The 144179-nt window shown below is 37.9% G+C and overlaps 4 protein-coding genes and 2 pseudogenes across 6 annotated transcripts; 5 read left to right on the top strand and 1 right to left on the bottom strand.

Annotated features, from left to right (window-relative positions):
• Positions 1–28524: 28524 nt before the first annotated feature.
• Positions 28525–28759, top strand: LOC113632268 (SNRPN upstream reading frame protein pseudogene; annotated as a pseudogene).
• A 164-nt stretch (positions 28760–28923) lies between these two features.
• On the top strand, positions 28924–29590 carry LOC113632253 (small nuclear ribonucleoprotein-associated protein N pseudogene; annotated as a pseudogene).
• A 3170-nt stretch (positions 29591–32760) lies between these two features.
• IAPP (islet amyloid polypeptide) lies at positions 32761–38050 on the top strand. Its single transcript, XM_027129234.1, is given in 3 exon segments — positions 32761–32807; positions 37863–37908; positions 37910–38050. Coding segments are annotated over 3 exon segments (234 nt in total).
• Positions 38051–72479: 34429 nt separating this feature from the next.
• PYROXD1 (pyridine nucleotide-disulphide oxidoreductase domain 1) lies at positions 72480–96403 on the top strand. Of its 3 annotated transcripts, XM_027129454.1 has the most exons (13): positions 72537–72685; positions 75803–75883; positions 76722–76799; positions 81338–81457; positions 83992–84120; positions 86076–86149; positions 89166–89326; positions 90085–90185; positions 91179–91314; positions 92222–92334; positions 92975–93097; positions 94865–95002; positions 95999–96403. In XM_027129454.1, the coding sequence occupies exons 1-13, from the start codon at positions 72602–72604 to the stop codon at positions 96245–96247; spliced, it is 1587 nt and encodes a 528-aa protein (XP_026985255.1). In that variant the 5' UTR covers positions 72537–72601; the 3' UTR covers positions 96248–96403. The 3 variants fall into 3 exon arrangements, with proteins under 3 accessions (XP_026985256.1, XP_026985255.1, XP_026985257.1); XM_027129455.1 differs by lacking the exon at positions 76722–76799 and having other exon boundaries at positions 72480–72685; XM_027129456.1 differs by lacking the exons at positions 72537–72685; positions 76722–76799 and adding an exon at positions 78045–78166.
• RECQL (RecQ like helicase) lies at positions 96404–129755 on the bottom strand. Its single transcript, XM_027129453.1, has 15 exons — positions 129674–129755; positions 127309–127356; positions 119476–119673; positions 118408–118587; positions 114789–114895; positions 111159–111357; positions 104731–104897; positions 103728–103809; positions 102523–102671; positions 102317–102434; positions 101407–101545; positions 99599–99690; positions 98302–98521; positions 97836–97965; positions 96404–97244 (listed from the first exon to the last, which is right to left on the bottom strand). The coding sequence occupies exons 2-15, from the start codon at positions 127322–127324 to the stop codon at positions 97092–97094; spliced, it is 1950 nt and encodes a 649-aa protein (XP_026985254.1). The 5' UTR covers positions 127325–127356; positions 129674–129755; the 3' UTR covers positions 96404–97091.
• A 154-nt stretch (positions 129756–129909) lies between these two features.
• On the top strand, positions 129910–142509 carry GOLT1B (golgi transport 1B). The gene is made up of 5 exons (XM_027129451.1): positions 129910–130056; positions 135200–135291; positions 136692–136870; positions 137696–137777; positions 139967–142509. Exons 1-5 carry the CDS (start codon positions 130032–130034, stop codon positions 140003–140005), a joined length of 417 nt encoding a protein of 138 aa, XP_026985252.1. The 5' UTR covers positions 129910–130031; the 3' UTR covers positions 140006–142509.
• Positions 142510–144179: the final 1670 nt, after the last annotated feature.

The raw sequence follows: 144179 nt of genomic DNA, 5'->3' as shown, positions 1-144179 counted from the left end.
AACCCCTGCATCGGCAGGCAGACTCTCAACCACTGCGCCACCAGGGAAGTCCTGAAAGCCTGTTTTTAAACTAGTTGTGTGATTCTGTACAAGTCACTTAATCTACCCATACAATGAATATAATCTCTACCTTTACATAAATCAAGGTTCAGACAAGAAAACAGAACCCATGACAGGTAGTTCAATAGAGGATTTAATTACGGGAAACTAGTTCTAAAGGCATCGGAAGAGTTAAAAAGCCAAACTGGGCAGACGGTGGGCAACACAGAGATTTATGTCAGTGGCAAGTCTCTCTCACTCCTGAGAATGTATCAGAAAGGGAAAAGGGCTGAGTTGCAGGAGCTCGAGCCACTGCCAGAGGCACCACTTAATGCATGGAGCTGGAGAAATGGCTTTTCCCCTCTACAACACCAGTCTCACACCAATACCTCCCACTGACAACCTAACTGGAAATCAGGGAACCTGGAAATTTTAATTTTCTGAAGTCAGTCCCATGGAGGACAGAAAGGATCAGAGGGCCCAATACAAGTGACCACGACAACAACAATCAGTTGCAATAAAATTAAATAAGATAATACATAAGAAGTGTGTAATATGATGCTAGCACACAATCAACATTCAGTGAAGGGTACCTATGGTTGTTACTGATATTATACCTTCAATCCTTAATGCTCTTTTTATTCTCAGTAATAGAAGATTCAGGAGATTTAACTAGTTTGCATAATTGGCCAGCTCTTGACATTACATATGCAGACCCTGCAATCTCTATGTGATACCAAATGAGATTTTGTCATCAAATCAACTGATTTTTAACTGGTCAGATATATTAACCAACTGCTTTCGCATCAGGTAAAACACAGCCATTGTCACCAAATCATCACTTACCAAGGTATATCTAGCTTTCTTATTTAAGTTATATGTGGGGAAAATGTCCAAAGAAATTCGAGATACATAGTCTCAATTACCACTAAGTGCTTTGTTAAAATGCTTCAACAAGCAGAGTAAAAACAGTACATTAAAGTCAGAAGGAAAACTTTTCCATGGTGGGAGGAGAAAAAGGGAAAAGGATAATATTATTATTCCTCATTCTTATTATTTCCTTCTATATAGATGGAATTCCATGAGCATGACATGTCCTTCCTTTCCATACCCTCACTCACTCCATGTGGAGAATTCTGGCTGACGTGGGGAGGTTGATCTATTTGGAGGTTAACTGTAAGAAAGCCTGCTTGCCAGCAGAAATAAGGCACATTCCCTCACATCAGCTTGTCAGTGCTAGAAGTGATGTTTTGGAATCTGTGTGTCATACGTGTCTCTTATTTTTCAATTGATTCACAGTTAGGATGGGGGGGGCACTGGTACTTATTGGTATTTATTGATTGGACACTCTCAAAGACTCCAACATACAAGAAAAGCATGTAGACGCAGATTGTCCTAAAGGGCTATGACCAGATTAGAAAAACACAAACCCTAATATATTACATAAAATGTGACACCTTTTTTGTAAAACTATATATAACTGGAGATAATAATACAACATATACACATTATATACTACTTGCTATAGTCCAGACACAGTTTTAGAAGCTTTAGAGTTGCCAATTCATTTAGTTATCATAAAACCTTATGACAACATTTCCCCAAAGAAGATATACAGATTGCCAACAAACACATGAAAGAATGCTCAACATCATTAATCATTAGAGAAATGCAAATCAAAACTACAATGAGGGCTTCCGGGAAAATGGCGGAAGAGTAAGATGCGGAGATCACCTTCCTCCCCACAGATACACCAGAAATACATCTATGTGAGGAACAACTCCTACAGAACACCTACTGAACGCTGGTAGAAGACCTCAGACCTCCCAAAAGGCAAGAAACACCCCAAGTACCTGGGTAGGGCAAAAGAAAAAAGAATAAACAGAGACAAAAGAATAGGGACGGGACCTGCACCAGTGGGAGGGAGCTGTGAAGGAGGAAACGTTTCCACACACTAGGAAGCCCCTTCGCGGGCGGAGACTGCGGGTGGCGGAGGGGGAAAGCTTCGGGCCGCGGAGGAGAGCGCAGCAACAGGGGTGCGGAGCGCAAAGCTGAGAGATTCCCGCACAGAGAATCAGGGCCGACAGGCACTCACCAGGCCGAGAGGCTTGTCTGCTCCCCCGCCGGGGCGGGCGGGGCTGGGAGCTGAGGCTCGGGCTTCGGTCGCAGCGCCGGGAGAGGACTGGGGTTGGCGGCGTGAACACAGCCTGAAGGGGTTAGTGCACCACGGCTAGCCGGGAGGGAGTCCGGGAAAAGTCTGGACCTCCCGAAGAGGCAAGAGACTTTTTCTTCCCTCTTTGTTTCCTGGTGCGCGAAGAGAGGGGATTAACAGCGCTGCTTAAAGGAGCTCCAGAGACAGGCGCGAGCTGCGGCTAAAAGTGCGGACCCCAGAGACAGGCATGAGATGCTAAGGCTGCTGCTGCCGCCACCAAGAAGCCTGTGGGCGAGCACAGGTCACTATCCACACCCCCCTTCCGGGAGCCTGTGCAGCCCGCCACTGCCAGGGTCCCGCTATCCAGGGACAACTTCCCCGGGAGAACGCACGGCGCGCCTCAGGCTGGTGCAACGTCACGCCGGCGTCCGCCGCCGCAGGCCCGCCCCGCACTCCGTGCCCCTCCCTCCCCCACGGCCTGAGTGAGCCAGAGCCCCCGAATCAGCGGCTCCTTTAACCCCATCCCGTCTGAGTGAAGAACAGACGCCCTCCGGTGACCTACACGCACAGGCGGGGCCAAATCCAAAGGTGAGCCCCGGGAGCTGTGAGAACGAAGAAGAGAAACGGAAATCTCTCCCAGCAGCTTCAGAAGCAGCGGATTAAAGCTCCACAATCAACTTGATGTACCTGCCTCTGTGGAATACATGAATAGACAACGAATCATCCCAAATTAAGGAGGTGGACTTCGAGAGCAAGATCTATGATTTTTTCCCCTTTTCCTCTTTTTGTGAGTGTGTATGTGTATGCTTATATGTGAGATTTTGTCTGTATAGCTTTGCTTCCACCATTTGTCCTAGGGCTCCATCCATCCGTGTTTTTTTTTCTCTTAATAATTATTTTTTTATTTTAATAACTTTATTATATTTTATCTTATTTTATTTTACTTTATCTTCTTTCTTTTTTTACTTCCTTCCTTCTTCCTTCCTCCCTCCCTCCCTCCTTTCTTTCTTTCTTTCTTTCTACTTCTACTAATTCTTTCTTTCTACTTTTTCTCCCTTTTATTCTGAGCCGTGTGGATGAAAGGCTCTTGGTGCTGCAGCCAGGAGTCAGTGCTGTGCCTCTGAGGTGGGAGAGCCAACTTCAGGACACTGGTCCACAAGAGACCTCCCAGCTCCACATAATATCAAACGGCGAAAATCTCCCAGAGATCTCCATCTCAACACCAGCACCCAGCTTCACTCAACGACCAGCAAGCTACAGTGCTGAACATCCTATGCCAAACAACTAGCAAAACAGGAACACAACCCCACCCATTAGCAGAGAGGCTGCCTAAAATCATAATAAGTCCACAGACACCCCAAAACACACCACCAGACGTGGACTTGCCCACCAGAAAGACAAGATCCAGCCTCATCCACCAGAACACAGGCACTAGTCCCCTCCACCAGGAAGCCTACACAACCCACTGAACCAACCTTAGCCACTGGGGACAGACACCAAAAACAACGGGAGCTATGAACCTGCAGCCTGCAAAAAGGAGACCCCAAACACAGTAAGATAAGCAAAATGAGAAGACAGAAAAACACACAGCAGATGAAGGAGCAAGATAAAAACCCACCAGACCTAACAAATGAAGACGAAATAGGCAGTTTACCTGAAAAAGAATTCAGAATAATGATAGTAAAGATGATCCAAAATCTTGGAAATAGAATAGACAAAATGCAAGAAACATTTAACAAGGACCTAGGAGAACTAAAGATGAAACAAAAAACTATGAACAACACAATAAATGAAATGAAAAATACTCTAGATGGGATCAATAGCAGAATAACTGAGGCAGAAGAACGGATAAGTGACCTGGAAGATAAAATAGTGGAAATAACTACTGCAGAGCAGAATAAAGAAAAAAGAATGAAAGGAACTGAGGACAGTCTCAGAGACCTCTGGGACAACATTAAACACACCAACATTCGAATTATAGGGGTTCCAGAATAAGAAGAGAAAAAGAAAGGGAATGAGAAAATATTTGAAGAGATTATAGTTGAAAACTTCCCTAATATGGGACAGGAAATGGTTAATCAAGTCCAGAAACCACAGAGAGTCCAATACAGGATAAATCCAAGGAGAAATACGCCAAGACACATATTAATCAAACTGTCAAAAATTAAATACAAAGAAAACATATTAAAAGCAGCAAGGGAAAAGCAACAAATAACACACAAGGGAATCCCCATAAGGTTAACAGCTGATCTTTCAGCAGAAACTCTGCAAGCCAGAGGGGACTGGCAGGACATATTTAAAGTGATGAAGGAGAAAAACCTGCAACCAAGATTACTCTACTCAGCAAGGATCTCATTCAGATTTAATGGAGAAATTAAAACCTTTACAGACAAGCGAAAGCTGAGAGAGTTCAGCACCACCAAACCAGCTCTACAACAACTGCTAAAGTGACTTCTCTGGGCAAGAAACACAAGAGAAGGAAAAGACCTACAATAATGAACCCAAAACAATTAAGAAAATGGGAATAGGAACATACATATCGATAATTACCTTAAATGTAAATGGACTAAATGCTCCCACCAAAAGACACAGATTGGCTGAATGGATACAAAAACAAGACCCATATATTTGCTGTCTACAAGAGACCCACTTCAGACCTAGAGACACATACAGACTGAAAGTGAGGGGATGGAAAAAGATATTTCATGCAAATGGAAACCAAAAGAAAGCTGGAGTAGCAATTCTCATATCAGACAAAATAGACTTTAAAATAAAGATTATTAGAAGAGACAAAGAAGGACACTACATAATGATCAAGGGATTGATCCAAGAAGAAAATATAACAATTGTAAATATTTATGCACCCAACGTAGGAGCACCTCAATACATAAGGCAAATACTAACAGCCATAAAAGGGGAAATCGACAGTAACACATTCATAGTAGGGGACTTTAACACCCCACTTTCACCAATGGACAGATCATCCAAAATGAAAATAAATAAGGAAACACAAGCTTTAAATGATACATTAAACAAGATGGACTTAATTGATATTTATTGGACATTCCATCCAAAAACAACAGAATACACATTTTTCTCTAGTGCTCATGGAACATTCTCCAGGATAGATCATATCTTGGGTCACAAATCAAGCCTTGGTAAATTTAAGAAAATTGAAATTGTATCAAGTATCTTTTCCGATAACAATGCTATGAGACTAGATATCAATTACAGGAAAAGATCTGTAAAAAATACAAACACATGGAGGCTAAACAATACACTACTTAATAACGAAGTGATCACTGAAGAAATCAAAGAGGAAATTAAAAAATACCTAGAAACAAATGACAATGGAGACACGATGACCCAAAATCTATGGGATGCAGCAAAAGCAGTTCTAAGAGGGAAGTTTATAGCAATACAATCCTACCTTAAGAAATAGGAAACATCTCGAATAAACAACCTAACCTTGCACCTAAAGCAATTAGAGAAAGAAGAACAAAAAAACCCCAAAGTTAGCAGAAGGAAAGAAATCATAAAAATCAGATCAGAAATAAATGAAAAACAAATGAAGGAAACGATAGCAAAGATCAATAAAACTAAAAGCTGGTTCTTTGAGAAGATAAACAGAATTGATAAACCATTAGCCAGACTCATCAAGAAAAAAAGGGAGAAGACTCAAATCAATAGAATTAGAAATGAAAAAGGAGAAGTAACAACTGACACTGCAGAAATACAAAAGATCATGAGAGATTACTACAAGCAACTCTATGCCAATAAAATGGACAACCTGGAAGAAATGGACAAATTCTTAGAAATGCACAACCTGCCAAGAATGAATCAGGAAGAAATAGAAAATATGAACAACTTTCTTAACTGTTTTTCTCCCCCCTTGGTTCTCTAATTATTTTGCTTTCACTAAGAACCTTTGTCAGTCTCCTCTTTCTTTCCCTTCTCTTTGATTAGTTGGACTTTAATTTAGCAAAACAGCCTGAGGCATCTGTAACTTTCCTGACCAGAGCCACTGACTGTGAGAGCCGGGAAGCATCCAGAGTTGCTACTCAGAACTTCCCAACTGGCTCCGTGTGCTTCCAGCCATAAGGGTATCAATTCTCATTTCTACTTTGGTATTAGTAAATAAAACACTTGTTTAAATTATATAAAGGGAACAGTTTGGAGCTCTGAATAAATATCAAGTGAGATGCTCAGGTCTAGTGTTAATCAGATGAGTGAGTGAAGGACTAGCCTTTCCTCCATTTACCACTCAGCTGAGTACCATTTGTCAGCATGTTGGTTTCGAAAGTTAGACAATTTTAAACTATCTTTATTTTTGGTCATACACTGTTTTATTTATACCTCTAATAGACCATTGGATAAAGACAGAAAGCATGAAAAGCACTGATGTTAAAATCTAACCTAATAAGGAGCATAAAGAAAATAATGTTATAAATGTCCCTCAAGAGTACGTTCATCTGATCAGTAAGTTTCATTCCTCTATTTAAAAATTTTTTGGCCCCATGGCATGTAGGATCTTAGTTCCCCAAACAGGGATCGAACCCATGACCCCTACATTGAGAGTGTGGAGTCTTAACCACTGGACTGCCAGGGAAGTCCCTAAAATCTGCCTGTGTAAGGCTGTTAGAATAACTGACACCATCTTGAGCCCTCAGAGTTTCTTCTCTCTTTCCACTGACCCTACCCAGGACTATACTGTGCAATAAACCACTTTTCTGTCATCAAGGGATTTGTAGTTAATAGATATTGTTTAATAATCATTAGGACCAGGTGGCCCCTATGCTCTGTTAGTCCCTCCAAAACGATGAAAACCTTCGCTGACGTATTCTCCAGCACCCGTGAAACTAGTTACCCATTCACAAATCTTCTTTTTTTAAAATAAATTTATTTATTTATTTATTTATTTTTGTCTGCATTGTGTCTTCATTGCTGCATGGGGGCTTTCTCTAGTTGCGGCGAGCAGGGGCTACTCTTCACTGTGGTGCACAGGCTTCTCATTGCAATGGCTTCTCTTGTTGTGGAGCATGGGCTCTAGGCACATGGGCTTCATTAGTTGTGGTGTGTGGGCTCAGTAGTTGTGGCACATGGGCTCTAGAGCGCAGGCTCAGTAGTTATGGTGCACGGGCTTAGTTGGTTCATGGCATGTGGGATCTTCCTGGACCAGGTATTGAACCCGTGTCCCCTGCATTGGCAGGTGGATTCTTTTTTTTTTTTTTTAACATCTTTATTGGGGTATAATTGCTTTACAATGGTGTGTTAGTTTCTGCTTTATAACAAAGTGAATCAGTCATACATAAACATATGTTCCCATATGTCTTCCCTCTTGCGTCTCTCTCCCTCCCACCCTCCCTATCCCACCCCTCCAGGCTGTCACAAAGCACCGAGCCAATATCCCTGTGCCATGCGGCTGCTTCCCACTAGCTATCTACCTTACTACGTTTGTTAGTGTGTATATGCCCATGACTCTCTCTCGCCCTGTCACAGCTCACCCTTCCCCCTCCCCATAACCTCAAGTCCGTTCTCTAGGAGGTCTGCGTCTTTATTCCTGCTTTACCCCTAGGTTCTTCATGACATTTTTTTTCTTAAATTCCATATATATGTGTTAGCATACGGTATTTGTCTTTTTCTTTCTGACTTACTTCACTCTGTATGACAGACTCTAGGTCTATCCACCTCATTACAAATAGCTCAATTTCGTTTCTTTTTATGGCTGAGTAATATTCCATTGTATATATGTGCCACATCTTCTTTATCCATTTATCCGATGATGGGCACTTAGGTTGTTTCCATCTCTGGGCTATTGTAAATAGAGCTGCAATGAACATTTTGGTACATGACTCTTTTTGAATTTTGGTTTTCTCAGGGTATATGCCCAGTAGTGGGATTGCTGGGTCATATCGTAGTTCTATTTGTAGTTTTTTAAGGAACCTCCATACTGTTCTCCATAGTGGCTGAACCAATTCACATTCCCACCAGCAGTGCAAGAGTGTTCCCTTTTCTCCACACCCTCTCCAGCATTTATTGTTTCTAGATTTTTTGATGATGGCCATTCTGACTGGTGTGAGATGATATCTCATTGTAGTTTTGATTTGCATTTCTCTAATGATTAATGATGTTGAGCATTCTTTCATGTGTTTGTTGGCAGTCTGTATATCTTCTTTGGAGAAATGTCTATTTAGGTCTTCTGCCCATTTTTGGATTGGGTTGTTTGTTTTCTTGTTATTGAGCTGCATGAGCTGCTTGTAAATTTTGGAGATTAATCCTTTGTCGGTTGCTTCATTTGCAAATATTTTATCCCATTCTGAGGGTTGTCTTTTGGTCTTGTTTATGGTTTCCTTTGCTGTGCAAAAGCTTTGAAGTTGGCAGGTGGATTCTTAACCACCGTGCCACCAGGGAAGTCCCCCCATTCACAAATCTTGACTTAGGAATGTACACCCTTTTTCCAAGCACTCACCCCATTCCCTAGGTTAACTATAAAAGTGCCCCAACGGCTCCTCAGTGGTGCAGAGTGCAGATGCGAATGCTTCGCGATTGTTGTCACCTGATCCCAATAGATCCTGCCTTGTAAGTTGCCCTATAATAAATGGATCCATTGATTATATGGAGCTGCCTGCCTTGTTTTTCAGTCTCAAGACGCCTTCTCAGTTCAGTGGGCACTTTTCGTCCCCTCCATCCTCCAATAGCATCGTACTTCATTTTATGTTTTCATTATATCAAAACCAATTCTTGGAAAGAAAGAATAAAATGAAGAATGGCATCTAAATGCTCTTTTTTCATCTAGTTAGAAATATCTGCAAATAATGACGTAAAACCTATTATCTTATTTCTTCAGTTCTAAAGAAAATACAAACAGTATAATACTAAGTTTATTGATTTTTAAGATTTTTTAAACTCCAAACATTTTTAAACTCCAGAGTGTAAAACTTCCAAACATTATATCAGCTTTTTTCTTATTTTAACACTTTAACACATATAATAATTAAACACCAATCTACATTTTAATGTGTGACTCTCTGAAGCCAAATACAACAGAATGTCACCTTTGAATTTATTTTTTAACAGGTCATGTTTTTTCTCAATATTAATTTAAAATAAGGAGTTTATATCACATGATAAATAGCATGATATATATGACAAAAATTTGCCTTCCTACTTAATATTACCAAATATCATAAAGTTTATAATTTGTCTACAAACATATTGATCTAAAATAAAACATTTTAGGTAGAATCATCTTTTTTTTTTTTTTCTCGGTACGCAGGCCTCTCACTGCTGTGGCCTCTCCCGTTGCGGAGCACAGGCTCCGGACGCTCAGGCTCAGCGGCCATGGCTCACGGGCCCAGCCGCTCGGCGGCATGTGGGATCCTCCCGGACCGGGGCACGAACCCACGTCTCCTACATTGGCGGACTCTCAACCATTGCGCCACCAGGGAAGCCCAGAATCATCTATTTTTAAATAAACGTTTTTTAATTTATAAAACTTTTCAAAAGAGATTAAGATAGCAGAGTAAGTGGACACTGGTCTCACCTCGCATCACAAGCACATCAAAACAACAACTACATACAGAGCAACTCTCACTGAAATCGACCTAGGGACTAATAGGACTGCTAAAACACCTACACACACTGTGAGAAACTCACATGCGCGTGTGCACCCACGTGACCTACACCTGTCATCTCCAGAGAGTCAAATTGCCCTTGTCACCTTTTTTCTCCTTAATCAATATGAGAGATGACAGACTAAATCAAAGACTAACTTCTATGAAAACATATTTTTTAGCCTGCTTTTTCTCTTCTCCCTTTCCCCTAACTCTTTATATATGTTCCTTGACTGCCTCATTTTGCTACTTTCCAGTGTAACACCTGCTTACCTAAGACACCATTCTGATTAGGAAGTAGCTTATCTTTTTCCTCTTTCCCAGAGGGGGGAAAAATGCATATGTTTGTAAAATGCAGGAGGAAGATTTCACCTTGGTTATCTCATGCGTTGGAGAAATGTCGATAATGGACATTTCCATTGGCAGGGACATGGGAAAGAATAACACAAAATTTTGCAATACCTTTCAAATCACATACATTACGTGGCCACTTACTCTGTCTACACGTAGGCAACTTCATACAGATAAGGTGTGAGAACTGACAGAAGAAAAAAAGCAAAGGGATAATATGGGTCAAACTTTTTTCTTTTGCCAGCTTGGTAAATCTGATAAAAGGACCGCTGAGCAGTGAAAACTGGCATTTCCGTAACTGAATTTATGTATCTTCAAAAATCAGATAAGTCTCACTTATTGAGTGACTCTTTGTATGTAGCATTAATGTTAAGGGTTAAACAGTTCCATGTGCTGCCTTTCAGAACTGCTAGAATGAGAGAGCTGCACAGTTTTAGCATTATAGGAAGCCTGAGAGAAGATGTAATCCAAGGAATACCTCCCTCCCCTTACCCACCATACCATAAACCCACAGTGTACCCCATACTTGGCCTCACAGAGGTATGAATTATAGTGCTTCACCTGACTCACTTTCCACAGTGTTTTACGTCTTGGTTCTACTCTTTTCCAGTTGCTATGAAACTAATCTAGTTAATACATTCATACTGATATATTACCACCTTTTAATTTTTGAACTTAATATGCTCCTCCCAGGCAGATTCATATTTTAATAGGGGCCCTTTGTTAAGTTTTTTAATTAAAAGGACTAGCTCACATGTTAGGAATTTTAGTACAGAAGAAACCAAAGAGGCAAATACATTTGGTTTGGAAAATGTTTTAAGATCCTTCCTACTATACAGTAACTTATCTGAATGAATGTTGCAGAAAATTATATGCCTAAGAGAAAGACAAGAGAAAATGAACAGATTAGTTAAAGTCCTACTCAATGCAAAATTAACAATGCATTTGACTCAAGTTATATACAAATCAGTAGTTTCTTTTTTAAAGGAAAGGTAACAGTTTGAGCTTTTAGATTTAGAGTGAGTCTTCTTGTATACTGAATTCAGACGTTAGTAAACCCTATTCCTTATTTCTTTAATAACTAACTGCAATACCACTTCCCCCTTTTCTTGGTAAAATCAGTGTTGAGGATAAAGATTCTTTCTTCAAAATCCCTAGCTCATATATGCAGAACAATTTTCCTAATCCATATTCATATAAACACAGAGTAATCACTCCACGGGAGACAGTGAGTAAATGAGCTAAATGGTACTTCTCATTACCCCAAAAAGTTATTGTAAAAACATTAACAGCACATTCAAAGAAGCAGGTTAATTTTTAAGCTTCAGTTATTTGAAGTGTTTTGGTTTTGATCTGTTTTGGTTTTGTGTTTGGTCTTGTTAAGTACAACCATAGAATTTTCTGGGAACGTGAGTTTTCATGGTCCAAATTCAATTCATTCTTCACCTAAATCTTAGAAAATCCAGGCTAAATGTCTGTTGAAAGTAGCATATTCATATGGAATCTACCTCCTCCTTGCAGTAGGAAAACTAAATTATTACAATTTGGTGGACCAATGCTTATGACGTAAACATAGTGGTCTAGAGACTGAGAACAGTCCAGCCTTTTCTAAAATTTTAGAACCAGAGAAGCAGTAACATCTATTTGCAAGCAGGACCACGACATCTTTTTTTCCGTTGAGCACAGACAACACAGAGCTCTGCTCATTCATTTTAGGTAAATAGCTAATCCTGAAAAATTCAGCATCATTATCACTTGTGAGAATGGATTCATAGTATCCTGTTAAAAATTATAATTGATTTTAAATTAGTTTTCACTATATCGTCCTAGAAGCCAAGTAAGCAAGACTGAATGAACAATATAAAGCTAAGATGTATTTTTCTATTCCAAGTCATGAAAGATAATCACAAATTATGCTTTCTTAAGTAAATGAACTGATAAGGGAATTAAACCTGAGGTCAGTCACAATGTCAATTTACCAAACACCAAACTTGTCAAATTTACTAAAACTTTTTATAAGGAATATTGTTTTTAAATATGCATATACTTTCATTAACTACATTTTAAGGAATGTTCAATTTGTCGAAAGCTGAGTCCTAGGCTTATTTGGTGATTTTATGACTATTTTCAAATAAATTTTCTAATAAATATTAAATAAATATATTAAGAATAAGTTCTAATAAGGTAGTATTTTTTAACATCTTTATTGGAGTATAATTGCTTTACAATGGTGTGTTAGTTTCTGCTGCATAACAAAGTGAATCAGCTATATGTATACATATATCCCCATATGCCCTCCTTCTTGTGTCTCCCTCCCACCCTAAGGTAGTAATAAAAGCATAATAAAGATGACTAAATTCACTGAAAATATTCTTAGTTGTGAAAAATATATTCATGAAGAATATAATTAGGGAGAATGCATTTATGAAGAATATATTTATGTAAAATGTTTTTCATTGGGTATTTGAATGTATTCAAAAAGAAAATATTCATATTCACTTAATATAGTCAATAAATTATGTTTATAGGAAGGCATATACAGAACCATTTAATATGCTTATGCTGATTATTCCTTAAAACAATATATCTGGTAAACTAGTAAATTTAGAAATAGGCTATTCCACAAATGAACTTCAGTACCTTGATCTTTGAAGAATTCACCTACTTCCATGAAATGATGGCAAGAGGGGAGTATATATTGAAGGGCCATCAAACACAGATACATTTTTGCTGAGCACAGGATGTAGATCAAGGATGAATTATTATGTTTAAGAGAATTTGCGTTGATAGTCTGTACGGTCAAATCAAATTGTAACTGCCAACTACGTGACTTTGTATTGAGAAGATATGACCTCCAAAGAAAACATATGGGGAACATATGTGACAATTTATTTAATTTATTTTACTGAAGTATAGTTGATTTAAAATGTTGTATTAATTTCTGCTGTACAGAAAAGTGATTCAAATTTGGTAATTTGAATTGGAAAGAAGTTGACTGTTAAAAGGGAAACAACTTTGAAGAAAACTTGTATATATATATTCTTTTTCATATTCTTTTCCTTTATGGTTTATTATAAGATATTGAATATAGTTCCCTGTGCTATACAGTAGGACCTTGTTGTTTATCCATTCTATATAATAGTTTGCATCTGCTAACCCCAAAGTCCCAATCCATCCCTCCTCCACCACTCCCCTTCTTCTTGGCAACCACAAGTGTGTTCTCTATGTCTGTGAGTCTGTTTCTGTTTCATAGATAAGTTTATTTATGTCATATTTTAGATTCCACATATAAGTGATATCATATGGTATTTGCATATATGACTATTTTTTAACCCAGTTTCAGCAAAACCTTTGGTATAAACATCTTCCCAGCAGTGATAAATATCTAGTTATTTTAAAAAACAAAGTAAAACTAGTTATAGATTCCAAAGCAGTTTCCCTTTGCCTGGAATTTTGCCTGTTGTGTGACCCAAACTCCAATATCATCAGATACTGTATATTCTGAATCTGCAAAGATATAACCAAGGCTGTCTGCTCTACTCCACTGGAAAAGAAACACCCACGTTTTCCAATACACTTCATTTGGAAACAAGATGAGCTAGCAAGCCATACACATGCCATTGTGACATTAATAGTAGGTTCATTGTATTTTATGGTAATTGCAATGTAAATCCACCTACGTAAGGTAGAGCATTTCCTTCACTCCTTGTGGGAAGCTCTTAGTAATATGACTGATCCCAAGTTCAGACTTATTTTGAACTACAGGGGGAAAAGCCACTATTTATAGCCCATCTGTCAAGACTGTTTCATTTTGAAAGATGAAGAGTGTTTTAAGGTACAGAGGAATTGTCATTCTTCTGGTAATTTGAATTGAAAAAACGTTGATTGTTAAAAAGGAAACAACTTTGAAGAAACCTTGCTTAAAACTTCATTGTTGGTACATAAGTTAGCCCAAATTGATCTGTTTCCTCAAGAGCAATTTATTTGGTACAAAGGGTGCAAAGCAGTGGGTTGGGTATTGAAGTGAATCAGTAACCTCAGACCAGTTCATGAGCTTTTCTACCTGCATTTGCAATAATTGTCTGTACTTCACCGTTAGAATGTAAGTACCATTCTTACTGATCAGAAACGTTTCTTGCTTCATGTGGGTATGTCTCAGGTGTTGCCCAGCCTATGGTTTTACCATATTTTTATACCCACAATTCCCAGCTGGTGCTAAGTTTGGAACGTGTACTACCTACCTACTACTAGGCAGTTCAAAAATGTGGATTCAAGGGCTTCCCTGGTGGCGCAGTGGTTGAGAGTCCGCCTGCCGATGCAAGGGACACGGGTTCGTGCCCCGGTCCGGGAAGATCCCACATGCCGCAGAGCGGCTGGGCCCGTGAGCCATGGCCGCTGAGCCTGCGCGTCCGGAGCCTGTGCTCCGCAACGGGAGAGGCCACGACAGTGAGAGGCCCGCGTACCGAAAAAAAAAAAAAAAAAAATTAAAGTTTAGAGCAACAACCACAAACAAAAAAATAAAGGCTATTATTAGCAAACAAGAATCTGGGAAAAACTGAAACACATATGACATCACATTAAAATAACAAGGTGACTAAATGTGTCCAAGGCACTCTGCTAAGAGGCATTGGGTAATGAGAAGTTAGCAATCAGTAGCCCTCACTTTGAAGCACCTTAGAAGCCAATAGATAAGACATATAGACAATTACATGACACAGTGAACCGTGTTCCATCCATAACATGAGAGGTACAAGCCCGGAGGTCACAGAGTTCAGGGTGTGGTGACAATGAAAAGCAAGTTGTTTTGTTTCATTTGTGCAGTTTCTCAAAGTGTGGTCTCTAGTTCACCTACAACATATTCCTGGGCCTCAGACCTAAAGAAAACTCTCACCCAGCTCAGGAGAGTTCAAAGTGTCTCCACAAACAACACACATCTGGTGTCTTGCACTTCCTAAAATGCCTTACAATACTTATAAACATTACTGGAAAATGTTAAAAGTTTTGGAAGGAACCGTGAATCAAGGGACTATTTGAAGCACCAACATCAGGCTTTCTTATGTCCCCAAATAACTGAGATCAGACAAATGCCATGGAAGCCCACCAACATGCCCTTGGCCTTTGGGTCTTAGTTTGTACTGATTTGAACTTGGCCTTAGGAACTTTTCTCCTGGGTTTCAAAGAAGTCTTGGCAGTCTGTGACTTAAAATCTTGGGACAAAATCTGTAGGACAGATTGAGAGGGATTCAAGATGCCCTCAGATCCCTCTATTGCTACGGAAAATGTCAGGTCTCCAATTGCCATCAGCCTCTTAATCGCTTGCTGGGGTTTTTGTTTGATTTGGTTTTGTCTTGGTTTTAACAGTCCACCTTTTATTTTTATTTTATTTTATTTCTGGTTTGCTTCGTTTTGTTTTTATTGTGGTAAGAACAATTGACATGAGATCTACCCTCTTAAATGTCTAAGGACACAGTACAGTATTGTTAATATAAGCACGATGTTATACAACAGATCTCTAGAATTTATTCATCTTGTGTAACTGGAACCTTATACCTGTTGAACAGCAGCGCTCCATTTCCCGCTGCTCCCAGCCCCAGGAAACCACCATTCTGCTCTGTTTCTAGGAGTTAAACTATTTTAGGTGCCTCATATAAGTAGAATCACATCTTTTTTGTCCTTCTGTGACTGGCGGGTTATTCCCTGTAGCATAACATCCTCCATTGCATGCGGAGCTACCAGACTAAAGCTCCTTAGGGCGTTAAAGACAAACCCCTTAGAATTTTGTCTAATTGGTATCATCCACCCCTCCTGGCCTTTCCTCCTTTTGCATTTCAGGATAGTCTCTAAAAGGAAGGTTTAATGTTTTATTTCAAAGATTGACAGCTTAGAATTGTACTTCACCAAGCACTTCAGTCCAGACCTACATCGCCAAAACGGAATTTATCTCTGGAAATGCAAAGAGAGGAAAGATTAGGAGGGGTGCATGGTAGCAACTAGATACAATTCTAAGCCCTTAGGGGCTTTAGTCTGGTGGCTCCATTTCCGTAGTGTCAGTAAAATCCCAACTAATCCTGTTCTATTTTCCCAGTAACTGGATCATTACCCTATATCTCTCCCTTCATCTGATTTCAGTTAGGTCATCTGACTGAGGGAATCTCTAAATTGAACATTTTGAGTCTTCCTATTAAGGGTGCTTTTATGGCTGAGTGTGTGTCCAAAACATCACTCACTCTCAATGAGCCCTTCGTGGCTGCCCACAGGTAAACACTCCTTTTTGTCTGTCATCTGCTGTTTACACATAACACTTTGTTGTGGTGGGGCCTCTGAAACTCACCGTATATTTCCAGAATACATAGATGTTGGCTTTTCCACCCACAGCCAAAAGTCTAGTGCAACAAATAGCTTCAATCCATTTATGCTGAGACACATTGAACTAAAAATACTCTTTCCCTGTTCCTCTACTGTTTGGTTGGTTCATTGGTTGTTTGACTGTTTCCGTGGGAGTGGGGATGGGAGGGGTACGAGTGGATGTAGGTAAAAATATCTCAGTGAACTTGGCAATTTTGTCAACCAATCAATTTACACTTAGAGGGAAACCACTAATCTTTAAAGGAATTTTTGGCATAGGTTATTAAACTTTTTTAACAGTGAAAATAAAATAGCTAGATTTCAACCTTAACCATATGCCACTTCTCTGAGCAGTGTTACAACTTAATCACAGGGTATCACTCTTAAATTATTATCAGATCTGCTTAAATAATCAAATCTAAACCAGAGTTCTTTTGACTAGACACATTATCACTTAAAACTCATCTCTATAATTATATCCAGCCACAGTATTCACAACAGCAACAAAAAAATGACTATTTGGAACCAGTTAATTTCTATCACATATCAACTTAGCTTGGAAGTTACTTAGCTTTAGATCAAATTAAAATAACACTCAAATACAAACAACAAAAGTAATATTATTTGTGAAGTGTTCCTGAGTATAAAACAAAACAAAAAATGTAAATAAGGTTTCAAAGAGCTAATAATCTGCTGAACCAAGATAGACGGTAATATTGTACAGAGGGGAAAAAAGTTAGTCCTAAGGCTTCTACAACATGGACGATTCCACAGCTTCCTTCTGTACTCACTGGGTGGTCTTAGGAAAAAACAAACTAACAACAAAAATAAAATCAAAGCTGGGTGGCTTTGGTAAGAAATAATACGTGATTGCTCTGATGGATTTTTTATGTTCTTTTTGTTCTCCCTTTTCATTTAGCTCATATTTGAAAATCTCCTATGAACAACTTAGCTCTTTCCCAGAGGTTTGCGTCAATCCCAGCTTCCAATGCTGTCAGACCTGGAGGTGGGCAGGGTGCAGGACCCAGGGGCTGCAGGACTGTGTGACATCCATCCAGACATCTAAGGGACAGTGCTGATAAATCAGTAGAGGGGAGTAGGCCAGGCTACTGGTCATTCTCAGTGGATCATTCTGTCATTTTGTAAGCAGCCCTTTGCAGGAAGCAGCTCTTTGCAGGAGGCCCTTTTTGTTGCCACTTTAGCAAATCTGTATTTTAACTTAACCTTTATACCAGGTGCCTCCACGCTTCACCAATCCCCCACCCAAGCACACCTCTCAAACCTTTCGATCACACCATGCCTTGTCTAACCTGTTGATTTGTTTCTTAGATTGAAGAAGTAGGAATGAAGAATAAATAATTAATGGAGGACTAGATCTTTTCTCCAGCTTCCCCTTCAGTAACCCTGTGAGCTGACTGCATAAACAAGATAGCATCTAACGAAAGATCACAAGAAGTCAACAAGCCTGCGCACTATGGAAGATGGTGAAGAATCTGACCCCCTACTTCAGTGATTAACTGAGATTTTTTCCCTCTTTTTTCTCTTTAAAAGCTTTCATGGCCAAGCAGAATCTTCGAAGCTGGTTCTGGGACACAAGTCCACCTTCTCCCCAGGTTGCTGGCCTTCTGAATAAAGCAAGCTTTCCTTTTCTCACCAACACTTGTCTCTCATTTATTGACTTTCAACCTGCAAACAGCTGAGCCTGAGTTTGGTAACAGGTTTTTTTTTTTCTTTTTCTTTCTTTTTTTTTTTTTGTGGTACACAGGCCTCTCACTGTTGTGGCCTCTCCTGTTGCGGAGCACAGGCTCCGGACGCGCAGGCCCAGCGGCCATAGCTCACGGGCCCAGCCGCTCCGCTGCATGTGGGATCTTCCCAGACCGGGGCACAAACCCGTGTCCCCTGCATCGGCAGGCGGACTCTCAGCCACTGCGCCACCAGGGAAGCCCTGGTAACAGTTTGACAATGAAAATAGAGACTCCAATTTCCCAAATTTCCCTCCCCTCCAAGTCCAATCTTAGCAATAGTAATTATTTCCTTAATTTCTGTATAACTGTACCAGGTGTGGCAGTTTTGTTGTGTGACACATGGAGGTTAGACTCTTCTCCTTGCCATTTTCTAACATGAATTTGAAAAAGTTACGTAATCTCTCTAAACATTCAAATGCTCATCTGTAAAAGCTAACATTTCCTACTTCACAGGGTTGTTTAAAGATTGAGGTATTGTACAAACATGTTCTAACACAATGCCTGACACAAAGCAGTTTCTGAAAAACACACATTTCCAATGTCTGCTTCCCTCATCCCCATAAGACTAACCTCTCTACTATATTCACGATCCCATTGCCTCCCAATTCTCTGGGGACACTATACCAACAATTATCTTTTCCCTCTCCTGTCTTACCAAACTCTCCTATCCTGCTGAAAAGTCAATAAACATTTACTGAATATGTAGTTAGTAAGTGCCAGGCCTTTTTTTTACCTGTTATCTTAACCTAACACTAACCTTTCCTGAAGCTATTGGTTTGTCTTTCTTCTTGCCTTTATGATCAAAAGTCTGCCATGAGGCTACAGTAGGGGAATCTATATAAAGGAGGTTGTCAGAGGGAATATGAATTTCTAGATATTGTGCTCAAAATTTAAATTACATGTTCAAATCCACATTTTCCAGAAAAACAGAGCTCATTTTCCCCATCAGAGTCTTAAAAGGATGCTTGATTCTCAATATGTTAAGATTCAGTGATCTATATCAGTAACATTTCAGGACTGTCACACTATGCCATTATACTGTGTCTGCCCATACCATGCACTGAATGCACCCCAGTTATAGTCAGCAGTGAACTTTTACTGGCTGACCTCAAATTTCTATTTTTTAGTCTTCATCCTATGTTATTTATCTGCATAATGTGACATTCATACCAAGATTTTCCTTCTTGGACTTTCTCTTTCATTGATTTCTGACATCACTTTTTTCTCCCAATAAGTCATATTTGAGCACTCCCGTCTCTTCCTCTGGCCCCTATTCCTCAAAATGACTCATAAATTTTGATGTTTCCTAAGATATACTTTGTCTTAATTTATTCTTGTTGTACATGCTCTCCTTGGATTATATAATCCATGTCTAAGACTTTCTATATCCACATCAGACCTATTCTGATATCCAAATCCATATATCTAGGTGATTAAAAAATAAATTGCATAAATGACCCAAAGAAACAATTAAATTTTTTTAAACTTCACTAGTAATTTTTTAAAATTAAGTTAATATAATCTGAAAAAGAATAGATATATGTATAACTAAATCACTTTGCTGTACACCTAAAACTAACACAACATTGTAAATCAACTATTCTCTAATATAAAATTTAAAAAATTTTTATGTTAATATAAAGATACTACTTTCCTTTTTCCTGTGATTTATGGGTATTTTTTTTCTAAATAATATCCTGTGTTAGCAAACTTAAGAATAAAGTGTATCCTAGTGCACTGCTAATGGAGTGTAAATTATCATAAGCTTTCTAGAGGGCAATTTGACTATATAGATTGGAAATCCTTAAAATATACATACACGCTTCTGCTTTTGTAGTATGAAGTTATACTGAAGGGCCCTCCCACTAAAAGACAACTAGAACCTGGACAAATTAAGACAAACATCTTTAAGGCATGGCTAAGCTCACAAGAAGGAAAGGAAATCTGAGTGTGATGGGGGAGGCAATGAAATGAAATCTGAGCAGAGAGCCGTGAGTAAATAGTAAGTGAAAGAAAGTCTCTCTGGGAACAAATAATAATAGGAGTCCTGAGACCCTGAAGTCCTAAGCTTTGGGTCTGTCTCAAGGTTGGAAGCTAATGTGAGTCTCCTGTATTACCTTGACCCTCCTTGGAGCTTAAGTTATCTCAGATGTCAGCAAATTCTGGACAGTGGCAAATAAACCATATCCTCTCTAAGGGAACATCCCCAATGTGGACCCTCAGGATTCCCACAGATTTACTTGAAGAACATATGATCTTGGACTTCCCTGGTGGCGCAGTGTTTAAGAATCCACCTGCCAATGCAGGGGACATAGGTTTGAGCCCTGGTCCAGGAAGATCCCACAAGCTGTGGAGCAACTAAGCCCATGCACCACAACTACTGAGCCCACGTGCCACAACTACTGAAGCCTGTGCACCTAGAGACCATGTTCCACAACAATGAGAAGCCCACGCACCGCAACAAGAGTAGCCCCCGCTCACTGCAGCTAGAGAAAGCCTGTGTGCAGCAATGAAGACCCAATGCAGCCAAAAATAAATAAATTAATTTACAAAAAAGAATTTTAAAAAAGAACATATGATCTTATAAACACAAATTAAGCCACTGCCACTGAGAGTCATCAGAAACAAAATACAGACCAAATTTCCAAGGAAAATACATTCAGATAATCAGATAAACAATTTTGACTGACCATCTATGAAATGATTAAAAACACAACAAATGCACTGTTTTCAAATCAACCTAAAATGACTATTAAAAATGACCAAGAAGTATTTAAAACTAAAACAACTTAATCTTTGATATTAAAAACACACAGAATGGGTATCAACATATCAGATACAGATGAAAGAGATAATTTGTGAATAGAAAAATCAATCTTAAGAAATTAATTACCCAGAGTTAGCATAAAAAGTACAAAATAAAGAAGCTATATAATGCAGTCAATAAAAGACAAGATTCAGGAACTAGACTAAATTTGAATCCCAGCTCTACCACTAACTCCCTCTGTAGCCTTGGGTGTGTTACTATCCTCTCTGTACCTCAGTTTCATCATATATTTAAAAATGAGGGTTTGTGTAAGGATTAAATAATATATATAAAATGCTTGGATCAAAGTCTGATAAATTAAGCACTATAGAATAAATGTCATTATTAATATGACAAAACTAAGACCAAACATATCTATTATATCAAGAAATACATGAACTTAACTTACTTATTAAAAGAAAGATTTTTTTCAGATAACTCACAAAACAAATCCCCACTTTATGCTGTGTATAAAAGACACACTAAATACAAAGTTATTCAGAAAGACTAAAAGAATGGGCAATGATATCCAAAAAAGAAAAGATTAAAAAAAAAAGAAATAGCAGAAGTCATGATCATAATATCTGACAAGGTAAAATTCAGAGCAAAAGGCATTAAAATTCAGAGCAAAAAGCATGTTAAAGGTACTAAAAAGAACAATACACAATGAAAATGTGTTATGTATTTCTATACACCCAGTGGGAGTACGGCAATTTCATAAAGCAGGAAATTCAGGAGATGCAAAGATAGATAGGCAGAGACATTCAGGGAGAGAAATAAATAATAGCAACTTATTTCTCCCCCCAGTCCAAGGCATAGCAAAATGAAAAGCATAAGAAAGGATTCAGAAGACTTAAATAATGTTTTCAGTAAAGGAGGTGATATGGATATATATTGAATTTTGTACCTGAATTAGAAAATACAGCTTTTTCCAAGTGCTTATGGAAGCTTTACTAAAATTAACCATATATTAGATCACAAAAAAATTTAATAAAGTCTAAAATATAAATAACACAGAAAATACCACAAAACAATAAAAGAAACTCCTCCACTGAGAAAGACTAAACAAAGAAAGAAAGAAAACCATTGAGTTAGAGGAGAGAATTTAAAACAAACAAACAAACATTTTTGCAGAATTTCTAGAAAACAATTGTTATGGGTTGAATTATTTCCCCTCCCTCCAAATTTATAAGTTGAAGTTCTAATAGTACCTCAGAATGTAACCATATTTGGAAATGGGGTCACTGGAGTTGTAATTAGTTAAGACAAAGTCATACTGGAGTAGTTTGGTTCCCTAACCCAATACAACTGGTGTCTTAATAAAAAAAAAAAAAAAAGGAAATTTGGAAACAGAGACGTACACACAGAGAATTCAAATGGAAATGAAGACTGTGGTAAGAGTGACGCTTCTACAAGCCAAGGAACACCAAACATTTGCCAGCAAACTACGAGAAGGTGGGGAAAGATATAGCATAGCCCTCAGAAGGAACCAATCCTGTCAACATCTTGATCTCAGACTTCCAGCCTCCAGAACAATGAGACAATAAATTTCTGACGTTTAAGTCAGTTTGTGGTATTTTTTCCAGCAGGTTGAAAACATCATTGCTAGTGTTTATTTAGTTGCCCAAATTCCAAACTAGACTATACTTAAGAGTTTAGTACCCAATAGATGCTCCAAGTATTACTGAATGAATAATTCAAGCATTAAAGGAGAGTAAATTAAATTCTCCTGACAGTCTCTTCTAACTCAGAGATTGTTGTTCATTTGTTTGTGTGTTTATTTTGTTTTGATTTTGGGGGAACATCAGGCCCTTCAAAAGCTGCTAATCCATATGTCTGAATTAAAGGATCTTAGAAGTCCTTAAAAATGCATCATTTTTCAAATTAAAACAGGACAGAAAGTATGTCTTTTATACAGAGCATACAGTTGGATTTCTTTTGTGGGTTATCTGAAATATCCTTCTTTTAGTAAGTAAGGTAAGCCCATGTATTTCTTAATATAATAGATACGTTTGGGATTAGTTCTGTTATATTAATAATAACATTTATTCTATACTGCTTAATATTACCAAAATTTGGTCCAAGCATTCATTAAGATAGTTTCTTGAGGCACTTTTAAAATATAAAGTTGCAAGCCATTAAACACGGAACTCACCACAAAAGCATAAAAATAAAACAAAGCTCTGAGTGAGAAGGCATTGTTCATACTCCCCTAAACTTCAGCAGGAATGGGGTTAGCTCCTGTCTCTTTTCAAAATACTACTCATGAGGGGGCAAGATCAAGATGACAGAGTAGGAAGACCCTGAGCTCCTATCCCCCCATGAACATATTAAAGCTACAACTACTTACAGAGCAACTCTTGCTGAGAGCCACCTGAAGAACAGCTCTTTTACAACCAAGGCTGTAAGGAATAAACCACATGGAGTTCGGTAGGAAGGGAAGAGAAGAGATTTGGTCAAGACCTCCACCCTCTTGAAGAGTGCATAACAAACTTGCTTGCTCTCAGCCCCAGCACAGAGACATCAGATTGAAAACTGCCAGGGGCTTTGGCCAGCCTGCCAGAACGGCCCCGTGTGTACTCCAGCCTGCCCTGAACTCCTGCTCTGGCCTGTTCTGCTCCAGCACTTCTCCCATTAGGGCAAAGATCACCATTGCAAATGCGTGTGCACACACCAGGGAAGAAGCAGAGCCAGCTCAGGGCCAGCGCTGCCTATAGCCAGGGCAGAAGTGTGGCTCAAATTCCCTGGGCCCTGACCCTGCCTCTGAGCAAGGCAGAGACCCAGAGCCAGCTAAGATGTACAGCCTCAGTGCCTCAAGGCCCTGGACCCACCCACAATAGGGCAGTGACCAGCACTGAATGTAGCTGAAGCCCTGGCTTGCACCTGCCTTCAGCTCTAGCCCCTCTGACTCCAGCGTTACTTCCCACCAATGTGGTGGCTGTCAGCACAGCTCAGGAGAAGTCACAGCCTATGCTCACTTCGGATCCATCTCTCCCACCAAAGCCACTGGGCACAGATAGACTGCATAAGGACTCTCCCACACAAGGACACACCTTCAAGACCAGGATAGGTAACAGTTTCACCTAATTTCATAGAGACAGAGAAATATGAGAAGAGAGAGGAATATGTTTCCAATGAATGAAGAAGAAAAAAAAATGGGGAAAAAAACCCATATAACATGGAGATAAAGAATTTACCTGATAAAGAGTTCAAAGCAATAATAATAATGCTAACTGAACTTGAGAAAAGAATAGAAGAACACAATGAGAACTTCAACAAAGAACTGGAAGATATAAAAAAAGAACCAGTTAGAGTTGAAGAATACAATAACTGAAATGAAAAATACACTAGAAGAAATTAACAGCAGACTAGGTGATACAGAAGAATGTGTAAGTGACCTGGCAGAGATAATAGTGGAAATCCAATCAGAACAGTAAAAAGAAAAACAAAATTTTTAAAAAATGAGAATAGTTCAAGAGACCTCTGGAACATCAAGCATACTAACATTTGCACTAGAGGGGTCTTGGACGTAGAAGAGAGAGAAAAGAGGGCAGAAAATGGGTTTGATGAAATTATGGCTGAAAACATCCTGAACCTGAAGAGGAAAACAGATACCCAGGTCTGGGAAGCAGAGTCCCAAACAAGATGAACCCAAAGAGACCCACACAAACATGTATTAAAATGGTAAAAGTCAAAGGTAAAGAGAATTTTAAAGGCAGTAAGAGATAAACAAAGAGTCACATACAAGGGAATCCCCAGAAGGATATCAGCTGATTTTTCAGCAGAAACTTTGAAGGCCAGAAGGGAGTGGCATGATGTATTGAAAGTGCTGAAAAGAAAAAACCTACAACCTAAGATACTCTACCCAGCAAGGTTACCATTCAGATTTGAAATTGAAAAAGAGATAGTTCTCCAGACAAGCTTTCTGCTAAAAGAGTTTATGACCACTAAATGGTTCTTACAAGAAATGTTAAAGGGTTTTCTTTAAGTGAAAAAGAAAATGTTATAACAAATAAGAAAATATAGGAAGAGAAAAAATCTCACTGGTAACAGCAAAGGTATAGTAAGGGCAGTGGATCAACCACTTAAATGAGCTAGAACAGAGGTTAAAAGACAAAAATTGTAAACTCAACTATCACTACAACAAACAGTTAAGAGACAGACATAGAAGATGTAAAATACGGCATCAAAAACACAAAATGTGGGGGGAAGGGGAAGCAAAAAATATATCTTTTAGAATGTGTTTGAATTTAAATGACTATCAACTTAAAACAAGTAGATATAGTTAAATGTTGACATATATGAAATTCATGGTAACTGCAAATCAAAAACCTACAATAGAAATAAAAAGGGAGAGAGAAAGGAATCCAAACATAACTCTTAAGAAAATCATCAAACCACAAGGGAAGCGACTAAAAAAAGAAGGGAAGAGAGAAGAACTACAAAAACAACCAGAAAACAACTTACAAAAAGGCAATAAGTACATACCTATCAATAATCACTTTAAATGTCAATGGATTAAATGCTCCAATCAAAAGTCATAGGGTGGCTGATCGGATTAAGAAAACACAACCCATCTATATTCTGTCTACAAGAGACTCATTTCAGAACTAAAGACACACACAGAGTGAAAGTGAGGGGATGGAAAGATATATTACAGGCAGATGGAAATCAGAAGAAAGCTGGGGTAGCAATACTTGTATCAGACTACTTAGAGTTTAAAACAAAGTCTATTAAAAAAAATAAAGCAGAGAAAGACATTATATAATGATAAAAGTGTCAATCCAAAAGAGGATATAACAGTCATAAACATATATGCACCTAATATAGGAGCACCTAAATTTATAAAGTAAATATTAAACAGAGAAATTGACAGTAATGCAATAATAGTAAGGGACTTTAATACTCCACTTACATCAATGGATAGATCATCCAAACAGAAAATCAATAAGGAGACAGTACCCTTAAATGACACATTAGGCCAAACGGATTTAATAGATATTCATACAACTTTCCATCCAAAAACAGCAGAATTTGCATTCTTTTCAGGTACACATGGAACATACCCTACTATAGTCTATAAAAATACCGAATCACTATGTTGTAAACCTGAAACTAACATAAAATTGTAAGTTAACTATACTTTGATAAAAATTAAAATTAAATAAATTAAATAAATTAAACAAATATACTATTCATGCCTTTTGAATCTGGTAGGACATGTGAAGGGAATGTTGGAAAAGGCATTTTTCACTTTAGGGACTTAAAAATTCCTATGATGCATTTTAAAGGATGGCAGGAAAGAATGACTACGTGTGGTGTGAAAACAATGGCAATTCTAAATTACTTTCCAGCAAAGTGATTCTGTGGTGCAAAGAGGTGAGAGAGTGTGTGTCAGAAAATCACCCAGGTTGCTAATTTTTAGCTTTTTTTTTTTTTTTTTTTGCTGTACGCAGGCCTCTCGCTGCTGTGGCCTCTCCCGTTGCGGAGCACAGGCTCCGGACGCTCAGGCCCAGCGGCCATGGCTCATGGGCCCGGCTGCTCCACGGCATGTGGGATCTTCCCAGACCGGGGCACGAACCCGTGTCCCCTGCATCGCAGGCGGACTCTCAACCACTACGCCACCAGGGAAGCCCCTAATTTGTAGCTTTTTGCATAGAAAATAATCTTACTTATATCTTCATGGTGGAGTGGAATAATAGAAGAATTATTTGACACCATGTAACACGGATTTAAAACACATTTCTGAGAATGTTTAGAACACTGATACCACCTTCACACTGTGTTTGGCAATCCATTAATGAGATAGTTTTAAAACTATGTAGCAACATAAAAAATGCTTAGAGAAAAATCAGTCATAACCTGGAACTCTAACACAAAAACTGTTACTGTGTTCTATTTTCATATGTAAATACTGTATATATTAACAATTTTGTATCTTTTGTTTTATTTGTCACTAGTTCATATCTTTCAATTTTTTATTCCTTTTTAAATTTTTATAATCAAAAATTAATTGTTAAGTTTGAAGCCTATAAACAGGGAATGAACAATATTTTTTTAATGTAAAAAAATAAAAAGTAAAGCTTGTTAGGAAAGAATTCTAAATATCTTCCCAAGCCGTGGAATACTTCTTGAAGGAATCAGCATGCAATGTTAGACTTCATTTAATCACGCCGATCTTAAAATGACATCAAAGAGATAAAAAGAATATGAATCCACAAAGACAAAGAGAATGAGAGAGAAAAGTTACAGGCAGAAGACAGCTACACATCTATGCAAGATGGAAAAACAACTGAGGAGATATAATGACTTATGTTTCAGTCTCCATAAGGCTAAGAGAGCAATGTTAACAAGAAGCAATACTCCTCAGCAATAAAAAGGAAAATTATTGATATAGAAGGCAGATAAATCTCAAATTCATTATGCTGAGTGGAAAAAAAAAGCCAGGCAAAGAGTACATTCTGTACTATTCCATTCATAGAAACTTCTAGAAAATGCAAACAAATATACAAGAACAAAAAGCACATCAGTGGTTGCCCAGCGAGGGGGTAAAGGAATAGAGGAGAATGAAGGAGTGGAACAAGGGATAAACTGCAAAAGTGCACAAGACAACTTTTTGGAAGATGGAAACATCTGTACATCTGGTTGTGGCGATGGTTTGCAGTGATGGTTTCAGGGGTGTATAAATTTGTGAAAACCAATCAAATTGTCCACTTTACATATGTGCAGTTTAGTTTATTTCTATAGTACCTAAATAAAGATGTAAAACAACAATATAAAAATAAATAAAGGGATAGCTAAGGATCATCAGATACTTAAAGAAAGCTCCAATAAGAAATACAGAGACCAAAACAAACATTCAAAGGTAAACAGAAAGGAACTGAAGGAAATAGAGACCACAAAGGGACAAGAATTTTAAAAAGAGAGAGAGAGAGAGAGAGAGAAAGCTCTAAATAGTATCCTCGTAGATAAGAATGGATTTTACATCAATGAAACAAAACCGAGGTGCTATTCAAAAGGCAAGAGATCTTGAAAATTAAAAAAAAATATGATTGTCAAAGTTGATTTTTTTTTTTTTTTTTGCGGTACACGGTCCTCCCACTGCCGCGGCCTCTCTGGCCACGGAGTACAGGCTCCAGACGCGCAGGCCCAGTGGCCATGGCTCACGGGCCTAGCCGCTCCGCGGCATGTGGGATCTTCCCGGATCGAACCTGTGTCCCCTGCATTGGCAGGCGGACTCTCAACCACTGCACCACCAGGGAAGCCCCAAAGTTGATTTTTAAATAGAAAAGTTAGTCTATCAAGTTTAGGATATTTCTAAGACGTTCAAAAAACTAAAGATATGGAAAACCAGTGAGAAAAAAATACATAAGATTAAACTAATAAATCTAATCCTCAAAAGACTTTTGGAGGAGCAGAGTGGAGCGGCCAGTGTTGCCTAATGCTCTGTTTTGAAGAACAGCCAGCGGTGCAATGGAGCAGACCAGGGACTGCTCACACCTGAAACGGACCACAGAACAGGCACATACCAGAGGTGGAAGTTCAAGTCACACGTAGAAGGACAACCTCACCAAGCGATCAAGAGTGTCCACTGTGCCCGCAGAGATCTCAGCAGCAGCAAGTACCCGTGGTAGATTTTAAGGCAAAATTGACGTGGACATTCTTAGCTGAGACACCAAGAGGTGGGTAAAGCTGTATTGGAATAGCCAGGTAGCTGATTGAAGCAAAAAAAAAAAAAAAAAGCTTTATCTAGTCTTTGAAGATTCTGCCCCAGCTTGCCTTGTTTGTAGGAGAACCTGCGTCATACCTCTAACTGTAGCCTTCCCTTAGGTCTCAAGGATCCTGAAACCTTCCAGGGGACATTAGATTTGGTGGAATGGCAACCATGACTGTGGAAAGAGCAACAAGATGCTGCAGTGCATTAACTGTAGATTGAGATGTATCTTGCAAGGTGGCCAAATCTTCATTGGCATCTTTAAGGCTTTTGACGAACATATGAACTTGATCCTCTGTGACAGGAATGAGATCAAGGAGATCAGGTTAAAGAATCCAAAGCAGCCAGAGCATGAAGAAAAGCAGGTTTGGGGTCTGGGGTTGCCACATAGAGAACTTGGTTTCTGTGACTGTGGAGGGTACACCCCCAAATATACTGACATTGCTTGGGTACCACTTGCTGGAACTACAAGAGGTCCTGGGGTTGGCAAGGCAGCTGACTGAAGTGTACCAGCTAGTGTTCCAATTCCCCAGGCTCCTGCTGGATTAGCAGGTCCTGTCCGAGGGGTTGGGAGGCCATCCCAACAGGTAATGACTCCAGGGGAGAGGCACTGTAGCTGCTACTGCAGTGGCTGCTACTGCCAGCACTGCTGGAGCCCCAGCCCAGGACTCACCAAGGCAGGGGACTCCACCCACACCTGTTGGTCCAGCAACCCCAGCTCCAGGCCTTACGGCTTCTCCACCTGGTATGAGACCACCCATGGGCGCACCAATTGGGCTTCCCCCTGCTCAAAATTCAGAGGTAGGTAGAGGACTGCTGTTTTGATTGTAATACCGTTTGGGTGTTTTAAATTGTGAAAACACACATTTGGTCAAACTAGAAATTATTTTTTTAAAGACATTTTAAAAATCTTTTACTTTTTAAAAATTTTATACATAGACCATTCATTCATATTATGTATTATATCCTCACCTGTATTCTCAATTCCCTCTCATTTATTCCCCATACCTAATCCTTTCCACAACATGTCATGACCGCAAATATGATTTGAACCCGTTTACTTCTCTAAGTCTTCTGAAGTCCAAGGCTTCATCATCTCTCATCTGGAATACTGCCTAGTCTCCCAACAGATGTCCTGTTTTCACTCTTGCCACCTTCTGATCTATTCCACACACAGCAGTCAGGCTGATGTTTTAAAGATGCTGAGTACAAGTCACACCCCTGCCCGGATCCCTTCAATAGCCCCGGATTGTCCTCTGAATAAATCCAAAGTCAGCTCAGTCTCTGAGCTCCCGCATCTTCGGGCTCCTGCTTCTGTCTCCAGCATCATCTTTCTACCACTTTCTTGTTCCTCCACTTGCCTTTGCACATGCTGCTTCTCTGGCCTCGAACGTTTCCCCAGCACTCTTTCCTTGATTTTCTCTCATGCTTTAGGATTCAAGTTAAGTGCTGCCATTTTTTTCTTTCTCTCACCACCATGTCAATTCTCTCCACAGTATGTACCATTTGTAATTGCGTATTTACTTATTCACTTGCTTATCTTTGTTTCCTCCACAGGCTCTAAGCTGCATGAGACCAGGAACTTTGCTTTGTTCACTGTTGTATCTCTAGTACCTAGAATATCCCCTGTCACAGAGTAAGTCCTTAATCACTCCTGACTGAATCAATCAGTGAATGGAATATACAATAGGACAGTTTTTCCTCAAAAGTGTACATAGAACCACTGAGGAGATCTGGGTTTTTTTTTAAATTTTATTTATTTATTTTTTTTAGGAGATCTGTTTTTAAATGCACATTCTGATTCAGAAGATGTGGGATGGGGCCTGAGATTCGGTGTTTCTGAAATGCTCCTGCGTGATGTCAAAGTTACCGGCACCTTATTCACACTTTTGACTAGCAAGGCTAGAGGGAATATAAAAATGAGCGGTGGTGATGTTTGCCCTGTAGGGAGGAGCTTAGGATCTGATAATGGAGTTCCCTCATAAAGATGATCTAAATCACCACCACTTGATGACTTCCATTGCTATAGGAAGCAAGTAAGACCTAAAATTGTTTGAGATTGGGGTCGATGTTGACCTTACCCAAACGTTATACAAGACCAACATAAGGCCATGTCTAGCTATAACAAAATCATTCAAAGAGTTGTAACAAAATACAGAATTTACAAGAAGCAATTGGTAATTCAGTCTATAGGAATAGAGATCCTTTATAACAAAGCAATATATGTCGTGGGACAGACAGATGAGAATCTGAATTTCACTTTGTCCTTGGGTAGCTGTGCAACCTTAAGCAAGTAATTTATATTCTCTGAATCTCAGTTTCATCATTTATCAATTGGGGCAAATGATACCCACCTTAGAGGTGTGCAGATGAAGTGAGGTCTCACATATCAGTTAAATAACTGTGCCTGGCGTTTGGTAGTCCTTAAAAATATCAGGTCCACCTGTTCCTTTCTTAGGTAGAAGATTATTTTCCTTATAACATTTATTTTCCAGGTGGTGAAAGAATTAATATTTGAATGTATGTTTGTCATCTTTAACATCTCAGAGGGAAAACAATTAGGAAAATAAATAAATATGTAGGTTAAAATCAGGCATTTTGGTCTAAATGAAAACCAGACCATGGATCAGAAAACTGAGTTCTGGTCCAGGATCCAACTCAAACTAAACAAGTGACATAGGACATATTATTTAACATCTCTGGGTCTCTGTATTATTTCTATATCATTATATATACTTTGTTAAATACATTAATTATCTTCTTATGGGAAATCATTATTCTTCAAAAACATGTGATTTTATATTTCCCTTTGAAATATCAGTAATTTCCACAGAAATACTAAAATTTCAGAATCATTGTTAATTAAAACTAGGATTGGAAAACAGTTTTTTTCCTCCTAAAATCTCTACTAAACACCCTCAAACTCTATTACTCAGTTTTAAAGAAATATATGCAGTCAGAGAACTTAAAATTTTACCTGGAGAACTTCCACCTTTTCTAGATTATACAGACATACACATTTTCACTGACAGTTAGAATTTGTTTTATCTGCTATATATGATCTTAAGTTGTCATAACTTAGAATATTAAATATGACTTAGAAATTCAGGAAAAAAAGAACAATTTGGAAAAAATAAATTAAATCTTTTCCTTCAAAATAATTGTGATGTTTCTATGTAATAATAGAAAAAGTCAGTGAAAAAACTGCTTGGCTACAGTTGTTTCTCTATTTAAATGCTGACAAATGAATTTACGGGTTGAAAATTATTTTTATGCCTTTAATCCTCCTCTTCCCACTTCATTATAAATGGCTTTCAATTGTCTTCTGTATATTTTTTTTAATGTAATTTGCCCTTATATCTCAATCTGCTACTGAATGTTCATGGATTTAAGCCCCTAGCAGTATTTGAATTTAGGTAGACACTTCAATGTCCCTGGCTTCATTCTTTGCATATAAACATATTGTTGATATTCTTAATCACTTCTTTTTACCATTCCTTACTACAAACGTCTCTTTAATCCATGAAAATCCACTCTGGTACTTTACAAAGATGGCAAATTCAAGTTTCTGCTGTGTGTGACACACCATTAATTCCACCAAGATACTCTGTATCTACTACGTTAACATTCACTGATGTGTTAATGTAATAATGACCCATCTGCTTCTGCTGTCTATGAGGTACTTTCTATCTATAGGGATGGAAATTAATGACAGAGTCTCTCTGAACTGCCTGATGTCAGAGCTGGGAAAGGTGTGAAGGGTACATAAGAGCTGGATTACTGGTTAGCAAGTCGGGGAGTAAATGCTCCAGTGGATGCAAGCCTGGTGTTTTTCATGAAGCTTCCTTGTTAACAAAGGTATTTTCTGATATTGCTGACACTGAGACATTAAAAGGTAAGGAATTTTTTGTTGCTGGGCTAGTATTATTTATTTAGCATTAGAACAAATTTGGGATTAAATATATGGTTTATTTCAAAGAAGGGCTAAAGCGATAATGTTGTATAATATTAATTTTCCAGATTGTTTCAAGAAGGAAATTGGGTAAGGGAAAATTTTGAAAATATTTGAAAATTGTTAAGGGACTACATCAATAAAAGTTATACAGCAGAAACTAACACACCATTGTAAAGCAATTATACTCCAATAAAGATGTTAAAAAATTAATTAATTAATTATTTTAAAAAGTAAATACAAAATAGAGAAAAAAAAGAACAGTACATTAAGCTGTTTAACTGTTCCTTAAATTCTGTGTTCTTTAAAGAATAATGTCAGTCTGATAAATCTCTCTGATGAAACTTCTGACAGACAAGAACGGATAGTTCCAGTTTTGTCAGAAATATGCTGCTGGAACTTAGAGGAGCAAAGCCAAAACATGAAGCAAGAAAACCCAAAAGGTAGTAACTTCTGCTATACTAACCAGATTCTCAAACAAACTAGAGAAATTTAAAGCATATATGTTATATGAGGTGGAATTTTACTGTATGTTTATATGTATATATTTTTTTCTCAGCTCTGGCAATATCCAAAACTTTTACATCTCTTTCTGGAAATTTAAATATATAGAAATAATAAAGAGGCAAATTAAATTTGCTAAGAAGTTAAATTTAGAAGCTCTAGTTAAAAAGCCATTTTTTCTTAGGGGGATTCTTTCTATATTGCTAACTGTTCTGTTAATGAAACAGAATTATAATTAAAATATGATTCTTCATGAGACTACTTCCAAGATGTTCTAAATGTAAATTAATACCTCCGAAAATGTTTTAAATAGGTAGCATGTGCATCAGGATTTTTTCAAAAAGCTTATTTTGAAAGGTGTCATTTCATTTGAATGGTAATGTTAAGGAGGTCTAAAACCTATGTAGGGTGAAAACGTTTGCAGTATTTATAACTTTCAAATGAAAAGCCTTTAAAACTGTGATTCTCCATTTATTTAAAAGATCCTTAAGTTCAAATTCATGCATATGTCATAAATAATATAATGAGGATTCATTTGTGCCTAAATTGGTTTTGATTCCATATAGTTTTGTAGAACTGAATTTATACTCTCTTAAAGACCAAGGAGAATAAGGTTACTTTTGAAAAGACTTTGCCTTAAGTCGTATTAGAACTCTTCTCATAGAATTATCTGCATCTTTTCTATTTTCCTTCCAGGTGTTTTTTGTTGAGATGGAAAGATTCCAGGTGTTTGGTGATATGGAAAGATTTCTAAAGCACCTAAGTATAATGAATAATAAGAATCATCGGAAGATTTTTTCTTTTCATTTCAGGGCTTATCTAGTTTACAGGATGTTCTTCTCAGAACTGACTGTAATTTTCAATTGGTTTTCTTCTGGATAAAAATAACTTTAAAACTGCCCTGAAGTTTCTGGTATACTAGCAGAACAATTGAATGATGACAGGAAAATTAGCAATATTACCTAGTATTTCTGTCTATATCTTGATCTTCTCTTTCATTAGATATACTCATTGCTAAGTATTTTTACCCAGTATGTTTTTAAGGATATTCGTTTATTATGAGGTGAACTTTGCTCAGAAATAGAATAGTATGTAACATTATTTATTAACAAATTATATATTCATGCTAGTCATACAATCTCTTACTTTAAATTATTATTAAAAATACTTATAAACCATTCAGCAATTTTTTTCAGGAAACTGAATTTCCTGGCATCAGTATGGTGTGGTCATTTTTTTTTTTAAAGGGGAGGAAGAATTTTATATCTTGAGATGTTCAACCATGTAATATTCTATAAGGCTCAAAAAAAGCTGAGAAAGCCTATGTAGGAAACATCTCAAATTTTAAACACCTTTAAAAAAATAAAGCTGATGAAGATTTATTATTCAATGTCATTTTTTTCACAAAGTCAATCATCTCACTCGAGATCTTTTTCAACTTTTATACACGTATGGTATGGGATTAAGAGGTAACAGACTTTACAAACCATATCAAAACATAGTTATGTTACTTCACACTCATGAGTGAGACGAAAGGATCCCTACCAACTTTTTAAGACTCAGTAGTAACTATCTGCCTGGAGATAATCAGAGGGCCACCAAAAGTATAATTACATGGGTTTCATTCTGGAGTTACTAGGAGCTCCCTACAGGAGCTATAACTATTAAGACCTGGGATAAGGAATCCATTTAAAAACTCTTGAGGGAGTTCCCTGGTGGCCTACTGGTTAGGATTCCAGGCTTTCACTGCCATGGCCAGGTCTCAATCCCTGGTGGGGGAACTGAGATCCTGCAAGCCACACAGTGCGGCCAAAAAATAAAAACTCTTGACACTGAGATGTTTTTAAAGAGAGACAATTTAAGAGTTAACGTTTGGCCTATAGTCAACATCACTGTTTAAACTCTCTTAAAGCCAAGAAGTTCCATGTGTGTGTGCATGTGTGTAAGTGGTCAGTAGTTTTAAACTAGTATTTGTTACTAGCTGGTGGGTTGGCTGGCAGGCCGGGTCTGCCTTGTAGTCAATGAGGAAAAAACACATGAAAATAGGAGTATGGTGCTTTTCACTAACCATTTCAGCCAACTTTTTCCATCTTAATGATAGTTTTGGTGGAATCTTATATATCCTGACTACCATATTTACACAAAAAGTCCTGTTGGGGAAAGCAGGTTCACAATTATGAAACCAACAAACATAAAAGCTCTTAGTTTTTCTTTACAGTAGAATGATGGCCCTCTTAGCTAACTCAAAGAAGGTAATATTTTATTTAGCATAATTTTAAATCCTATTACAGACTTTGAGACCAATTATCAGACGTATCAATTATCAGACATTTAACACATAGAGTAGTATTTCACACTTTGCTCCAGGCATTTGCCAAACATATCCTGGAACAGAAATCCCTTTTTAAAAAAAATAGATTCACTTTTTATATTTATTTATTTATTTATTTTTGGCTGTGTTGGTTCTTCATCGCTGCGCACAGGCTTTCTCTAGTTGCGGCGAGCCGGGGCTACTCTTTGTTGCAGTGGGTGGGCTTCTCATTGCAGTGGCCTCTCTTGTTGTGGAACATGGGCTCTAGGCACGCGGGTTTCAGTAGTTGCAGTGTGCGGGCTCAGTAGTTGCGGTGCATGGGCTTAGTTGCTCCACGGCATGTGGGATCTTCCCTGACCAGGGCTTGAACCCATGTCCCCTGAATTGGAAGGCAGATTCTTAACCACTGCACCACAGGGAAGTCTCCAGAAATCCCTTTGAACCTTCTCAATTTGATCCATATTTCCTTTATTGCTTTAAATTTATAAGTTTGAAGTGTTTGGGTCAAATTCCAATTACTGCTGTTTTTCAGGAAAAGTTTACCATCTTTTAGAATTGAATGTTCAGTGTATGAGTTACTTGTTCAATCCTTTAAAGCATTAAATCATTCTTTGGACATGCACATTGGCCATGTGTACTATACATGCAAAAGAAATAATTAAAGAGATAATATGAATAAGACTGATATACAAACCAGGTAATTCAGCCCCAAAGTTGGTTTCCTTTGCCTGAATAATTGGTTTGTCAACATACACTCACATGCAACAGATACCAGTTTAATGCTGAAAGAAAAATTTTCTGTGTGGGAGAAGATCTGAGAGTAAAAACATAAAGTTTCACTTGCATTTTTAAAATATTTACTCTTAGGCTATCTCTATACAAACTATTAATGAAGTACTCTCCATACAAAATAAACCCATTGAGATCAAAACCATTGCAATTTTGCCTCAAATTATGTATATCCACTGGCTTCTGGATATTGAGTTTTTAGCCTCATACATGTCTCTCTCTTCCGCTCTACACTTAACGTAAGGTTAACCAATATTTTGGTTTCTGTGGAGCTGAGAACTAAAATATTTCCCTAGTGCTCCTAACAACCAGCAAAAAGCAATGTTAAAGTTGTGTCTATTTCCAGTACTGTTATGAGAACACATTAAAACAAAAGATGGTATAAAAATACAGAGTTGGGCTTCCCTGGTGGTGCAGTGGTTGAGAGTCCGCCTGCCAATGCAGGGGACGCGGGTTCGTACCCCGGTCCGGGAAGATCCCACATGCCGCAGAGGGGCTGGGCCTGCAAGCCATGGCCGCTGAGCCTGCGCATCCGGAGACTGTGCTCCGCAATGGGAGAGGCCACAACAGTGAGAGGCCTGCGTACCACAAAAAAAAAAAATACATATATATATATATACATGTATATATATATATATATACACACATATATATGTATATATGTATATATATATACATATATATGTATATATATATACATATATATATATAGAGAGAGAGAGAGTTGATGTAAACTCTGTAACTAGAAAGAGAAGTTAAAATTCAAACAAATTACAGTTATAATTTCTGACTTATCCATAATATTATTATGCAGTTGTTCCAGGTGGCTGAAAGAATATGATGAATATTAATACCATTGACATAAAAAGCCTTTCTGTTTTAACATTTAAACCAATTCTATCATTAAAATTGTTGAATGCATAGGAACCTAGTAGGTGGCAGGAACATGGTAATCTCCATTTATTTAGGCTAATAGTAATAGAATTCCCACACTATAAAGGTCAAAGTGCCTGAACAGGTGATAAAATTGATTCCCTTGAGACTTTATAATATCTGACATTTCTCTTAACACTACTAATTCAATGATCCCAGGAAACCCAACAAAAATTAACTAACACTACTTAATTCTTATTGGAAAGATGCAGGAAATGAATGTATATATATTTTAAGTCTACATATTCCAGGTTACATATATATTTTACTTTCTAAGTCCTTTTTTAAATTGGGAAATAGATTAGTCAGTATTTAAAAGCATATAAGACAAAGACATTATTATTATCATCTTGAATATATTCTGAATTTCCAAAGAAAGGATCACACTGGGAAATTCAATACTGACTATAATGGAGGGTTTGCTATATGATTTCCAAGCTGCATCTTCAAGGTGTCCAAAAGCTCTGTCAATCATCCAGATATTTGCAAATCAAAATATTGGATTATTAATGTGAAGATGTCTCCTCTACGTTTCATCACATACATAATAGCTGTACCCAATCCTGACTCCAGGTCTCTAACCTTTAATATTTGTTCAATGTCACCAGTCATCAAATGGAAAAGCGGAAATGCTACACTGCCACTTGTGCAACTCCAACGCCTGGAAAATTTTTTAGTTTGGTCCAGCAACAACCTTGGCGCCATTTTCTCACCTACCAAGGTAGGATCCAATACATACGGCAAGAGGAATACAGTTGAGATTTTAAAGAGAGAACCCCTGAATTACTCCCTTTAGAGGTCAGTGCACCTCACAGTTCTTATTGTATAAATACTCTAGTGATTTGCTGTAGACTTTAACAGTGCTTCTTCATTTCTGGAGTGAATATATGAATGTGTCCCATGTTTGTTGCCAGGACATATAAATTGCCATGTTAAGAATTGTTTTAAATTTGATACAAATTAAGATCCCATAATAAAAAGACAGCCTTTAAAAATGAAATATTTTGGCTGTAGATTTTTATTTTTAAAACATTTTAAAAAGTCATTACTTTGGCCTGTATCTTTATGACCTGAGTTTGAGAACAAAGGAGAAAATGGTTCCTGGAAACTTGATAAATTGTAAACAAGTAATAGTAAAGTTCTAATTATAAACATTAGAAAACCAGCAATTGTAAGTACACTTGTTAAGCAATTCCTTTTTGCATTAGATTTCTGAAATGAGATAAAGTGCTGCTTAAAACAATAAATTAAAACCTTCTCCTGATTCAGTCAAAATATTTTTGTTTAATTCTGTTTTTTGTTGTACTTGCTGGTACTAAGATGTAACTTAAAAATTTAAAAAGCAATGTCCCTGAGGGTTTCATTGGGAGTTATCATCAGTGAGATTTTATTAAATGTACGTGCCCTTTATTCTAAGTGGCTTTCAGCAAGTCTTAGTCATATTCTTATACAAGGTACTGAAAAAGCAATTTATGTTCCTATTAACTATGTATTCATTTAAAAGACTATAGACTTCTGGAAATTATGTACTCCATGGCAACTTATTTTCATAGTTTAATTAACTGGACATTTCTGGCAGAGGTTCTGTTTTTGATGCCCTTTGTTTGGAAGGAAGCTGAAGTACTGAACACGAAGTGAAATGTTTTGCTTTAAGTCAGATTCTTATGTGGTATCTGCTTTTCCGTGACTCTGAGTTTCATACTTTGGGAAGTAGTATTAACTCATATAAACTGCTATCATGCTGCATTATGCATTTCTAAAGGCAGTCAGCTTTTATTTTAAAAAGAAAATAGAAAAAGGAAGCATCTCAATCTTAGTGAGAATCCGACTCATTGACTTGATTGCTACATTAAAATTTCCCCTTACGAAGTATGCCTTAGATCACCAGATTATAGACTTTGTTGTTGTTTTGCTTGTTTGTTGGGGTTTTTTGGAGTATATAGAGACAGAAGATGTTATTTAGAGTGATTTTATGTCATGAATTGCATACTGAAATAAATGAGTACATAAATTCCTATTTGTGATGTTCAATTGTTAGCCTCTTTCAAAATGGATATGAGCACATTTTAAAGTGAGTAAGGTACAATTAAATTACAATCTCTTAAACTCACTTATTTAAAAATTTTCCCACAGTCGTCTACATTAAGTAACACCTTATTGCATCTCACATCTATATCAACTCCCCAATCTATCTTTCAAGCATTAATGAGATCTTAATGAGCGCATATGATATTCAAGGACATTGTATACAGCAGTACACAATTCCCAGATATAAAACAAGAAGAATTAATGTATAGTAACCTAAGGACCTCTAGTGCTAAGGAGTTGGATAGAGTTAGGGTTACTATGTCACTTATTCCAACCAGGAGACTTTTGAGAAGGAAAGAGGTTATTACATTGATACAATAGACATTAAGAGTAGATGTTATTCTAAAGTTTACTCATTACATTTATTATCAAGGTGAAACATTTGAACAAATTCAGCATTATTTCCTTAGTTGGTATTCGTAGGCCAGTAGGAGTCTAAATATATAAAGGTTGGGAATGCCTTATGTACCAAATACATCCCCTGGTTCCTCATAATTAAATAGCTTGTGAAAATAATGATTAGTTTTTCTTTATTGATGTAACTGCAAATATAAACAGTAAGTTTTGGTGACTAAGTTTATCCCAACTCTTCTCATTGTGCCTGTGGTGCATGAAATCATAAGTACTCTTGAGTACACTTCCAAATACTTATGTCCATGCTACAAATTATATTTTATTGAAGATTTAGAAATAAAAATGCTTCTTATATTGATCATGTTGCAATAGAGAGTCATAACAAAGAATTTATTTATTAATACTGCATTTAGTACTTCTAGAAATTCTCTTTAATCATTGGGAGAGGACATTCTGCAATAAGCCTCTTACTTTTCTGAAGCCTGAATATCATTACCTGGTAATATTATGCTGAGATGAAATAACACCTTTTGGTTAACAGTAGAAAAGCCTGTGAGTCTAAAGCTCCTTTGGCTGAGTGCAGGGAGAGCTTTTTATATAATGTAGGAGAAAGTATTCTTTTTCTACCCATTATTTTCCCTTTCACATACACACTACCCAAAACTATGGAAAAATCCATCTTCCTTACACTCAGTGCATCTGTAGTAGACATTATTAGTGCTCAACGACATCCTCTCCTTCCTAAGCATACAAGGGAGTATAGTTCTCAGACCCTTGCATTCAGGCGGTGCTATGTGGCTCATTCTGGTCAATGAAATATTAGCAGAAATGATGTGTGTCACATCTAGGTTGACACAATAGGTTAAAAAACCTATGTGAAAATTTTCAATCTTTCTCTACTCTGCTGCAGCCGTTGCTGGTGAGGCGTCCCTCTGGCTGGGGCCCTGAGTGACTTCATGGAGAAGAACTCTCCTACTGGCCTGTCTTGGACATGGAGTATGACCAAGAAATAAACTTTTGTGACTTTTTATCTACAGTGTACCAAAACAAAATAACCAAAGTCAAACTTTCATCCTACCTAATGAACGTACTTCTCCTCCTGACTCTATTATATCTAATAGCAGCGTAACCATTCTTCCACAGTAATTCAGCCTTGATATCTTGAAATTATCACCGATTGCTCAAATTCCTTGCTCCCCACATTCCAATTAGTTACCAGGACATGTGTACTCTACGTCCTTGCTACTAGGATATGTCTCTTCTTTCTTCTCCCATTGCCAGTAACGTAGCTCCAGCTTTCTTTGTGCAAGCCAGGATCTCTGCAACAGGCTGCTGAAATAGTTTTCCACCTCCAATATTTACTGCCATTCTATACGTTGATACCAGAATAAGTTTCCAAATGCACATTTCTTATTATATCAGTTGTTCTATGCAAAAATTTTCAAAGACTTGTTATTATCTACAAAAATACATCAATTTTTTTAGCCTATCATTCAAGTCCCTCCATAAAGTAACCCCTACCCTCTTTTCCAGGGTTACCCCACATCATTTCATTTCTTATACATACACTCTGCCAAACTCCTTTTTTAGTTGTTTCTGTTTAACTGATATCATCACATTTTCTCTTGTTTTCCAGGCTCTGACTCTCCCCTCCATTCCCTCCAAATTGAACGAATGCCCCCCGGGGCAGCCTTTTGAAATCTTTCAATGACAAAGTCAAGAATCTTTCATCATTGCCCTACTGAATATGATTTCTCCACCCACTGAGCTCTAACCACACTTTGAAGATATCTTTTAGATTCAAAAGAAATCTGATATTAAAGTATCATATTATTACTATTTTATTCATATTAAAATACTCTATTATAATGTTATATTATTGCTGTATTATTTGTGTGACTGAACATTTCTCTTCAGCATTGCTAGATTCCTAACTAAGGGCGGAGACCGAAACTTAGTCATTCTCCATTTCACAAATTTCCTACTTCACAATCAAGAAGATTAAGCCTATCTACACATTCTGGAGAATGTTAGGCTACTTGGGCATTTTCCATCTTCTGTCCTTGATATTGTGCTGGCATAGAGCTTAACTGCTCTTATCTTCTGAAAATAACTTGATATTTATTTACCACCAGCATCTTTTGGTTGACAATGGATTCAGCCAGCCATCCCCAACCTTTTTGGCACCAGGGACCGGTTTCATGGAAGACAATTTTTCCAGGGAGTTGGTGGGTGGAATGGTTCAGGCGGTAATGTGAGTGATGCAGAGCAATGGGGAGCGGCAGATAAAGCTTTGCTCGCTGGCCTGCCGCTCATTTTCTGCTGTGTGGCCCGGGTTGGGGGGTTTGGGGACCCCTGGATTACACAATTGTGCTTTCTAAACATATCATACAGCTTATGGAAGAAGCAAGTACTATCATTTTATCCCAGGGGTGTTTTACCATGTAACTAAAAATAATGGATAAATGGCTATGGAATGTATCTTCATCATACCAGAACATATTAATTATGGTTTTCTTGATTTGCATGACTAAATCCTTTGGGAAATGAATTCCACCTCCAAATAAACTAAACATAGTATTACACAATTAAATATTAAATTCCATTAAATAATAATTAAAATAAAAATTCTAAATTTTCATAACAAGTAAGATTGAGTAAATTCCATTAAAATGGTTTTTCTGGTGGAGTGGGACAGGAGCAAATGTTTCTCAATTTATTGAAAGAAAAGTGCTCTTTCATTTGAAAAATTACATATGCTAGCCTATGTTCCTTCCCCCTTATTATTTATTGATTTATAACATACATTTCATTCATGAACAAATTTCATAAACAAAATTCAAATCTCTGCCTATTGCTAAAACTTTGGAAATTTTAAAATTTTGATCATTTTTGTGTAAACATAGTAATATGCATTGGCCATTCATCTCCATGCTGCTCTTTAACCTACATTATTTGGACATTTCCACCGACTAAAAAGTCTCTGCTTTGAGACATTTATTAATAGTGCACATTGAGATATCGAAGAACACAGTGAGTCAGAGTTCTGTGGAATTTCCAACAGAAGAAATAAAGACACAGAACACATTAGAAATTTATCTATGACGCTCAGACATGACAATCAAACTTGAGAGTTCTGGTCAGTCAGGAGAGAGATGGATTAAGTATTCGTGCTGAGTAGGTTTATCATTTTAGGAGCCAAACAGGAGCTTAGAGTTTACATATTAACAGCCAGTTGTTTTTCTGTGAGGCTACATGTGACTAAGTTAAAATAGCTATATCATTTGGCTTGCAATTAGTATCCTTAATGTTATAAAAATTGTCACACTTTATATTGTCTGGAATTAGGACAACTCTCAGTAATTTCTTAGAAAATTAAATTATGCTGTGACAACTAGTCATATAGCATATAGCAGCTAATGTTTTTCTTGTTATACCTAGGGAGGAATCCTTTATAATACAGTGACTTTTTTTTTTTTTTTTTGGCTGCTAAAGAGATCACTGAGTAACAAAATCTAGTGGAAAATTTCATCGTGCTCCCAAGGCCCATTCTACTTCTGCGCATCTACTAATGGCATGAAATACACCTGTGCTGGGTTGAAGTAAAAAATGGTAGCTTCTTTAACAATTGCCATCAAATTCTTCATTGCATAGGTGGTGTCAATAACATCTCTGATAATTTCAATCCTCCTATTTATTCATGATGACAGTGTAGAAATGCTTATGAAGTGAAAAAAAATGAACCACAGTATGGACCAGAGATTTGAGTTTTGATGTATTGTTATTGATCCAAAGTCTTTTTTATGTCTTAGAAAAGATAAGGTATATACATTTCTCCCGGGACATGGGTAGAAAATCCTTCTCTTTCTCAGAGGAGGGAACCACCATTTTGCTGCTGTTCACCATGCAACCAAAGATGGGAGATTTGCATTTGTTCCACAGCAAAGCCCCTCGGGGGAAGTATGGGACAGCTAATGAAGGTGTATCCTCATTAGTGCCATGTGGTAGGAGGACTGTGTAGCCCGGAGTCACATAGACTTGGGTGACTACTCTGAACCTCTGTCTCCTCATGTGTGACATGACAAGAATAATAAATAACTCAGAGATAGGCAGTGAGGATGAAATGAGATCGTGTCAGGGATGAAAACAGCTAAGACTTTGGCTGCAAATCTGCCCTGCAATAAACGCTGTTTCCTTCCTTTTTCCTTGTAGAGGAAGCTTCCACTTTCTCCCTCTGATGTGGCATTGGATCACACTTTGTACCTGCCCACTGTAGAGATCAGAAAGGTGCTTGAGGGAGCAGTTAATATGCTTTTTTAATAACAGAGACTCTACCCTACCTCTGAATGTCCCTATCTGTTTATCTATCTCAGCTTGTACTTGGTATGATTTAATTGGTACCCATTAATTGCTAAGCCCCACTGCCTCCCCATTTAGAGCTTCACTTATAGCAGGCTCACTATGTGTCAGACACTATTTTAAACTCATTCACATGTATTTACTCCTCATAAAACCCTGTGAAATGAATACTGTTATTTCCAATTATAAAGTAAGCCTTGGGGATGTAATTAACTATAGGTAATAATAATGTACTGTATATTTGAAAGTTGATAAGAGAGTAGACTTTAAAAGTTCTCATCACAAGTAAATAATTTGTAACCATGTATGGTGATGGATGTCAACTAGACTTATGGTGGTCATCTTTCTTAATATATACATGTATCGAATCATTATGTTATGACACTTGAAACCAGTTTAATGTTATATGCCAAGTATAGCTCAATAAAAATACTATTATTATTCTCTATCTTACAGATGAAGAAACTGAGGCTGTTTGACCTTGGGCAAATCACTTCACCTTCTTCTGCCTCGGTTTGTACCAAATACAAACCAAGTCCCATGGTGAAGCCAAGGTATTAACCCAATTATTCACCATTCCATATGTTCGCTTAGCACCTGATATATGGCAGACACTCTGTAAAGTGCTGGCGATGCCTCAGTAAATCAGACAGACAAAATCCCCCATCCTCATGGAGTTTACATGCTAATTTGGGGGGGGGGGTGGTACCAGAACTTTTAGCCACTATGTTATACCACTTCCCCCAATCCAAGGCATCTGTAAAACCTCTTATCTTCCTTTCACAACACTGTGAGGAAAACAAGAAATCAGGACAGAATTAGTGTGGGGGAAAAGTCATTATTTTCTAAGTACCATCTACATGCGCTTTATATATATTGTATTGTTCATCGTCACAAAACTCCATCAGGCAGGTATCGTTATACAATTTGCTGATAGAAACTAAGGAATAAAAAATGGGCTGATACAAAAACTTCATTCTGTAAGAATAGATAAGAATGACAGGGACTTCCCTGGTGGTCCAGTGGCTAAGACTCCATGCTTCCAATGCAGGGGGCCTGGGTTCGATCCCTGGTCAGGGAACTAGAGCCCACATGCCAAAACGAGGATCCCGCACGCTGCAACGAAGATCCTGCGTGCCGCAGTTAGGACCCAGCACAGCCAAATAAATAAATATTATAAATAGATATTTTTAAAAAAAGAATGACAGGGATTTCTTTGCCTTCTCCTAACAAGCCATATCTGTCAAAATAAAGGATAGTATCTGTAAAAGAAAATGAGCTGACTTGTCTAAGATCACACAGTTAATAAGGGTCATTCCAAGACTGGAACCGAGGTTTATCAGACTCCAAAGCCCAGGCAATTTCTCTACTTCATGTCCAAACAAAAAAACATTTTTCCCTACTTCCACTGTGGCTTATTTTGTATAGTACTCTGCCAAAGCAGTTTGTCTGAGAACTGGACAAACAGGTCAGGCAAAAGAATAATGGTGCAAGAAATATGTGTTCAGAATATAAAGAACTTTTTGCTTTTGCTTTTGAGGATAACAGTCTTTACCCAGTATCAGATAGCTTTGTCTTACTTTATTGTGTATTTTGTTTCAAGTGAAAGAAAGTTTGAAAAGTCTAATACCCTTATTAAAAATTTCCAATACTGAAAGATCACTTGTAGCTTACCTTTATCCCCTCTCCCAAATCCAGCTGAGGTTTTCATATTGACTTTTCCTTTTTTTTCTTAATTGAACTATAGTTGATCTGTAATGTCGTGTTAGTTTCAGGTGTACAGCACAGTGATTCTTTTTTTTTTTTTTTTTTTTGGCTGCGTTGAGTCTTCGTTGCTGCATGCAGGCTTTCTCTAGTTGCGACGAGCGGGGGCTGCTCTTCGTTGTGGTGCACGGGCTTCTCATTTCTGCAGCTTCTGTTGTTGCGGAGCACGGGCTCTAGGCACACGGGTTTCAGTAGTTGTGGCACCCGGGCTCTAGAGCGCAGGCTCAGTAGTTGTGGCGCTCGGGCATTCAATTTTGTATATATATATATATATATATATATTCTTTTTCAGATTTTTTTCTCTTACAGGTTATTATAAAATATTGAGTAGAGTTCCCTGTGCTATACAGTAGGTCCTTGTTGGTTATCTATTTTGTATATGGTAGTGTGTATCTGTTAATTCCAACCTCTTAACATATTGACTTTTCTATTGAGACTCATTTCTTTGCTCTATATACAACTTGGAAAATTTTCTTTTATGGTTAAATGAAAATTCTGCCAAGTGAATAAGCCCAAATCCTGTAACCAGTCCATGAAGGTCCTTCCCACGGAACTTCAGATTACATTTCACACCTCACACTTGCCCACCTCCACACTCTTGCTCACAGAATTTGCTCACCTTTCGATATTCTCCCCTCACCCTCTGGGAGTCTACACCCAGGTTCTGTTCAAATGCCACAGTCTCCAAGGAGCTTCTCCTCTGAATTTACATAGACTTTTATCTGTATTACTCTGCTGATATCAGTTTATTGAAACATTCACTCAGTCACTCAACAAATATCCATTGAGCTCACATTGGTATTCAATACTATTTTAGTGGCTGGGGGTTAGAGCATACCTTGAAGAAGTTTACAGATTTACCTTGTATTTTGGTTATGTATGCACAGATATTATTTCCTCATCTAGCCTGAAATCTAGGACAAGGGTATGTGAGTTACTCCTGTAATCCCCACAATATTTAAATCCAGTTCTTGCACATAACACATACTCAATAAATACTGGTTGAATGAGTGTGTTCCTTGAATAATGAACAAGCAAATGAATGAGTAAACTTTAATATAAAGTTCTGATATCACACAGTGATGAAGTTGATAGAGTGTGACTTCTTACACTCCCTTTGTAAAACAAAAATGATAATTGTAGGGTTTTATTAAAGACTAGGAATGAAATACGCAAAGTATGTGGCACAGTTTTGGGGTTCAGTCAGTGGTAAATATTATAGCCATGATAATTGCACACAAACAAAAGAATGATATGGTTTCACAGTGGGTACTTTTGTTATTAATAGCAAACCAGAAGGATTAAAAAGGGGGGGGGGGGGGAGATAAAGGTGGGTAATAAAAGTGGGCGCAAAATGATGTAGGGAAAGGTTCAAAGAAACAAAAACAGAAATAGGATAATGAGAATAATCTACCCAAATCCTAAATAGGATTTGTATCACCGATTACCCTTCCTGCTCCAATGACCAATGATGCAAGACACTTGTTCTGCACAATTGCATCTAGAATTACGAAAATTTGACAGAACCATACAAGATGCAGGTTCTAGAAATCCATCCTCTTTCTTCCCTGTGGGAACATTCCTTGTTATTTAGAACAACAGTTATGATCAGTAAGAAGTGGCACACAAATCCTAAAAAGGAAATAGCAGACAATATAGAAACAGCACATCTGGTAGAGTTTACCTGTGCTGCAAGTAGATTATGAGTGAGAGAAAATTCTAAGATTTCTAAAAGGATAGAATTTAAGTAGCTGGAAATGTTACCACCTATATAACAAACTCTATATTAATAAATTCAATATTTTTTAAATTGAAATCATGGACAGGCATTATAAAAAGGAAAATTAAGTTTATCAAAAAATTGTAGGGCTTCCCTTGTGGCGCAGTGGTTAAGAATCCGCCTGCCAATGCAGGGGACACGGTTTGAGCCCTGGTCCAGGAAGATCCCACACGCCGCAGAGCAACTAAGCCTGCAAGTCACAACTACTGAGCCTGCACGTCACAACTATTGAAGCCCGTGTGCCTAGAGCCCATGCTCTGCAACAAGAGAAGCCACCGCAATGAGAAGCCTGCGCACCACGACAAAGAATAACCCCTGCTCGCCGCAACTACAGAAAGCCCGCATGCAGCAATGAAGACACAACGCAGCCAAAAATAAAAATAAATTAAATTAATTAATTTTAAAAAAATGTAGACTTAAATTTTTAAAAATCTCTTCTTAAGCACCAAGGATTTATGGTAGAGTACAGGGAAATATATTCAATATGTTGTAATCACCTATAATGGAAGATAATCTGAAAAATATATATATATGTAACTATATAATAAATATATATATAAAACTGAATCACTTTGCCATACATCTGAAACTAACACAATATTGTAAATCAACCATACTTGCATTAACAAAGAAAAAACTATCACGACTGTTTTAACTTAATTAAAATTTGGAGATTTTTAGATGAAGAAGACTCTTCTTCATCTTCATAGGCATAATGCCCTGATTATCCTATAAACGTGTGAACATGGGGTCTATGTAACTGAAATGATGAAATAATTAGTGTGAGCTTACATGAAGGCTAGGAGGCCGTGGTCCCAGCTACAACTGTAATAAAAGTGTATTCTGGTTTCACTTCCTTTATTCACTTCCTTTATTGAATACATACTTCCACTTTCAAACTATGAATTATTTGAACAAGCAACCAGTCTGGAGCAGAACTCCTATCCCAAATTAACCTCCCAAACTTTCTACAATTTGAAATTTATTCTTTTGCATTTTGAAAACTTTTTACTTCAAGAGTCCCTCATTAAAAGACAAATAAATCTCTCTTGACAGGGAAATCCTTATCACTATCACTATTACCCTAGAAGAAGTTACTTAACAGCTAGCTGAGAACAAAGGCCTAGGAGAACGGGATAGGCAGCTGCAGACATGAAAAATGATGAGGGAAGAGGTAAGGTCAGCTGTAAGGAAAAGAAAAAGGAGAAGGAGGAAGGGCGGGAAAAGGCATAAAGGAGTCTTGATTAGCTTACAATTTCTGTGTTTGGGCTTTGGGACCTACATACATTTGCAACCATTTGCCTGCAAACAGCTAGGCCTGAGTAGGATTTAAAGAACCAATTCTACTTTGGTTATAAAAATCTTAAATGTTAACCTGGGTCGACAAGGTAGAGAATGCTAGCAGGACAAAACAGAGAAAAGAACAAGACAAGTGGAAACCATTTGTTTCTCTGAAACGTCCTCAGGCTTCCTCAGACACTATTGGATCCTCAGGAACTCTCTTGTTCCAGAACCCCTGCTGCAGAAAAGGACACGGAAAATAAAAGAGGCTCTGAAACAGAACCAAATAATTTCTCCTTTGAGTTCCTAGAAATTCAAACTCAGTTTCTGGAGCTTTATTTGAATTTGAGTTTAGGATTAGTATCTGTCTGTACCAGGAGAGATTGTTTAAATGTGTTCAAATGTCATAATAGTAAAGTAAAATTAAGCTTTTAAAAAATTCCCTGTTGTGATGTTGAAGAGCAAAAAGTCAACAGGACACTGAAAACTACTATGGTAAGGCCACTGGTATAGTAGGAAGGGCAGGGTTTTGGGAATCAGGCTGACCGACCTTTGCTAGGATCACAGCTCTTTTTCGAAACACTGTATACATCTCTTAACTTCTTTTAGCCTCAATTCCCTCATTCTTGGCAGAGATATGAGGATAGATATAGTTCATGAAAAGCACTTAGAATATAATTATACCTGTCTCTACCACATTTAGCAAATATTAGCTGTGATTATTATTAATTAAATTCTAGGATATGGCATGACCAAAGCATGAGGCATTAAAAAAAATTATACTACTTCACTGCTTCACATTTGGCCTCACCTTGATTCTAAGACTTCTGAGTAAAAGACAAGAAAAAAGTAAACCCAGGTCAAGACGTTTAGGAAAGTCTAATAGCTACAACTGTTAAAATCTGCAAGTGTAGGATTGGTCTTCTAGAGTGTATTCACACGTAGAAGAGGCCCTTTTGTACTTTATCATTGTAAACACCATAATACAACAATCTAACATACGCTTATATGTGGTTATCTTAAGACATGAGGTGCTGAGGCTCTTTAAAATCTTTTAAATCTCATATATCTCTAGTATATGTTGTCCTTTTGGTATTTTTGAATTTAGGAGCTAAATCACCTGAAATGGATAATGCACTGCTTTACCACGAGAAATGAGTTTGGTCTCTGTGACCAGTAATCTGAGGTAAATTGTTTTCCCATCTATAATACAGGAAGGCATTCGGAGATAATGTTTACCTGTATAAAAAATAGTTATAATCAATAGTTATATTTTACTATACATTTTCATCTGGAAATTTGCCCCAGAAAAGCTTAGGTATTGTTGCCACCCACACACATTTCCTTCTAGCCTTTTCTAGGAATATATATTTAAAACTTAATTTAACCTTAGAAAATCCACAAATGTGACCATAATTTCCAGATACAGTGAGACATTACCAGGCTAAGATCCAATTTAGCAAATGATCAGAGTCCCAACTGGAAAACAGACACTTCAAATAGAGTTTACCCTCTGCCCTCTTCCTTACATATATAAACAACTTATTCTGCCATGTAAATATGACAAAAGATAGAATAGCAGATTCAAAGATATACTCAAGTGTATATTTCTGACATTTCTGAATTTACTTATTCTGAATAAACATCGGAATTCATATAGGTAGTCCTACCAACTGGCCTCATCTAGCATGGGTTTTTTGTTTGTTTGTTTGTTTGTTTGCGGTACGCGGGCCTCTCACTGTTGTGGCCTCTCCCGTTGTGGGGCACAGGCTCCGGACGCACAGGCTCAGCGGCCATGGCTCACGGGCCCAGCCACTCCGCGGCATGTGGGATCTTCCCAGACCGGGGCACGAACCCGTGTCCCCTGCATCGGCAGGTGGACTCTCAACCACTGCGCCACTAGGGAAGCCCTAGCATGGGTTTTAACAGCAAGATTTACAGCATAAAGAACAGGAACTTATGAACCAGAAATGACGTAAGGGTCACTAGTCAATGAAGAAACACAAAATCTCACCTACACAGAGATAAAAGGAAGAAAGTGGACTTTTTTCAAAACAAAGTGCCTCCTATGGGTTTTCATAGTCCTGTTTCATATGTTGTTTCTCCACTTTAGAATGCAAATAAAAATACACTGTCTCACTCAATCACTATATTATATTATCATAAAATAGATGAAACTACAGATTATTACTGTCAAAAAATTTCTAATTTGTAAGACAAAAATGTTGGTGAACCAAGCCAATGTAGAATCCAGTCTCCATTCTCCCATACTATTCCTGCACTGTCATTGACACTGTATATTTGGATGACAATTTGAAACACCCAAGCTGCTACTGCCACATCTGAATTAATTCTAACATTGAAATCCAAGTGACCTAAATATCTCTGAAGCTTCAGAAACCGCCAAGGGACCATCTAGGTAAATCTCCTTAGGCTTCCTAGAACCAACTAAAGAGGAGATAATGTAAATCTCTCGCTGGGCCCTAAAAAGATTAGACTTCCACCTGGCATATAATAAACAATGAGATAATTGATGTAAAGTGTCAGTCTGAGAGCCTGACATATTGTAAATTTCAGTAATTGGGAGCTCCTGCTGCCTCTGTTGCTTACAAAGTAACTGAACAACTCAAGTCCTCAAGCTTGAGTCTCATTTTGTCCTCATCCTGCCTCTAAGTATCTGTAGTAAGTAGTTCCTAAGACAATTTCTACTCTCTTCATTTCAAATGCGGGACATGTAATCCTATTTATTTCCTGATTAATAAGGAAAAAAATGGCTATTTGGAAGATTTAAAATGCTATACACATGTCTGAAATTATGATCATCCCTATTTTCGATAATAAATTCTACTAAAAAAATCTCCTGTTATAGAGTGACCCAAATTTGACTCCTGTGCTTTGACCGTCCTTACCAATTTTCATCCTATGGAATTGATAACGTGCCTCTAAAGCTAAATATGTTAGGTTAAAAGGCAAATACGAAGTATCTGTAGAAAATATTTAAGTAGAAAAGCTAGCAACAGTATCCTGGAGTCTTTCCAAGAAGAAGGCCATCATTTTCTCAAAAGGAGGTGTTATTGAAAAAAGACTTTAAAACTGAAGTAAGCCACTGTTGTGCTCCCAAACAATATTTATATTAGAAACAGATTGCAACTGCAAGAGCCTTGAACACATGGGATTTACATGGTGATAGCAGAAAATAACCTTAGTCTTCTCCCCTCCATTGCCTATCAAATTTCATTTCACTGGGCCAGTTCTCTTCCTGACACTAAGTGGAATCTGAGACAGGTCATGCTACTTTCTGTTAACTTTCAAAAGAAAAAAAATTAAAGCCCTCTTGTCATGTTCATTCCCATAAAAAGTCTCAGTTCCGGATTACTATCTTGTTCACTTGGAACTTCACTTAAATTCAGGCTTCTTTCCTTCCACTATAACCTGTTCAAATGCTGCGGTTGGGAGAAAGGTCCAGGTTGTTTCTGTTTTCTATCCGCTTCTGCCGTCTTCTCCCCACGCCCACACACCCATCTCTTCCCCCACAGTAGAACAAGGCTGCTTCTGTCTCCTGCAGAGTTGAAACTTGTATGGGAGGAGTTAATGAGACCAGAAATGTCATCCTTGCCTCCTTTTGGCCAGGACGGATATTTAAAACTGACTCTCTCGGACACTATCGCAGGTCTTGGGGGATTCCACCCTCCATTCACCATCTCTCATCTGCAGTGTTCTTGGCAGGGTAAATGCATGTCCCCTGACTAGTCAGGCACAACTTCTCCTTCAAATTTTGATGTGCAGCCTACAAGTTTAGCCTCTTTCTACTGAGGTCTCATCAACGCCCCATATAATCCAATCAGTCCAGATCTAAGCCAGCCGTAGACTAGCTCTGGTTGACCCACCATTGACTGGGTCCTTTTTCAACGTAGCCCTCTCTTCTTTCCACCTCCTGGCAGGCGGATCCGCTCACAGCCTTTTGCCTTTTAAACTTCTTAAGCAGGAGTCCGACACCAGTCCCCTGTGTCCTCCAAACTGCAGAGGACAAATATAAAGCACTCGGAGCAAACTCTTAAAGCCATGCTCTCTAGGCTTGAGGTTGAGAGAAAGACGGCCCCCGCCCTGCCCTGAAATTGGAAAGGATGGTAGGCACCTGCTTCAGGAGATGCTAACACTAGTCTGATTAAAGCAGTGCATCATGGGCCAAAAAAACAGGCAAACAGGTCACGGGTACAAAACTGAGTCCATTACTAGAGCCAGTAAAAATGAAAATGTAATATTTGATATGTACTCTAATAATAGTTTTTCAAGAAAAATAGAGTTTATTTAACAAATGATATTGATATCATAATTTACTCTCTATTGGAAAAGAAAATAGAGTGCCAGCCCTGTCTAAATATCATGTTTAAAATTTAAAAAGCAATAGATCAAAGATTTTAATGTAAAAAACATTTTTTTTAAAAAGGAGAAAAATGTTAGGATTGAGAAAAACTTCTTCAGAAATACAAAAAAAAAAACCTAAGAAACTATAATGGAAAAAAACTGCAAAATTGACTTCATCAAAATACAAATTACACAAAGGTACAAAGGCAAAAAAATACCATAAATAAGGTTTAAAAGAGGGAGAGAGAGAGAGAAAGATGGAGGAAATGTTTGAAATATATATAAGAAGCAGGGGGTTATATCTTTGATGTAAAAAAAGAACTTCTACAGATTGATAAGAAAAGACAAACATGGGTATGAGCTGAGGTTCATAAAAGAAGAAATGTAAATAGACAAAAAATTTATAGAAAGCTTTTGTAAAAGATGCTAAGTCTCACTAGTAGACAAGGAAATGCAATTCAAAACAACACTATACCTTCATTTTTTTTCATATAATAAATTTGCAAAATTTTAAAGATTTTAACATTCAATGGAATGGGGTAGAGAAATGGTAGGGTTGTGAATTGCAGTACATATTGTTTCTGTGATTTCACTTTGGGAAATCTATCCTATAGAAATAGACATATTTCTAAGAAAAAATAGGCCAAGAATGATTGAGGTACATGTGCTGACCCAGAGGAATATCTAGAGTACACAGTTTAAATGAATACAGCAACAGGTCAAGTTATGTGTATAATGATGATCCTATTCATGTGAATAAGAGTAGTGGGGAGCGTATGTATATAAATACATACAATTATATACATTCTGTATAATTTTTACATGAACATAGAAAGAACTGTAAAAGGATGTGCACCAGATTGATTTTGTCTTTTTACACTTTTGTGTTATTTGGCTTAAAAAAATAAATTTCTCATTTTTGAATTTTGAAAGAAAATGCCAATGAAGTGTGTGTGTGTGTGTGTGTGTGTGTGTGTGTGTGTGTGTGTGTGTGTGGTATAGACCTCTAATGCTCTAGGACTTCAGGGGAGGGAGAGAGGTATATGGAGAACATGCGGCTTGATCAAAACTTGAAGGATGGACTTGGAGGAACTGGATAAACAAAGGCGGAATTTTCAGACCTTGGAAAAAGCAGGAAGGAAACATTGTCTGGATCATTTAGACTCACTTCAAATATTCCAAACCACTGGTAACTACATATTAGAAAAAAATCAAAGTATATTTCCACATGCTTACCTGTGAACAAGCAATAGTGTTACTATTACACGGTCCTGCATTAAATAGAATTGTCACTATCAGGAAATTATAAACAAGGTAATTAGAAAACCCAAGGAGTCTTATATTTCCCAATACTAAGCCTACCTTATATTTTTTCCAAGCAGAAGTGACTGAATTGCAACCCACAACAACCCAAATAAATGAACTCCTTTTACCTTAGCATTCACCATCATCTTCATTCATTGCTGCCTCTACAGTGTAAGATCATCAGATTTTTTAAAATTACGTATTGAGTAACCAATATAAATAAAGCTCTGCACACATTTGAGCTGGAGCTTCTTGCTCTCCAGAGAATCAGAGTTGGAAATAAAAGGATCTCTGTTTTACATAAGTTTTAATCCTTCGGTAAAGTTTCTTTGGTTCTAAGGGTTGCATAAAACAGGTTAGAGAAAAGATTAGTCAGTTGGAACCAGAGGCTCCTCCTTACTCTCTTGTTTTCTTTTTTCTTAACAGTTAACCCTTATGTGGCCAGAGCTCTGACTAAAATATCATGTTCAGAGACTACAGGAGAACTCAGTTAATGAGTTCATGTTACTTAGCTAGCTGACCCTCAGTTTTTGCTTTTGTGCTTTAGCAAGTCTTTTGTAAATCAAAGAATGACTTACTGGTTTACTCATTCAGTAAAGTAAGGTGTTAATACATTGAGCATGCGTTCAGTTTCCTGTGTGACTGGAAGACATAAGAAAAGATGATATCAAAACAGGAATAAACTTGGAAGCACAGAATTGCTGTAGACAGGAACATTCATTTCTACAGGGTGCTACCAACATTTTTCAACAGCAGACTGATGTGAGAAAACCAACACTTACCAATGATTCTATCAGTAACTTGCTAGCTGAATTGGATGAGTGAAATATTAAGGACTGTGTCAGGTGCTGACGTGGTCATATTCAGGTGGAATTTGAGATGAAGGGCAGAACATAGTTTGGATCGATATGTTAAAACAGGGAGACATAATACAAATGCTTTGGGATGCTTAAAAGCACCAGCTGGACCCAGCTCCAGCACTGATGAGTTGTGATCTTGGACAAGTTCATTAGCCTCAGTCTTTTCATCTGTGCTATGGGATAATTATAGCACTGACCACAAAGAATTGCTGAGATTATAGTTCTTTCTTCCAACAAATATTTGTTGAGTGCCTATTCTAGGCTGAATACTATTCTAGGTACTAAGGATATAAAAATAAGCAAAGTAGTTTAAATTTCTACTTTGTTAGCTCTGATTAAAGGAAAGAAGACAATAACCAAGTCAACATAATAAGATTAAGAGGAACTCTTCCCTTTACTAGGCCTATTTAATAGGTGTATTTTTAAAAGTGTAAATTGTGTATAGTGTGTGTGTATGTGAATACTTAGCAACCAATTCAGTTAGAAAATGTTTTCCTACCCAAATAATATTTAGTAATTCTCAGATATTACTTGTACTGCTCTTCCGCCCCCAAAGGTGAGATTTCTGTCCTTGTTTTCAAGTGTGTAAGTATCCTGAGGAAAGGATGGACACAAAAATATTTGCCCATCCTGCAGCTCTATGGACAAAATCTGGGAACTGCTTCAAAAGCGGGAGGCAGTGGGGCAGGAAGTGCTCTGATCCCTCCGGCCACCTCATCCACAGTGGAAATGGAAATTCCAACCTTTCATTTCTCTTAAGAAGCCCCAAGAGGCAGGGTTGTTTTCTACTGTCTGGTAATAATGATAGTTAACATTTACTTACTGTCCGTTATGTGTTACAGGCCATTCTCCAAAGTGTATTAACTCATTTAATCCTCTCAACAAATTCGTCAGGCCGCTGGGGCACAGGCAGGCTTTAATGTCCTCCAGATCAGACGGCTGGGAGACAGAAGAGCAGGGATTTAAACCCAGCAGCCAGGCTTCAGAACCCAGCACTCCACTGCCTCTCAAGAGGTGACATTAAGTTAGTAAACAGGTGGGAAAGAGCATTAAATAACGTTGCAGGGACTTCCCTGGTGGCGCAGTGGTTGAGAGTCCGCCTGCCGATGCAGGGGACACGGGTTCGTGCCCCGGTCCGGGAAGATCCCACATGCCGCGGAGCGGCTGGGCCCGTGAGCCATGGCCGCTGAGCCTGCACGTCCGGAGCCTGTGCTCCGCAACGGGAGAGGCCACAACAGTGAGAGGCCCGCGTACCGCAAAAAAAAAAAAAAAAAAGAAATCATATTCACTATTGGGAGCCGAGTCAGGGTGATGGCAACAGCGCCAAGGACTCTGTTTCACCACTGCTGAGGAGGGGTAATGACCTTGGGTAGATACTCAAAAAAGAGATGTTGTTTCTTAATTTCAAAAAAGGTGGCTGATAGAGACAAGCAAAAGAAGACTACGTTTATGACCAAGGGGCAATTATTAGTGTTTTGAAAACCCTTTCTCTATTGTTATTTAAGTCCATTTGTTGTACAATCACAGTTATTTTTGAGTATGTTGGGCAAGACCATCTAAGTTAGGGGAAAGTTACTTTGCTTAAAAACTTACCAGAATAGTTAAGGTCCCGGAGAAAATAATCCTGATAAATAAATAAATAAAGCCCTAGCTACTGGGGGTCCTTGACAGGGAGTTGTCACAGAATTTTCTAAACATTTCCCTACAACACCTCCATCAGGGAATCCTTCAGGTTGTCTCCCAAACATTCTGAATGTTTGGAATGTGTAGACCCCTCCATGGCTGCTATCAGCGCCCTTATCCAAGACATTGAAGGTCTCGGGCAGGTCTCGGGCCTGGACTGTCACAATAGCCATCTGGTTCTGCTCTTGCTTCCTGTGCCTAGCCCTTTCTCTAGGCTGTGGACAAATCGATCTTTTAGAGACACAGATCTGATCGAGTCATTTCTCTGCTCACATCCTCCGATGGCTTCCCATTTCCGACAGGAGACAGTCCTATCTCCTGGCTGCGCAGACAGCACTGGGTGAGGCCTGTCTCTGCTCAGTGCTCCGGCCGCCTCCCACCCACGTCTCTCCTCCGTGGTCAGAGCTCACCCCGCTCCCACTACCTCGGTCTCCTTGCCAGTCTTCCAATGCACCCTGCTTGCTGTCTTCCACCCTAGGGCTTTTGTACTTGCTGTTCTGGAGTGCCTGGGGGGCTCTATGTTACATCTTTACACAGTTGTTCATCTTAATCTCTGAATTTAAGCTCAAGCATTATTTCTTCAAGGGCTTTCCCAGACAATCCCTCCAAACAGAGGCCTCTGGACACTCTCAAAACCCCATCCCTCTGTTTGCTTCTCTTCATGGCTTTTATACCCTCCAGAAATTACCTTGGGAAACTGTTCCATAAAACCTTTAGATGATCCTGCCAGAAGATGGAGGAGTAGAGATGGCAGGTGGGCCGGGGGTGAGGGTAAGGGTGTGGTTCAGGCAAGGGAAAGGGGTGTCTTGGGACATTAGCAATGGGATTATGTTTTCTTTTGAGAAAAGTGAAGATACATAAACTTTTAGTATTTTTTTCAGAAGTGTAGTTCTCCAAGGCTTTGAACACTCTAGGAGATAGTTTATACATATTGCAACAAAAGAAGGAAAAAGAACACGCAATTCTCTGCAACGTTATTTATTTATTTATTTATTCATTTTCGGTACACGGGCCTCTCACTGTTGTGGGAGGGGGCGTGCGGTCTCCCCGGCCTCCTCAGCACTTTGCTGGGGAACCCACTAGAGAAGAACACTAGGACAATTCACTAAATTGTTCACGAAGCAAGTCACCGGTCCTTTCTCTGTGGGTGAAAGTCCAGTGTGGTCGCTATCATGTTGAAGACATTGGTCCCGTAAGTGGCCAAATAAAATCTCTCGGTGGGCAGATGAATTAGGAAAGCAGGCAATGAAGATATTTTGGCTACCCTTTTATTGTGGGATTTGTTTTCTTTTTTACAGATAAGACAGAGCTGCGTCACTGCAAAAAGTGAGCTTGCTATGCACTCTAAAAAGTAGGATGAAAAAATAATACGTCCAAAGAGCCTCAAAGATCCACAGAGCTATCCTAAAACAGTGTCTGAATGGCTGGTAGAAGACAGCTTACTTTTGTTTTCAAACAGCTTCAAATGTATAAATACACTGGCAAAGAATATGTATACAGAATTTGTAGATCACCCCCAGAAAGGCACCTTGGGTTCTGATAGCATTGATAAGTCCCACTCCCCAGAGAAAACTGAGAAGCCTCCTTTCAACTCTGAAAAGTAGAGCTTGCTTTCCCTCAAATCCTTATCCCAAATTTGCAACAATGGAGATAGTGTTATTTGATAATAAGTCCACTGTAAAGATTTCTGTAGTGTGGACCACAGAGTTCTGTTTCTTCTCACGTTGGAAGATGTGGCGACTGTTGGGCAATAACTCATTAAACCCTAAGGTCTGGCCTAAATACCATCTTACCATGCTGGTAAGCATGCTGTAGGGATATCCCTCTACTATAAGATAAAGAGACTCGTCATTGGATGGATAGTATAGAACAGGGGTTCAACAAACTATGCATGCCGGCCAAATGTGGCCTGCCACCTGTTTTTGTAATTTATTTTATTGGAACATGGCCGTACTCAATCACTTAAATATTATCTATGGCTGCTTTCATAAGTACAATGGCAAGCCTGAACAGTTGTAGCCAGCAGAGCCTAAAATATTTACTATTTAGCCCTCTGCAGAAGAAAGTTTGCTGACCCCGGTATAGGACAATGCTTCCGGTAGTAGTCGTGCCAGTTTGGGGTAGCGTCAGCAGAAGTTCTGGTGAAAATTGGGACCTGCAACTAAACAGATAGCAGTGTGAAGTACTGGAATGGATTCATGTGTGGCTAGTGACCCACCACCATCCTTGCCTCTGAAAACAACCTTTGAGATCACAGTTATGCCTCTGAGTTGTACAGTACAGAAGCTTCCCTCAGATTCTGTACATTCAGTTTATGTCTCTCTGAACATCAAACACATTGTGTGTGTTCTTTTCACACCGTTGCACAAGTTCTTTCCTGGCCATGAACACTGATAAGTCAGGCATGGTCCCTCATAATTGTTTTCTGCTCTCTATTTTTAAAATGTGGAAAACGACACTTTTAGGAAATCCTTCATTTGGAAAAAAATTTGATTTTATGGACCTCTGAAACACAGAATTAGATTAATCATACTCCCTGCTTCACAACTTGGTCTCAACATTGTCCGTGCATGGTAAGCTCTTATTTGTAAAACCTAGAACCTTGAAATAAACTACATCTAACCATGTGGTTTCCCCCACCAACCCACCTCCTGTCTCATCCAGTCCAAGGTAACCGTCCACCTGAGTCTTGTGCTCGTTGTGAATCTTTTGCCGATCGTTACCTTCTTTCATTTTTATATAGTTTTGCATTTATGTATAATTCTAAAGAGAGTGTGTGTGTGCTTTCGTACATGCATGAAGGTGTTTAATTGTTTTAAACTTTGTAAAGAGAGATTCAGGCTGTAAGTAATTTGAGAGGACTCAATGTTTTCACTTATTGCTATGATTCTTCCATTTTGTTGCATACTATGTCATCAAAGTTAATTTGTTTTTATTGCTACATAAAACTCCATTGGGTGAATGTACCACAGTCAAGTAGTCATCTACTTTCCCTTTGATGAGCATGTGGGTTTGTGAGACAATAAAAAATATACATGGGTCCTGCCCCTGGTTCATGGCACAGAGCTCCTGAAACTCTTGCAAATTCCTAAGTGTTAAGAACACCAGGAGCCTCTTTTGTTCTATTGAGGCAACTCTGGGAGGGTTCTTGGATGGCTCCTGGACAGGGACTGGTCATGGGAAATACCAAGCCATGTTGAGAAGCTCAGAATTTTCAGCCCTACCTCTCATCCTCCAGAGTGGGGAGATGGGCTGGAAATGGACTTAATAATTGATCATGCCTACCTGAGGAACCCCCCATAAAACCCCAAGAGCTTCCAGGTTGGGGAACACACCACACCAGAAGAGTGACACCCCAACTCCACGGGGACAGAAGCTCCTATACTTGGCGACCCTTGCAGACCTCACCCTATGCATCTCTTGTTCCGGCTGTTCATCTGTGGCTTTTATCATATCCTTTAATATACCAGTAAGAGTAAGGAAGTCCCTGAGTCCTATGACACATTCTAGAAAATTACTCAGTCCTCAGGAGAGGTTGTGGGAACCTCCGATTTGTAGCCAAATGGACAGAAGTTGTGGGTGACCTGGGGATCTACTAGTTGTGATTGGCAGCTGAAGTAGGGAGGGAGAGTCTTGTGGGACTGAGCCCTGAGCCTGTGAGATCTGATGCTCTGTCCAGGCAAGTAGTGTTAGATTTCAGTGAAATTGTAGGGCTCCCAGCTGATGTCACAGAGAATTGCTGAGTGTGGGGGAAAAAATGCCACATATTTGGTGACCAGAAGTGTTAGAAGTGAGGTACTCTGTGTGAGTGTGGCAGAAGTGTGAAAGTAAAGGGGACACACAGGAGAGAAACACAGAAAGAAAGAACTAGGTTTTACCCTACATGTTCTTGTTTTAGGGCCTTCCCATTTATTGCCTGCCACCTTGTCCCTGCCCCATTGTCTAGATGCTCTTCTCTCAGACATGCACCTAACTCTCTCACCTCCTTCGTGTCTTAGCTCAAATATCATCTTTTCAGTGAAACCTACCTATGGACCTTAATTAATGTTGTAAACAGCACATATTATTGATCACACTTTCCTTGTTCTAATTGTTTTCCATACAGTTAGTGCTTTTTAACATACAGCCCCATTTATTTATTTATTCATTTTTAAAATTTATTTTATTATCTGTCTTTTCCTGGTGGGGCAGAAATTTTTGTCTGTTTTATTCACTGATATATCCCAAGTGCCTGGAACAATGTCTGACACATAGCAGGTACTCAGTAAATATTTGCTGAATGAATAAATGTAACAATTAAAAACTTGCGAATGACGCTAGAATGGTCATACTGATTTGCATTTGCATAACCTAAATGTACTTCTCTTAAGTCATTTGATTATATTTTTCATTATAAAAGTAAAACATGCTTATCAAGCATATTTGACTAATTTCGGTTAATACAAATTTATGAAACTGAAGAAATATATTCAGATTTAGGAATTGACCATGTTAAATCATTAAATTGAATCCATGATAATTGGGAAGAAAACAAAGCCACTGTCTTGGAAACAGTTACATTTATATAGCTATTTGATACCCCAATCAGATCTAGGCATAAATAGAAATATGCAGGTATAGATCTAAGAGTAGACACACAGGTAATATATATTATCAGATGGCCATGAGCAGTGGTCTGCTTCCTGCTCACTGCTAATCAGCCTCAGGGTAGAAAGGGTAACAAATCAAAATCTATGTCTGATAAAATATGTCATGCCCTCTCACAAAGTAACTTTACAAAAAGATTAATTAGACTGGATTTGCAGGAGTGATTAACAGGAATTGACACCAGTGTGGTCAGGAATGGAGTATGGAAGTCAAACTGTCAGCAAGGTCCCCAAATTATAAATCACACCATGCTTACAGCAAAATGTTGGAGATAAATCACAGTGAGAAATGTCACAATAAATCAGTGAACCCCTTTGAACTAAAAGCCATTTATTTGGCTTTGCAAATGATTCAGAATGGTGCCTTCAGTTTTGTATACTTTCAAATAGCACATTGAAGAGAAATCAGAGGTGAGTAATAGGAATAAGTATGGCTTTAAAGATAGGATGTAATTGGAGTGACTCAAATGTTTCTGTCCTAAAGTAATTAAATAAGTGGGGGCTAGGTGAGGATTATATTCAGCGATAAGCACAGAAAAACAGTAGTGGCTTAAACATATAGAGATTTATTTGTCTCAAGTAACAAGAGGCCTGGAGGTAGGCAAGCCAGAGTTTAAAAAGTGGCTCAATAAAGCATTTAGAGAAGGATATTTCCATCTCTTCCTTCCATATCATTAGCAAATATATCTTCATCTTCATACTTTTTTTGTGTGTGTGTGTGGTACGCGGGCCTCTCACTGTTGTGGCCTCTCCCGTTGCGGAGCACAGGCTCCGGACGCGCAGGCTCAGCGGCCATGGCTCACGGGCCCAGCCGCTCCGCGGCACGTGGGATCCTCCCGGACCGGGGCACGAACCCGCGTCCCCTGCATCGGCAGGCGGACCCCCAACCACTGCGCCACCAGGGAAGACTCATCTTCATACTTTTGATCTTGTGGTTACAAGATGGCTGCTCTATCCCTAATCTCACATCCACCTTCCAGACAGGAAGAAGGAGGAAGGGAAAAGGAGAAACTAGTAGGACCTGTATCAGGAGAACAAAGGTTTTCCCCAAATCTTTGGATGACTCCCACTTACTCAGTATCATGTGGCCATCTCAGCTGCAAAAGAGTCTGGAAGGACAAATACTTTTAGGTAGCATATTGGCAATTCAAACAAAATTGGGTTTCTATTAGTAAGGAAGAAGGGAAGAATGTATATTCCAAAGGCAACCAGGAAGAGATGTGCTGATAAAGGCAGTATAGAAAGGGAAGAGAACTTCATGGAGGATGGAACTTTCAGAAACAGTGCTTGTAGGGTCAGGCGAAAGAAAATGGATCATCACAGGAAAGAGAGGAAAAGGACTGAGAGATGTAAAAGGAAAATAGGAATATTGTTAAAAGAGTTATTGGTGTTTTGCAAAACTATTAGGTTTGTAAAATGTTTTGACACATTTCTAAACTATCTTCGAACGTGAGGAAGGTAGTTACATTATAGTTCCATGAGTCATGGTCATCTGATAATTGACTTTAACATTCCTTTTCAATGGAAGCATTGATAAATACAGAAAAAGATAGTGTAGGTTCCTGGGGCAGATGGCTAGAGTCAAAGAAAAGAGGGAATAAATGGGCATCCAATTCTCTACAAACACCAGATGCTGTAACTATTCTATAACTGATAAAACTTTAGATTACTTCAAAGATAACAAAAATGGATCATAGCACAGCCAACTGATACGTCTCTTTAAACAAATGCTGCATCTTCCTGAGAAAAATTTTTTCCCTCCATGACTACCTTTCACAGCCACAATAAGAACAAGATTTTTTGGTGTTATACAACATTTTTTTTTATACAACTGTTCTTCAAAATGTCATTCATACAATAAGCGACCTGGCCTGAATCCAATCAAACATTGGTTAACTTGTATCTCCCAAGTCTTCTGATGAGAATTTCTTTCCACTTTTAGCTTGATGTGTTTGGGCAAGCACGTTCAATGTGAATCATTGTTGCTAACTACGTATGAATTGTATTAAAGATCATTTTGACAGCTAAAATTCTAAAGTTTCATATAAACCTAAAAATAAGTTCAAGACTGGAGAAATTTACTTTAACTTCATATAAATCTGTCTTGGGTTAATGTAGTGAATGGATAATGCAGTATTTGCAGTATTATTTAAACAACAGAGGTTTATTTCTTTTCAAAACAGATAAAATTCACTGAGGTACAACCTAATTTCTAGTTTCAGTATTTAATATCGACTGAAGTAAATTAGCCACATTCATTTGATAGCATAATTGAACATTTTTTCTCATTTGGAGGGAAAAATATGCTTTACCTTCTTTATACTTTCATTTATTTTATGAGAAATATTAGTGATTTCAATAAACAAGTATAAATGCAGTGTTGTTTGTTTCTATTCCCTTAATATAATAATTGGCTGTGGAAAGTATTTTATTTATTTTCGAGAAAACAATCAGAATTTGTCTATCTTCAATGTGGCTGATATTAAAATGTTGCCTTACATACTAAAATGGAAAATAATTAATCATAAAAATAATTAAATAATAATTCCTTCAAGTGCTGTCACAGTAATTTTATACGTGGAAAGCATAGAGGTTAACAAATGCTATGGAACTTAAGCAGAAACATTTTATTCAAAAATAGCATGAAGCCTGTAAGGCTGAAACCTAATATTTGCTATTTAGAGTATATGGAAAAGGACATGCAAGTTGTGTTATAATAACCTTTCACACTATAAAGGGCATCTTTTAGAAGTTTTAATTGTGACTCAAAAAGTTTGAAAGGCTAAACAGAATTCCCAATTTTCTATAGTACAAAAGAGATGTGGATGATAAAAAAGAATTTACATTTGACTCTGGAATTGCCTTGTGGGCTTATAATTTAATAAGAGTGTCTTCTGGTGATAAGGATTGAAATTGAAATTGAAGTATGAAGCTTGGAAATTTTATAAACCTATCGCATAGAGCTGGAAACCAAAAGAGGAAGGCTGGCTATTGTAATAAAGGACCTGACTCCACCTGCAGTGTTTGGCTGCTTTCAAGCCTCACCCTTTCCCCTTCTGCTCCACAGAGGGGCAAGCTGAGGGAATTGGGTGTGCCCACCTTTGGCACTGGCAAGAAAGTTAAACCACAGCAAAACCTGGCCCACTTGTGCCGAACCTTCATCCAGGCCCAATCCCCTAACTGTAATAAAAGCAAAGTTGGTCTCCTTTCCTTGCCTCTCAAGGAAAGATCAGCTTGAGAGCCTGCCCAGTTCTCTCCAGAAAGTTCAGGAAACCTCATTATGTGAGTAATAAACCTTTCCATTTACTCATGGTTTGTATATACGTGTGTGTGATCATCAAGTCTTGACATCCAAACCGAATTTTGAGCAGAGGTTCCATCCTGATACCATGGGGTGACCATAACACCTAACTACCCAGAACACTTGATCTAGAAATATCACAGCAAACTATTTAAGAAAGAACAGGAATATTTCATAAGGCGAATTCATACCTCACAACGGTGATCCACTGTGAGGTTAGAATCCACAGTGGTGGATCTAACCATTCTATGAGAACTCAGTCTTTGTAAGATCAGGCCTACAGTGCTAAGTCTGACACCTCCAGAAACGGTTATTGAATATATGCTGCTTAAGTCACTATGCTAAGTGCTGGGATTAGAGGCACAGGCAAGAAAAATCATACACTTTCAGGACATCCCTGGTGGTCCAGTGGTTAGGACTCTGTGCTTCCACTGCAGGGGGCATGGGTTCGATCCCTGGTTGGGAGTCGGGGAACAAAGATGCCGCATGCTGTGCAGCCAAAAAAGAAAAGAAAAGAAATAAAGAAAAAGAAAAAGATACGCTTTCCTCAAAGAGGAGCCCCATAGGGGCACACTCAGCTCTAACATGATAAACACTGTTAAATGTAATAAACTACTATAGACATTATTTCTGCCTGAGAATAGTGGGGAAGGTGGCATCTGAGCCTGCCATTCACAGACTCACAGATTCTATAAGTGGGACAAGGCAACCTGGAATAGAGAAAAGAAAATCTTGATGTGTTCAGGGAACTGGAAAAGTTCCAGAAGAAAAAGAGGTGGGAAGGGAGAGCAACCACATTTCCCTTTTAGTAAGGTATCACTTATGGCAGCATGGAAGATAAATTAGAAGCAGAGAATGGAGGAAGAAAGACCCATGAGGAGCCTGTTCTAACAGTGGGAGAAGAAGGCCTAAGACAGAGCAGTCACAATCAAAACTGAAATGAGGAAGCAGAAACATTTCTGAGCTGGTAGGACTTGGTATATAGAATTTGGGGGCCAGGGGGTAGAGTGTAAGAAATGCCTCCAGTTTTCTAAATGGCATGACTTTGATATTTATAAAACAAAAACAGTGTCTCATGGAGTTAAATGTGATTGGGGGGGGGGGTGCTAATTCAGCTCCCAAAGCTAAGGACAGTATAATAGGTACCAAACATCCCAATGCCTTTAAGGTACTAGACCATGTTAAGGATTATAAAGTAGGGACCTACTAAAAGGAAAAAATTGCCAGCATTAGCCCATCATATTCCTTGAGGCTATATATGAGAATGTAAAGAATGCTCTGATGACTAGAAGAAGGCTATAATAAGAATTCTTTTGAAGAGGGTTGTAGGTATGCTGTAGGAAACAACCTCTGCCCTTACCCCCACTAGCCCCAATGCATTCACAGTGCACACAGTTAAGGAGAAGGGAAGGGGATTCACCTCACCCTCCAGTCCCTGTGCCTAGCATAAGTGAGGAAGACTTCTATTTGGAGAGCTCTACAGGTATCCCCTGGAGTCTGGAGGACACAGGAAATGGCACTGCATTCAGCTGAAGGCATGGAGGTGTGGCTACCTACGTGGTCTGACGGCAGAGAGAAGAGAGATGCTATGGTGTGTTAGTGTGCAATTTCAGGGTTTGCTGGGGAAAAAAAAAGGATAAGTGAGTTTGCCAAGGGCCCATTGTGAACCCTATGTCATCTCAAGAGGGACTGAGTCTGGAGAAGGGCTGACCCAGAAACTGCAGGTGAAAGATCCCCAGTGATGGGGGGACTCTGCATGCCCATTCGAAAAGTGAAAGAATCAGCATTTTGTTTCATTTTGTTTTATTGAAGTAGAGTTGATTTACAATGTTGTGTTAATTACTGCTGTACAGCAAAGTGATTCAGTTATACATATATATACATTCTTTTTTTAATATTCTTTTCCATTATGGTTTATCATAGGATATTGTATATAGTTCCCTGTGCTATACAGTAGGACCTTGTTGTTTATCCATGCTATATGTAATAGTTTGCCTCTGCTAACCCCAAACTCCCAATCCATCCCTCCTCCAACCCCCTTCTCCTTGACAACCACCAGTCTGATCTCATTGTCCAAGAATCAGCATTTATCAGTCACACCAGCAGGGCATCAATGGCCAGGACTGCGCTGTTAAATGTTTAACAACTGGCTCTCTGGAAAAAAAATACACGCACACATATAAATACGTATCTGAAAAAGTACATATATATAAAGCAAATTTTACTGATATAAAGATATATAGCACTTATTTTAAATTTTAATAATAATAATAAATATGCAATACTCTCTACTGTGAATTCCATATAGCCAACTGATTCTCTAACACTTTCATAGATTTTGCAGAATTCTTGTTCCCAAGTCAAACTATAATACCAATTGACTAATGAGTGTAATTTGAATGTTGGTTGATATTTCCATCTAAGGTAACTGGTAAGATGAAAATGAACAACAAAGACATAGGTCAAACTTCACTTGTTTATCTATGACAACTGTAATGTCTTTGCTGAATTGGATAGTTGCTTTTGAACGCTGAAATAATACTTCCTCGATTTTTTGTGCTATTCACAATGTGCCACAAAAATAACACACAACACAATTTTCATTTAATTGCATTATTAATACTTTCTCCATCACTTTCTGAAGTCTAGGCAATACAACAAAACAATCCCTGATTTGCATCATTTGCAGTTTTCCGTGGTGTAAATACACCCATCATGACCAATTTCAAGCAATCAGCGTGACATCACTGAATGAGGCATTGGGAAGAAATGTGCAGTAGTACAACACTGTATGATATTTTCACCGTATGGATAAAATAGATGTGAATAACCTCAAGAGTAGATAATGGTAAAATAATTAGGAAATGATGAGCTTTGAGTATTTATTACCTTTATTTTAATACAGTTAATTATATGTTTATATAATTTAATATTTAACAATGGTTGCGTTAACAATCAATTTATACAATTCCTGAAATTTTAACAATCAGCTCTCACAGGACAGTGGTTCTAGCACACCACTGATTCATGGCTGTACAGTGAGGTGAGATCTTTCTTCCCCTTACTCTTTGCCCACCTTCCAATTTTAAAGCAGCTTAAAACATCAGCTATTAGATGGGAGAAGAGCTGGGACAAGAAAGCAAAAAGAAACCAACCTTGACTGCCTGCAGTTAGGTGAAACTTTAACTCGATGAGTCTGGAGTTTTGATAATAAGCAGCACTGGACTTTTTTTTTTTGCGGTACGCGGGCCTCTCACCGCTGCGGCCTCTCCCGTTGCGGAGCACAGGCTCCGGACGCGCAGGCTCAGCGGCCATGGCTCACGAGCCCAGCCGCTCCGCGGCATGTGGGGTCTTCCCGGACCGGGGCACGAACCCGTGTCCCCTGCATCGGCAGGCGGACTCTCAACCACTACGCCACCAGGGAAGCCCAGCACTGGACTTTTTAATCACCCAAGAATGATCAGAAAAACTCTGAGGCCAGACAAGGATTTAATTTAGAGGATAAGAAAAATATGTTCACAGGAAAAGTGGTGGGAAAGAAGACTTTGCTTGTTCCCTAGAAAGTTCAGCTTTTTCAATAAAACAAAAACAAAGAAAAGATCCTGAGAAGAAGATGAATCCAGTTTAGATTCATGCTGAATTTGAGGACACTGGGGTAACCTTGAGCAGATATCCAGGAGGTTTTAGAAATTTCAGGTTTGAAGATTCAGTGTAATGATATGAGAGATAGACATTTGAAAGTTAAAAGCATTTTAATCTCATTGAAGTTAAGAATGTCAATAAAATCTTTTGAGCAGAGATATAGACTGTTCAACCTCCTAAGGGCAGACAACTTAACCATTGATCCTACTGTGCTAGAAAGTTTAAATATGTTATCCCATCTGTACTTCAAAACAACTCTACAAAGTAGATCTTTTATCTATTTTTTTAATTAAAGTATAGTTGACTTACAATATTGTTCCAATCTCTGCTGTACAGCAAAGTGACTCAATTTTATACATATATACATTCTCTTTTTAATATTCTTTTCCATTATGGTTTACCCCAGAAGACTGGATATAGTTCCCTGTGCTATACAGTAGGACCTTGTTGTTTATCCATTCAAAATGTAATAGTTTGCATCTACCAACCCCAAATTCCAAGTCCATCCCTCTCCATCCTCCCCTCCCCCTTGGCTACACAAGTCTATTCTCTATGGCTGTGAGTCTGTTTCTATTTTATACACAGGTTCATCTGTGCCATATTTTAGATTCCACATATAAGTGATATCATATGGTATTTGTCTTTCTTTTTCTGACTTACTTCACTTAGTGTGATAATCTCTAGGTCCATCCATGTTGCTGCAAATGGCATTATTTTGTTCTTTCTTATGGCTGAGTAATAGTCCTTTGTATATATGTGCCACATCTTCTTTATCCATTCATCTATCAATGGACATTTAGGTTGTTTCCATGTCTTGGCTACTGTGAATAGTGCTGCTATGAACATAGGGGTGCATGTATCTTTTGAATTTAGTTTTGTCCAGGTATATGCCTAGGAATGGGATTGCTGGATCATATGATAATTCTATTTTTAGTTTTCTGAGGAACCTCCATACTGTTCTCCATAGTGGCTGTACCAACTTACATTCCCACCAACGGTGTAGGAGGCTTCCCTTTTCTCCACACCTGCTACAAAGTAGATCTTACACCCACTTTGCCAACAAGGAAACTAAGGCTCAGGTGGAGAAGTAACTCACTAAAGATCCCATGATTAAGAAAATGCTACAGCCATATTTGATCCTAGGGCATCTGATTCAAAAGCTGTTAATCATTAACTATTGCATGAAATTTCATTGTCCTTTCCCAGTTTTCAATGAGTCAGCTCAATAAATTAATCTAAACCCTCTTATTTTAGACATTTTTTTGGAATCAGCATGGTGAAGAATGGGAAGCTAGGTTGTTACTTAATACTTTATAAGTTAGAGATGACCTTTAAGAAAAGTTAACGAAGTAGAAGTGAGATAAAGAGTGTTTTATCTCCTTCAGTTTTTCCAGATGAATCCTGGACTCCCCAACCACTGTTTTTCCCTTTCTTTTTACCATCTCCTATATTTCCCATGCTCACTTCAGCCATGAACCTTTTGGTACTCGAGATATTTCCCACTTGGGTTGCCAGATCGTTCCTTTCAACCTATCCAAATGCTTCTGGGCCTTTGAGGTTCGGTATAAACCCTACCTCCTCTGTGAAGTTGTCCTGGTCTACTCCAGGGCCCACTATTCTTTTCTACCTCTAAGCGGACACCAGAATATCTAGCGATAAACTGGTCTTTCTTTCACTCCTCCAAAACAACCACTAAGTTGGTGTACTGCTCACTCCTAAGTATCCCAGAAAGAGTTAAAAGGGAGCTGACGTTCTGGCTTCTCTGCTGCTCTCCTACCCCTCGGCATGAAGCCTCCCTCATTTCTAGACCAGCTTTCTCTGAAGTCATCTCTTCTCCAACCCCTACCCATTCCTGCCCTCCCTGAGGAATCCATGTTCCAAAGGTACCTATATCTTAACTTATCTTAATTTAGCTTATCTTAATTTAACCCATTCCACACCCAGAGTGCATTTTTATCTAAATCAATCAACACTGTAAAGTGGGATGCATTGCTGACTCTTTCTTAGGGCTCTTCCTTAACCATTAGAATCTCTAGAAGTTAAATATTCAAGCCAGTGAAGGAGGCAGCTAGGACTTATCACTATCCTTCCCTGACATAGGCCAGCTTTCAAAACGAGAAATGTAGAGCCACCATTCCTTCTCCTTTGAGAGAGGAGCCTCCCCCTGCTTCGCTTCCTTTCCCAGGGCCACCCCCCCTCTCATCTACATCTGGTCTCTTTCCATTTCCTCTGGGAACTTGAGTTCCAGTCTGTTCTTCTCTTTGCCCTCCACAAAGAGGAAATAGCTGTCATAATATACCAGAGGATCTAGTACATTTTTAAGGGACTTCAGGGAAGTTTCATGCTCCACCCACTTACTAATTCATTCAGCACATTTACATGGACACTCACGAATAATTGAAGATTCAAAGAGAGACAAGTAATCCCTGAGATGAAGGAGTTTATGATTGGGGTGTGGCGAGGGGGAATCAGACCTGCAATAGGTAAAATAAAGTGTTTTAAGTCAAGAGGTACCCAGCTCAGTCTGGAGGACATTAGATAAAGCTTCTTAGGGGAAGTGATGGCTAGTTAAACCAAGGGTCAGTGAGGATTTAGCTAGGGAAAATCACTGAGAAAGAGCATTACAGAAAGAGTTATGTGCAAATGCTCAGAAACTAAAGAATATGCCATATCCTGGAAGCTGCAAGTGTGGTTCAACCTAGCTAGAGCACAGTGAGATGAGGGAGATCGTGTGAAAAAAAAGAAGCAAGAGAAGTAAACAAGACTAGATCTGTATGGGTTTAAAGTCCAATTTCCTCTTGCTAGAAATGCTTTGCTTGCTTGCCTGAGAGAGTAATTGGACTTAGAATCACTTATTAAAGCGCCTACTATTTAACTTAGTAAATCAAAACTCAATAATTATTAGAGCTATCAGTAAATATCTGTAATTAGATGTGTTAGGTTTTCTCGTTTATATAGGCTGGTTATTTCCAGAGTTTTAAAGAATTAAAGGGGGATTGATAACTGCCAGTTTTTGAGTGAGCCATTTAGAGAAATAGTATCTTCTTAATTTTATAATACAACCCCCAGGGGAAATATTATATGAGACAGCAAAGGTAATAGTAAATAGTAAAACAATTAAATGGTGAATACTGTAATAATACGAATATGGTAAATATAGTTTTAAAAAATTAGATTGGTAATATTTAATTCAGTCTTTACACATGCTGCTATTTACTGAAAATTGGGGAAGAACACTCTTTTATTTTGACAAAATGGCAAGTCTATATACTATGGGAACTTTTTGCTGAGGTCAAAATTGTAAATGGAAATAACTTCTTAGAAAACAATAGTAGTATTGCTTTTGTCTTGATTAATGTGTCTATGAAGAATGTGCTTCCAAAATATAAAATCTTACCTTGCTAGGTTAAGGGTAGGGAAGGATTGTGTTCCTTCTACCAGGAACAGTGTAAGAGCTGAGGCTGTGTTTAATTTCCCGCAGGAACGAACAGTGAGAGCTTCATTTATTCTAAGAACGGTCTGCCCCGTGAGAACACTGGTCTGTTTTTAGACAACCTGCCAAGCCTCTTTTGACAACCCATCTACTTTACTTTGGTTTTTGTCTTATCTTTATCAAATTTTCGTGGAAAAACTACATTCAGCTGTGGCGATAGTAACGCAAAACCCCGTAATTGCCAAGCCGCCTCTGCGCTTTAGGAAACGTAGCCCCGGCCGATACGCGAAGAGACTAAGTATGAGCTCCCGGGTACCCGTAGCTCGGAGAAGCGCGAAGAGACTAAGTGTGAGTTCCCGGGCACCCGTAGCTCTGATTCTCAGGGGCAGGCGCCGAAAGGGGCCTCCCCTCGCCACTCCCTCTCCCAGCCTGTAAACTTTTCCGGCTTCCGCACTGTAGTCCTAAAACCGCTGGAAGTTCGAGAGCATGGAGGCGGCGTGCTCGACCCCGACTGCGGGGAAGTTCGTGGTGGTCGGGGGTGGCATCGCGGGTGTCACCTGTGCGGAGCAGGTAAGGGGGGCGCGCAGGCGGCTCCGCCTCTCCTCCATCCCGGAGGCGGTGGCGCTTGAGGTTCCTTCCCCGCCAGCCTTCCCTAGTTTTTTTCCAGGTCGCTCTTTAGCCGCTTCCTTTTACCCCTCTCACTCCTTCTTGCTCCCAGATATTAGAGACTGTCGTGGCCCCAGGTGATGTCCTTAGTACCTCGCAGGCTTCGCTTCCGCCTCAGGCAGGAGCGATGGCGAGCAAGTTATTAGGGGAAACGCAAAGCGGACTGAACCCGGCTCTGGTCCTAGTAATGGCAAAGCCGATGGGGAGGAGAGGGGGGGGTTACGACTAGTAAGTCCTTGGTCAGAAAATTCAGCCCCCTTTCTTAATTAGCTGATTGAATCCCGCTTCCGCACGGCTGCCCAAGTCCTTAGTGCATCGTAACTGAATGGTAAAGAAACCCTTACGTAAGTTTCCTATACTTTGGACTCCCAAGATAGAAGAGGTATCATCTCTAGTAATGTTTTTTTTTTTTTTAACATCTTTATTGGAGTATAATTGCTTTACAATGGTATGCTAGCCTCAGCACCACAACAAAATGAATCAGCTATATATATACATATATTCCCATATCTCTTCCCGCTTGCGTCTCCCTCCCTCCCACCCTCCCTATCCCACCCCTCCAGGCGGTCACAAAGCACCGAGCTGATCTCCCTGTGCTATGCGGCTGCTTCCCACTAGCTATCTACCTTACGTTTGGTAGTGTATATATGTCCATGCCTCTTTATCGCTTTGTCACCGTTTACACTTCCCCCTCCCCATAGCCTCAAGTCCATTCTCTAGTAAGTCTGTGTCTTTATTCCTGTTTCACCCCTAGGTTTTTCATGACATTTTTTTTTTTTTAAATTCCATATATATGTGTTAGCATACGGTATTTGTCTCTCTCTTTCTGACTTACTTCACTCTGTATGACAGACTCTAGTAATGTTTTTAAAAACAACCGGCAAGGGATTAAATGCAGTGAGGATATGCTTTTCTGATTTATAGTGAATAATCAGACCACGTATATACATGTACATGTATTCCAAAAGGGACTGGATTATTCTGTTGGTAAACAGTAAACAGATGTAATATTCTTATGACATCACTGATGTCATAAGAAATTGAAGACGTTTTTTCCCTTAACTTTTAACCTTTGGATGTGTAGTTTTCATTTATTCTCTGAGTAAACACCTATAATCCAGGCACTGTACTAAGGGCTGATCAGACTAATACAAACAGAGTATGGTACCTCCTTTTTAGAGACTCACAGCCTAGTGAGTCATGTAAATAAATAAATAAGTAAAAGTAAGTAAGTAAGTCATTTCATCGGTGTGTTCACTACCTTAGGGGTACCTGTGGAGTTGGTAAGGAGTGGATTAGGAAAAAAGTATCCTTTATTAAGGGAGTTGTCCTTTTGTCTTAGTACAGGCATACCTCATTTTATTGCCCTTCAATTTATTGTACTTTGAATATATTGCATTGTTTACAAATTGAAGGTTTGCAGCAACCCTCTCTAGCAAGCCTTACTGGCACCATTTTTCCAACAGCATCTGTTCACTTCGTGTCTCTGTCCTATTTTGATAATTCTCGCAGTATTTCAAACTTTTAAATTATTATTCTATTTGTTATGGTGATCTGTGCTCAATGATCTTTGATGTTACTATTGCAAAAAGATTACCACTCGCTGAAGGTTCAGAGGATGGTTAGCATTTTTTAGCAGTAAAGTATTTTTTAATTAAGGCATTACATTTTTTAAGAACACATTTTTTTTTGCACACTTAATATTGGCAACTAGAGTGTAAACATAACTTTTATTTATTTATTTTTGGCTGCGTTGGGTCTTCGTTGCTGCGTGCGGGCTTTCTCTAGTTGCGGCGAGCGGGGGCCACTCTTTGTTGCAGTGCGTGGTCTTCTCATTGCAGTGGCTTGTCTTTGCTGCGGAGCATGGGCTCTAGGCACGCGGGCTCAGTAGTTGTGGCTCACAGGCTCTAGAGCGCAGACTCAGTAGTTCTGTTGTATGCGCTTAGTTGCTCCGTGGCATGTGGGATCTTCCCGGACCAGGCCAACCCGTGTCCACTGCATTGGCAGGCGGATTCTTAACCACTGCACCACCAGGGAAGTCCCTAAACATAACTTTTATATGCACTTGGAAACCAAAAGTTTCATGCAACTCACTTTATCGAGATATTCATTTTATTGCAGTGGTCTGGAACCAAACCCACAATATCTCTGAGTTATGCCTATATAGAGGAATGAGTAAAAAGTTTACCAAGTAGACAAGAAAAGACAGACTTTCCAAAGGGAGGCAACAGTGTAATCTCAGGTGGAAAAGCGTGGCACCATCTGGAAGCAGCAAAGCTTAAGGCGTATGGTTTAAGCTTTGCTGCTTGGGGAAGATGACCAGAGATGAAGCCAGAAAGTGGTAGAGACCTGATCATAAAGGATTTTATAAATCGTGCTAAGAATTTAACAAAGACTTATATAAGTAGTCAAATGATTTTGAGCAGTGTAGTAATATGATCAAATGAAAAATTTTGAAAGATGATTAGTTACAATGTGTTTGGAGCAGGGGAAGCTGGTTAATATGAAACTGGAAGGCTAACTTCAAGGTGATTTTAGTAGCATAATAGTGGAAACAGAAAGTGGGGAAATAAATTACAGAATATACAGAGGAAAGCAAGATGGAAAGAGTGATAATTTTGTCAAATATTATAGAAGTACTTGGGAAAGGTGCTAAGCTTTTAAATGTTTTATTAAAGCTTTGCTTAATTTCATTCTACTAAAGGCAATTGAAATTCTTATTTTATAATAAATAGAAGTTGGTTTAACTGTTAATTAAGAAGATAGTTTCTTCTCATCCTCTGCATGATAATTGTTGAGTTTAGTGTAAAGGTATTTTTCATTTTAACAATATGAGAGGGGGACATTACTCACCACTACCCCATGAATATGACCAAGACCTTTAGAGGAAGAACAGTGAGTTTTTAGTTTCCTAAGTTAATAACATTATTAAAATTGCATTATCCCTGTCTCACCCCACCATGCCATATGTACTAATGCTTAGTTATTTATCATATTTTTCCTACTTGTTTTTTTAATAAGTTGGCAATTCACTTTCCATCAGAAGATATTCTCCTGATCACAGCTTCTCCTGTCATTAAAGCAGTTACAAATTTCAAGCAGGTAAGAACCTTTATATAACTTTCTTAGTATTACTCTTTAAAAAATACAATCACTCAAATAGCAGTTAGTGTAATTGTAATATTTTAATTGTTTAAAATGACAAATGTTCTTTTGATACTCATTTTAAAATCATAACTCAAAGTTTAAAATTGTTCAGGTTGAATACCAAAAGCACCTGGAATGGTACTGAATTTCTAGTTTTCTCTTCTTCTCTCCCATCTTTTCTGTCCCACTCAGAATTACTTTTCAGAAAATTTATCTTTTGAGGAAAGATGTTACACACATATACATGTGTATCTTTATGCAAATATACTTGTGTATCTTTATTGTAAATGTGTGTGTATATATGTTTGTGTGTTTACGAGTCAGAAGAAAAGTGCTTTTGAGCCAAGTTTACACTTGCAGATAATTAATGTTTCAGATGTGTCATAAGCATCTCAGAACAGTTTGTAGTTTGTGAGTTTATTTTACACACTTTATAACATTATAATAGGAGTCTGAGAACATTTGGGTCATAGTATCAAAGAAAAGTGGTCTCCAAACATTTCTGATCCTGTACCTCACCTGTTAAAAACTTTTGAGCTCATATTTTAATATTATATTTATAAATTATATACATGTACTACAGTGCTACAATTGTGAATATTATAATGCCTATGCAAAAAATAAATGAATAAAAAGATGAAAAACATAAATCTTTTCTTCCCACACTGCAATGAAGACTATTAACATAGTCTTTGATTCATTAGAAGTTTTCCCTTATAATACTCTGATAATAGATTGTACCTTTTTTTCCTTTCAGCCTTTTGTCTAAGATTTATTATTTATTCATGAAAAGGTTAGAGACTTGATGTTAAAGAGGAAAAGCAACCTTCTCCTTACCCATCTCCCACAAACACACCTTTCCAATTTTGAAGTATGTTTTATAAAAGTTCTTTATATATTGTCTCCCAGGGAAGAGATCAATATACAGTTAACCTACCCCATTCTCATATATAAACCCCTAAGATTTACATAAGCCCCTAAGACCAAGGTTAATTTAGTGCCATATGTTGCTCTTTATAACCTGCCTAGAGATATGTAAGATATCTTAGAACCTTTGGTACAGCCAAAAGAACTATGGGATTGGGAGAACCAGAGAACAAATATGGCTCTTAATTTCTAAAAGAAAAAAGTATATATTCAATTACGGCTAAGAGTACATACATGATAGAGAGATGTATAGCTGAGTCTTCTAATGTCTTTACAGAAGACTTAATTTGGTGTAATGATCCCAGAGTTGTAAGACCTGAGTTTAGTTTTTGCCAATCTTTTTTTTTTTAAGTGTTGTACAATAGAAGGAAAAGAACTTGGGTTCTAGGCCTAACTCTTATTTACTGGCTATGTAACCTTGGCAAATCTCTGTACCTGAGTTGCATCATTAGGATAATATCTTCCTTGCTTAACAAGATTGTGAGCTTAAGATGTACTAATCTATGTGAAAGTGAATTAAAATAAATATTGCAAATGTCAGTTATTCTTAGTGTTTAGAAGTCAGAAATTGCATTCTTGTTATCATTTATTGAGCATCTAGATTATTTACCAACCAGTGTGCTAGGCACCCAGGCTATAGAGATTAAAAGTATAGAACATACGTCAAAAAGTCATTAGTGGTTATCCCTGGGGTAAGGGGAAAGTGAGATTTAAAGAGCGGTAAAGAAGGATTTTAATATTTAATCTTTATTATGTATTGTTTATTTGTTTAGTGTTAAAAAGAGCACATATTCATGACTTGTGTAATTTTTAAAGGAGAAAAAGGATTAATAATAATAATAATTCACATTTATGGAGTACTTATTATGCTATACTTCTAAATGTTTTAAATATATTAATGTATTTAATTCTTAGCCCTGTGAAGTAGGTCGTTATATTATCCCCATGTTACAGGTGAGGTAAATGGGCCACAGTGAGGTTAGGTAACTTTCTGAGGTGCATAAAGTCAGGTTTTGAAACCAGGCACTTTGGCTGTAGGGCCCTCATGGTCGATTTCTCAGAATGATCACTTTCTACTGGGACAACAGATATGCAAGAAATAGTTGTCATACAATATGATCATTTTCCTGATAGAGGCAAAAAAACTGAGGTAATGTTCCAATACATGCATATTTATTTTTATACATAGAAAACATTGTAAAGGAGTGCCAAAGCCTGCCTTTGCGAATCAAGGAAGCCTTTACATTGGAAGTTGCATTGAAACTGAGACTTGAAAGAAGTTTTACAGTGTTTGTAAGAGAGCGAGTGGAGGTAGGCATGTGCCAAGGTCATGAAAATGTGTAGCTATGAAACATGCCCCAACAGGGACCAGTTCACTGCTGGCGTGTGGAGTGTGAGTCTGAACCAGTAGGCAGGGGCCAGATGGTGACGGGCTTGTGTGCCATGATGCGAAATTGCACTTTATCTAAATTTAGATATGCCAGACTGCTGGAGCATTTAGAGCAAGTGAAAAGACTGGGCTGGAGACGGTAATTTAGTATTCACCATTGTCTCAGTGTCAGTTGAAGCTACAGGCCTGGCTTGCACTTTCTCAGGAAGGACACATGCCGGGAGAAGAAGATGGACCCAGTGGTGGTGTCCTTGGAACACTAAGCGGAGGTCAGAGAGAAAGGAGAACTTAAAAATGGCCATCCTTCTTCTTAGGCTTAGATCTAAGAGGAAAACTGTGAAAGAGCAGTAACCCTAAAGCCAGGAAGGCAAAAGTTTCAACTAAGAGGAGTGGTCAGTTGTGTCAGATCCTGGGGAATGGTCAGGTAAGATGATGGGTCTAAAGTAGCTATTTCTAGTATAAATCATTGGTGACTTTGAGACAGTTTATACTGTTTTGAGAAATTAATGGGAGGAAATTCTAAAGTGACGGTTAGCATAAACTTTTCTCTCTTGAAAAATTTGGCTGCAAAGGTAGAAAAGATAGAGTGGCAGCAAAAAGAGGACATAAGGTCTAGCGTTGAGTTTTATTCTTTTACGGTGGGAAACACTTGAGCCTGTTCACCTGTTGAGATTAAGAAACCAGTGGGTGGGCTTCCCTGGTGGCGCAGTGGTTGAGAGTCCACCTGCCGATGCAGGGGACACGGGTTTGTGCCCCGGTCCGGGAGGATCCCACATGCCGTGGAGCGGCTGGGCCCGTGAGCCATGGCCGCTGAGCCTGGGCGTCCAGAACCTGTGCTCCACAACGGGAGAGGCCACAACAGTGAGAGGCCCACGTACCACAAAAAAAAAAAAAAAAAAAGAAACCAGTGGGGAAGCCTGAAGATGAAGGAGAGCAAGGAATATATAACAAGGAAGGAGTCCTGAGAAGGTGAGAGGCGATGGGATATGGAGCGCAGAGCAATGGATTGACTCTGAAATAGTGGGAATGGGTCAGGGAAGGGTGGACACTAGCAAAGAAATGTCTAGATAGTGGGAAAGAAGTAGTTAGAGTTCTTAGTGGTCTCTTCATGCCTAGAAGTAAGGTGATTTACTGAGAATAAAGAGGATAGAGTAAGTTCAGGGAATATTAGAATGGTGAAAGTTTGAAAAAGTCACTGACGGAATGGAATATGTTACTAAGATGTTATTGCTCTTCTCACTATGTTGACATTTGCACTGATGGTATAAAAGCAGTGGTGGCTACTTACATTGGTAGCCATTTTGTTCTTCACTGCCACACAGTTAGTGAAAAAAATAAAAGCCAGTAAAAAAACATGTTAGTTTTATTAAATCTTGACTCCTGAGTACACATCTTTTTAATATTCTGTATGATGCAATGCGATGTATGCATAAAGCTCTTCGGCATACAACGAGTACAACGTTGTCTCAAGGAAAAGCAGTTGTGCAATTGCTGAGTTGAAGATGAACTAGCTACTGTTTTCATGGAACATCAATTTTACTTGAAAGAACAGCTGACAGACTGGCTATTCATGTTTGGAAAATGAATGAAGTGAGCCTGTCACTTTAAGAAAACAACTGATGGTACTTGTTGCCATTATGACAAAACGAGAGCTTTCAAGCAAAAATTAGATTTTTGGAAAACTCATTCTTCACTGTGAGCCTTATAGTACTTAGACTTTTCTCATGAAATTGTTGATAATAATGAATGTGGTTTTTTATATTTATTGATATGAAATGTGTCAGTATTTGGAAGATCTCTGTTAACTTAATGAACCAGTATTGTCCAAACGACTGATGTGTGATGTTCCAAGATCCACTCAAAGTGCAGGATAAACTAATGGATTTCACAGTCACAGTATGAAAAGTTCTTGATATGGTTTCAAATTCTACATTTCATCTATCTTTAAGAAACCATCACTTGTTGAGTTTTAGTGTGGCATCAAGAAGAATGTACAATTATCTGAAAGGGCTGCATATCTGTGCGAGACTGAACTCTCTTCATGTGTTGATACTTCAACCAAAACAACGTTGCAGTGGTTTAAAGGTAGAAGCAGTTTGAATGCAGAAGCAGATATGCAGCTATCTTCTGTTAAGCCAGATATTAAAGAAATTTGCAAAAATGTAAAACAGGGCTGTTATTCTCACTTAATTTGTTTTGTTTTAGAAAAAAATATTTTTCATTAAAGGTATGTTATATCAGTGTAACATGTTTTTATTGTTGTTACTTTTAAGTGAATTAAGAAATACTTAAATTTCTCAGTTTTAATTGCTAATGCAGCAAATATTGCTAAGTGTAACTCAAAAAAACAAAAGCTCATCGGGGTCCTCAATCATTGGTAAGGGTGTGAAGGGGTCTTGAGACTAAAATGTTTGAGAACTGCTATAGCCATGCAGTAGCATTTCCATGCAGTGTTTAAGGCCAAATACCAGTCTGAAAGGTGTGTGGTACTTCTATAGCAGACTGGGTATAGGACTAGAGAAAGCAAGTAATTTGGTCTGTGCTTGGGCGTTTTCAGGGTAATTAATGGTTAAGGATAAGAGAGCAAGGAAGGATTTGGGGAAAATCCTTCCCCAGATCCATGGCACATCATTTGAAGTAAATGATCCACAGTGGAGTCCTAGTGGGATAGGATGGAAGGTAAGTCCAAGAGGATGGTGATGACTTTGGAGAAGAGGAAAGAAGAGTCCAAAGACTAGATCACAATAAGGTTAGCTAGTAAATGGAGAGAGCTACAAGGATAAAGAAATAGATAAGCTGTTTGATTACACTATACAGAAGTAAGTAGCGTTAGCCCTAATTTTCCAGGCCAGGAAGCTGAGGCTCAGTGACTTTCTGAGTTGCCCAAGAGTGGTAGGACTAGTATTTGAATTTAGGTCTTAAAATGCAAGAGTCTGGCCCTCTTTTCACTGTATATAGTGCAGTTGGCAGACTTTCTTGTTTTATGAATATGAAATAAATAGTGTATAAAAAGAAATGAAAGGTTTTTTTTTTAATTCTTGAAAGGAAAAAAATTTTTAAGTATACATTTTTATTTCTTTTATCTAATACAGGTTTCTAAAGTGTTGGAAGAATTTGATGTTGAAGAACAACCAAGTACCATGTTAGGAAATCGCTTTCCCAACATTAAGGTTATAGAATCTGGAGTAAAGCAACTGAACAGCAAAGAACATGTAAGAGGGGTTTTTTCTTAATGACATTTGCCATTGTTAAATCTTGGTGAGGTTTTGCCTGCCTTCCTTTGACCCCCACCTGTTCCACCACCTCCCAAGTCTCTAGCTTATAAATTTCAGTGACATTGATTTCTATTAGTATTACAAAAACTTACACTTTTTGTGAGTTTATTGGGTCATATAATTAGCTTAGCCTGGCATTTTAGGTTTTACATTTTAAATTAGCATTAACATTTATATAGTGTTCACTGTGTTTTGGGCACTGTGTTAATAAGTACTGGGATACAGTAGCAGTGATAGCAGGAACCTACTCCCGGTAGCTCTCAGTGTCATAGGGAGTACAGCCATGCGTACGTTTAATGTATGCCCATAGAAGAAAACAGTTGTTGAAATATTATCAAAGCTCTGATGGTAGGTATTCAGAAAGACTCCCAGATTGAGTAATATTTGAGCTATGTTTTAAAGATGGGTGAATTGAGTTCTCCAGGTGGAAAAGGACATTCCAGGAAGAAGAGATTACGTTACGGGTTCAGAGACCCAGAGAAAGGAAAGGGGCATGTGGAAGAGTGAGACTGTCAAAGGGGTTGGGGTGTGGATAAGTAAAGGAGATTGGCCGACTAGCCCAGAGAAATAAGTAAATAAGATTGTGAAGAGCTTTTTATGTCATGTTAATATTGAGTTTATTTTGTAATCAGTGGAAAAAATAGTAAAGAGATTCTAAGTGGAGCCAGGAGTGCTAAAATACTCTTTTAGGAAGATGGATCTGACAGCAGTGTCAAGGATGAACTGGGATAGAGCAGGTGGCCAGTAGCCAACAACCAAATTAGAAGGTGCTTGTAATAGTCCAAAATGATACAAGGCCCAAACGAAGACAGTCTCAGGAAAGGCAGTACCTCAGTCTCAGATGTCGGGAAGTCTCAGTGTCACATGATTAACAGTACCTTCAGATGAGCTTTAGGCAAGATAGGAAGTAGGGTTTGTAGTTGTTTCTCTAAAGCAGCTAACATTTGAGTTTTCCCTTAGGGAGAAAGCATACATGTCACATTTGAAACAAATAACTTGACAGGAAAAAAAAAAGTAAGAAAAAGTACTGAGTTTTATGAGAAAAATATTGCAAATCTGAATCCAAACACCACAGTTATTTCCTAATACTTGTAATGGTAGTACTTGTTCCATGAAACACCCATGTCAGTGAATCTGCTCACTGAGGTAGGCTCAAAAGTATACTAATGAATTGTGAGGGAACTTATATATTAGGGCATTTGAGTGAATCAGAGTGCCACACGTTTCATTTGAAAAGTGTCCTACATAACATACATGTCTGCATTCTGTCATCCATCCTTTGTATTCTTTAGTGAATTAGAAACGATGTGTTTTACCTGCGTCTCTACTTCCAAAAATTTAACAGTAGCCAATGAAAAGGTTTTGTGTTTCTTTTATAGTAGCTAAATGCAAATAATTTTTTAAATTTGGTCAGTGCCTATAACTAACTTCTATTAGTTAAAATTCTAACCAGATTATCTAAAGGAAGACTTGTGTAACATTTCTGTATGATTATACTGTGTTGGTTTATTGGTTTTATGTATTTGTTATGTAGCTGAAGAGTTAGAATGGGTAACAAATATTTCAGTGGGTATGTAAATGCTATTTGGCAAGTTTTATAAATCAGACACATGGCACAAGGTTAACCTTCGAAACCATTCCAGCAAAGTCTGACATCTCTCATAGTAGCACATGCTTATGTATACCTGCTTTCTAAATGCTTCTACTTTTGTGTAGATATTCATTCAATATTAAGGAACAAAAACAATGCATCTCTGATATGTATTTTTAGATTCATCTAAATTCATTAATTCAAAATTAATATAAATTTACTTTAAAGCCAGTACATGCTAGGATTTAAGGTTAACATGTTTTTCACTTATATGAAAATATAATCCCCAAACAGCATGAAGTTTGCTGGTAAAGTGATTGTTATTTGTACTTAAGAATATAAATACTGTTTTTTAGCACTTCTGATTTTTCAGATTAAGAAGATGTATTGTGACCTCTTCTACCATTCACTACTCCCCTGTACCCATAACAGACATTAAGGTCTGATATGATTAGAATCACTAGATCTTCTTATAGTATCTTCTCACTGAGAGCAGAATGTTCATCAAGGAAATGTTCATCAGAATGCTCAATTTGAAATTTTCTAAATTTCTAATCTAAGGTCAACATACCTTTCCAAACATGAGATTCCCTTGGTTTTATCCAAAATTTTGTGGGTACCTTTTTTTCCCATGGGAGAAGGACTAATTTTCATCAGATTTTTTAAATGGTTCATGCTTCTAAAGTGATTAGGAATCACTGGATCAGAGAATGCATTCTCATGCTTAGTTAGCTTTGTCATTGCTGTAACAAAGTATTGAGGGCCACCAAGAGGCAACCTTAATATATTTTTTGCTTTTGTCTTATTGAATGTTTAAAGTGCAGTTGTACCTATGTATAAATGTTCCCCCTCTCCTCTTTGTTGCTCTATGGTTTTACAGTGCATTTTAACTGAAGATGGCAATCAGCATATTTATAAGAAGCTCTGTTTGTGTGCTGGAGCTAAACCAAAGTTGATATGTGAAGGAAATCCTTATGTGTTAGGAATCCGTGATACAGACAGTGCTCAGGTAACATTTTGACATTGGGTCATGGGGAAGAAACATGAAGGTTTCTTAGACTTTTTCTACATTTGAATCAAAGTGTTCCACTTATAATGTCAATTCCTAAACTGTAGCAGCAGAAGAAAGGTTTCATGACTCATAAACCAGAAAGTAGTTATAATGTTTTATTACTGCCAATTTGAGTTTAGTTTTAGTGGATAATTTATCTTGTTTTTTAATTCATGTTCTTTCCATTATGTGATATCCCAGAAGTAATGTCTATGCTGAAGGTTACAACTTACATTGCATACACATTCATTATTTTACTCTGATCGGGAGTATGTGATTTGCATCCTAAATGACGTAATGATCTTTTTCTCAAAAGATAAAGCATGTCCAAAATTTACTTCTCAGCAAAGAAATTAGTTAGTATTCAGAAGATCTTTGTCATACAGAATCATGACAGAATCCTAGAACTGAAAAAGACACTTGTTTGTTGTTCTGCTCAAGAACAGTGATAAACTATCCCAGTAAGGTGAAATTCTATCTTCAGAACCTTGTACAACTTCTTTTGGTAATTTATTTCAGGGTTCATTGACCCTTACTGCCAAAAACCTTCTTGTTTTCTAGTCACAATACTATTGTCTTACCTCAAGCTCATTGTTGTTGTTCTGTCCCATGAAGTGGTAATTGTACATTTACATAATAAGATTTTATAGTCTTGAAAACTGGTAGTATTTTCTTCTTAAATAATTAGGAATTTAGACAATATTAGAAGAACTGGATTATGTTCTTGTAAACATTTTAAGTTCATATTATCAAAGATTGAGTTCATAACTGTGTTACAGCGAGGCCCTCTACACATATGAATTCACTGAATCCTCATGATAATCCTGTGTGAGTCATTACTCCCACTCTACAGAGGCAGCTGAGATGGAGAGACTAAGAAATTTAGCTATACTAAAGTAGTTATTATCAGAAGTATAATCTAAACTCATGACATTCATCTCCCTGTCCACTGCTCTTTACAGGTCTTTAATTACCTACTGTGTTCAGTGAAGGACAAAGTAGAATTAACTTCAGGTTTTTTCTTGTAAAATTTAAAGAAGTCAATTCAGTGGTTATGTATTGTACATTACAATAAGTTTTGGGGTCCATTAATAGAAATGGTGACCTGACATAGTAGGAGGTGGAATTTAGCTATTCAAGTGTCATCTTGAAGCAATGGGACTATTCTCTACTTTAGAAAGTACCATAAGAATGACTCCTGATATTTTTTTTTCTCTCCAAGTTCATTGTGATCTTTTTTGGGGGGAGGGAGGGAGGGATGGGAGGTGGAGGCATCAATTTGCTGTCTTATAACGTAATAACATTTTAAAATAAATATTAGACATTATGTGCTTCCTACTCCCAACAGCTTTATCTCTATCATCTTAATACTTATAGAGACCTTGAGATATACTCACCTCTTATTTCCATTTATAGTTGGGGAACCTGAGGTGCAGAGAGGTTAAGCAGTTTGCCCAAGGTCATCTGGTTAGTAACTGCTAGAGCCAGGGACTCTAGATCTGTGCCCTTAACCACTGTGCTGCTGTGCTTCTCGTTCCTGCAAGTTCCAAGTGCTGAGTAACTGCAAGGAAAGTGTCAACTGAGGGACTAGAAGGAAAGGAAGAATCCTGTTTCCAGGGTCTAGATCAATGTCATGTTGGTAATTGATTTGGTCAAATAGTTGGGAATGTGGTAAACTAAAGACAGGCTCTTGCTGCAATTCTGAATGTAGTGACATAAAAGGCAAGGAAAGTCAGGAAGAGGCCTTGCTATAAAGGCAGTTTGGGGTGAAACATGGAGGGAGCATTTATTATATTAATTGGGATGGTGTGTCCTGGCAGAGTGGGAAAGTGAGGTTTATTATCAGTGAAGCCTGTTGCTTCAGGCATTACCCACTATTACAAAACACTCTTTTCATTTTCTTTTTGATACAGGAATTTCAGAAACAGCTTACAAAAGCTAAGAGAATAATGATCATAGGAAATGGTGGTATTGCACTTGAATTAGTGTAAGTACCTGTATTTGAATATTATGTAAGAATTGCTCTGTGATTCATGTGATTAATTGACTAGAAGACATCTTGTTATCCTAAAATCAAAGATAAATATAATTGTTTTTCATACATTTTCAAGGGGGAAAATCCACTTTAGTTTTTTAGCTTTCATGGAATTCATAGTTGCAAAATTGACCTTATAAAACATAGGAATTTCGGGAATGCTTTAGGTCTCAAAGGGTCTCACACTGATGACTGTCTAGATTTGACCCATACATGTGTTCTTACAAGCACGTACTGTACTGAAAAACAATTGAAAACGTGTACACCTTTAGAGGTTTCTGGTGATAGTCCCTGCGACTTTTTATTGCTTATACCCATCCTGCTTCACTCATGTATGGTACCTGTCTGGCCGATGAAACGCACGTGTTTGTGAGTTCTATTTCAGGGTTTGTGGTACTCCTAGCTCTTGGTTTTTGGAAGTTGGGGATTGTGAACACCTTAATGTGAAATACTGTCATCTTAAGATGATACTTCAAGTTTGGAAAACATTGAGGACCTGCTGTGGTCTACAGAGCATTGATTCACTTTCTTTGTGATTTTATCTTTCAGCAGATGGCTGACATGGAATAGTCTAGATATTTTTCAGGCCAGAAAGTTGGGTCTGACTACAAAGAGGACAAATTTATATCAAAATAAGCAATCTGCCAAAGCCCTGTCTTTTCTCACTTTCATTCATTCCAACTCTGAGACTAGGTTTTTGCCCCTCCTTTTTAGAGGATGATGAATCCCAGTGGAAACCTGTAAGAGTTGTTGGATTGCCTGAGTACTAGGTGTGGGTGGCAGTCATTGTTTTAATTATGAAGTTTGAGGCATTGTATGGAAAAATGCAGAGAAAAAACTAGGGAGTCAAGACCAAACTGGGCCAAGAGGAGGGAGGCATAGATTTATTGTAAGAGGGGCTTCAAATCCTTATGTACACATGACAGATTTTCTCCATCAGTTATCACCAAAAGTATAACTTAATACTATTATTATTATTATTACTATTATTCACATTGAAAAGCTTTCTCATTCAAAAATGTTCAGAGTTTCACAACATTTAATCCTATTCCTCACTTTCTTTAGGTCGCAGATTAAAGACCACATACTTGGATATAAAACACATAATTTTATATTCAGTAAACTCTGGTAGTTTAAGAAAGCTCCCATATAGTGTTATTCTCTCGGTTTAGGTTTACTGAATGATTAGGACTTTGTCTTCTCTTGATGAAAAATGACATATCCAGACTCTTTCTGCTTTTTAATAGCCCCCGTGTCCCACTGAGGCTAATGTTGATTTCTTCAGTATACTTTTATTTCAGTTATTATCTCTTCTTTCCAAATGTAGGTTAATCCTTTCTTTTTCAAACATAGTTTTTCATAATTTCACAAAATTTAATACTTCTGTTTTTTAAAAGTGGTTTTAAAAATGAAAGCAGTATTTCCCCTATGGGTGATGATACCTTCATGCTTACGCATCTTTCTGAGGACAAGTTCATAGGGTAAGAGGATTAGAGGGTGTCTCGTGAGGTACGGCACACCCAGGAGTCACTTGTGGTGACTACTTAGAGTAAATACGGCTCGCTGGTCTAGCATCAGTGTTTTAAGCTATTCTGATATGTGTTATGTTGCTGTACTACTTTAAAATACAAAAAAAATGGTAATTACAGAAATTTCTAGTTTATAAAAATTAAGGAAATCATTTCGTGGTAACTGTATGCCTATATGTAAATTGACATAAAATTTATCACCAAATGTGTGTGTATTCTGCTTTCTGCTCATCAGCAATGCTGTATGACCTGAGCAGTGTTAAGATAAAATGTTCTCCAGATAATCTGACATTTAGTAACTATAAATACTCTTTGCTGGCATAGGAGAGGAGGAAAAATAAAGGCCCATTGGAGAAAGCAAGGAACTCCTTTACCATATGCCAGAAAGCATGAACATCAGGTGATCTGAAGTCAGATGTACTAAACCTTCTTTCTTTTATCACCTGCTTATTGATCAGCCTCAAAAAGTCATATAACCTAACTTACATCAGTCTGAGATATAAAGATGGTAGTACTTTTTACCATAAATCAATGTTAAAAATTAATAACACTAATACACTCTTATTACCATTGTAATTTCAAATAAAATCCTAGTGTAGTTAGGATGACCGTATATACTGTGTGTCCAGGATTGTCCCAATTCATTTGTACCAAAACAAGTAGTAATAGATAAATTATAATGAACTTCAGGGACCTTGTGGAATGAATATTAAGAAAATTACATTCTCCGTGTCCAAACCTAGAGATAAAACTGCAGGTGCTCAGGAGCTCTGGCTACCTCCTGAACGGTAATGGAAGGTGGCTTCCTTGGCCATTCCTTTCTTCCTCTAAGATCCTTCATTTTTCTGTGAACTGGATCTTTCTTTGGCTAGATGGCTTGGAAATTTCTGAGGTGAAGGGAATTCACTGCAGGGTAATTATTCTGTTATAACAAAGTTAAGATTTTAGTTTCTATCTCTCATTTGCTCCTTTTTCTGTGTCCTTCCATAATGTGCTTTGAATACATAAAATATTTGTTAGCAAAGAAGTCAACTGTTCTCAATATTGTAGCTATATAACATCTATAACATCTATCCGTTCATTACTGATTACTCTATAACTAGGTAATAAGCAAGGCACTGCTCACTCCTGGGAACCCTGGCAGACATTCATATAACTATCCTGTAGAAATTGAACACTTTGAAGTGATGTTCATTGTAATGAAATTTTACCTGATATTCAGTACATATATTTGTCACATTTTTTCAGTAAACTGGTTACATTTCTTGTATTATTTATTCTACTTAGCACGTATTATCCTGAAAAAGTGTTACATTCCTCTTTATAATCATTCTTTCTCAGTTTGCCTTAAAATAGTTTATTTACATTTGCCTTAAGAGATAACTGTTACTTGTAGATACAAAGAGTTTTTCTTCCAACTAACTTTCATATTCCTTTAGGTATGAAATTGAAGGCTGTGAAGTAATTTGGGCCATTAAAGATAAAGCTATTGGGAATACTTTCTTCGATGCAGGAGCGGCTGAATTCTTGACTTCAAAGCTCATTGCTGAAAAACCAGAGGCTAAAATTGCACAAAAAAGAACAAGATATACAACTGAAGGTAAATATAGCATCAAGCTCATTCATTCACGGATGAAACTTTATTTTTTTAACCATATAGAAAAAGGCTATAAGAAAATTTAGCAAAAATATTTTATTTGGGGATAGGAATATAGATATTTATTTCTATTTCCTTATGTGATATTTAAGATTTTATTTATATATATGTATAAAATATTTATAAGATAAATTTATATATGTGTATGATGTATTTTATATGAAAAATATGTATAACTAAAACTGGCAATTTAAAGTAAATTAAGTAAACCAGCCCATCTGCATCTTTGCGGACAGATGCTCCAGTTGGACAAAACCTAAGGTAATTTTATTAAAAACGCAGTGAGTTTAAAAACAAATGCAGTTTTTTTTAGTTTAAAAGAGCTTTTTTATTTTTTAAAACTTTTGGCTTATAAAATTGAGCAAGAATTTTGTAAGTTTTGGGGGTACTAAAAATTGACAAAATTTTCAAAATTTGATGTCTAATTTTCTTACCTTTCATATTAACCAGTGTATATAACATCCATAAAACACTTCTGAGTGTTTATACACAACTCGATTGAAAGATTACCCATTTTATAGCTCTACATCACAAAATATTAAAATTATGATTAAAATGATTAATATAGATAAGTTTAGTCCTGCTGTATGAATGTATGTGTGAAAATTATTACATTGCCTAAAAACTTCTGAACAAAAACGTAATTCTCTGCCTGGCAGTTTTTATATCATTTGGATTTTGAATTGAGTTTATCCCTTCAGGAAGGAAAAAGGAAGCACAAACCAAAGCTAATGCTGGTAATACAGGCAGTGCCTTGGGACCTGATTGGCATGAAGGGTTGGATCTTAAAGGAACAAAAGAGGTATGTTTTCATATACTGTTTAAACGTATCTAAATGCAATTTTAAATTCTTGAACTGTTTGTTAAAGACTGGTTATAAGCCTATAGTCAAAGAATTGCTAGGTCACTTTCCTTAAAATCCATGGTTCTAGGAAAGGGCTTCAGTGCCACTTGGCCCCATTGAACTCTCCAGAGACAGAGATCTCCATACAGAGACGTTAGTGAATACACCTGTCCTATTTTAAATTAATCTTTTCTCAAAGGTCACTTTAGATGTAGTATAATATTTTAAAGGTTATTAGATAGATTCTAAATAAAATACACATTTAATATCCTAATTGCATAAGCAGATGACTTGCTTTTACTCATTTTATTTACTAGATATTTTAGTTTTTTAATAGCTGTTAAAAGGCTATGATATTTAAATATTGCAAGAAACATGCAGTCCTTATTACTGTGTATGATACGTTTTCAGCCTTCAGTAGGTTGGAAGGGGGCTGGCTTCACAGTGTATCTAATTTTTGTGATGGAAATTACACAAAGTAATTTATTCCTGCACCTTCAGGTCCTAAGATTAATGGTATTCTTAACCTGGGAACTTCAGTTTAGTTCAGTGAACATTTATTGAGTATCTCCTACCTAACTGGCATTTTACTAAGATTCTGGAATATAATATCTGGGATATATCAACTTTTTTTTTTAGTCTGTAACAGTTGTAATTTAAAAGAAATATACGTGTAATTATCAGGGAAGCTCATAGTAAAAAGTATGCCCTTGGTGCTACCTGCCAATTCAACTACTAGATCTCTTTAAGTACTGACTGAGTTTCTGCTTATTTCTTTCCAACAGAAACTGAGAGCCATGCTTGTGGGCATTCAGTGTGTTTTCTTCTATACTACAAGAATTATTTTTTCTGTATGTTTTTATAAGTGTATTATAAATTTTTCTTCATTGTCAGTAACCCAGATCATTCTTTCTAGAAGTATTATAGTGACCAGTACTTCTTTTATTTTAGTTTTCTCATAAAATTCACATTGAAACTATGTGTGAAGTAAAGAAAATCTATCTTCAGGAAGAATTTAGAATTTCTAAGAAAAAGTCCTTGACTTTTCCAAGAGACCATCATAATCAGTTAGTTATAGCTGACAAAGGTAAGTGATGAAATAAGAAAAAAATAAACACTTATTTTAAAAGAAGACAACTTAATATTGCTTTATTATATTTAGAAAACATCTTCATATTTCCATATAAAACTTAAATGTGAAAAGTAAAAATAAAACCATAATTTAATAACATAAATCATTTTGTTTTCACTACCTACTCTTTACATTTTCTAATAAATTGTAGAAAGCGTAACATCTTACGTAGGGCTCATTATGTTTTGACCATCATAACGCGATGAGTTAATCAGAATATCTTGTGAATCAACACAAAACATAAAAACTAAAAAAAATCTGATACTCGCAAAGGTGAAGTGACACCCTCAAAATCAAACAGAATGAGATCTATAAATTTGAAACTAAGGCACAGATCTCTTAAAATTCCTATTCTACACTCCTGTGAGAATTACTCAGAAATACACTCACCCAAACCTACTGTATGGGATATCCCACTCCTCTGAATTCTTTGAATTTTTTCATAGGAAAAGAGAGTGTTAGAGTTTGAATGTGAATAATAAGGGAAAACATTGAAAAGTGAGTAACCTAGTTAGACTAAACTCTCAATGGAGTATAATCTATTAATAAAGATTTTTAAAGGAAAAATTTATAAAGTATTATCAATTTAAATTTACTTTGTTAGAATTTCTATGCCTAAATTTGAAGGAAAAATGTTTAGAATGCCTGCCATAGTTTTGCGATTATACCCAAAATAAGAAGATGGCACTGATGACATTAAAAATTGTTTTAGCAGATGTACCTATAAATATTAAGAGGTGGTGTTTTAAAGTCATCTCCTGCCTTTTTCTTTCTTTCTTTCTTTCTTCTAGTCATTGTATTCACATGATGTTATAGACGGTGGTGATTACACTTGAGAATAATTTTTTTTTTTTATTTTAAGAGATATGGCCTGTATATGTGGAATTGACCAATGAAAAGATATATGGCTGCGATTTCATTGTCAGTGCTACAGGAGTTACACCAAATACAGAACCTTTTCTCTGTGGCAACAATGTAAGATGAAAATTTTTGTCCCACTGTGAACACTTTTAAAGTATTGTTTATGAAGATCTCTAATTCTCAAGCATGAATAATTGTTCATTGTTTTGGCACAGAACTGTAATTTAAGATGACTGAAAACAGTTTAGTTTATATTCATGTCTTGATTTGCAATATTTTTTTTTACTGCTTCAAGTCCTTAAGCAGTTAACATCCCAGGCTAAGTGTCATTATTAAGGGGACATAATGCACAATTTATCTAAACGTTGGTAAGAAACTGATACCTCCTATGAATTCTTAAAAGTGATTCTTTTAGAGAAGCCAGCTTGTATTTTTTGCTTTTTAGCATCTGAAGTTTACAAAAACTAAGGAATATTTTTGTAACTATGGGTGGGGTCTTCATATGGTTATTGGCAATTTTTGATGTTCTAAGAATTTTAAGAATTTGAAGTTCTAAGAATTTCATGGGTTCGTCTTAGTAGGAATTTGAGTGCCTGGAAATTCAGCTTAGTTGTCTAAACTTGGCAGTTTAGCCAACTTTTCTCATTAAAGATCAGCATATCAATGTGTAGAATTTGACTTGCTCTTTTACTTTGGAATGAAAAAGTCACGTTTCTTTTTCTTACCTCATATGCTTATGAGGAACATTGTTTAGTTTGATGTAGCAAAAGACGGTGGCCTGAAGGTGGATGATCACATGCACACGTCCCTTCCTGACATCTATGCTGCAGGTGACATCTGCACGGCCTCCTGGCAGCCCAGCCCAGTCTGGCAGCAGGTAAGCTGGCATAGGTGGTCACAGGTTTTTATCATAGATTCCATCTGAAAATAAAGGAACTGCTACCTGCATATCCAGCTTTCTGGTTTTCCAACTTTTCTACTTTAAGTGGGAAGCTATCATAGAGTTTTTTTGTCACAAAAACAACAAACAAAAAGAACACTAGAATTTTTCCCTTTTGGTAAGTGATTATATAGTGATGGAATAGACTGGGATGTCTTTTAATTTAAAAAGAATTATGATTGTTACTTTGTTTTTCATGCTCAGATGCTTATCAGCGGTGTCCAGTGGAACTTTCTGTGATGACAGAAATGCTCTATATTTCGGCAGTGTCCAGTCAGGTAGCCACTAGCGATGTGTGTACTAAGCATTTGAAATGTGGCTAATGTGACTGAGGAACTGAATTTTAATTTTACTTTTAATTAAATAGTCATGTGGCTAGTGACTATGATTTGGGACAGCACAGCTTTGGATGAAAAAGTAGCAAACTGAGATTATAAACCATACATTCTGTTTCTGATGACCTTATTCCTGTGGGAATTATTACTGAAAGACTGTTCCCATAGTAAGCAGAATTCCTCAGCCTAACAACCCCTTCTAACTGGATCTAGACCTCCTCCTGTCCCGCCAGTGTTGCCTGCCTTGTAATGGTGGAGCAGAAGTGCTGGAGGAAGATACTCAGCGGCCAGAGGTGGGGTTGTTTTAGTAGGAGTAGAGACAGAGGTAGATGTTAACAGATGAAAGAACCAGTCAACGCTTATCTTGGTGAAAGACCAGCTCCACAGGTAGGCATGTTTATTCAGATTAACTGTGGAGTGTGAAGTAACTGTGGAGTGTGAAGTAGTGGGGGAACCAGATGTATTCTAAGCAGCAGCTTTGTTATTTAGTATGTTTTAACATACATCAGAGATAGCATCAACAAGACAGTGATTTCAGCCATAATTCTAAAATGCTTCAAACTAGCTTGTTTTTTAGTTTTCTCTACAATGACATCCAGTGTTGTTTTTACGGCATATCTGTCCCAAACTCAATTCGGAATTGGAGTTCATGGGATTTTTTTTTTTTTAACATCTCAGCCCTCTAAGGGTTGAATCTAGGGAATATGTATATTATTATATCCTTCATGTGCCTCATACTCTGATACAGGAAGGTCCAAAAATAAACAGGGGTTTCTTACTTTGAGTGAATCTAATAAAACTTCATCTCTTAATTTGCAGAAGCAGTAAGTACACTAATTCATTTGTTTTATATAGTCCGAGACACAAACTAAAGGGACTCAGAGGCTAGAATACATTAGGTAACAGTGCAGCAGTGTAATATCGCAGGCCACTTCTGTTGGCCGTTCTCTAGTTGTTACTGTGCTCAGTTTACTCTGCTCCCTTACCGTAAGCTGCCTCTTACTTCATCAGACCCAACCTTGTTTAGAGAGGAGACTGAATTTTTTTAAAAAAAACTATCACTTCTACGAGAAATGCTTAAAGCTCATATCCATGAGTATGGTTATTATTTTTTGCACACAAAAAGACATTCGTTACCACACATGAGGTATAAGAATGACCAACACCAGAATCAGTTGGTTAGTGTGGACTGCTGATTGCTTCTGTGGCAAAGATGATTCAATCAATTACCTAACTAGCAAGATCTAACTGTTCTCAAGGACTGTCAAGCATTGAACCCCTTTAAGGAATTTTACTAGGTTAAGGTGATAACATTTTTCAAATGATGATAATAAAAAGTTAAATTGCATAACCTTTTTTTTTATTTCAGATGAGGCTGTGGACCCAGGCTAGACAGATGGGATGGTATGCAGCAAAGTGCATGGCCGCTGCTAGTGCAGGCGAGTCTACTGACATGGATTTCAGCTTTGAACTTTTCGCTCATGTAACAAAATTTTTTAACTACAAGGTAAGATAGATAAGCAGATTAGTGCCTTTTCTGCTCGTTAGTTTTTTGTGTTTTTTTTTTTTGCGGTACGCGGCCCTCTCACTGTTGCGGCCTCTCCCATTGCGGAGCACAGGCTCAGCGGCCATGGCTCACAGGCCTAGCCGCTCTGCGGCATGTGGGATCCTCCCGGACCGGGGCACGAACCCGTGTCCCCTGCATCGGCAGGCGGACTCTCAGCCACTGCACCACCAGGGAAGCCCCTGCTTGTTAGTTTTGTAACTAATTATGATCATCTGATTTTCTCACATAAATAAACTTACATGGCTTTAATCACTTTACAAAAAATGACAAATTTCCTCATTTCTTGCAAATTTATACCTGGTTATTATTGCTGGGCTTAATCACTAATCATCTGATAATCATTACCTACCTTCTCACTATATTATTTTATAGTTCTGGGGGTTGGGGGGGAAATCTCCTCCAGATTTGTTCCCTGTTGGTGCATTTCTGAGTTTTAGTTGCAATTCACTCCTCCTTTTTGAAGAGAACTAAGAGCTGTTCATACTCAAGAATGAGCAGGTACTTCCCCCTACATATTATCTTATTTAATCCTCTTTACATCACTCTGAGGCAGGATTTTTCCTCCTAATTTACCGATAAGGAGAAACACGTACAAATATATACATACGGTTCAGGGAGACTAAACAATTTGCCCATGAAAGATGAAATTCAGCTTCTTACTAAATCTTTAAATTGTGACTCACGGCTAATGTAGTCTACCTCCTACATATTTGTATATTCGCTAGGTATTTTTAATGTTCATACAGGTTGTATGGTAGTGTCATCTGTAGAGTAAATGCATGCCATGCAAGTGTTTTCTTTGGGCTCCTCCGAATGGCACTTTTAGCTGTAAATTTTCGTGACTAGATTTGCCATTCTAGGAAAACACAAAATAACTGCATATTATGTTTCTTTTTCATAGTCATTAAAATAACTGTTTTGTCTTTCTCTATATAGGTTGTATTGCTGGGAAAATACAACGCACAGGGCTTAGGTTTAGACCATGAATTAATACTGAGGTGTACCAAAGGACAAGAGTACATCAAAGCCGTCCTGCAGAATGGGCGAATGATGGGAGCGGTCTTAATTGGTGAAACTGATTTAGAAGAAACATTTGAAAACTTAATTTTAAACCAGATGAATCTTTCAGCATATGGAGAAGATCTACTAGATCCAAATATTGATATAGAAGATTATTTTGACTAAAAAGGGCATTTCAAGAGCTACATCGAGTTCCAAATAAGACAAAAAAGTCACATGCCAATAAAGTAAATTGACTGCACTGATTTAAAGATGACCATCTGAAGTTAAAAATACAGAAATACGAAGATTTTAAAAATAAATAAAATTCTAAAGATGAAATCAGTTCAAATCATTTATTTATAGATATATTTTTTTCCTAACACAGAACTGACCACTTAAGTCTTAAGTATTCATTTCTGTGTTTTTAAACTTAGACACATGCATTTGTGATTTAGATTTGGAGCAAATTTAACTATGTTGTTATCTACTTAGTCAACAGTGTGGTCTGGTTAATATACCAGAGCCATTCTCTGTGAAATGTCAAAGTAGGGCTGTGGTTTCAAGCAGCTTACAGTTTTATTTTACTTAAATAGAGGCGTAGCATACTTGCTAATATTATTTGTATGGATACCTTATTCCTTTTTTATTTAGTAAAATATTCAGTATAATAACATTGTTATCAAAAGACAGTTGTGTCAAAAGAAAAAAATACAACTAGTTATGGCAAGGCATAAAGAGCTTAAGATAGTTATATGAACTTATTAAGTATTTTACATTTAAAGGGTTTTACATTAAAATGATTTATTTTTCCCTTGTTTCATACTGTAAATTTATACAGTTCATGATCTCAAAATTTCAAAAGGTCTCAAATTCTCAAGTCTTCAATACTTAAATAAATTCTGAAAATATAGCTCCATATGAATAAAATATTAATGAAATTGTCTTAAAATTAAACTTTTGATTAACTACAAAACTAATGGTGTATACATGCATAAACTTTTTCTTAGAAGATTCAGAAGCACTCAACTCACGCATTATCCATTTTCCTTTTCTTAGCCCCTGTAATCTTACAGTCAGGTTGCTGAAGCATGGTCTCCGACTTCTTCTGGAAGTTACTTGGAGATTTTTCTTCCCTCTTCTTATCAGCTCCTTCGGAATGACAACTTTGAGGTGATTCAGCCTACAAAACAACAGCAAGACAAACACTGGTTGAAAATTCAGCTATTCCATTTTCTCAGGAGATTAATAATCTCAATAGTCCTTCTGTATCACCTCTTTAATTAAGTGGCCAGTGGTCTTGTTTTTTATCTTCCAATTTCTTCTAGTATGCACCCCATCTTAAATAGAAGGGGCTGTGCTGTCAAGACCGTAAAGAACACCTGACATGTCCTTAGACACACTGGTGCCGGGTGTGCTTTTGCAGGCTTGAGAGCAGTTAGTTTGTGACAGTGCTTTTCAACCTCCGCTGCACAGGCAGACTTCTCAGCCAACAGTGACCACAAGCAAGGGCAGGGTGCCTCATAACATCAGACATTAAATGGAGTCTTCACATCCCAAAAGGTTGGAAACCCCTAGTCTATATTCTTCTACTCAATACCTCTACAGAACACAAAAGTAGGTTTTCTCTCTTCTATACCCAGATTCCAGGAAGAAAACTGACTTAATCTCTTCTTATGCTCCACTGGACCCAGGAGAGTACTAGTTAAAGAAAAGCATCCCATAGGCTTTAATGTCTTTTTCAAATATATAAAAACTAAAAATTAATAACTACCCTGAAACAGCTCTGCATGGGCTTCTTTACTTGCATTGTAATAACATGTTCCTCATTGTTCAGAAGATTAGCTTTAGGTCCTATTTTCAGATATGAGATGGTAGCATAAGCTGTAAAGCTGTAGTCTTCTCTGCAGAAGATAAAGGCCAATGATCAGGTTTCGACAAATTGCAGACAACAAACTGAAATTTATAAAAAAAAAAATAAGTGCAATAATTTTAAGTAACATTGATATGAAATATAAAACTTTTTAGTATAAAAATGTAGTTTATCTTTATAGAAAGTATTTTAGTTTTGTGCTTTTTTGACATACAGTAATCAAAGTTTGAATTTGTTTACTAGGTAAATTTTGCATAGCGTTTAAAAGTTCTTATGAAACAACCACAAAACCATTTGTTCTGCTGCAGTTATAAAAATGGGAATCATAAAGACAACATGAAAGGGCAAGAAGTGGGTTTGTATATACTTGAGATACTGCCGTATAAGAAAGTGCGCAATAATTTTCTCCAGGTCTTCACGAGGAAGCGCGGGTGGAGCAACACCTGCTACTCTCAATTTCGCTGCACCCTTTCCCATCCAAGAGTCGATCAGTTTCAGTGGAGTGAGCTTTTCTTTCAGTTCCTCTGCCTGCTTCAGGATCTTGATTAGATCCCTGCAGTACGCTGTTATGTTCTTTCTTTCAGATGCTGTAATGAAAGAGGCATGGTTACAGGTGAATGGGATTTCAAAATTAGGGCAAGGATAGGCCGTCCTAAGTGGTTAGACTAGTTTAAAAAATAAGTCTTCACCCAGTGCGAGCCACCCTAAACACTGATTTGTTTCTATGTTCTGAGCTAGGACTACTGCTCAAGTCTCTTATCACTAGATTAAGCTACAGTCTCTGTAAGACACTGAGATTTAAGTGATGTAAAGAAAATAATCTGGTTATCAGAAGGCCTTTGGGTATGCTCTAGGAACCAAAGAGTGTCGGCCAAACATGATTATGACAAATACTTAGTGATGTTCACAGGCGAGTCAGTCTGTTCTTCATGTTACCTGATGCGTGTTCATTAAGAATATTCTGACAACCGGTATGGCTTCCTAGGGACTCTAGTTTCATGACAAGAATGTCGTGGACAGTTACTCCCAATTACTGATACTAACACTCCGATCTATGTATCAGGCTTTTGTTAATTTGGGCAGTATAAAATAATCTAATAAACACAAACAATTTTCTCTGGCTGCAGAGTTAAAATTGTGACCTTCACTGATCAAGGCATCAGAACTCAACGAGGAACGGGTTAGTCCAGCTCTTCCAATAATACACATACAGGATTTTAAAAAGTGAAAAGACAGCACCAACACACTGCTAAATTAGTGTCTTATGAGTGGTTAGCCATTATCTGGATCAAAAATGATACGCTGTAGTCTCTATTTTACACTATATTTCTCTTTCCAATCAGTAACTATAAAGCATCCGAGATTATCACAAGAGGTTAGCGTTCTCTTACTTAAAATAGTATTTCTATTCAGAAGGCTTTTAAACCTTTCCCTTCATTTCTTAAAAATTTAACACGTCCTCAGTGTAGCAACATAAAATAAATGCATACACATATGGCTTTTAATTTTGCCTCTGTTTCAAAACTTTGTGTGGTCACTCTTGAATCTGGGAAATTCTATTCACACCTTGCTTATTCTTTTAAATCCATTTTGGGTGTCTAATATTGCCCTCGTGTATTCCTGCATATAAATATTAGCCTATAAGGATTTAAGAAACAACTCACAAATCTCTTTACAGCAATTATCGCACATTTTGTTGCATGTTTCTGGGCTCCATGCTTCATCAAAATGTTGAGCTATCAACACACGGCGACAGCTGCAAACATCAGAGATACAAATCATCAAATAATTAACAGTTTTAAGAATCCCTATTTTAAAATACAGAGTTATATACTGTATTAATTTCCTATTGCTGCCATAATATAACCACAAACTTGGTGGCTTAAAAGAACACAAACTTACTATCTTACATTTTTGTAGGTTAGAAGGCTGACATGGGTCTCACTGGATTAAAATCAAGGTGTCAGCAGGGTTGGATTTCTCCTGGAGGCTCTTGGGGAGAATCTGTTTCCTTGCCCTTTCCAGACTCTAAAGACTGCCTGCATTCCTGGGCTCACGGCCCCCTTTCCTCTATCTTCAAAGCCAACAACAGTGGGTTAAGTCTTCACATCACTCTGACATCTTATGCCTCCTTCCACATTTAAGAACCCTTGTGATTATAGTGGGTCCACCTAAATAATTCAGGATTATCTCCCTATTTTAAGATCAGCTGACTGCAACCTTAATTCCCTTTTGCCATGTAAAGTAGCACACTCACAGATTCCAGGGATTCAGATGTGGACATCTTCGGGTGACCATTATTCTGCCCACCACGTATAATAATATTTTCCATATGTTGTTAATAGACATTGCTTTTAAAAAATTGTCTGAGATTCAGTATTTCACAACTACCGGCATACCTTGTTTTACTGCAATTTGCTTTACTGTGCTCTGCAGATACTGTGTTTTTTACAAACTGAAGGTTTGTGGCAACCCTGCATTGAGCAAGTCCACTGGCACCATTTTTCTAACAGCATTTGCTCACTTCATGTCTCTGTGTCACAATTTCATAACACTCGCAATGTTTCAAACTTTTCCAATATTATTCTATTGTTATGGTGAGCTGTGATCAGTAGTCTGAATTACTACTTCAATTTGCTGAAGGCACAGATGATGGTTGGCATTTATTAGTAATAATTTTTAATTATTTAAGTATAGTGAAAAGATAAACAGGATTGATAAACTTTTAGCCAGACTCATCAAGAAAAAAAGAGAGCCCAAATCAGTAAGATCAGAAATGAAAAAGAAGTTACAACCAATACTACAGAAATACAAAAGATCAAAGAGACTACTATGAACAACTATTTGCCAATGAACAACCTAGATGAAATGGACAAATTCCTAGAAATGTACAATCTCCCAAGACTGAAGGAGGAAGAAATAAAAAATATGAACAGACCAATTACCAGTAATGAAATTGAATCAGTAATTTTAAAACTCCCAAGAAACAAAGGACCAGGACTAGATGGTTTCACAGGAGAATTCTACCAGACACTTAGAAAAAAGTTAACAGCTATCCTTCCCAAACAGAGAATGACTTTTTTCTTTTTTTTAGACTTAAGATACTATTTATTTTTTTACTTTTATACAACTTTTAAAGGTTACTTTCCATTTACAGTTATTAAAAAATATTAGCTATATTCCCCATGTTGCAGTACCTCCCACACCCCCACCCCTATACTGCTCCTCCCCGACTCTCCCCACTGGTAACCACTACTTTGTTCTCTATATCTGAGAATATATTTTCTTAGATTCAGGCATCCTGCAGGTTCATGTACTGGTTCCCACCCTTCAGACATCTGCTTTTACTGGTTTGCACTTGATGTTTCACTAATGTATTTACTCACTTGAGTAAGGACTCAAAGTAATGTCATGTGCTTTCATACTGTGCTTGTCTTTAATTGACAAAAGTGACAAAGAGGTGCGTGCTTACTTGCTTATGTTTTGGCAGTATGACACCATCTCATAGAGCTTCTGTTGTCCCACATTCTCCATCACCACCATTGAACTTATCCTGAATATATCTCCAAAGCCATAATACAAAATACAGTCTGCTTTCATGTCATCTCGACCTGCAGTGGGAAGAATCTTGAGATTGCATAATTACTTTAAAAAAGTCAAACATGCAAAAATAATACATAAAATTTGCTGGCAATATTTTGTAGTCTAAATATATATCTAGAAATTTCAGACAAAGCTGTGAAAGTTAATTTGTAACAGCTGCTGTCAAATTTTTAAAAAAATGACTAAAGAGATCTATCAATAATCAGCCTTAATAGCTTACAAATGTGTCCATAAGTAATCCAGTTATTTAAATTATAGACTTGAAACCACTAATTAAAAACTCAGGAGGCAAAGATGGACATCAAATTATTTTAGCAAATATGAGAAGAAATAATTCATGACACTCCAATACAACATAAATAAAATTTCTCCATAGGCAAATACAAAACTACAAAAAAGATTTCATTGTTTGTTATAAAAATACTAGCCAATAAAGAAGATTAAAAATACAGTATTATTAAACATCATTTATAGTGTTTTTAAAGCTCTTTAAAAATTATTTCTAGGGGACTTCCCTGGTGGTCCAGTGGTTAAGAATCCGCCTTCCATTGCAGGGGATGCGGGTTCAATCCCTGGTCAGGTAACTAAGATCCCATATGCTGTGGGGCAACTAAGCCCACGAGCTGCAATTACTGAGCCTGCGCACTCTGGAGACCATGTGCCACAACTAGAGAGAAGCCTGCGCACCATGAAAGAGCCCACACACTGCAACTAAGACCTGACGCAGCCAAATAAATAAGCATTAAAAAAAATTATTTCTGGATGTGAGTTACACGTACCTGCACGTCCACTCTCTTGGTAATAATTTTCCATGGATTTACTCATTGAATGATGAATAACAAACCTCACATCTGGTTTATCAATTCCCATACCAAATGCAACTGTTGCCACTACTACCTAAAATGTGTTAACATTTTACATATTAAGTCAAGTTAAAATACATTCAAAGGTGAATTAGGCTTCTATTGAAGATCTGTTACTTAACCTGAATTTCATTAGCTGACCATCTTCTATGAACCTTGGTCTTATCTTCTGGTTCCATATTGGCATGGTATGCCCCTGCAGGAATCCCCAGTTTCTGTAAACTAACTGTAACTTGCTCAGAGTCTTTCTGAGAAAAGCAATATATTATTCCTGTAGTAAAAGAAATGATTAGATATATATAGTACATTCCTAGAAAATTTTTAACTCACACTGAAGAGGCTGATAATTACAATGCATGGGGGAAAATAAGAATTATGAAAAATTCCAAGGCCCTGAACACATACTGATCTTTCAGTGTAATTCAAGGTCTGATCACCAACTTGCTCCAGAGCAGTAACAAGCCTGGAGCCACCAGTTTGGGTTCCCATTATCTCAGTTCTCTCTCCAACTTTTGTCTCCCACTACATAGTCTTTCTCAAACTGATGCCCCACAGCTCCACAAGATGTTAACAAGCATGCTATGAGAAAAGAGTTTCATGTGCAAATAAGTTTGGGAAGGTTAACAAAGTTAGACAAACACATGTGTCTCTTTGTTTGCAGGGCTGGTCGGAATTTCTAAGGTGCTGATACACCCTGTGACTCTGCAGGAGGAATAAACAGCTGCAGCCTTTCTCAAACTTATTTGACCCTGGAACTCCTTTTACCCATGGCCCCTATTAATATCTCCTGAAAATCCACAGAACAGTTTTGACGTGCTACTTTAATACCAACTCTTGGCTTTAGTAACACTTGTCTCTACATTAATCCTGGAACACATGTTATACACACTCTCAACTCCATCTATACTTAGCTCATTCAGGATGTACTGTTTATTTCTTTAATGTGTCCTTTACTATAAGGAACTATAGTTTACATCCCTTTAGAAAATCACTGGTTAACCTTCAATCTTATACACAGTGGATACTTACTAAATATGTGCTGTTGATAATTAACATTATGTCATTAGGTCCACTCTTTAACGCAATTAAGTGTAAATAAGCAAAAATAAATCAGTTTTATGACTCTTATAATCTGTGTAATTAGCAAATGCCACACCTGATTTCTAAGATCACCAAGCAAATTAATTTTATCATGATATTTTCAAGTTCTTCTGCCATGCATTACTATTTCTGGTGCTAATCTTTTTCTCAGTGTATTAGTGTAAATAACGTGCTACTTTTGGAAAGTTCTCTCTCAGTCTTCAAGCTTGGTTTGTGTCTATATTACCTGATTGCCCCTTGTATCTTCCATTAATGAGCTTTACAATATCCTCAATAAAATCTTCAGCGTTTGAAGGCTTCTGCCGAACCTAAAAAAAAAGTTAACTTATTAAAAAGTAAATTAATGAGTACCATTCATGTGGTCGTTTACTTACAACTTTCAAGGCGCCGCTCTTTCTTGGGCATGGTGTTTTTTTCTATTACTCTTTCACTCGCCCATCTGACCCTATCACCTCCCAGATGCTTCTTGATCCTTATTTTTGAATTTACCAGAGATGAGGAGGCACAGAAGCAGTGAATAACTTGTAAAGACAGAGACTTTTAAAATTTTCTGATGCTACTTTTGTAAAAACATAAACCATGGCAGAAACAACTAGTCAGTAAGAGCTCAGAAAAATATTAAGTCTATCCTTAAAAGGACTGGAAAGTAAAAACAGCTGTGAGGTTATTTACCTTTCAAGGTTGTATATCAAATAAAATCTAAATAGGGAGTATTAGCAAATATTTAATGGTATATTAATTTTTGCATTATTTCATAATTTCTATAGAGATGTCATTAGGGTCCTTAGTATCAATACATGCTTTCTCTCCATCCTTGCATAAGAAAGCGTGTACGCAAATTTAATGAGGCAGTGTTTTCTACTTAACCAAGCAAAGAATTAAATAGCACAGGAGATATACGAAGAAAGCATTCTTTAATAAGTCTGCTTATACTCACTTGATTTTTTTTAAACTTTTAAACAATTAACTGCGACGTAAATAGACATAATGAAAAAGTAACCTTCTGAAATCCTTCACAAAATAAATTGACATAGGGCTTCCGTGGTGGCGCAGTGATTGAGAGTCCGCCTGCCGATGCAGGGGATGTGGGTTCGTGCCCCGGTCCGGGAAGATCCCACATGCCGCGGAGCGGCTGGGCCCGTGAGCCATGGCCGCTGAGCCTGCGCGTTCGAAGCGTACCACAAAATAAATAAATAAATAAATAATAAATGGACATAAAAGTTACATACCTCATAATAGAGATTTGGCCGATTAAAAGAAGCTGTAAAAGTAAAACACTTTTCAACACACAGTATTTTCTGAGCATCCTTCAAAACATGGCTGGTCGCAGTTGCAGTCAGCCCAATTAGCGATGCATTGGGGAACTGCCGCTTCAAAATACCAAGGGCCTTATAATCTGGAAAAAAACCCCAAAAAACAAAGTAGCCCTCTTGCTATCCTTTAAGGAGTAAATTACATCTTCTAACATGCTGCAGATCATCAAGATGACTGCAATTTTACTTCCACAGCCATCTATATCTAAGCTGTGGTTGCTGCCTAGCCTTGGTGATAAGACAGGCTTTACTCTACTTTTGACTGGTTCTTCAGAAACACTTCTTGGCCATAGGTGTGTTCGACAGGGAATACCACAACATTTCCAATCAGCTGAGCACTGGTCTATACCTGCTGAACAGTGGATGCGAGAGGCAGAGTGGGAGGAGCCATAGTGTTTGAATCTATGGCAACTGACGAGAGATAAAAAGGCCATCAGTCGAAACCCATCTACCACAGGTATCATCCAAGAGTGGCAAACTCAGAACAGAAGACGCTTGGTGAGGGCATTGGTTTTTATATAACCCACTTCAGGAAAGCCATTCTGGCCTCATATTTATTAGACACATCTAAGTCACTAGAGAAGTTGTCTATGAGTACACCCTTAAGTACTTAAACTATTTGGAGAAAAGTGAAAAAGAAATGTGGGAGAGATGGCTCAATGCTAAGGTAGAGGACTCGTATGAAAACGGAACAGAAAGTAACTGCTTGGGAAGTTGTGAAAGCTTCAAGGGAGGTAAGATCTGAGTTGGGTCTGGAAGAATCCAGCAGAAGTTCGGGAGGAAGGGAAGAAGAAGACACCAGGCAGAGGAAGCAGCATGCACACATGCGGCAAACACACTGGCATGAAACCACTCGGCAGGTTCAGGTATCAGCAAGCAGTTCAGAGGGGCTAGACCACAGGGTGCTGTGCTAGATGGACCTACTGTCAACCCCAGTCGGCTGGGAACTCTATTCTATTCCCTGGATGGTTCCAAGTTACAGCTGGACCAGAAGAGGAACCTGTGTAAGGCCTGGGAGGCAGGAGAGAAGCAGCTGCTACACTCTGAAGGGCCTTCCCGGCGGATAGGATGGTGGACAAATGCCAGCCTGTCCCAGTTCTTCCCCATTCCTCCTTCAGCTCTTCTTCCCAGCTGTAGGCTTCGCTGATCAACGCCGGCCCCCTAGATGCCTGGCAGCAGACCCACGGAGGTGACGGCTACTCAGAGGAAACTAACCAGAGACTTCGCTAAGCTCCCCCTTGCAGCCCCTCTGGCAATGGCCATGCCAGTTGCAGATTTCCCTACAAGCTCTGGTTGGTCCTCCCACACCAGTGCTCCAGGACTAGTCAGTGACTTTTCTCTGACCCTCCAACTCTCCCCCTCCAGACCTTCCTTCCCCAGCTCCTCCCACAATTGCGCAAGGTCTGCTTCCTAAAATAAATCCCTTATCCCTTAACATTCATAAGAGCTCGGCTTCCCTACCCAAACCCTGACTGATACTGTTACTCCAAAGAGTATAAAAAGGCAGGTTCAAGGGGCTTCCCTGGTGGCACAGTGGTTGAGAGTCCGCCTGCCGATGCAGGGGACGTGGGTTCGAGGCTCGTGTACCGCAAAAAAAAAAAAAAAAAAAAGGCAGGTTCAAGTAAAACTATGAACTGAACAGTTGGTTGATTCTAAGGAGCTAGAACTTTGCCCTATAGGAAATGAGGAGTCGTGTGATTTTTCAAGCAGATAAAGGACACAGTCTATGTTTCAGGAATCGTCTTTTGGTGGAAGTGTGAAGGATGGGCTGGAGTAAAGCAAAAGGCTGAAGAAAGGGAGACAAGTTAAAAGGTGGCAATGACAGACTGGAAAACTAAAAACAGTGAATATGAAATAAGGCATGACACTGAGGATAAATCAGAAAGAAAAGACTGAAATGCATGAACTGGAACCCCATAGGTCCTAGTGACTATTGGGATATGGTGGGGGGAGGGTGGGGGAAGAGTCCAAGGTTCATCCATTCATCACCTGGCATATGTTGAACACTTTTAACTATGTGCCAAGCACCTAGAGACCTAGGCACCAGAGATAAAGTGAGAACAGGGCAAAGGTGCTATGCAAACGGAACTACAATTCAAGCAAAGAAATCAGACAATGCAAGGAGTAAACCAATAAGCATCTGATTATCAGGGCATGGTAAGTGGTCATCATGATAACCTTATTGTAGCTGGAGTATAACATGTGAGGGGAAATGGGGCAGAGACAAACGGGGGACAGATCACATATGGTCTTAGGGACCCCAGTTAAGAATGTAGATTTTATTCTAAGTACAAAGAGAATCTGCTGGGTAGTTTAGGGAGGGAAGTAACATGATTTGATTTGGTTGCTGGGCGAAGGATGAACTGTAAAAGGGTAAGACTGGAACAGAGACCAGCCAGGGAGCTAGTGTAGTAGACTGGTGGAAAGGAGCCCAGCTGGACTTAAGAAATAGCAGTACAGACAAAGAGAAGTGGACAAGCTTGAGATTCAACTTAGAGGTGGAGGCGACAGGACTTGGTGGTGGACCGGATCGGCAGAGGTAGGATAAGTCAGGGACAATGTGCCACCATGAAGTTACTCGTTCTCAGCTCCAACTCCACCCTTCTAGACTCCGCTTTGTGGCGCTGGAGTGGGGAATCTCTGCTTTGCCAGCTGGCCCTGGAAGCACAAAGTACAAGGCTGGGGGAGGAAGAAGAGTGCTGCTCCTTCCAGTTTGCCTCCTGTGTGTTTGCTGGTGTTCTCGGGAATGTCGCCCCAGCAAGGTTTATCCACCACTTAGCAGCAGCTGAGTACAGCTGGCAGTTTTCTAAGCTTTGCAGAACTGACTTCATCACAGGTCCACCCTATCTCTGCCTCCACAGACACCAGCACCAGGGAGCTGGGCCTCCCATAGGTCTGAGCATCAGCTCCACAAGGCCCCTCCTCTAGGTTTCTAAATCGCGTCAATCCCAACCTTTCCTTCCTGTTCCCCCAGCCCTAGGGATGGTAGTTGCTTCTTCTAGCTTTTACCTCCATGATACATTAGTTTTCTTTTCCTTTTTTCAGTTAGCTGCTTATAATCACTTTTTACTTAGTTAACAATTCTTTACATAATGTAATGTAAATTCTCTGTGTTCAAATAACTGGTATGGCTTTTGTCTTCTGACTAGACCCTGACTAAACAGATTTGCTAAAACTTTGGCTTGAGTAAATGTGTGAGTGGTTATTAAGTGATTTTCTAAGATAGGGAAGATTGAAGGGGAAATTGCTTGGGAGAATGGGGAGGAAGAGGGAAAGACATGGAGAAGGGAAGCAAATCAAAAGTTTTTGATCAAGGAAGAAAAAAAGTTTTTGATTGCGCACAGCAACAGGGCAAATAGTGATTCCCAGTTACAAGATAGAAGGAAAAAGAACAGGCCTTTTGGGAGGCATTTAGTTGTAGTCACGCTAGTTGAGATACACATGAAGAAAGAGAAATTTTACAATGTCTTGAGACAAGTGAAAGTGGAAATACAACATACCAAAACTTAAAAGAAGCAGCAAGAGCAGTGCTAAGAGGGAAGTTCATAGCAAAAAACATCTATGTTAAGAAACAAGAAAGATCTCAAATAAACAACCTAGCTTTACACCTCAAGGAACTAAAATAGGAAGAACAAACTAGGCCCAAAGTTAGCAGAAGGAAGAAAATAACAAAGATCAGAATGGGAATAAAAGAAATACAGACTAAAAAGACAATAGAAAAGATCAATGAAACTAAGCGCTGGTTTTTTGAAAAGATAAAATAGACCAACTTGTTAGCCATACTCAACAAGAAAAAAGAGAGAAGACTCATATAAATAAAATCAGAAATGAAAAAGGAGACATAACAACTGATACTATGAAAATACAATTATAAGACACTATTGTAAACAATTATATACCAACAAATTCGACAACTCAGAAGAAACAGATAAATTCCTACTAAAACCTATCAAAACTAAATCATTAAGAAATAGAAAATCTGAACAGAAAAACCACTAGTAAGGAGATTGAATCAGTAATCAAAAACCTCCCAACAAACAAAAGTCCAGGACCAGATGGCTATACTGGTGAATTCTACCAAAAATTTAAAGAAGAATTAACACTAGTCTTTCTCAAACTCTTATAAAACATAGAAGAGAAGGGAACACTTCCAAACTCATTCTACGAGGCTAGCATTATCCTGATACCAAAACCAGGAAAGAACACTACAAGAAAAGTTATGGGCCAATATCCATGACAAACATAGATACAAAAATCCTCAACAAAATATTAACAAACTAAATTCAGCAATACATTAAAAGGATCATACACCATGATGAAGTGAGATTTATTCCAGGATTGCAAGGATGGTTCAATATCTGCAAATCAATCAATGTGATATATACCACAGTAACAAAATGAAAGCTAAAAATCACATGCTCATCTCAGTAGATGCAGAAAAAGCAAAATTCAACATGCATTCATGATAAAAACTCTCAACAAAGTAGGTTTAGAGGGGACATATCTCACCATAATAAAGGCCATATGTGACAAGCCCACAGCTAACATCATACTCAATGGTGAAAAGCTGAAAACTATTCCTCTAAGGTCAGGAACAAGACAAGGATGCCTCCTTCTCACCACTTTTATTCAACATAGATTGGAAGTCCTAGTCAATAATTAGGTAAGAAAACAAAATAGAAGGCATCCAAATCAGAATGAAAGAAGTAAAACTCACTATTTGCTGATGACATAATATTATACATAGAAAACCCTAAAGACTCCACCAAGAACCTGTAGAACTTATAAACAAATTCAGCGAAGTTGCAGGATACAAAATCAAAATCCAAAAATCAGTTGTGTTTCTATACACTAATAACAACTATCAGAAAGAGAAATTAAACTAGATCAAAAAAGAATAAAATCCCCAGGAATAAATTTAACCAAGAAGGTGAAATATCTATACACTGAAAACTAAAAGACACTGATGAATGAAACTGAAGAAGACACAAACAAATGGAAAGATACTCTGTGCTCATGAACTGGAAAAATTAATATTGTTTAAATGTCCAAATGACCCAGCGCAATCTACAGATTCAGTGCAATTCCTATCAAAAGTCCAATGGTGTTTTTCACAGAAATAGGAAAAACCACCCTAAAGTTTGTATGGACCACAAAGACCCCAAATAGCCAAAGCAATCCTGAGAAAGAACAAAGCCAGAGGTATTACGCTTCCTGATTTCAAACTATGTTTCAAAGCTACAGTAATAAAAGTATAAGAACATACAAATAAAAGCTATAGCTAAAGTAACGGGACAGAATAGAGAGCCCAGAAATAAACCCACGCATATACAGTCAATAAAGTTACTACAAAGGAGCCAAGAACATATAATGGGGAAATGATGGTTTCTTCAATAAATGGTGTTGGGAACACTGGACAGCCACATGCAAAAGAATAAAAGTGGACCCTTATCTTACACCACATACAAAAGTCAACTCAAGATGAATTAAAGACTCAAACGTAATATCTGGAACCATAAAACTCCTAGATGAAAACATATGAGATAAGCTCCTTGACATCAGTCTTGGCAACGATTTTTTGAATCTGAGGCCAAAAGCAATAGCAACAAAAGCAAAAAAACTCACACACAAAAAAACAAGTGGGGTTGCCTCAAATTAAAAAGCTTCTGTATAGTAAAGGAAACCATTAACATAATGAAAGGCAACCTATGGAATGGGAGAAAATATTTGCAAATCATATACCTGATAAGAGGTTAGTTAATATACAAAATATATAAAGAGCTCATACAACTCAATAGCAAAAAAACCCAAACAATTTAATTAATTTTCAGATTTTTTTGCACAGAACATGTCTGAGTAATCTGATTCAGGCTATGACTGTAGGATTCTGTTGGAGAAGCAAAGAATAAAGTTACGAAAATATACCATAGAACTATTAACACTGAGGAGTTAGTTGGGTGTAGATCCTGAAGTGGGTGCTAAAGACACCCAGAATGATGACTAAAAGAGACAAATCTGAAGCAGATGCAAATTCCTCAACAGATGTGAAGGAGAATCTGGAGGTCAGTAAGCCTTTATGGCTAAAGATGGCAAGGTATAATATTTGCTAATAAGCACACATTTCAAAAGATAAAGGCAATTAGACTAATAAACACTACCATGGGGGTGAGGGGTAAAGAGATCAAAGATTCTGCCTCTGGACTCCCCTTATATTAAGGCAAGAAAAAATGAGTAATAACTACCTAAGAAGATAATTTTAATGGAAGCAGGGATTTCCATCATGTAAAGCTGAGTAAGAAAAGAGTCCCTAGCATCAAGGGGTTTTCTAGATACAACATACATACCAGGTCTGAAATCATGTCCCCATTGACTACAGCAATGAACTTCGTCTACAGCAATTCGGGTAAATCTCCTTGCTTCATAGGCTTTTTCTAGTCTTGACATAAACATTTTGCTTTTTGCAATTTTCTCTGGAGTCACATAAATTAGCTTTAGCTTGGAGTTTTTATTTACCATTTCAGCATGAACCCATTTCACATGCTCCTATTGAAAGGAAACACAGACACAATGATAGCAGAGCTAAGCTAGCAGACTGCAATACTCAGTGGTAAATGAAGACATTCATTACTCAGAAGCAACAGCCTTGGGGCTCTTTTAGCAACAGATGTTTACTTAATTAAAATCAAAGTACTGTCCCAGTACTAAACTTCATGGCAGCTGTGCAAACAGCATTTCAGTTACTTACTTACATCCAGACTGCTGATAAAAGAATAATCTCATTTGACAAAAAAGAGAACAAAAAAATGAATGTGAAGACACTCCAATAAGCATTTACTCCATAAAGGCATAATGCTAAATTTTTCACAATAAATGCCAAAATGTAAGCTCAATGCAATAGGTATGGTGATAAAGGTGGGTTTTATTAATTTTTAACATTATATTTGAAATCATTTCATGCATGTGTGAACTAGCTATTTTAATGATGTTATCAAATCTACTCATAATCTATTTAGGTTTTATGAAGTATCTTTTTCATTAAATTTTTATAATATGAAATACATATATTTATATATTATATATATCGGGGTCCCCAACCCCCGGGCCACAGAACACTGCCTGTCCGTGGCCTGTTAGGAACCGGGCTGCACAGCAGATGAGCGGCGAGTGAGCAAAGCTTCATCTGTATTTACAGCCGCTCCCCGTCGCTCACATCACTGCCTGAGCTCACCTCCTGTCAGCACTATGGTGAGCTGTATAATTAGTTCATTATATATTACAATGTAATAATAATAGAAATAAAGTGCACAATAAATGTAATGCACTTGAGTCATCCTGAAACCACCACCACCCCCAACCCCCATCCGTGGAAAAACTGTCTTCCAAAAAACTGGTCCCTGGTGCCAAAAAGGTCAGGGACCGCTGACATATGTAATAAGAATAAATCTTAAGAACTAACAGCTATTAGGTTCTTAATGTTGTTGTTATTTTCTATAATATTTAGAACAGTGGATGTTGTATTTTCTCCCTCTAACCTAATTCGGACCAAAAGAAGTGGTGAATGCAATAGAAAGTCAAAATACTTTCAATCATCCCAGAAAAGCAGTCTGTTAACTCGAGATATTCCTAGTTTTGTTAAGAAATGGCCAAAGTGTATTAAACATTTCAGCTGGTCCTAAATGTCCCAGAAATATTAGAGGAGCAAACATAAGGCTATTTCCTCAGCAACTCTTCAAGCAGTAGTGACATGGCCTGAACTTGTAATTATCACACCTTTCTAACTACAGTGGACCCTGGAACAACTCAAATTTGAATTGCATGGGTCCATTTATATGCAGATTTTTTTCAATAGTAAATACTACAGTACTGCGATCTGCAGTTGGTTGAATCCCTGAAATGAGGACAGCTGACTACAAGTCACCCACAGATTTCTGACTGTGTGTACAGTTAGGGGCCCCCAACCCTCACGTTGTTTAAAGGTCAACTGTACTTTCCATTATTATTACTCTCTTTTTCAGTTTTAAAGAAGTGCAATATGAGAAGGCAGTGTTCTCCACAGATTTATTTTGGTGAATGAGAAAGCAGTTATAATGACACAAGAGTTTAAATAAAACAAAATTATATGGGAAAGACTAGGAGAACCAGGGCTTCCCGAAGACATAGCTGACTTTAGGGCTGGGAGGAAATATACAAAATGAGCACAGAATATCTTATAAAAGAAAGCAAAGACTCAAAAGCTATGAGCTACATTTAGAAGCCACCTTAGATAAGACTCTCACTACTCAAAGATGGGACTATTTCACCATAAAAAAAGAATAATAACTATGGATCAAAAGACATCAAACATGTTAAAAATCCGTAAATTTACAATGATACTTGGGAAAAAAAAAAAAAGAACTTATTGACCACCTTCGGAGAATGCTGGAAAACCAACTCTTTCTGAAAATTGGTAAAGAAAGGGAAAGAACTTTCAATCTGCAAAGAGTTAATAAGGAAAAAGTTCTTTTTTACAGAAAAAGTCTAGCTAATATAAGAAAAAGTGAGAATTAGAAATCACCATCTCGTAACCCCCTAATTAAATAATGCTCTAGGATAGGCAATAATCATCGGTGGCTGCTAAAAACCATTAAATGAAAAGGTGATAGAGAACTTGATAATTATAGAGCAGGCAGACATAAGCTGAACCCACTGATCAAGCTAATGTCACAAAAATATAACTGGGTTTTATATACCTCCTGAGTGATACCAGGGGAAAGTATACTCTTGCCAAAAAAAAGAAAAGAAAAGAAAGCCCAAATACAGTCAAGCTTTTAGATCTAACTAAAAGAAACAAGTGAAACAACATCACAAGGATACAGTCAGGAAGAGACAAAATATAGGAAAGTATAGGACAAATAAACAAACAAAAAAAATAACCTAAACAATAATTTGCGTGGGAAACAAACAAGAAATAAGGGAAACCTATGGATATATCAACCAACACAACATAATGCATGAACCTTATCTGGACCATGATTAAAAAAAATAACAACAACATTTGATGAGACAGAAATCTGAATCTTTTTATATGATGGTTTTAAAGAACTAATACTAAATTTTTTAGATGTGATAATGGCACTGCAGTTACCTTTTTAAAATGTTAGAGATACACACTGAAGAAGAAGCTACAATTGAAATGATATGATTTCTGGGACATATCTCAAATAAATAAACCAAGGGTGGGCAGGAGGGGAAATTGGGGATATATAGACAAAAAAAATTGGTCATATGCTGATAACTGTTAAAGGTACTTAACGATGCATGGCAGTTTTTATACTATTCTCTCTACTTTTGTATATTTTTAAAATTTTCAATAATATGCTTTTTAAAAAACAAACACCTTGGAAATGCTTTATTCTACAGATAAAGGTAAGAGAGTCCATTCCCAAACAGAAGAAATTCCACAGGGGTTGGGTACCTTGTTACTAATTCATTTTTTCTATTTAATTATATTGCATAATAAGAAATTCTTGCTCACTATTTTAGAATGGACACTATAAAACAGTCAGCAAATATTTCCTGTAAAGTGCCAGATAGAAAATATTAGGTGTTGTGGTCCATATCACAGCTACTCAACTCCGCCGTTACAGCGGGAAAACAGTCACAGACTACACATAAAAGAACCAGCGTGATTCTGTTCCAACAGAACATTATGGCCACTGAAATCTGAATTTCATGTAACTTTCACACTTCACAACATACTATTCTTCTTTTGATTTTTTTTAACCAATTAAAAATATAAAAACTAATCTTAATTCACGGACCACACATACAATAGGCAGTGGGCTAGAACTGACCTATGAGCAGTAATTTTCGACTCCAATGTAAACAGTTATCAGTTTTTTAATTTTATAAGCAACTCAATTGAATCTAAGGTTCCTATTTCAATGAAGAGTGTAAATTAAAAATAAAATACAATAAAAGCCACACACGCATACCTTAGAACTAGAAGCATTTAACATGGTAGCTGAAATTTCTAATTGCTTCAAAACCATTAATTGGTCTTCCATAAGGGAGATCAATGGGCAAATCACGAGTGTAAAACCTAAAAGAGAAAGAAATCTACTTTAAATTTTATATCACCACCAGAATGAGTTTACCTTCTTTACTGTAACTTGCGGCCCTGCCCATCAATTTGGACTGATTTTCAATGCAGCCTTAGCAATATACCACCTATTTCTTACCCTCATTAATAAAGGAGGTAGATACGAATAAACAATAAGCCAAATAAGCAGATATAAGATAAACAGACATCTCTCACCCTATCAGTCTTACAGAAATATAGATAGATGTTATCATTTGGAATTTACTATCATTTTTAACATTTGGTATTGGTAATCTCAGTAAAATGATATAAATCAAGTCAAACACTATCCAGTTAGCTTTCCAAAGAAAACATAGCAACTTGTATCATCTAGAATGATAGTTACATAAGTATCCATTCACTTACTGCACCAGATTAATTTAGTCGGATCAGAAATCAGTGAACGGTTTTATTGACTGACTCAAGTTATCGTAATATATCCCCTTTCTCTGAGAACTGAAATTGTTTGCAGCAGCTACAAAAGCTATTCTACATTGTTAAAATCCCAAGTTCTTACGTTTCTGTAGTTTGTTCCTTAAAAGAACCTAGGGCAGAAAGCAGACCAGTTTAAAAAATATACTCAAGATTACGACCTTATCAAGGATTTTACCCTCTCAATTAGTCCTCTCTCCTGTATTTTCACTTTCTCCCTCATTACTGGCACTTCTTATTAGTATTTTATTTTATCTTATCATCTTATCTTATTTTATCTTACTTTATTTTTTGGCCACCCTATATGGCATGTAGGATCTTAGTTCCCCGACCGCAGATCAAACCCGTGCCCCCTGCAGTGGAAGTGTGGAGTCTTAACCACTGGACCACCAGGGAAGTCCCTCATTACATTTAAACACGGTCAAGTCTCTCTCAAATTTGAAGAAACCCTGAACACCTAATTCAGGGCCCCCTGTCTTTTTCCCTGCATAGCAATTCTTTCCCAGGCGTGTCCCTTTCACTGGTTCCACTTCCTCACTCCTACTCACTCCCAAACAATTGCTCTTTGGTTTCCACCCAACCATTTTACTGAAGCTGCTCTAGCCAAGGTCATATTTGAGTCCCTTGTCACTAAGTCCACTGGAACTTCCATGTCCTTATTTTATTTGACCTTTTGCCAACAGTCATCACTATTAACTACTCCCTGCTTGAAATACTCCCTTCTCCAGGCTTCTGATAACCCCATACTCTCCTGACTACCCTCCTACACTTTGCTTCTCTGTAAGGCCCTCTGTCTCTGTCTGTCCCTAAACTCTTGGTGTTCTGGTTTCTGTTCTGGGCACCCTTCTCCTCTCACGCTGTTCTGGATGATATAATTCACTTCAATAGCCATCTGCATACTAACAGCCTCCAACCCAGCAACCTCAGGTCTCTCGAACCCAAGCTTTCCACTCAAACATCCTCCTACTCAGAGGACAATACTACCTGGATATCTTGCAGGCATCATAAATTCAACAGGCCCCACATTAAATTCATCACCTTCCCTCTCCATTCCCAAATAAGTTCTTTCTCCAATGTACCCTGTTTCAGTGAACAACTTCACCATCTGTCCCAGCCTCAAATCTGGGCAGCTAGACTATCTCTTCTCTTAGTCCTGTATCCAATGAATACGAAGTCCTACTGAACCTACCTCCTAAATATTTCTGGAATTCCTCCATCTGCTGGAATTATCCTTCTAAACCACGAATCTGACAAGTCTCTTACCTGTTTAAGACCCTTCAATAGCTTTCCACTCATCTAAGGAAAAGTTTTAAAAATATCTTTAAAGATTCTTTCCACATGTCTTGGCCTTCACTGCCTGCCACACTAAAATGATTCCAGGTTATTGAATACCCCACACCATGCATGTTCTCTCACTTTTAGGTGCGCGCGCGCACACACACACACACACACACACACAAACACACTATGGAATATTACTCGGCCATAAAAAAGAATGAAATAATGCCATTTGCAGCAACATGGATGGACCTAGAGATTATCATACTAAGTGAAGTTAGCCAGACAGAGAAAGACAAATATCATATATCACTTATATGTGGAATCTTAAAAAAAAAAAAAAAAAGAGATACAAATGAACTTACTTACAAAACAGAAACAGACCCATAGACACAGAAAACAAACTTATAGTTACCAAAGGGGAAAGGGTAAGGGAGGGATAAATTAGGAGTTTGGGATTAACATATACACACTACTATATATAAAACAGATAACCAACAGGGACCTGCTGTAGAGCACAGGAGACTCTACTGAATATTTTGTAGTAACCTATAAGGGAAAGGAATCTGAAAAAATATATATACATATATATGTATAATTGAATCACTTTGCTGTACACCTGAAACACAACACTGTAAATCAACTATACTTCAATTAAAAAAATATTAAAATAAAAAAAAAGCCACTTCCTCAGGCCTTCCCTAACAGCCCCTAGACCAGATCTTTGCACTGACTTAATTCCCTATTAAAACCTTTATCACAAAACCCTTAAAGCAATTGCTTGCAATTAAGCTGTATTCTCTAGACCAGGGGTCAACGAACTAAGGGCCGGTTGCTTGTTTTTGTAAATAAGGTTTTCCTGGAAAACAGCCACAGCCATCCCTTTACCTATCGTCTGTGGCTGCTTTCCTGCTACACTGGCAGCTGAGCAGTCGGCACAGACCTCACGGACCGCAGAGCCTCTCCCATTTACTGACTGGTTCTTCGAGGAAAAGTCTGCTGACCCTGCTCTATACCCCTGGTAGTCCCCAGACAGCAGCATCAGTGTCATCTGAGAGCCTGTCAGAAATGCAAGCTCTTGGGACTCACACTAAACTAGAATCTGCATGTTGATCAGATTACCAGCTGATTTTTATGCACGTTAAAGTTTGAGGAAGCACTGCTGGCCACTGAGCTCTGTGAAAACGAGGACCACGTACATCTGCTGACTCCAGTATCTCCAGGGCCTAACACCACAGCAGACACTCCACAAAGACCTGGGGCTCGACTCCAGGCCTACTGACTCCTTTTCTAGGGCTTTTTCTCCTACAGCATGTTCTTTAATGATGTTTCAGGAACCAGATAAAAGAATGAATTACTCTCAGTCTTTTTTTTTTTTTTTTTTTGCGGTACGCGGGCCTCTCACTGTTGTGCCCTCTCCCGTTGTGGAGCATAGGCTCCGGACACACAGGCTCAGAGGCCATGGCTCACGGGCCCAGCCGCTCCGCGGCATGTGGGATCTTCCTGGACCGGGGCACGAACCCGTGTCCCCTGCATCGGCAGGCGGACTCTCAACCACTGTGCCACCAGGGAAGCCCTACTCTCAGTCTTTAATATTCCCTCTCTAGGTGAATCCTTTAAATGTGTATTAGTGGAGCGATAAATCAAACAAAAATGCACTTGATTTTGGCAAATATAGGGCTAGACATTTTTTTTAAAGACTTAAAGATATATTCAGAGAAATAATGTTTCTTCACGTTAAATTAATGTTGATTAATACCCACCATCTGAACATAACGCTGGTAACTGGTAGCATAAGCTCTTTCCCCCACCTGTAGGCATAACGAGAAATACCTCCTTTCCAGACATTGTTACATTAATCGTTTCCAGCTGAAGTGACCTGAACTTCTGCAGTTTAAAGACATTTTGCAGAACATCTTTAACTTTACCAGACCATGGAAAATCTAGAAAGAGAAAAACAAACCAGATAGATTAGAACTATTCAGTATTATGAATGAGACACAAATGTGAATGGCTGTTTTTATAATAGAGAAGAATCAGATCAATATATAAGACTTTTAATACTATGGACAATTTAACTTTTATAATAATAATTTTGAGATCTGTTTAATTCACGATGCTAAGCAAAATCATACTTAATGATATATCATAAGAAAAAGTACATCAGAAAAAAATGACAACATTTGCCGGTGATAAATAACTTACAGAGGAGAAAGGTGTTTGGTCAGGTATTTGAAAAACAGTCTGCATGTCCATCAGGAAATTCATAGCATCATAGAAAACTCAACTATCATGAACAAAGTTAACGATTACCTGAAATTTTTGGTGTAAATATCTTGTTTAAAAATGGACACTGGAAAAAAAGGCCCACAAAAGCATTCAATTCTTTCAAGAGTTATAGTATTCCACGATTAATGATAAACAAGATGCTTGGCAAGACCCTGAATCAAGAAAGGTTTGTTCACTAGGGCAGGAGAATGCACTGCCCTTCAACGAGTTTGAATTTTTTTCTCAATTGTTTAATTTTTTCTAGTTAAAACCTAGAAAACTGAGTTAAATAAATATCTTATTTTTCCAAGCCCGATTAATGTTGCTAAAACCATATTTGGACAAAATAATACATTGTGAATAATAAAGGCTTCATTTAAAAAGAACATGGGTAAAGAATGGTCTGCTTCCAAGTTCCCCCGCCACTTAAGGAATGGCTAGTTTCAACTCTTAAGCTACTAGAAAGCACCGACCCAGGCACAATGATTTAATTCCAGTTCATAGAACTGAGAAGAAACAAAACTGGCAAAGATAAAAAGAAAAACAACAAAAAAAGAGCAAACCTTCTTTATTCCAAGAGGCAGGTGACGAATCACATTCGCTGCTCTCGCCAGCATCAGAATTCTCTAAACACTGCTTTAGTCTCTTTGTTAGGACATTTTTTTTCTGAATAAGCTCCTGTTGCCTTTCCAGAAGTTCTTGAATTTGAATGTCTACCACATGTAGCTCACTGGTTATAGAATCCAGTTCCTCACTTAGAGCTACGAGGGAGGAAAAAAGATATAATGACCAGACAGAGTTAATCACAACTTTAGGTTTCCTTATTATTGATTTTTACGTATTCCTCACCATCAAAATTATATACTTACCGTAGTATAGCAGAGTGGTTAAGAGCATGTGTTTTGGAACCACACAGACCCGAGTTAAATCTTAGGTCTTCCTCTTACTGGCTGAGTGACCTCAGGCTAAGTACCTTATACTTAACTGAGCCTCAATTTCCCTATCTGTAAAATGGGGATAATATTAATACCTAGCTTTCATAGAACTGCTATAACAAATTAAATGAGATAGCATATTGAAAGTTCTTAACACAGTACCTGGCACACAGTTAAGCATTTCATCAATAATAATTTTTTTTATTATGTTGTAGGGCAGTGGTCCAACCATCTCCTAAATCATTTCAGTAAAGTGACCAGACTTTGAAGCAAGAGGAAATTATTTAAAAGTCATACCCTAACTACTTAGCTATCATTTTACAAAAACATTCATATTTGGGTTCATACTGTGACATTGCAAGGAGTCGGTGATTATAACTACAATGATGTAACAGTAAAGAGAGAAATCAAGCATGCTACTGGAATCGGCATTACAAGGCCAGCATGCTAACTTATAAAGAAGCCTTAACATATGACTCTAATCAGTCCAAATATAAAGTCAAAGTGAGATTTCTTTTGATATCACATCACTGGAAGCTAGAAAAATTTTATAGATTGGTGTTTTCTAAAACATCTGCCTGCATTAATCAGTGTCCAGTTTTTGTTTTGTTTTTTTTGTTTGTTTTTTTTCTTGGCCATGCTGCATGGTTCGTGGGATCTTAGTTCCCTGACTAGGGATTGAACCCTGGCCCTCGGCAGTGAAAGCACAGAGTCCTAACCACCGGACCGCCAGGGAATTCCCAATCAGTGTCCAGTCTTAATGCCTTTTCATGAGATGAAATCTTACAGTTATGATTTAAAATAGGATGCTCCAGTGGCTTTGTATTCTACCAACTGCCTGCATGATTCTTGGTTAGGGCTGGCCACCAGGGAAATCTGTAGGAATGAAACAGCAGCCAGGTTTACAGTCAGGAGGCTGGCATAAGGTCAGGTGTTGCTGCAGCTCACTCCCGTTGTCGCTGATCCGCTGGCTCACCTTGCTGACAGGGGGCAGAAGCAGGGGCAGGTTTACCCACAGCTTCTTCAGCTTCTTTGAATCCTTGGCTGGGTTCAAATGCAACTTTCTGCGGCAAGTGCACCAGCTCTTCCGCAGGGCACCAGCGTCCTGGAGGTCAGAGCCTTGGGGACAGTGACACATCACATGAGTCCCAATGACACACAGGTTCCACTTGGTCCTAGTGCGTTTCAGCTCTTCCTTATCCTCCCACATGCCACATCCATCCTCCTGACCCTGCTGCTGGCTCTTGTGACTTCCAGACCAGCAACGGACTTCTTCACCAGTTCCCATGATCATGTAGAGACTAATCCCTGGCATAAATCCCTTACATCACTCATAATGATTCAGCTTCTCTGATGGAACCTGACCAATGCCAAATGTTGTCCCAGAGGAACAGAACCTTAATGGGTTCTCTGAATCGCTTCTGGGCCACCTGGAATTGAGTCTCTGATCTGATTAGATTTAAGGGTATTAATGACCCCTCTTTGCAGTAGTAGAAGCGATAATGGTATTCCACAGCATGCAGTAGACAAAGTTAAATTATCATCTATAGATACCAGTAATTAAGTACCTAGAGAAGGCAATGCTCTGGGTGACCAAGTGTTTGCTGTCACAGAACATTTTTGTAAGAATAATGGGGTTGGTTGGTTGCTTGTGAGTATGCTGGAGCACTTGATGAGAGAAATGCAGGGTATCCATAAAGGGACCTCAAAGTTTCTATGACTGTCCTAAACAAAACCCTTATCTCCAGAGATTACTGAATACAAACAAGTTTAAATTCTGCAGGTGGCTGAATTATGATACAAACTGAATTCCCAACCTCGCAGGGACTCTTCTGTTAAAGTTAGGACATTGATTTGGAAGGACCCTGAAATCGGGATGGGAACATATGGGCAGATTCCAACGAAGCAGGGGACCTTGAGCCACTAATTCTGCCAAGTCTTTTTTGCCCCCCCCCGCTTTCTGAAACAGCCTCCTCCTGCCTGTTACGGTCTTTCCTGAGGTAGATGCCCTGCAAGAGCACGTTAATCACTCGAAGGATCCGCCCCCACCACCTTCCAGTGCGACAAGACCCACGAGGCCCCAGAGGATGAGGTATAAAAATGTGAACTGTGAGAAAACATGACACACACCAAAAGAGTTGCATTTGCCAATATCCATCACCAGAAACTAGAGAGTATACGTGGGAACAGGTCCTAAGGCTACTAAATCAAGGTGGACAGCATACAATACTGAATGAAGCCACATTTACTGGTGTGGACTCAGGAAGAAACTCTGGATTTAGGGACTTCCCTGTTGGTGCAGTGGTTAAGAATCCGCCTTCCAATGCAGAGGACACGGGTTCGAGACCTGGTCCGGGAAGATCCCACAGGCCACAGAGCAACTAAGCCCGTGCTACACAACTCCTGAGCCTGTGCTCTAGAGCCCGCAAGCCACAACTACTGAGCCCGTGTGCCACAATTACTGAAGCCCGCACGCCTAGAGCTAGAAGCCACAGCAATGAGAAGCCCGCGTACCACAATGAAGAGTAGACCCTGCTCGCCACAACTAGAGAAAGCCCAGGCAGGAATGAAGACCCAACGCAGCCAAAAATAAATAAATAGAATTATTTTTTAAAAAGACAGGACATAGTCCAACAACAAAATTTAAAAAAAAAAAAAGAAAGAAATTAATTCTAGATTTAGTGTGCTAAATATAGTGGCCAGGAGTGGCTCTAATAATTTACTTAGCTAGTCCAAAGATGAATATCAGAAAGTTGGGAGGGCTGGAGTGGCTCTTCTCTGTAAGCCAGGAATGACCATGGGAAGTACTGCTTTTGAACTAGACTACCTGAATCAACGAGAATGATGGATTCTAAGACATGGGGGCTAAATGCTGGGAATTCAGTTCACGACCAGAGGAAACGTAGATGTGGCTGCCATACCCGGCAACAGAGTAGAACAGTCTGATCCACAGAGATCGTCGGCAGTAGCTAGCTGATCGTGATGTCTGAAATGGAAACAGACGACTTGATCTGTACAGGCAGAATACAAAGGCCTGATTCTGGTAAACACAAGCCTGATTTGAATCACCACAACGGAGACATAGTCCTTCAACCAGTTCCCAGAAATGGCCAGTTTATAGACCTAGAGTCCCTTGTATAAAGTGGAAGTTGGGGCCCTTTGAAAAAGGACTCTCCTACACAGCTAAAAATTTATGTGGTAAATCTTTCCACTATCCTTCTCCAGAGAAACTTATCAAGGTAATTGTGTACTGGGAAAAGGAAAATAACTTCTTAGAAATTACCAGACATCAACTCTAAACTGATAATTCCTGGAGAACTAGATCCACCAGTCAGAGTAGGGACTGGACAAGCAAAGCCGACGATCAATGCAGTTTTGCTTGGGTGCATAATACAGTGGGTTAGGAGGTCCTCCAACCTACTCTGTGGTTACTTCCCCAGTTCCAGCAGGCATAATTAGAACAGGTATATTCAGCAACTGGCTGAGTTCACACGTAGGTCTCCTGACCCAAGAGTAAGGACTATTATGGTAGGAAAGACCAAGTGGAAGGCAGATAAGTGTGCTTACCTATCCAAACAGTGAATAGTGCTCTTCCCACTGCCACTAGTGAAATGTTTGCTTCCCATCCCTGAAACTTTGGACTCTGCTGGTCTAGAGGTCTCAGTTAGCGAGGAAGAACTCTTCTACCAGGAGGAAAAGCAACGGTTCCATTTAACTGGAGTTGACTATCACTTGGCCAGTTTGCATTCCTCACAACAGGAAATCAACAGGCAAAGAAGGGGGTTACTGGACTGGCTGGGGGGAGTGATCCTGACCATTCAAGGGAACTGGATTGCTATGACACTGCAGAGGAAAGAAGTGTGTCTGGAATGGAGGGGATCCTCTAGGCTGTCTTTTAGTATTCCCATGTCCTCTGATTAGAGTTAATGGAAAACTACAAAAACTCATTACAAGCAAACTGCTAAGGCATATCCCACCAGGCAAGGCCCCATGACCAGGCGAGGTGCTTGCTGAGAACAAAAGGATATGGAATGAGAAGTTGAAAAGGCAGTTATAAAATAATAGCTATGACCACACGATCAGGTGAGAACCAAGAACTGCAATAGCTATAAGCATTTCTCCCTTATTTTGACATTCCTATATAAGCCAAATTTGGGTTTTTCTTGTTGCTGGTTGGTTGGTTGGTCGGTTGATGGATGGGTGGATGGCTTGATTGATGTTCCTGCTCGCGTTCCCCTAAATTCTAAAATAAAAAGTGTTAATAGTCTCTAACCTCGTATCTCAGGATTTAAGTTAGAAGATTATCAAGAAGGATGTGATTCAGCAAGAAGAGGAATGAGCGTCACGCAAAGATGAAGAAAAAGAATTCCTGTCCTCTTCGGAGGAGAGGATCAGTGTATATTTGGTTGGACCAGGGACAGCTGTATCATGTTGGGGAGCCAGAGATTTAGAAGGTGGAAGTGAAGCCGTCGCCATATTTTCCATATTTAAGAAAGTCAGTGCAAGGTCAGGCCTGGTGACCTCACTGGCATGGGGCAGCAACTGGGTCCATGATTCCAGCTGCTGCTAGATATCCTTAGGGAGACAGCAGGGCCTGCAGCTCCTCTAGATCCTGTTGGTTCTCCTCCCTTGGCTTCTCTGAACACTCAGCCAGGTCATATGCAACTCCACGGGGAAGGACGTGAGCATTTTGACAGGTCCTGCATCACCTACACTGGAGGCTTTGAGGCAATAAGAGACTGATCTAGGTTCCGGTAAGATTCATCTTCGTGGGGAGCAGTTTGTTTGGGCATTCCCCACTGCATATGCATCTTCTCTTCCTAACTGCTGGCTCCTCCAACTTTGGGCCCAGCTCCAGACACGCAGGCAACAGACAGAAAGAAAGAGCTTAAGCACTTCCCATATTCACACCAAGTAGAATCCCTACAGTTAGTCCCTTATATCTCTCATAGTGGCTCTGCTTCCTGATCAAATCCTACATAACAGAGATGTTAATGTCAAACTACGCTACAAAGTCAGTATCATCGTACCTTAGATAAAGTCCTGATTGACTAAGAGTATAAGAGAATAGAGCTAGTTGTAATAAATCAGGGTCTTTTAATGTTTTTGTTCAAAATTATGTCACCTCTATTGCCAGCACGGACAACACATGACTTGTATTATTGGAGATGAGATTGAAAAGTGAAAGATTTCGATAATCCGTAACAAAGAGGGCTTATTACTATAATATATCTCAGGAGCACATAGTATTGAGCAGGGATCACACTCCAGAGTTCCTAAGCTTACAGCTGATGCAAGGGTGGTATCAGTCTTCAGAAACAGCACATTTTCTAGCAATATCCCATACTGAAATCAACAACGAAAGGAAAGTGATTTGCCACAAGGGAAGCCTTCAAATCCAAATCAATAAACTGCCTGAAGGCAACTTCAGAAGCATTTCAAATATAGTTCGACAAGTGGGTAGAACAATAGAAGAGGTGGGTTATTTGAAAGGGGCACAATATTGTAAAGGCAATGATTCAAAGTAAGCATCTCCTCTTAAATAAAATTTATCTATGTCATTACTCAGTTATTTTAAAAGCATAGCCTACTGAGAAAGCTTAAAGTCTTGTTAAGTAGAATAACTCATTTATGCATTCCAAAAATAACTATACCCAACTGAGGCAAGGTTCCGTAACATCTCTGAAACCCTCACCTTTGTCTCTTAGTAAAGAACATTTGGATAAGCATTTAATATAACTTAAATTGTTACTATTTATTATTAACCCTTAAGCTGTGAGAATGAGTCATGAGACAAAGCCAAAATCTATGTCACTATTTTTTTCATATTTATATTTAAATAAACTGTAGTTTTTAGGGGTAGATGGGAGGATGCCTAACTTAGGAAAACCATTTCTTTAAAGTTTGAAAAGAACCTAATCTTTTTACCCCGCTGTTAGTGCTAGTATGTAGCAAAGGCCATATTCACTATATCCTACAAAGGACAGGAAAATACCATAGAATAAGTTCCTCACTCCTGCCATCCACTTCTTTACTGAATAGTCAGCAAGACCTCACTAATAAGCACAACAGAATCTAGCCAAGTTTATAAAAACAAGCAATGGATGGAAATATACCAAAATACCAAGAGTAGCTGCCTGGAAAAGGTCAAATGGAAGTTTTTCTTTTATACTTTAAAAACATTTCAAATAGCTCCACTTACAGGAACTTATCTTAAGGAAATAATCAGAGACGCACACAAAGCTTTTGATTCAAAGATGTTCAATGCAACCTTTTTTACATTTAAAAATGGAGACAGACTGAAAGTTCAACACCAACACCAAAAGTGTTAATTGTTTAATGTCACTTCAAAACAATAAAATACAGAACAGTATTAAAAATAGAATATTTACAACATAGAATTTACTTAACAATATGTCTATACTCTATATCTACATTATGTTTTTAAAAATCACATTACCAAACATTATGTACAAAACGTTAAAAATTTTGTTGAAAAACAATACATCTAAATGTTACAGTATTAACCTGACTAGTGAGATTATAAATGATTTATATTGTCTACTTGATAAGTTCCCAAATGCTATCAAGAAACATATCATTCCTTGGAACTCTTATGTATTGCTTTTTGGGAACGTAAAATGGGATAGTCACAATGGAAAACAGTACAGTAGTTCCTAAAATAATTAAGCATAGAAACACCATGTTAACCAGCAATTCCACTTGTAGGTATATACCCCCCAAAACTGGAAGCAGGGGCTCAAATGGATACTTGTACACAATGTTTGTACCAGCATTATTCACAAAAGCCAAAAAGTGAAATAACCCAATGTCCACTGACAGACAAATGGATAAAGAGAAGGTGGTATATACATACAATGGACTATGATTCAGCCTTAAAAAGATACATGTTACAGATGAACAGATGAACAGATGAACCTCAAAGACATGCTTAAGTGAAATAAGCCAGACACAAAAGGACAAATATTGTATGATTCCACTTAAATTAGGTACCTAGAATGGTCAAATTCACAGAGACAGAAAGCAGAATAGTGTTACCAGGGGCTGCAGGGAAGGGAGGACTGGGTTTAACTGGTACCGAGTTTCAGTTTGGAGGGATGAAAAAGTTCTGGAGGTGGATAATGGTGATGACTGCACAACAGTGCAAATGCACGTAATGCCATGCACGTAATGCCACTGAACTGTATGCTTACAAGCAGTTAAAATGGTAAATTTCATTAAGTACATTTTCCCACAATGAAAAAAAATCTGAAAAAACATCACTTCTATAATCAAAATTTTTAAAACAAGTATTTTTAAAATTTATTTTTTATTAATTTCTATTAAGACTTTTTTAGAGCAGTTTAAGGTTCACAGCAAAATTGAGGGGAAGGTACAGAGAAAAACATGCAATTAGAAAGAGAAGAGAATGAACTACAAAATGTAATCATCTCCACTAACCTGAAATGGATGCCATTCTGAAGTTGAATTGGAGAGCCAAGTTTCTTTCTAAAAGTGAAAGAAAAATCAGAGCAACAACTTTTTAAAAACAGTACCGTTGATAATGCTCAATGATAATGTCATTACTAAGCACAAAAAATGTTAGAAAGTAAACTATATACTGCAGTGACCTTTCAATAAGGACTACATGCTTCTTCCCACTCTACATTTTTATGGAAAATTCTCTAGATTTCAGAGAAGTGTCCAAAGTCACATAAACATATAATAACAAGTATGACGTCAAGAACACTGAACAAATATCCACCAGACACAAAGCGATGTCACAAAAAAAGAGCAAAGCTTTGAGGTTAAACAGCTTTACCACTAAATTACTGTGTGATCTTAGCAAACCTAAACAACTTGTTCGTCTCAGCCCCTTTCCCTGTCTCTAAAATTGGGATGGTGTAGGCTATTTTACAAATAACAAGTTGGATAGATTCAAATATCCCAGATGAAGCAAAATCCATCAACATAATATTCAAATTAATAATTTAACATTTTACTGAATATGTGCTTTAAAGGGTTACAATTTAGACTCAATCTTAAAAGAGGAATTGGTATTCTACAGAGGGGTGAGATTTCAGAGGGAGAGAACATGAAAAGGTCAGAAGTGGGGGAAAAGCCTGGTTTGTATTAAGGAACTCAAAATATTTCTGAATGACTAAAACTTAAGAGTACACACGAGCAAGTGGAAGGAGGTCAGGTTGGAGGGTAGGAACTTTATTTAGATTGTCCATAATCTCCAGGAACACCTCCCCCAACTCTGATATGGAACACCAATATTTTCCAAAACTAACTTAGAATGTTCTCCAAAGCTTCAGCATCACCCTACCCTTACTCAAACTGCTGACCTTATGCCCTTCCTCATGTAGAATTCTGTAGTCACCACTAGGCTGGAAAAATAAGTAGGGTCTTCTTTACCTTGCTAAGAAGTCTGGAAGGGCCACACCACTAAAAGATACTGAAGAAGGGGAGTAAACCAAGGACTTCTAATTCTTGATCGATATGAATATGTCTTCACCATTTTGTGGAAATATAATTCTCCTTCTCTAGACTGTAAGGTTCTCCAGGGGGGTAGGGATTGAGTCCCTTCACATCTGTATCCACATAGCCTAGCACAGTGCCTTGCATATAGTGCAGGCTCAGGTTTGCTGAGATTGAAAGCAGAGGGTTTTTCTATACTTATGAAACGATGTAATCTACAACCATTTTGCCCCACTATTTTAAACGACTCCTTTGATTATACTGTTAAAAAACTGCTCATAAACTCCTTCCCTAAAGGATGTGATTTAATAGCAAAAGCTATCTGAACATAAAATATGTTCAAAAATTAATGAGCTATCTATAGCATGTGTGTCAGAAGTATACCTAGGCACTGTTAAAATCCAAAACGGAGACCAGTGTTGAAAATTTCCTGGGCAGACAAAACCAGCACAGACATACAAACAAAACTTAATTTAGCTTATTTTGAAAGACTAACTTGACCTGGGGCAGTTTTTTGTTTCTGCCTCTGGAAATCAGAAGCAAAACTCCAACTGTTTCCCAAGGTTGCTATGGGGTAACCACTAATCAATTCCCTATCCTTTAAGAAAATGTTAATATTATCACCAATCAGTGTGAAGAATAAACAGTCCTTACTGAACAAGCTGCTTTATAACAATATAGCCCTGAGCCTAATTCCATGTTTCGATTTGAGTGCTCCCGGTTGGCAAACTGTCTTTTTGGTGTGTACACATGAACTTTTACTAATTACTACTACCATGGTTCAGTGGTTTTACTTGCTATATCTGAACTTTTGCAAGCATCCTCAGGAAATATTTTACAGGGTCTCAGGCAGTCATGCATGCTTGACACCAAGTACCACAGGCTAAATCACACACACACATCCTCCAACTCCTCGCCCCCTGCGTTTAGACGCAACAGCAATTTAATAATACCCTCCCTTACGCTTAGGCGTTCCCAGTGGCGTTTCCCAGTAAACAGTGGTTGCAAATAAACAGGCTGTGGTACCCAAGCCTCCTGCACGGAAAAGGCTGGTGATAAAAAAAAGACCGGTCGGCAGTGGAACGTGCCCCTAAAGGACCGAATTCCATTAGAGCTGAGCGATGATAGAGAGTTCCATTAGAAGGGCGAGGGCCCCTGTTTCTCCCCAATGTATTGGTGGAAGGAAATGAGCCGGCCTCCCCATCAGCCAGGAAAAGGAATATTAGCTGTTTCAAAGCGGTAACGGGAGTTACCCCAGAACGTCTCCCCAGGGGGTTAAGGGACATCCTCCCCTCCTCGGTCTCCGACCCCAAAACGCCCCTGCCTCAGGTCCGCTACTCACCGCTTTCAGACGCGCTCCAACGAAAACTTCCCGCCACCAGGCTTTCCTTTCTTTCCAGCCAGGAGCATCCACCCTTCCGGGTCGGTCCTTTCAACCAATTGCAAGTAATACCCTTCTCTTATTGGTCGAGGGGTGTGGCCACCATGTGCGTCACTGAACAAAGCCACAGGTGATTGGTTGATGTTGGGAGCAGGCTTAGCCAATGGGGAACGGCTTTGAATTGGGGTGTGGGCGGCTGCGTGTTTCCGGAAGACGTGGCGGCTTTCGCCTGGGTTGTTTCCCGGCTTCGTTCTCTCGACTTTGCTTCACACCCTGGCCGCTCCGAGGTGCTATCGACGCCGCCCTCACCCCTGCAGCCATGATCTCCTTAACGGACACACAGAGTAAGTACCTGCTCCGAGGCCCCGCCTCGAGCCCCGGACACCCCTTCCTTGGGCTGGGTCTCGCCTGCCCGCCCCTCCGCCCTCCCGGGTCAATGAATGAAGCTCCGGAATGGGGGCGGCGGCCTGCGAGACAGAGCTAGGGCTGTGGGCGTCTGGAGGGCTGCCTGGAGGAAACGAGGGCTAGACTCGCGGTGGTGGACCTGGCCTGGGGGGAGAGTCGGTGGGGTCTGGGGAGACGCCCTAGCTGGAGAGGGGGAGCTTTCGCCGAGCGTCTGTCTCGCACCGGGGTAGCGCAGCTCTCACTCCCGGGGAGATGGGCGCTTTGTTCCCGCGGGTGGCCACGAGAGAAAGTTTGATGCGCTGTGCCCGCAGCCCACTCTTGGGGACATTTCTGCACGTGACATGCTTGGGGTCCTCTACAAGTTACTGCTGGTTGTTTGGGAGGCCGAGTTTTAAATGTCATCTATGATAGGCTGTTTTTGAAAATGTGCTTACGCTTAAATATTTTGAGTATTTGCCTTTTGCCACTACTGGAAGCAACCTTTTAAAAATCCCTTGAAACAACTTCACTTTTCTACCGGCTACTGTCTCCCCAATAGTAAACTCTGTGTTCAGTTAAACGATTTCTTTCGTTAATATTGTATATTGTGCTTTGGTGGCATGTTTTATTATTTTAGCATCTTTCTGCCTGCCACAGAGTTCTCCAGGCCTATCTTATCTCTAAGATTAACATTGCTGTCTGTTTTCTTTTTCTATCAATATAAAATTTCCACTTTTCTATCCCTTTTTGTCAATCTTAATAATTTTGTATTTACATTTCTTCCAGTGCTTCCTATCTTTTGATGGTCGTGATAGACTTTTTAATCTCACTTTGTTTTATCTGCCACGCCTTTGTTTTTCTTATTTTAAATAACTTACTTGAATTTTAAAGATTTTAAGAACTAAACAGTCTGTTGAAATAAAAATAGAACTTCCTTTAAAAATGCCCAGTTTTAAAGTGGAGTCGTAAGGTTTGGATTCAAGTCACGGCTAACTTGAACTTCACCGAGCTGCTAATAACTCCTACACACACTGCCACCCCAGTCAGCCTCCCTCCCTTCCTCAAATTGGACTGGGTCTGTACCTTGGATGCCCATTTTGGGCTGCCTGTTCTGATCAGAGAAAATATAAGTATAGTCCTTTTTTGTTTGGGGTTTTTGTTTGTTTTTTGTGGGATGTTTTGGTTTACTGTTATAATAAAAGTAGCCATTGTATATAATTGTATAAAAGCATCTTATTTCAGTTTACCGTGGGCTTTTATATAAATCGTTATCCTTAATTCTTATAAGAGCCCTGTAAAGCAAAGAGGAGTATGTCTCTTATAAATTAAAGGAGGCTCAAAAGAAATTCAATGTATAATCATGAGGAAAGTGACAGAAACAAGACTTGATCCCAAGTCTGCTGGCTCAAAAACCTTTGTTCTTTTCACGGTACCCTACTAGCATCTAAGAAGACTTGCTATAAAGCTTATTTGAAATCTATCTTAGAATGATGAAATTGTTCGATAGCAAAAAGAGTTTCAACAGTAGATATTTATCCTTTAGAATTGTGCATTGATTGTTTTTTGAGAGACTGTGTAGAATATTCAGAGCCTATTTTCTTTATGATGCAGTGCTCTGTTGCTCTCAGTTGAAACCCAGAATTTAGCAGAATTGTATACATAAATTGCTAGGATTTATTTCTAATACTACTAATTACTCAGAGGAAGTACTTAATCTCTACATAGTTTTCCTATCTAACTTTCCTATCTTAGTCTGTGATTATTACATAGGTAAATATATGAACTGCTTATCCTGTGTGTAGAGATTCTTTTCTACTGAAGTCTTATAGGGACAAGTGCCTGATTTACATCCTTCCAAAAACCAAAACAAGGGGGTTGGGTTAGAATGTGGGCAGAATAAGAAGCATTCTCCTCACTTCATTAAATTGATGAGGAGGATGAAATTATACTCTTTGCTGCGCATTTGCCAAGTGTTTTAGATAAGACACTGGATCAGAACACAAAATGATTAGTGAACCAAAAGCTCTTTGGATTTCAAATGGTGTTTGTGTGTGTGTTTAACTGTAGGAATCAGCCATCATTCAAGTGACTTGCCAAAATTATTCCGGGATCCTGATTCTGGAAGAGAAGTACCAGACCAAGTACTGATCATAGTAAATAGCAATTCATAATTGTTTTAAGGAATTCTATATTAGTACCCCCTACCTCACCCCACCCCCCAAAAACCCCACAAGATTTATTGAGGGGGCTGGAGTGGGGCAGGTCCTATGCTGCCTCTAAATCTTTACTTCATTATGTCACATTGCCTGAAATTCTACCATGGTGTTCAATTGAGTTCTTTATTGTGATATTTTTACTTTTTGAAAGGAATGGGCATAATAAGAAAGACAATGCTGCCTTAAAATGTCTTAAGACAATGCTGCCTTAAAATGTCTTAAATAAGATATCAGAATGCTAACAGTGATTGTCATTGGATTAAGAACAGCTCTCCTTTTCAAATTTCTACAATAAGCTTTTGATTTTAGATACATTTGTTTTATTAGACTGCTTTTATCAGATTATGCTTTAAAAACACGCATGTGTGCATGTGTGTGTGTGCGCGTGCGCACACGAGCGGGAATGAAGGTTTGATAGTGCACAGAGGAAGATGTTTATTTTACTGTGTATGATTGTGGTGGTGAGAGAGCAGCTCCAAGTAGGGCTTTAATAACCAGAGGGCTTGTGAATACATAGGCATAGGCAAGAATGGAATTCTGGAGGGGAGAAAATAACACAGCGAGGTCAGTTTGAGACTTTTGACCCATTCAGATCAGGGACTGTTGGGCAATAACATGCTAGTGTCCGTTTTGGCAAAAATGTTATAGGCAACCCTCTCTTTCTGTACGACACTGGATAAAGTAGTGGGAATGTTTTGGTTTCCCCTGTTATAGTTGTAAGATGTGGAGCCTGAAGACTGGATTTGAGTTCTAGACGGACTCCACACCACACCCCCGTCCCTCCCTGCACCTGTCCCCCTCCACACGCACATTTGCTGATTCTGTGATCAAGGGTGAATTATTAATCTGAGTCTTCAGTTGCCCACATGAAACATGGGGCTGGTGCTACTTTTTAACACCCCAGTTTTGCTAAAGGAATTATGACATATTTGTATAAACATCTCATTAAATGTAAAACCATGTACAGACATTGTCCTTTTCCACTGCAGTCAATTTCATACTGACATCTCCTTAGTTATATTAGTAACAAACTAATTATATTAAACCTAAAGATGCTTCTCCCAGAAGTCCAGCCTACTCCAGTGCCCTTGAATTTCATTTAATCAAACATATTTAACCTGGCAAAAAAAAATCTCTAGAATAATGTAATGATGCCTACCCTGCAGTAGTATGGGGAGGATTAAGTTCTGTAAGATACGTAAAGCACCTCGTAATGGGCAATTCATGGTAAATTCTCAATACATAGTAGGCATATTGCCATATAGTTTCCTTTCTGATGAACAAACATCTCAAAATGTGTACATAATCATTAGGACAATTTGTGAAAAGATAGGAATGAGTTGTATTTAAATAACTCAGCTGCCAGTGACTAAATCCTAACTACTAAATAGTTATTTAATGGAATTGTCCTTGCTGTTTTGTCCATATTTTCCTGTAGGAAATTATGTCTGACACCTGAACAGTTATTTGGTTAAATTCTCCTAAAGCATTTAAGCATGAAGGTATGAGCCTCCAATTTTCATGAGAATTTGTGTCTGTGGAATACACTTACCAGTGTATTTATGGACAGGTACCCGAATTCTTTTAGACTAACTTTCGGAGAACAAGGCAGCTGGAATGGGAGGCAAGAGTTAACTGTAAATTGAGGTGAAGGATGTCGAAAAAGGCATAGGATGTAAATTTTCAACTCATCATAACATATTACATGGCTTAAATTTTTAAGTAGCTGTGACTTAGATTTTAGCTCTCTGGAGCCGAGGCAAAAAAGTTAAGTAACAGATCAGAAATCACTATTGTGTATTTAAAATTGTGTTTCCCAAAATATGGCAGTTTCGGTCTGATTTATTATTTTATGCAGATAGTGCTGCTAGGTAAAATAAGGATTGGTGACTGTTTCCTGAAATCAAAACTGAAATGATCAAGGAACTAATTTCGTGGATTGTGCTTTGTAACGTTAACAGAATAGTACAACTGTAACCTTAGAAAGTTAAGACTCTTCAGACATAAAGATAAGTCTAGGGAGTGTAAAGGCAATAAAATATTAGTTTTGTATAAAGAGTAACCATAGACGTAAAAGCTTATACTTTGTCCATCACTCTATACTCAGTACCTAGAACGGTTGCTGGCATTTAGGAGTTGATCAACAATTCTTTGTTTTTGAATGAAAAAGTAAAAACCCAGAATATTAATATTAGGTAAAACAATGTTCTTTGAAATGTTAGAGAGGTTATTTTAGGACTCTTAGACTAAATATGTGAATGGATGCATAGTTGAGAGAGACTTGTAGAAGATAAATCCATAATAAGCCATGAAGAAGCTAAAAGTCTGAAAATTAACTTTGGAGGAGACGGCTTCTTGACTCAAAATCTCTCCTGTTGTCATTGTGAGAAGCAGTCTGTGCTGACCTCCCATAGCATTTCCAGTGGGTTAAGGAAGGAATTCGTTTTCAGAAGGGAAAGAAGGAACTGCAGATATTGTGCATACAAATACTAGTCATGGAATATGAAAGGAGAAGAGGAGACACAAGTGAACCCACATACTTACGTCTGATGCCGGAAGGGCTCTTGGGAGGGAAAAAATAATAAAATCAAAGGTTTAGATTCCTGATTTGTCTTTCTCTATTATGAATATGTTTGTGAGAAATGCTCTCTCTCATATAAGGATTAGAAATTCCCATTCATATTTTAAATTTTGGGAGTAATTTTCTGTTGTTAATTTAATTTGTTCTGGATCTTAACAAATGTCGTTATGTCAACCTGCAATGTTGGGGTCCTATTTCCTTATATCAGTCAAAAGAAAAACTGAAAATTTTTTCTTGCTTAGTTTATGAGGATCTTAATGTGACTTTACTTTTGCTGTACCCTTAACCATATAACTTATATTGCAGAAATTGGAATGGGATTAACAGGATTTGGAGTGTTTTTCCTGTTCTTTGGAATGATTCTCTTTTTTGACAAAGCACTACTGGCTATTGGAAATGTGAGTTTTTCAATATCTATTTTAACTAAATTCATAAGGAAGTTTTAACTACTAATGAATTATTGCCTGCTATGAAATCGGGGGGAAATAATTCACTGTTGCTCATGTGAAGACTCCTGTTACATCCTCTGATTTCATCGGGGTGGAACCTGTCAGCTTTCTGTTTAAATAAAAGATAAATGCTTAATGAAGTTTTCTAATTCCATAACTGCTCTGTTAAGTGTTTGCTATGTGATTTACAATAGATTAAATCAAGACTGCCTTAAATAGTTCAAAATAGATGACTTGATAGCCCCATGTCTTGGTAAATTTGTTAATGTTTTGACTTTACACATCTGAGATTTAACATTTGCTTAAATAGCATAAAATGAACAGATTTTTAAAAACCACTTAAACCTTTAAAAAATATATCTATATTAATAATTGACCTGCTAAGAAAGGTGTGTGTATTGTTTATTTGGAATGTGTACTCTGTTGTCCATGTGTGAAGGCTGTGCAAGAGTTCTAGAAGTAAATAATAACCCTTCTAAGAGGGCAATAAACTCACTGAATAACGATAAAATATTTTTGAAGTGTATGTTAACATTGGGCTTTTAATTGGACATTGGAAAATATAAAGGGTAACAATTGTTCAAAATTAATGTTTTAATAAACAATCATATAAACAGCATTGGTATCTCAGAATGAGAAGCTTAACCATTAGGCTTAATAAATACTTTTGTGAAATATTTTTCGCTGAAGAATGGTTATGAAGAAAGGCAAGTATTTGGGAATAAAACCTGGGAAAACGCAGGCTTTTAGTCAATCACCATCTCTTGTCCATTGTCTGAAAACATACAAACTATAAGTATATTTGAGAATGCATGGCTGTATTTCGTTTCTGCTGCTCCCAGATTTCCGGAATTAATAAAACTAGGATCTTCTTGCTGGCTTTGCGTGGTTTCTTCTACTACCAACTGGGCCATGTCAGGTTTTCTCCCATCCATAGGAACTCCTATCACCCCTGATCAAGTTTTCAGAACCAGGAGTACCTTCGGTTGACATATTTACGGGCACCTTCCCTCTCTTGCCTTGCCGCTCATCTGCTTGACTAAGCCATCGCCATCTAGCTAAAGCTGGGGAAACCACTGCAGAAGCAGATGCTGCTGGGTGACACCTAATCTTTCTTTGTTTCTCTTTTCTTCATCTAATCAAGATAGAAGAGGACTGAACAGAGTGGGATACAACTACAGCTTTAACGTGGTTCTGCCTCTTGGTGTGCATTGTAGTTTTCTCTGGCCAGTTGCTCACATTAAAAGCCACATGTCTTTTTTTATCATATTTAGCTTTGACCTTACCCCTTCAAACACATGCAGTGCATTTAACTGCTTTTTCTGTGTTACGTTTTCCTCCTCTTCTAGGTTTTATTTGTGGCTGGCTTGGCTTTTGTAATTGGTTTAGAAAGAACATTCAGATTCTTCTTCCAAAAACATAAAATGAAAGCTACAGGATTTTTCCTGGGTGGTGTATTTGTAGTCCTGATTGGTTGGCCTTTGATAGGCATGATTTTCGAAATTTACGGATTCTTTCTCTTGTTCAGGTAAGGCAACCATTTTATTTTATTGTTTCTCTTTAGGTAAACCATAATGTCATATAATTATTACAGAAACCCAGATGTGTTTATCAGATGCAGATGATTGCTTATGTCAGGGTATAAATTATTTTATAAAGTATTTTCAATGCAATAAAATTTATTTTGTTGGCATTTTACGGCACTCTGTTTATGTTTGGTATTTTCATCAACCAGACAGTGATAGATAGATAGGTAGATAGGTAGATAGATAGATAGATAGATCCAGCATTTTAATATGTAGACCTGATGCTGTACAGTTACTGTCACTTGATGACACTTTCTTTAATGCATGTAGATACTAGAAAATTTTGGACCAAATACATTATGGGAGGTTTTGATCAGTTAATATTTTACAAATGCCACTTACCCAGTAAATAATAGTATGCAGTGTGAGAAAATACTTTCAAGTAAGTTGGTTTAATTATTTATTCAAGAAAGGTGTATCATTTGTCTTCTATCTGCCAAGCACCATATTGCCCACAGGAAACAAACATTATTAAGTGCCAAATCTGCTTTAGAGAATCTCTCATTTCTAATATGGGAAATAGACTGTAAAGGTACCAGTAGGATGTAATAGTAATGCCATTATAGATGTTTATATCTATATAAACAGAATGTTATGAGCACAACTAAGGAAGGGATCAAATCCAGGGAGAGGTAAGGAATAACTGAATTTTGAAGTCTCTTAAAACATTCAAAACTTTAACAGGATCCTTTCTTTTTACATGGCTAACTGTTCATTTTGGTAATAGAGAATGTGTTCATTCTAAGAACTTTCTTCGCCTCTCCCAGGGGCTTCTTTCCTGTGGTTGTTGGATTTATTAGAAGAGTGCCAGTCCTTGGATCACTCTTGAATTTACCTGGAATTAGATCAGTAAGTAATCATATATTTAACAATATGTTTTTTAAACCATTAAAATAAATGTTATCTGGGGAGAGGGACGGCTTGGGAGTTTGGGGTTAGCAGATGCAAACTATTATATATAGAATGAGTAAACAACAATGTCCTACTGTATAGCACAGGGAATTATATTCAATATCAGGTGATAAACCATAATGAAAAAGAATATAAAAAAGAATGTGTATGTGTGTGTGTATACACACACACACACATATAACTGAATCACTTTGCTGTATAGCAGAAATTAATACAACATTGTAAATCAACTATACTTCAATAATTTTTAAAAGTTTTTTAAATAAAATAAAAATTTTAAAGATAAATGCTGTCTGATGCTCTTTGTAGAAATTTGAGGAATTGATACATGATTGATAAGTTTTTTATTATGATATGAGTGGTTGCATCGCATAGATTGTGGTTACCATGAATACCAGAGAAAATAATCATTGCTAAACCTATAGAACCTGAAATTTGGTTTCACTGTATCCATTTTTAATGTTGTTCTCTCTTTTTTTCATGTAACTTGGATTGATATGCTATGCTGCCTTTCTCTTTGAGAGTTCAAGGCACTTTTCAATTAACTTTTATATGATCTCTAATTTTAGAAGCGATAATATAAAAGGACACCATTATTTCTTACAAATGTTTTCTCTCTTAGACTGTATCACCAAATGGAGTGCTTTAAGACAATTAAATAAAGCACTGTGATACTGGGAGTCAGATGATAAAATTCCGTTCCTAGCTCTGTCCACGGTTAGAACAGTCTTGTCAAATCTGTTTCTCCAGGGCGGGCAGTCAACTTCTTAAAGTTGTTTGCAGACTTCTGTAGATGCTTCTAGAGAGGTAGTTCATAGCATTTATTGAATTCTCAAAGAGCTAAAGGATGGCTTACCCACTAAAAATAGGTACCACTATAAGCCTAATCTCATTTCCATCCTCAAATCAGAACCTTGCAGCCCAGATAACCTAGACATTTTTTGAAGTTACCTTTGGAGAGACAATGTTGTGCTTTCTCTCCACCTAAATTTACCGTAAAATTCTAATGAATACATGAGTGCTTTGAGAGCAACTTTTAGTTTCAGTGTGCCAATTGATCTATTTGCGATTATATAAAATGCTAGAACCTAGGCTTGTAGGGGTATATCCTGATTCATTTGCATTAATCCCCAAACTCATACAGTAGTCAATGTTGTTTATACCTAGAATGTCTTTTGAATGTACTAAAACTTCTAGTTATAGAGCTGTAATCATTAATCATGTCCTTAATTTAAGGATTCTTCAGTATTTGCATAAATGGACATCCAATACTATAAATTGTGTTTCCTGTTATTATTACTTCATTATAATAAATGCTTAAGTAAAAATGTGAATAATGAAATGAAAGAAAGGGTTAGATGATTGCTAGATTTTGGTAGTGTTATATAGTCACTTGAGTTATGTAACTTTTAATATCTTCACTAATTACTTTGTTTCAACATCTGTTTGCATCACCATCTGGAATGCTGAAGAAAGCCCAGTTGCTTTATATTTGGGGTGGAGTAACCAAAGTAAATAACCACTTACATTAATGTGTGTTAAAACTTATGTTCCATAATTATCGATTTATGCTTGCATCATTAAGTCTCTTTTTAATGTCATTGCCACTTTCAGTCTGAAGTCCAGAATACACATTTAAAGTATTTTTAGTCAGTAGCTGTTGTTAATTATTGAACTTAATGGAGCTAAATCTGTTTGTTCAAAGACTACATAGGCCCAGAAGAGATCCACAATAATGGTCAGTTGAAATGCCTTATTGGGTTCATTAATGCATGAATGGCTGACATTTCAGCTTTTTATTTTTTTACTTTTTTTTGTTGAGCTAGCAGCGTTAGCTTCATCTTATCCAATTTTTTTATTAATTGCATTGTGTTTCTTGTATTGCACCCTTAAAGTCATATGTGTAACATGTCATGCAGAAACAACTTATAGAAAAAAAATTTTTTTTATATACATTTATGTGTCAGAAGATGGTGGTGAGTAGTACTGGATTAATCGTTGTCAGTCATACCTTAAATTTCCACAAATCTTATAAAGCTGGGTTTTTTAATCAACATTTGAAGTGTTGATGTAATATTTTATAGTGCCCTAGGCTTTCATTTAATTATCTGTTTTTCTTCTTGCAGTTTGTAGATAAAGTCGGAGAAAGCAACAATATGGTATAACAACAAGTGAATTGAAGACTCATTTAAAATATTGTATTATTTATAAAATCCTTTGAAGAATATTCAGCACAAAATTAAATTACATGAAATAGCTTGTAATGTTCCTTACAGAAGTTTAAAACGTATAGCCTACAGAGTAGCAACAGCAGTTAACAAAGAAGCAGTGAAAACAGACTTCTAACCAAGTCATCTAAGAAGTCAGCAAGCAAACCGAAGGAGATGAAATCTATGTTACAATGCATATTGAAACTCTTGAAGGGGATTTTTACTGTTTTTCCACAATGTGTGAAACACAGCCATCCTTAGAGAACTGTAGTGCCTGTTTCTTTTCTTTTTATTTTGAAGATGCAAGCACACCCATCGGCATTTGCTTTTTAGAACTGTAATGTCCTCTGCAGCAGCGAAAATATTTCCAGTTGCACTGTGTCTCTGAAAGTGGTGCATGAGTTAGATTGGATTATGTCATCGTGATATATTAAAACCAGGAAAACCCAGTGTTGATGTATGAATCACTTTTTTTCTTTTTCTTTTTTTTTTTTTTTGGTAAACGTATGGTTAAAATAAAACTTTTGTGGTTCTTCTGAATCTTAATATTTTAAAGCCAGATGAAAATCTGAACTAGATATTCTTTGTTGGAATATGCAAAGGTCATTCTTTACTAGCTTGTAGTTTCTAAGTTATAGCTGACTCAGCACTTTTTCTTTCCGGAACACATTCTGGAAGTCCTCATACTTCTTGGGACTCTCACGTGAGCATCTGTATCTTTCATGACATGTAAGCATTTAACAAAAAAAGCATTCTTGGTGATGTAGGAGTCTGTTACCTAGCTCATTTCATTGAATAGTTAGTTTGTTATTTAAGATACTACATGATGCAGCCCAAATGGATATTTCCATGTTGTGATCCAGTTTTTCTTTTTCTTTTATTTTTTACAATTTAGCGGTGATTTATTATTTTGCTTTTCATAAAATTACTACTGGTAATATTTACTTTAAGATGTACCGTGTTAAAAGGTTAAACTTACAGCTGTTTTTTAAGGGCTATTTACATAAGCCAAGTTTTCCCTGCTTTTCAGCTTTTTTCATAACAAAAATCAATATGCATAATGTGTGTTTCATATGATCACTCTTCATTTGAGTTCATGGAGAGAATATCTGAGTTCACATACTAAATTATTTTGCTGTAATTAAACTGGCTATAGTTCTGAAAAACATGACACTACAAAAATAATGTGTTGTCTTTTCTACTGTTGCTGCTTGACAGGCAGTAGGAAACAGTAGTTGTTTCTTCATTAGTAGTTTTCCAAGGTGGCACCCTTTTGATAGATGTAGGAAGACATTTCAAGAGTCATAGTACTATTTGTTTTACCACTAATGATTATACTATTTACTCTTTTTTTTAACAATTGCAAAGCTTTTTAATGTATAAAATCATAATTGAAATTTGTGATTTTTATTGACAAATGTGTCTACGAAATATATTACAGCCTATGTTATTTTTAGTTAAATCTCTTGATGCACAGAGAAGTTCCAACCTTGCTCATCGAAAGAAGGAAGGACTTGGTAGATAGTCTAATGGTTCAGCCTTGTGGATTACTGTCTTTTTGGTACTGGCATTTGACTTATAATCTGTGAAAATAGATGACATTGACAAAATGAGACTCCTACCTCAATAGTTCATGGAATAATAAGAAACCTAGTGTTGTGTCTAATGTTCTTCAAAAAAGTAATATCCTCACTTGGAGAGTGTCAAATATATACATATTTTGGGGATTGACTTATACAAGTTGCCCTGTAGGACTCTGTTATACATATTTTTGACTGACCCATATTATTTACAGTGGCTAGATAATTCTACCTTTTTAAAGCAAGAACAGTATCTGTTAATGTATGGAACATCTGTATTATTTAGCTCCTTTGTAGACATGAATTTCTATCAAAATATTCTTTGCACTGTAACAGAGATCTCTTTTTCAGCAATCTTATTTCAGAAAGCATTATTAGACATGTGTAAAGGATGTGATAATCTCCCAGTCCTTAGTAAGAGTCAGAGGCTTGGAGCAGTTTTCAGCTTTAAATGAGTCCACAGTTTATCTCAGATGTGAGTTTGGGACTGCTTGGCAGCATTGTATGTTTCTTATTCAGAACCATTGATGAGGCTCTATTTTTAAACATACTTGTCTTCTGACAGAAAGGACTGTACATCATATTGTTTCTTCCTTTCCAAAATTAGCCTTCTGTCTTTGTGACAAAAAACATTCTCTGATTATTGCTATAAAGACGGAGGAGAAGGTCTAATACTACTTAGCCTTAAGTGTTTCTGGCATTGTTCAAATGTATTTTCTGTAAACAGAAACCTATTTGGAATGTTTTCCTTTTCCCCTTATAAATTGTAATTCCTGGAATACTGCTGCTTTTAAAAGTCTCACAGATTATATGATCTAACAGTTGAATATTGTAAATACACTTGTCTTACTTCTCAATAAAAGGGTACTTTTCTATTAACTGGTGGTTGTCTCAACTTGGGCTGCTATAACAAAATTCCATAGACTGGCTTACACAACAGGTGTTTATTTCTCATGGTTCTGCATCCTGGGAAGTCCAAAATGAAGGTGCTGGCAGATTCAGTTCCTGGAGAGGGCCCTCTTCCTGGCTTGCAGACAGCTGCCTTCTCACTGTGTCCTCACATGGCAGAGAAAAAGAGAAGGAACAAGTTCTCATCTCTCTCCTAATAAGGACACGAATCCCTTAATGAGGAGCCCCATCTTGATAACCTCATCTAAACCTAATTACCTCCCAAAGGCCCACTCTCAAATACCATGATGTTGGGGGTTAGGGTTTCAACATGTGAATTTGGAGGGAACACATTCAATCCATAACAATGGTCAGATGTATTTTTATTAAGAAATTCTAAAACTTTAGCATTGCAAAATAACCCATCTCGTGTTTTGTTTTAACATCTTTATTGGAGTATAATTGCTTTACAATGGTGTGTTAGCTTCTGCTTTATAACAAAGTGAATCAACTATACATATACATATATCCCCATATCTCCTCCGTCTTGCATCTCCCTCCCACCCTCCCTATCCCACTCCTCTAGGTGGTCACAAAGTACCGAGCTGATCTCCCTGTGCTATGCGGCTGCTTCCCACTAGCTATTTTACATTTGGTAATGTATATATGTCCATGCCACTCTCTCACTTTGCCCCAGCTTACCCTTCCCCCTCCCCTTGTCCTCAAGCCCATTCTCTATGTCTGCATCTTTATTCCTGTCCTGCCCCTAGGTTCTTCAGAACCATTTTTTTTTTCAGATTCTATATATAAATGTGTTAGCATATGGTATTTGTTTTTCTCTTTCTGACTTATTTCACTCTGTTTGACAGTCTCTAAGTCCATCCATCTCACTACAGATGACTCAATTTCATTTCTTTGTATGGCTGAGTAATATTCCATTGTATATATGTGCCACATCTTTATCCATTCATCTGTCGATGGACACTTAGGTTGCTTCCATGTCCTGCAATGAACATGTGGTACATGACTCTTTGGATTATTGTTTTCTCAGGGTATATGCCCAGTAGTGGGATTGCTGGGTCATAACCTCGTGTTTTTTAAATTAGCCTTATATGCAGTTTTCTTTTTTACATAATGGTCACATCTTCCATATCCAAACTGTTTAAATGTAATCATAAATAGAAATAGACTTCAGGTAAAAAAGTGAGCAGTGAATTTAGAAATTAGTGGAGAAATGCTTAATGTTTTTTTCTCTACATGGAAGGAATATATAATACTTAAGTATTTGTGACTTAAATAAAATTACTTAACGTCTGCAATGTTTTGATCTTATACTTTAGTAAGGCTGAAAACCACTGGCCAAATCTACCAGTTAAGGTACCCAATAAGTATTTGTTGAATCCAATCATTAAACTGTAAGTCTTGACTATTGTCTGGTGAATCTGTTTTTAAATACAGTATCCAGCACATCTTTCTAACATTGTCCTCTGGGCTGAAAGCTTCCAACTTCTGCTCTTCTGCTACTTGTATCCATATAGGAGGTTGGACATAGAAATGGCGTCCCCAAATCCTTCATCGACTGACACATTTTCATGGTCTTACCTTTACCAACTCTAAGACCTATTAAAAGGTCACCTCTGTTTGACTGACTAGGCCAAAAC

The sequence above is a fragment of the Aethalodelphis obliquidens genome, unplaced genomic scaffold (genome assembly GCF_003676395.1).
Source record: "Aethalodelphis obliquidens isolate GAN/ISIS:26980383/991018 unplaced genomic scaffold, ASM367639v1 scaffold36, whole genome shotgun sequence".
Taxonomy (NCBI): domain Eukaryota; kingdom Metazoa; phylum Chordata; class Mammalia; order Artiodactyla; family Delphinidae; genus Aethalodelphis; species Aethalodelphis obliquidens.
The sequence above is the reverse complement of the archived record's forward strand: the minus strand, read 5'-3'. Positions and strand labels throughout refer to the sequence as shown.

Coding starts and splice junctions, on each gene's coding strand:
- PYROXD1 (XM_027129454.1), top strand. CDS start 72,602: ATGGAGGCGGCGTGCTCGACCCCGACTGCGGGGAAGTTCGTGGTGGTC. Junction 90,186..91,178: donor ATCTTAAAGGAACAAAAGAG/GTATGTTTTCAT, acceptor CTTTTATTTTAG/TTTTCTCATAAAATTCACAT. Junction 91,315..92,221: donor GTTAGTTATAGCTGACAAAG/GTAAGTGATGAA, acceptor TTTTATTTTAAG/AGATATGGCCTGTATATGTG.
- RECQL (XM_027129453.1), bottom strand. Junction 104,898..111,158: donor GGGACATGATTTCAGACCTG/GTATGTATGTTG, acceptor GTTTTTTTCCAG/ATTATAAGGCCCTTGGTATT. Junction 102,435..102,522: donor GGTCAGCTAATGAAATTCAG/GTTAAGTAACAG, acceptor AACACATTTTAG/GTAGTAGTGGCAACAGTTGC.
- GOLT1B (XM_027129451.1), top strand. CDS start 130,032: ATGATCTCCTTAACGGACACACAGA. Junction 135,292..136,691: donor CACTACTGGCTATTGGAAAT/GTGAGTTTTTCA, acceptor CTCCTCTTCTAG/GTTTTATTTGTGGCTGGCTT. Junction 137,778..139,966: donor ATTTACCTGGAATTAGATCA/GTAAGTAATCAT, acceptor TTCTTCTTGCAG/TTTGTAGATAAAGTCGGAGA.